A 124,780-nucleotide genomic window follows, 5' to 3' on the forward strand; every position below is an offset into this window, starting at 1 on the left:
GATCCCGTTGGGGGTCGAATGACGATTTGCCAGGGGTCGCCTAAGACCATCGGAAATTGTTAGGAAGTATACTTGCGAGTCAAAGAATCATGCTCCAATGGTTGACTCCACAACCCAGCTGCAGGCTCTTCAAATCGCTAGCTGAATTCGGCTTCAGGCGTGATGAATTGAAAAAGAGAGAAATCTTTGCTCTGATATCTCCCTCTCAAACCTGCAATCACTCCCAATTGCTAGCCTAATCTGGCTTCAGGCGTGATAAATTTAATAGGGGAGGAGTCTCCGCTTTAATGCCTCCGTCCTCAAGGCAATTGCAAGCAGTTCAGATCCCTAGCCAATACGGCTTCAGGTGCGATAAATTCAAAATGAAAATAATTTTACAGTTGGGGTCGCCACATCGCGGGGAATTGTATTTAAGGGGTCGCAGCACTATAAAGGTTGAGAACCACTGACTTAAAGAGAATGTTATAAAGCATTATGGGGCAGTCTATAGTCTAAGTCAGCGGTTCTCAACCTGTGGGTCGCAACCCCTTTGGGGGTCAAATGATGATTTGCCAAGGGTCTCCTAAGACCATCGGAAATATGGGAAGTATACTTGCGAGTCAAAGAATTGCGAATTCGGCTTCAGGCGCGATGAATTAAAAAAGAGAGAAATCTTTGTTCTGATGTCTCCCTCTCAAGCCAGCTGCAATCACTCCCAATCACTAGCCTAATCTGGCTTCAGGCACAATAAACTTAATAGGGGAGGGGTCTCCACTTTAATGCCTCCGTTCTCAAGGCAATTGCAAGCAGTTCAGATCGCTAGCCAATACGGCTTCAGGCACGATAAATTCAAAAAAACAGTTTGCCGCTTTTTTTCCCCTTCTGTGGCTGCTGAGGCTTGCTGAAATCTCTGCCTAAAAAAAAAAATTTTACGATTGGGGTCGCCACAACGTGGGGAATTGTATTAAAGGGGTCGCAGCACTGTAAAGATTGAGAACCACTGGTTTAAGCGCTATTGCTATATGCTGCCCACCTCCCCTTCAAAGTGATTCTAAGATGTTGAGTAAATAAATCAGTTTAGTTTAACCAAAGCAGAACATCATAATGTAATGTTTCTCAACTTTAACGGGGTGGGGATTTCAAATCCCAGAATTTCCCAGCCAACACTTCAATAGTGCTTTTAGAGTCATAATTTATATTTATTTGTCTTATGGTGGAAAATAACACATATATTCATATCTTTTCTAAACAATAGAAGCAATAGGAGGAAAAGAATTAAATTAAATTCCTTCCGTTCACTGATGTCACATCTAGATTAAATTGGGAAAGCTAACAATATACAATTATATATAATATACAAAAATAGGGAAATTATCTGTTGTATTGTAGGAAGTTAGCACCCACCCCCACTCCTAGAAGAATGAAACATTTTAGAAAGTATTTAAAAGGCAGAATATATTTCCCTGGATGAGAAATGAAGAGACGTGTTTTAAGGACAAAACAGCTCCCTGCAACTTCCTGCCACCACCACCACCACCTTTGTCAATGGGCCATTAAAGCCTCAGCCAAGCTCACTCATTTCCCCCCACCTTTGTCAATAGGCCAGAGGCAGAAACTCATTTTCCCCACCTTTGTCAATGGACCATCATCTGCAACACAATAGGACCCACTTAGCAACAGAAACTCACCATATGACACCTGGGAAGATTACTTCAGCCAGCAAGGTTAGCTAAGACCCCCACCCCCTGGGATACTCAGGATACCAATCAGGATACTCTTCCTGTGCCCCAGAAAGTTCAAAGCTCAGAAAAAGCATAAAGCCAGGGAGCGCGCAGGATCTCATCCCTTTTCTGTTCAGGAACTCAGGCCATGTGATCCTAACCACCATTAAAACATCTTTCCAAGCAGTCTCTATGTTTCCAGTGTCTTTTTCCCCACTTGGAACTGAACCCAGATGAATATTTCTTCCAACAATATGTTGATTTTACAACTCAGAACAGCTTAATGAGAATCTTCCTCTGCCAGTTAATCAAAGAAATTATTCAATTTTATTTTTTAGCTACCCTGTAGGATAGATTAGATGAGAGACAACCTAGTCCAACCTGTGATTTTCCTCATTAAAGTCTTATACAATTAGCTTCCACATTGCACATCTTAATTATATTCGCATTCTGCTAATATTGTACTGCAATATATAGACACTCTTTATTGTAGGAAGTCCCATCTGCAATTTCAATTACATTTTCAAAGCTATGATAAGATTTCAAGGCTCTCATCCCAAAGGAAATTTCCGCTCACAAATAAGCATTCTGCATTTTTTTACCCTTTGGAGAAGAAAATAATATAATCTGAATGCTGGATTAGGTTCTATTAGATTTATTTCTGTTTGGGTGAGAGAGGATTGGAGAGCGACTCATGATGACTTTTTAATCATTCTTTTCTAAATTGAGCCTAAATTGAGGAAATTGAGCTTAAATAGGATTTAGGAATTGCTTCAGAGAAAACATTGGGAAGAATGATGGATGGGACATGGAATGTCTTTTTTGCTTTGTTTTGTTTTGTTTGTTTTGTTTCTTCTCATCCCTGAAGTGGAAATTTAGTTATGAAAAAAGGAGGTTGATGGGAGAATGTGAGTCATTTTTTTCAGTATCACCATCCCCATTGATTTAAAGAATTATGTGCATCTTTGGGCTCCTGCATTCTCCTCCTCTCTTTTCTTTTGTGATTCTCTTTTCATCTTTATTTTCAACAAATCTTGAAACAAAGCAAAGACCAATTGTAGCATAACTAATCATTGATTGCATAAACAAGGATCTGTCATGGCTGTATATGAATAAATAAAAGAGACAGAAGTGCTTTAGTCTAGGGTTGCCTAGAACTCCTTCATATAATTCCAAATTATGACTGAATAAATCTATTGAAGTCTACTTTCATGTAATGCTACGTGCCTTTGGTTCTAATATGTAAGACCGTTCTTTTTAAAATATAAAAAGTTAGAGGGAAAAAAGGGGAACAGTTGCTTATTAGAATTTTATTATGATAATCCTTTGAGGAAAATCACTCTTCTAAACAGGTTATTTGCACTGTGAGAAAATTTGTCCACAGGTTATTTGCACTGTGAGAAAATTTGCCTTGTTTTGCTCAGAAGAGCAAAACAAGGGAGCAAATATTTAAATTCCTTCTCCATGCCTGCTGAAATCTCAGGATTATTTTATGATTTTTGTTTTTCTTTTAACCGCAAATAGTGCATTTAATAAACTGCATTTAGTTTAGGCCTGTCTGTTTCTTTCTTACCTTTACTTTGGAACCATTTCTGGTTAAAAGTATAAGAAACTCATCTCTGTTTCTTTTGAAGAAAAAAGAGGAAAAAGACGTTGCTTATTTTTTCATATAAGATATACTGTAGTTTCACTTGAATATTCTTTTCTCAAATTGGTGGGAGAGGGTGTAGCAATCTAGATCTTTAAATGCCTGTTTTTCTTACTCTTTATGGTGATTCTCTTCCTTTGTATTGGATTATCTCAGTGTTTTTCAAATTTAGCAAATTAAGATCTGTTAAAATTGTTAAAGTTGCCAAGTTCAAAAAAAAACCCACTGGATTATCTGGAGCACATGGAATATTTCATCAGTGAAAAAGAAACCTGGATATATAAATGTAAAAAAAAATACCACTCTGGACATTTTTGGTTTATTTTTTCTTTTATTTTTACCATTTATAAATAGCTTTTCCCAGAAATGCTCAAATTAAGTGATATACAACAACTGTATCATTTGAAAAGTTTGTTTAAAAAAAAAGAATTAAGAGCAATAACATTCACAGCAACAAAAACATTGCATCCAATATATTAGCAAATAATCACAGCTCTTATTGTATGCAAAAGCCTGACACGATGAAAAGAGACACCATATAGAAGTATACAATACTACCAGATTTGAATGGATTACATGTGTTGTGTGAAGATGTTGTATGTTCCTAGATATGAAACAGAAGGCATTTAATAAGACAGTTCCTGCTTCAAAATGGATTCAGAAGAAATGCTCTGGACTCCATGGGATTTTAAATTTTGCACTTCTCAAATAATCTGCTAAAGAGATCAGCTATTAAAACGTGCTGCTACTTTAAGAGTTGACTTTATTTTCAAACTGAATCATGTTTGAAGGGTACACAGCTTTAGTTTCTGTCAATGAAAGAATATCTCCTCTCAACAAAAATTCACCTTCACTTCTTCATTCTTGACACCTAGAAGTGTAATTGTTGACCATTGTATTCAATTGTGTTGAAAGATATTATGTTTGATGTAGCAAATATGAAATAGGGCAATAGGATGCATAGCTATTCAAATATTAGTTCCACTGAGTTCAGTGGACTTGACTCTCAGATAACTGCAGTTTAAAAAATGCACTGTGCCTACAAAAAAGCAATTAAGAAGAAATAGGGAACCTGAGGTCCCCATCTTCTTTTTGTGACCCACTGATCCCCTTTGCACCCCAGCTATCAAAAACTGGTCATGCCATTTTGAGGCAGGAAAACCTCCAAAACTGTTACTCTTTCCTCAAAGAAATGTAGCAACTCTTTTTCAAAAAGAGAAACCTGTCTCTGCAACCTCAGGGAGAAAAATAGAGAAATTATGTCCTAATTTTCACAATTGAGCCACTTAATATGATGGCTGGAGAATTCTGGGAGTTGGAAGTCCAATATCTTTAAATTGCAAAGGTTGAGGAACACTGCCATGAATGTTAGAGCAACCTGCAGATGTTAAAAGATTGCTCACATCTGTAGGAAGGCACCAGCCGCAATGGGTCGCTCTATAAAATATCACAGACAATATTAAGCTAGCTAGCAATAACTAATACACCACTGTTATGGACCACTATATATGAAAGTTCATTTGTTTTCATCCTTGGTAAATGCTGTGTTTTACCAATCAGCTATATTTGGAGTTATAGCTTTTCCCAAATTGGTGCTTCCCAGATGCTGCTGGAGATTATGAAAATAGAAACCCAACAACTTGAAAATGATTATGGCATTCCTGGAGTTGCACTCTTAAAGGACTGGAATAGATCAGAAGGGGATCAAGCAATTACCTCTGGCCTGAAAGGAATTAAACTGAAGTCCAAACCCTTCCAACAGTGGATTGCAGCCAGCTTCAGATTCAGTAGATCTGAATCTACTCTTCCCTTCATTTCCCAGAAAAGGTTAGATTCCCCAAATCCACATAATAAATACCCTGAAGGCAATGAAGAGTTTGCCATGCAATAAAACCCAAATGCTGTTTTGATCAACATGAGCAGCCTGGATTTGGAAATAGTAGATGGTCTACTATTTATTCCTCTTTCCCTAGTTAGCTCTGTTAGATATCAAGCTGACATGTTTATTGGGAGATAGTTGTTGTTTATAGATTAATTGAGATAAGATTCAACCATATGTTTGTTTTCCTCATGTTATGAATTGTTTTGGGTTTTCCTTCTTTTTTTATTCCTTTCTTGTTTGTCCTTTAATCCCTTTTTATTGTTCATGCATCATGTTTTTATTTCTGTCTTTTGATATATTATTGTCTTAGTACATTCTAAAAAAAGAACCTACATTTAGAATAATGTCATTTCAGGAAGAAAGGCTGCAGCTGACAGTTTCAATTCCTTATTAAAACCGTTCCCTTTTTAAAACCAGTCATTAATAAGGGCAACAAAGTCCAAACAAAGTTTTCTCCATTTGAAAGAGCACCACCCCATGGTTGTTGCAATGAGTAATGAGTTCGTACACTCTTGGAAGGTAAAGGACTTCATCAAAAGTTAGTGCTGCCTCATGTTCTGAAAATATGCTTCAGAGGCTCCTTCTTGACAATTTGTTTATCTGAAAGCTAGACCAACATATGTATTTATAGTTAGGAAGAACATTCTAATCTGAGGGATACAATTAAAAAAGGATAATGAATTACTTTGCACCTCATGCGGATCTGTTTTGTCCTTTTAAAGGCAAAATGTGAGAAACTGCCCCATAGAAAATTAATGGTTTTGCCAACAAATTTTGGCAGGCCAAATTGAAGATTTTTATGAAACTCCAGCAAGGGGTCTCTTATCTCCTCCTCCCCAATGCTGCAAACTCTACTTGCTAATGAGATATATTTCATTTTAGGAAGGGATTCCTTGTCCTGCAGCAAGATTGTCCGATGGCATTAATTTTATTGCTCTTTAACTAGAAGCTTTTTAAAACTCAAAAGAAGCTAGGAAAAAAAGTGGCCTTCTTTTTAGTAATAAAAATGGGCTCTAGAATGGACGAATTCAGTCTTGGGTGCTCTAAACATTTTCACTTTTGTTTCCAGATTGGAAGTATTCCTAGGTTGGGTACATCTCTTAATACCAGGGCTATAATTACTTTACATTTAACAGGAAAGGAAAAGAAAACAAATTGCTGTATCAGGTGAATCTGAATCCTACCTCCAATGTAAATTAAATAAATAGGCCCATTTTTAGGATTTCCCTCCCACACCTTTATTTTATTCCAATAAGCTAAAGCACAATCCTTGAAAATGTTGCTAAATCCAGTTCCCATGCCAATTTCTAAAAGCTCTTTTGTCACTATTACTACAAATTGGAAGTCATTATTTTTACCAAATGCCCTAGATTAGAGTCTCATTTTTCCAGATTTCAAAGATACTATTTTATGCACCAAAGATTATCTTACTCTGTTTGAAAATAAACTGAATAGTTAATTACTGAGCAAGAATAGAACATCAGCCGTATTATAACAGCTATCTTTTTTCTGATTTTTTAAAATATATGAATTTAGAAGCATGGCTTTAATTATTACACATTATTATTATCTGAGTTTTTTGTAATTGTATCCCTTTATCCCTATTTGGAATATGAATTAACAATTGTAACAATTGGCTTTTAAATTAAAGCTTTACTTGAAATTATGCCTGGAAAGAACGTCCTAAATTCAAAGTGAAACTCTGATGTCTTATTGGAGAAATATGGGATTGAGGAAAAAAAATTGGTCAATATAAATTAGAGCATTTTGTTCAAAAATGCTCTAATCTATATTGTTGCTCTAATGTATTTCAAGACTAAGCTGTGGCAATGAAAACCGGTTCCAGAAATGAAGTCTGGTGTATCATGGCTAGAAAATGAGGCCTTTTAAATAAGCATACTTTTTCTCATCCTAAATGTAATTTATCCCTTGCATTAAGAAGATCAAGTATATTAGGATGGAAAAAGTCCAGGCACTACTGAACCAGCTTTTTCTGAACTTTCTTTTTCCCTTTCTCAGTGTAAGAAAAGCAAGTTCCCCAACAGTTTATACCGAAAACAAGAGCAGGTCTACTCAGAGAAAACTCTCAAAAGACTTATTGAGGTACTCAAGATTAAAGCCAATGGGGCTTTTTGTCATCAATGGTCATTTACATGGAATACAGTTTCCATTGTCAGTGAAGAATGATCCATGGATGCAAATAGCTACCCAGTTAAACAGCAGAGAGATAGGGATTGACTAAGCCACATTGTGCTTAGATTAATGCAGTTATTTTGAGGAGAGAGGCAGCCATTACTGCTATTATTCCCCCTCAGGAAAAAAAAAGGCATTGTGGTAACTCCCAGTTTGCATTGCATCTACTTATCAAACACTAAGTACAACAAGTTTCCTTGGCAGATTGTCAAGGCAAGTCTTATTGTCCGCTTATCAGCCTGGTCACTCTTCCATTCCATCTACAGGCTGATGGCAATCCAAATCTTCCTTCACTTCCAGACTTCCTGACAATTTCACCCCTGTCTTCCGATCCACACACCAACATTTCCCTCGTTGCCCATCCAAAGCTGGGTGACACTAAAGGAGAAAGATAGAAGATTAATTCTCATAATTATGAAAAAAAAAGATACAATCTTACTAAGAACTCGTTCTCAAATTGCTCTGCTCCTAATTATTTTTGACACCATATCCTTTTCACATTGCCTTCATTTTACCCAAGGCAAGACAAACTTCAATTGTTCCATCCTTTCGTATAGCCATTATACACAGAGATGGGATTCAAGTAGTTTAACAACCGGTTCTCTGCCCTAATGATTTCTTTCAACAACCAGTTTGCCAAACTGCTCAGAAAGTTAACAACCGGTTCCCCCGAAGTGGTGCGAACTGGCTGAATCCCACCACTGATTATATATCATTGATACAATGTTTCTCTCTTGAAGTTTCAGTATCTTTTTTTTCTTAATTTGTACTCTAGCCATATGCCTAATTTATTTGCAAATCGATTTTTTTGTTTACATAGTTTATTTTTACTTTCATTTCTCTTATTGCTAAGATCAATAACTATTGTAATCTTTAATTTTATGAGAAAAACTTATCTTCTCTAGACATTTTTAATGCTTTTTTATCATTCAAAATAGCCTGTATTTTTTCTTGGCTCTTCTTTTTGAGTTCAGTATTATGTTTTACAAAATAATCTTTAATAAAGGCTTTACTTGAATCCTAAGCCACTTTTATATAAAAAGGATATGCTTGCCAATGGTTTTCTTATATACATTTATAGAAAGATTTAGATGAAAAAACTTTTGGTTTTGAGCAGTGAATTTTGGTTGTAAGAGTGAATTTGAAAATAGACTTGTTTACAAATGAACATATATTGTTACTAAAATGTATAAATTTGAAACAGAACAATAAGTGAAAGAATATATGATAAAATGACTAATTTTTTGGGTTACAATATGCAAATGGAATAGTGGGAAAATGTGGGTTGAAAGAATTAAAATGTATATTATGTTACATCTTAAATAGAATTTTTATAAAATGGTTGGTATAAGTCACCAAAAATTGTCTAGAATGTATAAAGATAGTTTAAATTTATGTTGAAAATGTAAACGGGGGTGGGGGGAGGCTAGAAAATATTGGGCTAATTACATGAGAGCCAGTTTGAGGTAATGAACCTATGATATAATCATGACATTTTGGGTGATACATCAGGGTTCACTAATATCCAAAAACTATTCTCAAAAGCACACCCCCATTCTTGCACAATTTTTGAAGACAGCAGAGACTGCATGAGAATGGAATGTGCTTTCCTGCAGCCTCCAAACCTTCCAGAAGTCATACAGAAGGGCAGTGCTCTTAAATGGCTTCTGGAGCCTCTGAAAATTGTGTAAGAATGGGGAGCGCTTTTACACGATTTTTAAAGATTGAGGCTGTGGGAGAGCTTTCTCCAAACCTGCTTCAAGAATGAAGACCTCATGCAACCAAGAACAGAAGGCCACAGAAAGAAAACACTATGTAAAAATAAGCTGTATCAAGCAGAACCTGGGGAGCACTGGACCACGAGGAATGCTATACCATCCTCCAAGGCTATTAAACAATGGGGAATGGCAAAAGACAGCCTTTTTAAGTGACAGTGGTGGCTCTAGGTCTGAAATTGAAGCCCAGGCCCAGCCTCAGCACTATCACCAAGTGCAGGTTCAGGGTGATCTGGATTTGGTGGGGTTCAGGGTGGTCTGGAGGGTTATTTATCTTGGTTATTTATATGCCAGTTGTTTCCCCTGCATTAATTTTATTTGGGCTACTGAAATACCATCAAATTAGCATTTTCCTTATGGAATCTAAAACCCCAGAGTTGAGATGAAGGAAATGGCAAAACAGAGCTACAGGATCTCAAAAAAGCAAAAACTATCGACTATACCACAGCTGAACTGGAAATAAATCACTTCAGGTCTTCAACATTACTGATACTATGGGAATACAGAGGTCCAGAGCTACTTTTAAAAGGTAATAGTGTTTAGTGTTTTATCTGGAACTATGCCACCAACTCCACATAAAGCAAAGGCAAATAGAATGGCAGAGGGTATTGTTGGGAAGCTACTAGGATGATGGATAGTCACCAGCTTCATGATGTTTTCTCTGATCAGTTATGGCATAACAGTTATTTACTGGAGATGTCAAGAACATATTTTCAGAAAGTTCTCACTAACATTTTCCACTTTGTGTAATCTGTCATATCAGAAAGGTGCTAGGCTGGGAAAGGTTTAAAGACATCATGCCAGTTCTCGGAGTCAGAACAAGCTATTAAATATTGCAATGTCCTGCCCAACTTTTGAGGTGTAAGAACAGTAAATAGATTGTTATATTATCAAAATTGGCATCAAGAAGGACTTTCCATCACCCCATAGGACGACAGAGAACAGAGTTTGTTGCTCTTTCTGTGTTTATTTTTGCACCCAGATTTCTCAATTATGTTGATGCATTGTTGGAGTTCCATAAGATAAAGCAAACACACGAGTTGCTTTAATGCACAATTATTAATAGTTCATAACATGTGCTATGCAGTTCTGAGTTGTAATGAATTAAAAATCTGCTTGTAAGTCAAGAGAATTTGGTCCCCAAAAAAATATAGCCCACACAATAGAATAGAATAGGAATAGAATAGAATAGAATAGAATAGAATAGAATAGAATAGAATAGAATAGAATAGAATAGAATTGAATTTTTTATTGGCCAAGTGTGATTGGACACACAAGGAATTTGTCTTGATGCATATGCTCTCAGTGTACATAAAAGAAAAGATACATTCATCAAGAATTCTAAGGTACAACACTTAATGATAGTCATAGGGTACAAATAAGCAATCAGGAAACAATCAATATCAAAAGTTTACCCATGCCATCCCATGTTTCAGGATTACCTGTTTGGGATGAAAATTTCCATTTTGGTCACAGTTAGGGATGGGAATGAGATAAAGGTCCTCATGGGTTCGGGTTTGGGAAGCTGCTAGTCTCTCTAAGGCTCTCTGAAGCTCACTCTGACACAAGCCTTGGACCTGTTGGCAAAATAATAGGAGGAATTGCAGTCAGAACACAGGAATAGGAGCTGTGAATGCATTCAATGTCTCTCAGAGTAAATGTGGGTATCATGTTAAGGAACATTTTCATTCTCACCAGATTACCTCTCCCTGGAATGGAGCAGTGGCTAATGAACCATCCATGGCTTGATTAGTCAAGCTTAGCGAGATATTCAAAAGGCGACTTTGGATATAAAGGGAAGCCTCCAATGAGTTCAGCCGGTGCACTGGATTAAATGACTAGCAATAACCAGCACTGAGGCAAGTTGGGAATGAATTTTATAAAGTAGCAAAAAACAGAAACAGAAGTACAAATATTTCTTGTTTCAAATAACTGATCTTAATCAGATTGTCCTTAAATCTCCAAATGCACTAAGCTAAAATTTCTAGAAATTCCATGGCTGTGCTGGCAGGCTAATTCTGAGACTCATAATTCTAACACATCTGGAAGGCATCTAAATTGTTGAGAAATGAAGAGCAAAACTGAGCAGCAAATGGGAAGAGCCTAATTCAGTTAAATGTGGTTTCTATTCCCCTTTCTCTGAAGAAAGACCAAAGCTCCTCACCACTGGCCGGATGTCCTCCCGGAGCATGAGGTTCCCATGGTTCCTCATCTTGACACCAATGTTTATTCGTTCCCGTGCTCTTGCTTGTTGTTTCTGCAGGCATTTACGGTCATGGATGTTGCAGGGGTTGAAGTTGTTGGTGGGAGGGAGCTCAATCTCTGCCTGCTCTAAAGATGGGCAGAGGAAATGACAATGATTAAAACAAAGCAGGTTGGACTTGAAGGGGTGTTTTAAGAACATGCCCATCCAAATTGTTCTCTATTTTTCTGAAAGTCTGACTCATGAAAGTTTCTTGTGTGCATTGTTCCTATTCATAGGAGGGATATGAGGGAGAATTCTTGCAGCTCTAACCACAACTCATTAGGAGGACTCCCAGATCAGATTCCAAAATCAAAAGGCCCACCAAGGACACTCTTATGTCTTTGCTTCCATCTAGGGTCTTCCCAGATTTTTGCAGCCCAGCTATGGTAGTTTTCTTAGTTCACGGTTTCTCTAAAGAAAAATAGCTGCTGTTGAATCTTTCTTGAAGTTCATAACCTGCAGTCTAGAAACGTTGCTCAATAAGTTCACAATTATGTCCATGGGTGAGTTTAACGATGATAGAAATACTTTCTGTCCTATATTATTACACTGTGTTCCTAAAACCATTTTCAGCTTCCAGACAATCAGTACTGAACTCTGCTCAAAAATAAACACCACTTGAATAATGGAATACATGTTCAAAAGCTATTATTTTTTATATTGTTGGCTGTCAGAACACTAGCTTGGATCCATATGAACATAATAAAGCTTGCCACAAATAAATTCTAGGAAGAGTATGTTTCCAGCAAACTGGGCTACCAAAACATTTTTTTTGCCCACCCCACTTAAATTTTGCTTTTGCTAACGCAAAAGCCATTCGTGTTTTGCATAAAGCTTTCTCTCCTAGTCCATTTTTCTCTTCAAAACTTTGCCCAGTTGGCTGCATCTGAGTTTTCAAACTATGCTCGTTCTCTTTTTAATTCTCCTTTTCCAAAAAGGCTGAGCCCAAATTTCCAAGAATTTTTGTACAACTTTGGCTCAACTTCTCATAAGCTGACAAACATTGGAGATGGACTTGCATGTTTGCCAAACAAAGAGACAAGGTTTTCTTAATCAGTTAGGTTTCCCTCTATTTGCTTTACCTCAAAACTATGTTCTTCAGCATTTTCACTGAAACGTTTGGAAAGAACTTTGTAGATCATCTAGTCCAATCTCTTGCCCAATCCAGGAATCCATTATTGCAGCATCTCCAATAGAAAGATGTCCTGCTTCTGCTTAACCAAGCCCAGGGAAAGAGGTGGTTTGGATATGACCAAACTTTGTCAGACTCAGTAGCCCCCTAAATCAAAATTTCCTTTGTCTTAAGGGACAGCATTAATATTACCTTTTTTCACACACCACAATACCCTCATTTAGCATAACACAAACAAACTATAGTAAGCATCAGATTTTTAAACACCTGTCTTGTCCAAGAAATTCTTTTCCCCCCAAAATTGGGAATGAATATCCAATATACTAAGAGTAGGAACAGAATTATATGACATGGTAGGGCACAATGTTTTTTAAACCTAGCCAGCATGATTTATAAACTCACTTCACTTTTTAAAACATTGTGTGAATCCAGCCAGGATAGATTGTTCCCTAAACCATAATTGGCTAAATTGGGCTAAATGTGTTAAATAACTGTGACTTTGTATAATATTCCAAAGAGTGTCTGAAAATTGAGTCCTGGTAACTGGACTTATTTTTGTTGATCTGAAACATTTCACTGCTCATCCAAGTAGTTTCCTTGGGCTGAGCAAGTTGATTAGGCAGAGAGTCATTGGAATGTACAATTCATTCAGCATCAATCGAGACAAATTCAATTGTCAGATAACTCTACCTGGATGACTAAGAATCTTCATTGACATATTGTCACACACATTAGGCAAGAAATCCTGAGTTTAGTACAGGAGAAGTTGGTACATTCCAATGACTCTTTGACTAATTAATTTGCCTCAACTGAGGAAGCTGCTTGGATTAGCAGCCAAATATTTCAGATCAGCAAAAATAAATCCAGTTACCATGGACTCAATTTTCAGGCAACCATACTTGGAGGACTGAGAATCTTCATTGACATACCAAATAGTGCTTGGCAAATATGTGCCCTTCAAAACAAAGGTGCTTTTTTCAGCAGTTTGCACAGTCTTAACAGGGAAACCTAGAACTACAAAAAAACTAGCAATTGCTTGCATCTTTGCTGCCTACATACAATAGCCCTAAAGGAGCCAACAGGCCAGGTGAGCAGCAACAATTCACAAGAATTGCCTCTTCTAACGTTCCAGTAGAAAGGTGAATTAAGGCAAAACTATCTGACTTATATTTCCCTTCATAGTCTAAGCAAAAATATATGTTGTCGATCTTTTTCAACTTCATTTTTGACTTTCAGTTTGACTTACATCTCCAGCTTTTGCCCAGGTGGCCTGCCAGGGGAAAAACCTCTTACTGGGATTAGGCTGGAAGTAAGAAAAATTATGTTCTATGTTCTAACCTTTCCCTTCCTTCCTATATTACCTGAACGTAGGCCACCATAGTTACCTCTTCTAAAGTAAATAAAAATAGTGCCTAGCATAGTGCTCATTCCCTACTAGGAACCTGTCTGTCTATAGTGTCAGCAAGTTTCCACCAGCCTAGCCAATTTCAGGCTGTTCCCCCTGCTACAGGAAAGCCAGATGGTATACTAAGCTGTGCTGGTTAGGGAATTCTGAGAGTTGAAATCCACACATCTTGAGGTTGCCACATTGAGAAACACTGTTCTTGACAGTAGAGGAAATACTTAGAACACAGTCTAAAATTATTGTCATGCCTTATGTCAAGAAACAAAAGCAACATCTGCAGAAATACGGTATGTTTGAAGAGAAATACTGGTTTCTAGCTGACCTTGGCTGATCTCATAAAAGCTGAGGGTGTTTGGGCCTCATTAATATTTGGATGGAGAACCACCAGGAAATGTGAGGGCTTTATGCTCACCACCAACTGAGAAGTTGAAAGAACATCCCAGTGTAAAGTCCGTTTTGCTTCCTCTTCTTGCTAAGTCATTACTTTTCCTCCTCATCAACTGACTTTGGGCAGAAAAGGAAATTTATCCCAGATTTTAATGAATGCAATACAAACACTTCAAGCTTCTTTTGCATCATAGCAAGGCAGCATGGCTAGCTTTTCATATACTGATGAAATAGATTCCTCTTCCAGGAAAAAAAGAAAGCATTATTGTGTACACATTGAGTACCCCAGGAAGCAATTTAGAACCATAGCTATCAATCTGGTAGTGAAAAATATTAAATCCTCACATCACACTAGCTGTTGGTTTTTAAGCTCTAAATATAGAGGTACATTCAGAAGCAGAAACTGAGTCAGTGCTTTTTGTCCTGTATGATTTAACATTCCTACCGGGTTGGAAGCAGTTGGATTCAACTTCTGGTAGGGCTAGTATAGGTATATAGTGGTCTTGAGGAATGTAAGTGTTTGATTCGGGCAATAACGAGGCAGGAGACCAGGATAGTGACAACAGCTCTTTACTATATGGTGAACCCAGCAACCCGGGCTGGGAAAACCCTCTCTTTATATACAGTTTAGCCGGAGGCTTCATCCAATCAGCAACGTGCTTTTTTCCCGCCAAAACTCTTAAAGATACATTACACTCCTTCCCTCCCAGAGAACACTTTACCAATATTTACATAGAATTAACATCTTATTTTTCTACGTAATCACGCAAGTAGACTGGGCGTCTCCTGACTCTTTCGGACCTGCGCAATTCATTTTCTGGGAGTGAGTCGAGCTGACCGGAGGGACTGTTTGTTCCTCTCAGCTCCTCCTCTAGGCCATCCGGCCCTGGATTATTTGCAGAGTCGTCCCTGCTGTCTTCAGGAGGAACCGGTTGGCGTCGCTGGACCTCCTGGAACCCAGATAAGTCCCGCGTTTGCCCCGGGTTTGAGTCAGCTGGGGATTCAAACATTGGGTCGTCAGGGCCTGTTTCGTCTGATTCTGATTTACCGGTTATGCGTTTCCTTATTTGGTCTATGTGGCGCTTCCATACCCGGCCATCCTCTATCTCTACTAGATATGATTTTGGTCCTGTTATCTCTAGGATTTTTCCTGCTAACCAGGTCGGGCCCTCGCTGTAGTTGTGTGCCCACACTAGGTCGCCTACTGCCATCCCTCTTGTTTTACCGTGTGCCCCTTTGTAACCGTCTGGTGTGTAGTTTGGGTTTAAACGGTCTAGTGGGCACCTAAGCTTCCGACCCATTAATAGCTCTGCCGGGCTGCGGCCAGTTGTTACACAGGGGGTTCTGTGTTGGACTGCTAGGAATGTATCGATTTTTGTTTGCCAATCGCCTGGCCTGATTCTGGACAATGCTTCCTTTGCGCTCCGAACGAAACGTTCTGCAAGGCCATTCGTCGCAGGGTGGAAAGGCGCCGAGAGGACATGCCGGATGCCCTCCTCTGCCAAGTACCCCTCAAACTGGGTTGCCGTGAACTGCGGGCCGTTATCGGAGACTAAAGTGTCGGGCAACCCGTGGGTCACAAATAGGTGCCGTAGGACTGAAATCACAGCCTCGGCTGTCATGGATCTCATGAGAATGATTTCCAGCCATTTGGAGTAGGCATCGACTACTACCAGAAAGGTTTGGCCGTGGAAGGGGCCGGCAAAATCGATATGGATCCTAGACCAAGGGCCCTGGGGTCTCTCCCATTCCCGAATCGGGGCCATTGGGGGTAACGGTCTGGACTCTTGGCAGGCCTGGCATTTCCCTACCCTTTCAGCAATTTCCGTGTCCATTAAGGGCCACCACACATAGCTTCTTGCTAGACCCTTCATTCTCACGATCCCTGGGTGGCCTTCATGAAGGATCTCCAATACCTTTTCCCTCAATTTCTCCGGGATCACTACTCGATCCCCCCATAGCAGGCACCCCCCTTGAGCTGAGAGTTCCCCTCGTTTTTTTACAAATTCTTTAAAACGCGCGCCCGGCGCAGCGGGCCAACCTCTTTGTACCCAACCAATTACAGTTCTTATTGTAATGTCCTTGTACGAAGCCCGAGCCACCTCTTTGGATGTGACTGGGCCAGAGTCCAAAGAGTCAATTAGCAGAACTGGTATCCCCGGAGTGGGGTCTTCGATAGTCTCTGGTAACGGGCATCTGCTCAGGGCGTCCGCATGCCCTAATTCCTTCCCTGGCCGGTGTAGTAGTTTGTAGGAATACGCTGCTAAGAAGATAGTCCATCTGATCAGTCTGGGCGAAAGTGCCACTGGCGTTGGGCGGTCGCCTGCCAATAGGCCTAGCAAAGGTCTATGGTCCGTGATGATTTCGAAATCACGACCAAATACATATTCATGGAATTTCTTTACTCCGGAGACTATAGCCAAGGCTTCCTTATCTAGCTGGCTATAATTCCTTTCAGCTGATGACATTGTTCGGGAGTAATATGCAATAGGGGCTTCTGTGCCATTTGGCAACCTGTGGCTGAGCACAGCCCCCACCCCATAGGGAGATGCATCGCAGCTTAACACTAATGGCAGCGTGCCATTGTATTGGATAAGGAGGATATCACTCGATAGGAGATTCTTTACTCCTTCGAATGCCCTAGCTTCCACCTTTCCCCAAGACCATGCAGCCGTCTTTGCTAGTAATTTATGAAGCAGCTCGGCTACTGTTGCCTTATTTCTTAAAAATACCGCGTAGAAATTGACCAGACCTAAGAATGCCTGCAACTCCGTTTTGTTCTTTGGAACCGGGGCCTTCCTGATGGCCCGTACCTTGCTTCAGTGGGTGAATCCTTCCCTGTCTATCCGGTAGCCCAGGAATTCCACAGATTCAACCCCGATCTGGCATTTGTTCAGTTTAACTTTGAGACCGGCAGACGGAAAATGCCCAAAACTTTTCGCAGCCTTACCCCTAATTCCTCTAGATTCTCAGCGGATACCAGTACATCGTCAAGTATGGTACCACCCTGGTAGTCCTGCAATAGCCGCTCCATTAGGTTCTGAAATAACCCTGGAGCCACACTAACCCCAAACTGTAACGGGTACACTTAAAAGCCCTCTGTGAGTCACAATTGTCTGCGCTTGGCTGTGCTGCTATCTACAGGCAGCTGTTGATAGGCTTGGGCCAAGTCTAGCTTGGCAAAACCTGCCCTTGCCCCATTGAGTGCAGTAAGTGCTGTACCACTGGGACGGGTAAGACTCTTTGCAACGCTTTGTTGCGTTGCCTTATAGTCAGCGCAAATCCGGACCGACCCGTCCGGTTTGACTGGGGTGACTATAGGGGTCTCCCACTTAGCATGGTCAACTGGCACTAGAATTCCCTGGTTTACTAGCTTGTCCAGTTCCCGGTCAATCCTGGGCTTTAGGGCGAACGGGACCCTCCTAGCCTTTAAACGAATAGGGGCAACTTGTGGGTCTAAGTTAAAAGAAATAGGGGTCCCCGTGTACTTGCCCAGGCAGTCTCTGAAAACGTCCCCAAATTCCTTCATGAGTGCGTCTTTGAGGCTGACTTCGTTTCTGAAGATTCCAGTCACTCCCATGCCCAATGCTCGGAACCAGTCCAGTCCCAACAAGCTTGGCAGGGTCCCCTCGACTATGGTGATGGGCAGAGTTTTCTTGTATTGTCCATACTCGACGTGGACGGACGTTACCCCTCGAACAGGGATGCGATTCCCTTGATAGTCTTGTACCTTTAATTTCAGTGGTTTCAGCTTGCGCTTTGCGATGGCGGGTAAGGCTTTCACGAGAGTGTCCTAGGACATGATCGTGATCGCTGAGCCGGTGTCCACCTCCAATCGGCACGGCACCCCCTCAATCTTTGTTTTCGTAAAGATTTTTTTCTCTAGGCGTGTTGCTGCGTGACCCACTCTCACAACAGTCTGATTCAACTTTGTGCCTTTTTTGAATTGACCAATCACGGGCCGCTTCACCGTTCCCGCGCTCTGATTGGTCGGTTTGAATTTTTGGCGGGAAGGTTGGGGTGCTAGACAGACCTGTGCTATGTGCCCCTTCCTTTCGCACCGCCGACAAGTCGCATCCTTAAATTTGCATTGTTGTCGTTGGTGTTGCCCTCCACAACTCGCGCAGTCACCCCGGTCTTCTTTCTCCGGCCTCCCGGTGTGGAAGACTCCTTCCTCCTCCTCACCGTCCGACTCGGCCTGGACCTCTTCATTGTGGACCGGGGTTGATTTCGCACCAGCTGTTGGTGCGACCTGCTTTTGTAGGGTTTCCGCCGCTTGGGTAGACATCTCATGAGCCCTGGCTTCATCCAAAGCGTTTGCCAGCGTTAAGTTGCTTTTGGACAGAAGCCGCCGTCGCAAACGGATGTCCCTGACCCCGCGGATGAGTTGCTCCAGCAATGCCTCGTCCAAGTCTCGGTACTCGCAATGGTTCGTGGCTTTCCTCAGGGCTGCCATGTATACGCTGATGGACTCACCCTCTTGCTGCCTACGCTCTCTGAATTCGTACCGTTGCACATACTTGGACGGCGTTGGTGCATAATGGGCTTTCAATACGTTCTGTAGAGTCTGCCACGGCACCGATTGTACCGGCGTTGGCTCCACCAACGATTCTGCGGTGTCGAAAACCTCTGGACCGCAGTGGCTCAGGAAATACGCTCACTTCCTGTTGTCTGAGACTCCTTGAAGTTCGTTCGCCTCGAGGAAACACTCGAAACGAGCCATGTATGACCCCCATTTCTCCTTAGCTGGGTCGAATGGCGCTGGCGGTGTGTAGCTGGACATCGCTGCTTTCCGCCCCTTGTTTGCTGGGTTCGCGTCTTCCTGGTGAATTCAGCTTTTTTCCTTGGCGCTCCTAGCCTCGAGATCCCACCCTCGTCGCCAGTGTTTGATTCGGGCAATAACGAGGCAGGAGACCAGGATAGTGACAACAGCTCTTTACCCTATGGTGAACCCAGCAACCCGGGCTGGGAAAACCCTCTCTTTATATACAGTTTAGCCGGAGGCTTCATCCAATCAGCAACGTGCTTTTTTCCCGCCAAAACTCTTAAAGATACATTACAGTAAGGATGGCAGATGGCTCCTCTGTGCATGTTCAACACTGTAGTCTCTGTAAGGGTTTCTATTGCTGGCAGAATGAAGGGCTACTTCCCATGTGTTTGAAACAGGACACCTGCTCAATTGTATTTGTCTCCATTATTTTCTTGTAAATAATGCAAAGAAAAATCAAATTGTTTGTTACTTAATTATTTAAAACATTTATACAGCCACCCATCTTATATCAAGCTTTGGGTGGCTTTGTTGTGTCTTGCCCGCCCTCAGAGCAGCCGGGGCCTTCTTACCTGCTTCCGAACACTGAGGAATGTATGCCTCCCAGCCCAAGTCCTGGCTCCATGCCCACACAAACTGCAGAAGAAGGAGCATCTCCCGGCCCCAGCCCTGACTCCATGCCCAGGCAAACGGAGCAGCTAGACCCCTCCCCCTCCTCCACAGCATGTGAGCCTGAGGAGGGTTTATTCCCAACAGCTGCTGATTGGTGTGACCCTCGCATCAGAAGGCTGGATAGGCGGAGGCAACAGAAGGAAGGGAGGGGCAGTCCTTAATGAGTGCTGAGTCATGGAGCCACACCCCATGGCCTATATAAAGGATCTGCTTTCTGGCAGTCTCTGAATCAGGCAAAAGTCGAACTTATCTTGCTGAAGTCACTTACTGGTCTCCTGCCTGCTCTGAGGACTTTGCTAGGACTTTGGGCAGAGCTGCAGAGGCAAGCCTGATTCGGATTTCCCTGACCCGGCCGTCAGCGGAGGAGTGGGACACGACAGGCTTATTTTTCCAAAAAGTATTACTGTAAAGAGAATAAACTAGACAACAACTAATATTTTAGATTGTTTTTCTAGTACACATAAGCCTATAGATAGTTCTTGAACAGACTGATCAATTTATAACGATTTTTATTTTCTTCCTCTAAATTCCAGCTGTGTGTAGAGATGGCATTCATTGCTTTCAGAGAAAGTGAAATCCCATCTCTGACTACAATTAGTGAGATTGTTGGTGGGGAGGGGCAATACAAGTTGACTTTGTATATAATATACAAATAGATGAGACTATTGCCTTACACAATGTAAGCCGCCCTGAGTCTTTGGAGAAGGGCGGGATATAAATTCAAATAAAATAAAATAAAAATTAAATATATTCTTTTTCAGACCACTTTCATGCAAATAATGAAAATTTCAATTCTCATATAGTTTGAGAGTTGCATTAATAGCCTAGGCTGATCCCTACAATTAGGGATGTACCAGAAAGTGTCTGTGATGCCAAAAATGACAAAATGCACAATATAATATCATACCACAAGTTTTGCCCTTTCTATGCTTGTGTCATCACATTGTACGTAAATAGACAGGGAACTTCCATTGTTATGTTGTGATGCCAGTTTTGTCGTTTGCTCCTCTTGGCCCTGTCGTGTGGACCCTCATGTTTAGGGTTCATTTTATCTTCATTTTGATGGAACAAGACAACTCAGAAGTCTTTTAGCTGGGAATCAGTTATGGAAATCATAACCCAATAAATATGGAGAGGAATAAATTAGAAAAAGTTGATGCATATTACTATTGACAAGAACTCAAAGTAAGGTTATCAACCCTACAATATAAACAACAATCTTTTCATTTCAAGTTTTTAGCATATTCCTTTCATGCAATTTTGCTTATAATAATTTCTTCATGATGTTTGTTTTTTTCAGACTGAATCGTTTACGACTTGTAAGATTTAATCTATACAGATCTGGTATTTACCTACAAATTATATATTAAGGGCTATGTATAATTTTATTTTTGATTAAAAGATCATTGAAAATTGGGCAAAGTTTTTCCTTCAAGAAATTATCTTCTGCACATACAACCTTTTTATAAGCCAACTCGGGGCCTCAGGAATTACTAAAAATGTCATTTCTCTTGACTAAATAAATATTTGAGGACATCGGTTTTGTAATAAACCAACTGTTCTCACTTGCTATCATAGGAATTGGAAAGTAAAGTTGTTTGCTTTCTATCTACTTGATAAGTAGTCTGGGGTCTTTTTAATAGAAATAAGTTATATAAAGACTTCAAAAATTTTAACGTGTGGAATAATAACTTCCCTAGGTTATCATTCTGACTGAGAGATTGATGAAGCTTAAGGCTGCTTTGTGGATTATAAACCACTGTAATATTTATATATGTTGCTTTAATCATGAGCACTGTTGGCAAGATGCCAGCCTCAATATGTTTAAAGATTAAGATTTGTGAGCCTTCATTTCTAAAATCCCCTATCATTAAGGTTGGTAAATAGCTACTAAAAGTGGATGATCTTTTTTTTTTTTTTGTATTCCATATGTTTTTTTTGGTATTCCACTTATTCCTGGCCATGCTAATGAGGGCTGCTTAGACTCTTACCTTTCATTTATAGGAGGTAGGTGCCAGGTTCAGTCTCCCTCCTTTTCAATGGCCCTATCCATCAGCTTAAAGTAGAAAAAAGTGACTCATTGGCAGAATACTTGCTTTGCAAGGAAAAATTCCCAGTGCAATTCCAGTCATTTCCTAGTAGAGCTAGAAAACTTCCTATTGGAAGCTTGTAGGAGCCACTGCCATTCAATTGGGCAGATTCATACTCTCTGCCAAGATATAATGGAGATGGTTTGCTTATGCTTAATGTATTGTCTGAATCCAGTATTTGTGGTTTCGTAAATGTGGTAAAGCGAATGTAATGTGTGGACCCTGCCAACAGCCAGCAAAGGCTGGCATGCAGACACAAAAAGGCAACCACAAGAATATTTGGGTCACCAGGCATATTAACCTAAGTATCATATTGATGGTATCTAATCCAATGATCTCCGATAATCTCACCCAGCACTTTCACGTTAAAAGGATTGGAGAAAATAGTAAGTGTTGTAACACCTCACAAAGGAGCAGCAGTGGGCTGGACCAGTGGTAGGTTGCTACCGGTTTACCCCAGATTGGGGTAAGCAGTGGTGGCAGGAGGCTCCGCCTACCCACCTAGATGTCTCTGCGCATGCGCAGAAGCACACGCGCACCCACAAGCGAACCGATAGCGAACGAAATTGAAACCCACTATTGGGCTGGACCTCTCACTCCTATCAACACCAATTGGAATTGGCCACAAGGAAAGCAACTGAACCATGGCAATAGTGCACTGCCCAATCCCAAATCCCATAGCTAGTCCAAAAGGATTCCATAATCAATTATATCAAAAGCTGCCAGGAAATCAAAGAGAGTAAGGATGAGTGCACTGCCCTATCGATGTTTAATAACAGCTTCTTGAGGGGGGCAGATTATGGTCTCCTTAAAGTATGTCAGGAATACCCCCTCTTGCAGTGATGTGTTAACCACTGCATGCATCTACCCAGAAGTCATCATCATGAAGCTTTCAATAACCAGAAAGGACAAGGGTCTAATAAGCAAGTGGTTGTGCTGACAGCCCCAAGGACCCTGTCCACTTTCCAAGGACAATATATGCTCCCTGATAACAGGGTAAGTCCATTCCCCTGGACCATGGAGAGTGTTGAGTCAATGGGCCAGGAGAGGGCACATAGGCACAATCCTGTCCAGGGCTTTGGTCATTCTCTGATTTCAGATTGCTACTAGAACCTCCACAGGCACATGCAGCAGTGTCCCCAGCGTCTCCATGATAGAGGGGACCCTAACAGATCCCCCAGCTGGTCACATTGCTACTGCTCTAACAAGAAGTTCCTATCTAGAATGTGACCACTGTCTCAGGTTGGGCGATGGATAACCTATAGCCATCATGGTTATGCCACTTCCAAGGCCAAACCCATGGATGGCAGATCAAAGTCTCTCAGGATGCCTTCAGATGGCATCCAGCAGTTTAGGCAGGGAAGTTGCTCAGAGTAGGGAAGCTGATATAGCAGCAACAATCCGAATTGATCCTGCGAGTATCAGTCTCAGGAATATGGTCTCAGATCTGGAAACTTGAGGAGGCTAATCCATGAAGATCAAAAGTGATTCCCAAATAACAACTGACATTCCCCTTCCCCCACCCTGTAGCTTTGGTAGGTGGCAAATTCTAAACCCAGCTGGGCACATCTCTAAGAGGGCTCTCTGGGATTAGCCAAGTCTGGATAGTGCACATCAGATCAGTCTGCTCCTCCCTAATAAGATGACAAATAAAGAGTACTTTATTGTTAATCATCTAGGTGTTCATTTGCAGCAACTGAAGATCCAGACCTAGGAAAGACTGCTGTCTAGAGGTCTGGGCATGAACTTACAGGGCTGGAACATCCACCAGTCTTAAGCGTTGGAGCTCCCTTCCCTTGCAATTGCCTGCAAGGGAATTTTGGTTCCTGTTTGGTTCCTGACTAAGCACTCCATGCCAGTGGTGGGTTTCAAAATTTTTTACTAACGGTTCTGTGGGTGTGGCTTGGTGGGTGTGGCATGGCTTGGTGGGCGTGGCAGGGGAAGGATACTATAAAATCTGCATTCCTTGCCCAATCCAGGGGAAGATTACTGCAAAATCCCCATTTCCTCCTAATCAGTTGGGACTCAGGAATCAGAGAATAGATGGGGGTGGGCCCAGTCAGAATTTTTACTACCTGTTCTCCAAACTACTCAAAATTTCTGCTACCGGTTCTCCAGAACTGGTCAGAACCTGCTGAAATCCACCTCCGCTCCATGCCCATTATACTTGAATGAAATGCCCAGCTCTAAAACTCCAGGGCAACCCTCTGGCCTCAGACTTTGTATCCCTCTTCTCTGAGGCAATGTTCTTCCTTCAGTTATCCATTCAACCGTCTTTCAGCCATCCACTACAATTCAATCATCGGGAGGTGTGAATGTAAGTTTCTTTAGATTCTGTATGTAGCCTCAACGTTTACACCTTCAAGGATGCTCATATTCTGCTGATGTTGCTGTATACTTTATCTTATTTCCGGGAGGAGAAAATCTGGATAATGTGGATTTTATGCTGGCTTCTTTCAAACTGCCTTTTAACGAAATATGGCTAAATAGTCTAGAAAAGCTTGTAACCATGACAAAAGTTATTAACCAATTTTATCCTGGCAACTTCTCATTGTGTGTGAACAGAAGACTCAAAGTCCAGCTGATTGGACTTTAAAGAACCTGCTGTCTCCCATCCCATCTATCTGACCACAGTAAACACTGGATGGAGATTTGAACTTACAATCTATTTTAGCTATGCCTTGGTGGTGTCCTTGCTCTGACCTAACCATGTGTTTTGCCCTTCAGCTCACAAAGAACCATGGTGGCACATTAGTTAGAATGCAGCATTGCAGGCTAACTCTACCCACAGCCTGCAGTTTGATCCTGATGGGACTCAGCCTTTCATTCTTCCAAGGTCAGTAAAACAAGGCCCCAAATTGTTGGAGTCAGTATACTGACACTGTAAACTGCCCAGAAGATGCTGTAAAGCATTATGGGACAGTATATAAATTGAAGTGCTATTGCTATTGCTATTCTTTAAATAATCACTAGCAAGCTATCTAGTAATGTTCTTTTCATTGCCAAAGTCAATTTCTAGTCTTAAGGCATAAACTGGGCAGATTAAAGGATCGCTACACAATATATAGCACTTATGAACTCATTCTCTTCTTAAACAACACAAAAAGTTGGGGGAGGGATTTGTAGCAAAGAGTATCAAAGTGAACAACTATGGAGAGTCTTGGCAACCACTTTCTGAGTTAAATGTGATTCCAGTGGTGGGATTACCAGATGTTGGCAACCCAGAAGGCAAGTGTCAAGAGAGCACATCTGGTTAGTTTAACTTTAAAAAAAAGAAGAAGAAAGAGCAAATGTAGGATACTGTGAATTCAGGGCATTTAAAGCTTAATATTTTGCTAGAGCACCACATGATTTTTCCCCAATGTGCATGCATATGTGTTCTACTTTCTTCTTGCTGAACTTCTCTGCAGCTGTAAGGTCGAGATGTCACGCCTTTAAACACATGCTCCCACGCCCGCTGTAGTCTGTATTGAATTATCGATCTCTGTGAACAAAAAAGCTCCATGGTGCTTTTGCAGTGAAGAGGAGCAGTTCTTGTGGACAGAAACGAAACAAAAGTCTCTTCCAGAATGCCAGGCCCCTTGCCAACAACTCTGAAACCAAGCAGCTCCTTCTCTGCAGAAACCTACATGAAACACTGTGAGAAACGTTTTAGCCTTGTCAAACGGGGATGGGGAGTCCCGTCAATGGAAAATATTGATTTTCTTAGAACAAAAACACAGCTGACAAGCCTTGATTATCCAGAGCCAAAGCCACTTAAGAAGAAACAATTTAAATTGTTACGAAAATATACGAAGGTCAAAAAACCGGGGTGGAGAGGGGGACACGTATTAAGAACCAGGTTGTTGCTATATCCATATACCCAGCATGAGGACTATTGGAGCATGTGTTAAATATAATTGTTCTGTGCTGAACTAGAGCTGTGCGGATCCTGTTGGAACTGATTGAAGTATAATCTGATATGATCATCTAGGAGGCGTTTGTGCCTATATGTCCCAAGTGAACAGAGTCCTTCAAGTTGTTGCACAGCCATCTGTTCTGCGTCTCTCAGTTGCTTAAAACTTCCCAGGAGGGAATATGATTCCCTGATTTTAAGGAGTAGGCGATATGTACCCTCTTCAAGAAGCCATGATTAGATGCAGTAGCAGTGGATTATTTTCAGCCATCTGTAACCTTTCCTTCTGGTAGGCAGCAGCTTCAGGGGGTCCAGATGAAACATATTATCTGCATTCCTTCTAATTAGGATTCAAGCCTGGACACAGAACTGAGATGGCATTGAGCACACTTGTGGATGACCATTTAACTGTCCCTAAACCCAGAATGTACTAATCTTAGCATGCTTTAATACATTCCCTGCAGGAGTTCCAGAAGACAGATACCAGAAAATTCCATATAAGCTACGGTTCTGATCCTGTGGATAAGGATCTAAGTGAAATCATAGTCCATGTCTTGCTATATTGCACTTTTTATAAAAACGCAAGAGCTCATCTTTTCACTCCCCATTTGAAAAAAAACAGGCAACTGTGATTTATTCTACATACAGTTTTATTGCAGACCTACACGCTCAAAAATTAAAATAGATTTTCAGAGTCATAACTAAGCAGGGAACTGAAGTTTTTGCCAGAAGCCAGTTTACACATTTATTTAACATTGTGATGTTTGGCTTGTTTAACAAATCATAAAATACAAAAAGGTGAAGTCAAATACGCGGGAGGATCTCTAGGTTTCACAATGTGTGTCAATGCATCGAATGCAGCATTTAAACCAATCTCAATTTAACTATCAGAGTTTCCGTTAAGATATCCAGGGAATTAACATTTCCTGGAAACTAGAGAAACCTCTCAGAGCATATGTTGATATGGGAGACTAAACAGCTACTGTTGCTTCCTGTTCTTTACTCTCCACCCTCCTCCTCAACAAGTTGCTGTAAGCAGAATTCGCAATTTGTTGCACAGCAAGTGAGGGAGATGGATAGATGAACAGATCAGGAAGGAAATAGGAGGGGAGGAATTCTACAGTCTTGCTTATTTATTTTATTTGTATCCTGTCTTTTTAAGGAAGATGAATGAGGTCATAAATATGATAAAAATATACAACTAGAAAGCGGGAAAATAAAAACAGCATATATTTTATAGAATTGAAAACCAGGTTAAAAAAAATACTAACAGCGTGGACTCTGTTGGGAGACAGAAGAGCTGTGTAACTGGAGGCAAGACTCCTGCTTATTATTTTGCTGGGGAAATTATTCAACAGCCCTTGGTCTGGTTTACAGATGGAACAGAAGGAGGCGGTAACAGAAAGAGGTCCAAGTTTAAGGAGGTTTTATCAAAGCGCCCTCTGGCGGACATGTGCTACCAATCCATTTAACAGTAATAACAACTGATATATTTAATTTTGCCACAATCCTTTTATATAGCATTGTTCCACTATATTGCGGTATGAACAAACAGGAGCTCTGAGCCCCTAAGTGCAGGAGGTTTAGGGAGCCATCACCCATAAAGCACATTGCTGGGCACTGAGCTCTTAACAGGTTTTAGCAAATCTTGTATATTAAAACCCGGAGTTGGCAGAACAAGCCATACCTCTAGACAGATATGGTTAAAGATGCTGTGCTTAAATGTTTTCCTCATGGGAAATAATTTTACAGTGTAGACGTTTAAACGATAACAAATATTTCTTGTCTAATGGAGTCCATTCCTTCTGCTAACTCTTCATAGGAAAAAAGTTAAAAGGTTCACTTGTAACTTGAAATTATACAATCCATTTTATTCTTTGAAAATAATGTCATCTCATACTTCTGCATATATACATGCAAGACCTTATAGGTCTATTCAGTAATTACTAAGATTTTCTAGAAGAAAACCTGGCAGTTGAAACAGCTTCAGGCCAATTTCATTTCATTTCTGTGCTTCAATATTTTTGTTGGCTTTTGATTTTTTGGCAAGTATGTTAGCCTTAACAATTTTTTGCTGCCCTTCTGCACTATTAACCACATGGTAGTTAGACCAACAAAAATCACAGAATTAGACATTTAAAAAAAAAAGAATAAACATACTTTCTGGAATTGCAGGACTTCTACACGCTCCCTTGCAACTCGATTAAACAGCATAAATTTAATTTAAAATGTTTGCATTTCTGGTGCCCATTACAAAAACCTCTTGGGCCAGAGAAGTTGGTTTGACCAGTTCTACAAAAATTTAAATCACCCTTTTAAAGTGTTGAATTCAAATTGGAGCAAATAAAAACATTTTGAATGAAGCCAGATGCAAACAAAAAAGCTTGTTCAATAGAATCATTGGAAACAGAAGCAACATGTAAAAGAGAGGGAAAAACAGGGCAGTGGTAAGGGAAATTTGATCACAGATACAGATTTGGAAAGAAAAGTTAGCCCTAATTTGCTATTCTCCATCAGGACAATAGATTCATACCCAATTTGTCAGCTTTTTACTGATACTAATAGGCAGCTATTCCACACTTTCAATTCTTTAGCAGGTCATATGGATTAAAAAATAAAAAATAAAATTTCTTATCTTGAAATCCTAACAACAAACAATGCAACTGGAATGGAGACTTGAATTTAATAATAACTTTCACCAAACATTAACTACAGAACTTATATTTGCAATCTTTTTAAAGAAATGAAACATTCAGAATGGTTACTGCTTTTACAAGTAGTTTATGAAAAGCAACCTTCTAGCAAGTTAAATCAAACGTACACCTAGTCCAGAATTGTTTACTTCAATTAGTAGCTAATTACTATAACCGAACATACTATAGTATTTTCTTATTTTGGTATCTTTTCTACAAACTATTTCTCTTTTTCCCCAATACACTTGTTCACACTAACTGAGCTGAGGAGGGGGGAAACAAGTGGAAATTTACCTGATGAAATTTGTCACATCAGGAAGTTGTTCTGAATCTAAATATTTCTGTGGTGGTTGGGTTTTTTTGCTCTGCATTCAGGTACAAGCAAAACGTTGGTCACGTACTATATAATAAAAGTGTATTATTCATACAGTCGCACATTTATTTACCAACAGAGAAAGGCCTATTTTATTTATTTATTTATTTATTATTCAAACTTATATACCGCCCTATCTCCCAAAGGACTCAGGGCGGTTTACAGGCATATAAAAACATCAATATACAAATTAAAATAATCATTAAAAAACTTATTATAATGCCCAATTATTAAAAAACAGAAATATAAATATTAAAATCAATTTAAAACCCCTCTCAATTTAAAATCTAAGCCAGTCCTGCACAGATGAATAAATGTGTCTTGAGCTCGCGACGGAAGGTTCGAAGATCCGGAAGTTGACGGAGTCCTGGGGGGAGTTCGTTCCAGAGGGCGGGAGCCCCCACAGAGAAGGCCCTTCCCCTGGGCGCCGCCAGACGACACTGCCTAGCTGACGGCACCCTGAGGAGTCCCTCTCTGTGAGAGCGCACGGGTCGGTGAGAGGTATCTGGTCGCAGTAGGCGGTCCCGTAGATAACCCGGCCCTATGCCATGGAGCGCTTTAAAGGTGGTTACCAAAACCTTGAAGCGCACCCGGAAGGCCACAGGTAGCCAGTGCAGCCTGCGCAGGATGGGTGTTATGCGGGAGCCACGAGGGGCTCCATCTATCACCCGCGCAGCCGCATTCTGGACTAACTGTAGCCTCCGGATGCCCTTCAAGGGAAGCCCCATGTAGAGAGCGTTGCAGTAATCCAGGCGAGACGTCACATTTGAATATATTGTCTTAGTATAAATGGGCGTGTTTGGCCCTATTCATAAAGCACACTGGGTCTTCCAAGTATATATCATTTTATTTTATAGAGATGCAACAAATATGTATTTCTTAGAATTTATTTTTCTATCTAATTATTGTCCCCAATAAGGAAAGATCGGCCATTCCCATCTACAATGTATAGCAAGTTCATTTGATCCAGATGTTTGGTTTCATTAAATTGCTGCCTGAATGTTCTAAATGGTTCACTGAAAGTCCTTCAGAAAATTTGAAAATCTTGTTCACGCAATACTGAAAGAATCCCAAGGACCTTCTCTGTTTATATGCTCCCCATTGAGATACTGTTGCTTCAGTGGTTTGGGCAGAACCAGCCAACTGGAGATGCGTTTTGATGAAAGAAGGGAAATAGAATAGAAGAGGCTATTTTTCATTCCTTGCTCCGGCTTTGGTGCAGTAAAATCACCCTAGAATGAAGCCTGTTTTCTAACAAAGCTTGTTTTGTAACATTCCCAAAGTTATTTAATATGAAATCTTCTGAAGAATATTTGGGGCATAGTTGCGGTCACCGACTTTGTTTTTCTTTAAATTAATTTAAGATTAGATTATTTCATGATTATATCTGATTTTGTTATTTTTATTTGCTTTTTATCATTCCTATCATAATTATTAAAATGACTTGTAATTACTTTTCTATTTTCATCTGTAACTGATTATTTTTAATTTTATTTAGATTTATCATGGACATTTTATCTATTTATACATAACATAATGAATAAAAGGTACGCAATTCTATCATAACCATTTTCTCATTATATTATACTGTCTGCTAACTTGAACAGTGCATACCATGTATTCCTTCTCCTAATGTTATTTATCTCCCCATGTCCTCCCTCTGCCCAGGAGGAATTACATTTAACCAGCATTTCTAAATGATTTCAATTTTCTGCCACTATTCCTGCTGTATAATCTATATACATTATTACTCCTTGGTGAGGGGGGAGGGCAGGTTTAAAACTGTTTAAACATCAGAAAAAGTATTCAAAATGGATATCCATTTCTCTTCCTACCACTACTTTTTATGATCACACAATTGAACAGCTGTGAGCAATCATAGGTTTATCTAGAATTTATTTTAAATTCTGTGTAACTGCACAGCAAAAGGGAGGAAGGATGGAAGAAATCTTGCCTAGCAACATTAATGGAGAAGACAGCATGAAGTCATTGGACTTCACTATCTGGACTTTGCTAGAGATTTAATAATGGGAGTTAGCAAGTCTGCAATTCTTCCATAGTTAAATTTCTTGTTTAAAACCCATTTGAAACAGTGGTCTGATCTTCCAAAATTAAATTCTGGAAGAAGGCGGCATTTGTTTGTCCAATAAAAGCAAGAGATAAACTTCATTGGACTTCTGTCACTCTGTGTTGTTATATGTTTCAAAACTGCAAAGATGGGCAGTATTGTCCTGCATATTAATACAGCAAGGATTCAGTTGTGCGAAGAACTGCTTCCAGGGGTGTCATTTACTACTTTCAAACAAACATTTTAGAGTAGCACCTGCACCAGCTTTCCATAGATTTCTTCTCGGTTTTGCATCCTGTGGACAATGTACTTCCTTTTATTTGTCTTTATCAGGAAGTCTTCACTTCAGTTGTCATCACTGTCCTGAAAATGCTGAGCAAAATTTTCAGCAACTTCTTTTTTCTCTGTCCCTTTGTTTTGCAAAAAAAAAAAAGGGGGGGCGGGTAGAGTCCCACAACATCTAGGCTAGAATCTAACATCATGGACCAGTTTCGCATCTCTTTATAACCAGGAGATTCTGGCCATCAGGCTTCTGCAGAATCACCTACTCACATAATGCCTGACTTGGGTATTTGTCAGGTCTTACACAGGCTCCTTACATGCATGAATCTGGTGCTCTTTTGAAAGAGGGTGCTGTGCTTTCCTGTGCTGAAAAAACAACAGTCCTGCACAGAAAATTGATTCAAATGTGGACTTGTTAGACAAATTCTGTCAGCTATGTGCTGCTGATTCTGTTCCCAATGACCCCGTGATAGGTTTTTCCACCAACAAGAGATTTCATGTGACTACTTTTTTCTTGTTTTTATTTTGAGGAAGCACCATTTTTCCTACTCCACCAGCTACTTCCACTTCCTGACTGCCACAGCCACTTGCTCACATTCTCTTGCATTTTGATCTTGATCTTTAATTTAATGATCATCCCCTCTCATTTGTTTTGTGCACTTTCTTCCACACCTGAGGGAGACAGGTATGGGAATGGGGCAAAGGACAAAGCTGAAGAAGGGTCTGAGTTCTCTTCCTAAACTTCATTCCCCATCTTGGCCTGTCAGCTGGGTTGAGACTGGTTTAGAATAGTCTGAGAGACTGCAGGTGGAAAAAACCTCCATGTCTGATAATTGGGCATCTTGCCAATTAGCTATACATGTTGCTTAAAGCACCAATCTACACTTTCTTAGAAACTCACATATGTTAAACAGAGTATAGATAGTCCTCAACCTACAACCATTCATCTAGCAATTATTCGAACTTACAACAGCACTGAAAAAAGTGACTCACATAATTGTCACAGCATTCCCACAGTGACATAATGAAAATTTGGATGCTTGGCAACCTGTATGTATTTATGACAGATGCAGCATCCCAGGATCACGTGATCTCTCTTTGCAACTTCCCAGCTACCTTCCAAGATGTGAAATCTATGTGGGAAGCAGAATTCACTCAATATCCAGGGTAATTCATTTAACAACTAAGAGGCAAAAAAGGTCATAAAAGCAGGCACAATTCAACAACCATCTTGCTTAACAACAGAAATTCTGATCCCAATTGTGGTCATAAGTCAAAGACTACCTGTATTTAGTGTTTGCATGTTTTCCTCTCCAGCATATGATGCTTGTTGGGAGAGGTGAGAAAGTCAAATGAATCCATCAATTCCTTTTCTTTGTTTTGCGTTAAACCTGTCAAAGTAAGCACAGCTCCCTGACTTCATTCCTAAGGTGGAAAATGCTGTGCAGGTAGGCAGGGAAGGGAATGTATACTATATTTGTTCTTATTCTGAGCTCTCAAATTTAGAAACAAATGATATACTATAATTGTGTATGTGCAGCCAATTAAGAAATTATTCTTTGTATCTGGACAAATATTGCTGATATTATTGTACTGATGTGCAAGTTGACATTGCTAAACATTAATTTTTTTAAAGATAGAATGTGCTATATTTGAAGTGGGAAAGTTTGGGATGAGAACCAAGGGAGATTACGCTCTGCATGTCCAGGTTTACCAGCCACTTTCCTTTAGTCAGTTGCTATTATTTTATTGCAATTTTTGAAAAATCACATTGTGGTTTGGGCAAATTGACTAACCGTCCCTTGGAAATAAGAGAAAACTCTCAGACTTGCATTATTGAAATAGAGACAAAGTAGAGGGGAAATCAATCCAGGGCAAGTCAACAGTTTTTTCACCAGAGCCAAAGTGAGAGGGGGGGCACTGTCTGGCTGAGAGGGAAAGGGCCACACTAAATGAGAAACAGATTTAAAATAGGGAGGGGAAGGAGAGAAAGCTTTGGTTAAAAACCACAAAACTAAGTTGGCAGTGGGGGAGGAATCTAATTTGCGGGGTGGGGGTTGTGCATGGAGAGAGGTAGTAAAATAAATAAACAAACAAAGGGATTGCCTTCAGTTAAAATTATACCGTATTAGAGTTTTGTAAAGGTTATGCTGCCATTCTGCCTTTTGTTACCTAGCAACCATCAGGTGAGATGAAGGAAGCACATGGTCTCTATGTTATTTGCTGGCCACACACAGTATGGGGAAAGAATGGCCATAGTGTTTCTGTTACTTGTCAATTATTATTCAGAAAGTTTTTGCCTATCTCATCTTGGATCTCTGCTGTCCCTATTACTCTCTATTAGATTTCTATTTGGGCTCCTGGAGGGGAGGAAAAAAAAGTCGCAATTGTTGATTTAAATCACAACTCTGCTCACCCCACCTGCTCCTCTTTGCTGTTATGATATTTTCCCTCTCTGCCAAGGGCACTGACTTGTCCTTCTCACTCAGTAAGTGACATCACCAAAAATAACAATTTCAGAAAACCTGTTCCTGGTATTGAGGGTGACACTAAGCAAAAATGTTTACTCTCAACTACACATTAACCTGCCTGCTGAGGGAACCTGCCGTAGAGAAGAAAGTGATATGAGTGTCTTCTCCCCAACCATATTGAACTTTTAGGTTAGAAAGTCTGAAACTTGGCATTAAATTTAAATTTTGTGCAGGGCAGCCTGCCAGGACTGATGGCCACAATCATGCAATTGTAGAAAAAGGACAAATGGTTGTGGCATCTCTTAGCATTGTTGACCCTCTCTTTATGGACACCTCACATAAAGATCACATGGCAGTCAGATAGTTCAGGTGGTTTTACAAGGGGAAAATTTATTCCCTCTATGGTCACTGAACTCTAATATTGGGTAATCTCTGAATGGTTACAAGACTCTCATAGGACCTAGTAGTAAACTTGCCCCTCCATATGTTTCTACAACTTTTGGCCAAGCTGGCTGTTATTTTGGGAGTTTCAGTCCAAACACATGTGGAAATTACCCGGTTGGGGAAGGTTGAGTCAATCTCAAAAAAAGAAAATAAAGTGATATTAGTTGCCAGTACCACTGGAACAAATTTGCCAAGGGCAGTATAGTTAATCACAATTACCGAAATCATCAACGTGGACAATGAATTTTTTATAGGTCTTTTTATTTATATAAAAGACTTGTATGCCAACCATTTTAGAACTGCAACTCCAAGCAGCTCACAAGTTTCCCCAACTTTATAGAACAGTCCACTGTAATAGTCTGCCTGTCATGTTAATAACAGTGGCGAAAGTAATGGTTCTGATATTGTCATCTGTTGTTTGAATTAGTTTTCTTATCTTTTACCATCTTGAAAAACGTACTTGGTAATTTCCGTCTTATGTGTTTATTTTTCTTTGTAGCCCTATAATCCAATTTATTGTCTATTACTCCATTAAAGTCCCCTATTATGCAGATATTTTTACCCTTTAATTCCATTATTTTCCTATGTGTTATAATTTTTTTCTTGTTTTGTGTTTGGTGCATAAGTTATTACTAACAGAATTTTTTTGTAATTTGTGTTTATTTCCGTTATTAAGATTCTTCCATCTTTATCACTAAATATTTTCCTAGAGTTTAGCCAATCTAGTGATCCATCTTTTTTTATTTTGTGCCAGTGCCGAATGTAGTTCCCCTAGTTTAGGACATTTTATGAGATCACTGTACTTTTCTCTAATATGTATCTCCTGGAGGCAAATGATTTTATTTTATTTATTTATTTATTTATTTATTTATTCAATTTTTATACCGCCCTTCTCCCGAAGGACTCAGGGCGGTGTACAGCCAAGGTAAAACAAAGAGTGCAATATACAATTTAAAATACGAATTAAAAAACTTATTACATAATTGGCCTAAAACTTTGGAACATATAAAACTAAAACCCATTAAAAATTAATAATAAAAATTTAAAACCAATAAAATTTAAAATTTAAGCCAGCCCCGTGCGAATAAATAAATGTGTTTTCAATTCGCGGCGGAAGGTCCGAAGGTCAGGTATTTGGCGTAAGCCCGGGGGAAGTTTGTTCCAGAGGGTAGGAGCCCCCACAGAGAAGGATCTTCCCCTGGGGGCCACCAGCCAACATTGCTTGGCGGACGGCACCCTGAGAAGTCCCTCTCTGTGTGAGCGTACGGGTCGGTGGGAGGCATGAGGTAACAGCAGGCGGTCCCATAAGTACCCAGGCCCTAAGCCATGGAGTGCTTTAAAGGTAGTAACCAAAACCTTAAAGTGCACCCGAAAGACCACAGGTAGCCAGTGCAGTCTGCGCAGGAGTGGTGTTACGTGGGAGCTACGTGAAGCTATATCCATCTTTTCTTTTTGTAATCTTGATAATATCTGTTTACATTTAATCGATGAGTTGATGCCATTTATGTTTACTGATAGCATCTTTATTTCACTCTCCATTTATTTGTCTATTGATCTTGGTCCTCTCCTTCCTTTACTCTCGGTCTGTGCTCTAGTTCTGACTCCTTCGCTCACCTGATGCTCTGCTTCCTTCTGATCTCTTGTTTCTTGTTCTGTGATTTTTTTCCTCCAAACTCTGGTCTTCCTGGCTTTTACTTTCTCCTTCCTCCCTACTATCCTGTTCATCTTTGCCACTTATGTAGTGATCGTAAAATTCCTGGGCCTTTTCCAAGGTATCAGTCCGAAATTTCTTCTCCTGCCATGTTATTAACATCCCTTCCGGGATGAGCCATTGGAACATCACTCTATACTTTAACAGCTGTGTGGAGAGGAAGTGATAGCTTCATCTTTGCTCACTTATTCTGTTTCAGCACTATGATCGCTTTTCCATTATACGTCAGGGGATCTTCTCTTGTTTTACTGTATACTTCGCCTCTTGTTTTTGTCCTCACAAATTTAACATGGACTTCTCTTGGAAGTTTATTCTTCCGTGCATAATTCGTGTAAATCCTGTATGCTTTATCAATTTTGTTTTCCAATTCTTGCTTGTTTGCAGTGAGTCCGCTAGCAGTTCAGCCATTAGTTTAGGGAGATCTTCATTTTTACTTTCCAAGATGTTTTGAAAGCGGGGGTAAAACAATGATTTTTTCTATTTCCAGATTTATTATAGCTTATTCTAGTTCTCTATGTTCTACCACCATCTTATTTGTTTCTATGTCTAATTTTTTTTTCTTATCAACCTTAAGTATATTTCTGTCTGTGTATAAATATTATGAAAAGGAAACTTATGTTTGTGTTCAATACTCTCCAAAATTATCTGTCTTACAATTAAATAAAAGTATGTTAGTATGCAAGAATATATATATATATATATATATATATATATATATATATATATATATGTAGGTCTTTGGTTATTCGGGTTTTTTCCCGCGTAAAATTGGAAGTGTCTTGGCGACGTTTCGACGAAGTCTCATTCGTCATCTTCAGGCTTCAACTTCGTGCTTCAGCACGAACCTGAAGCCTGAAGATGACGAATGAGACTTCGTCGAAACATCGCCAAGACACTTCCAATTTTACGTGGAAGAAAACCCAAATAACCAAAGACCTACATATAAACACCCGCGAAAACCTCAGAAAATATATATATATATATATATATGTATGTATGTATGTATATATATGTATAAAATAAACAACAGTTAATACAGGTTACTATAAGTTATAGATATTTCAGTAAATATGTATAAATATCTAGTTATAAATACTTCAGTGGATATAGTTATAAATGCATTGATATATAGGTTTCTTAGAAGTTTCTTGTAAACAAGTATTTTATGTCCAAGTCCTGCGTCAGGGTTTTTTTTTTCCACCTCTTCCTCCAAGATGTCTTCTCTATTCAAAACTGCAGTCACCTCCATTGTCTGTGATGCAAATTCTGTCACCTCCAACACATCCAACATAACCAACACTTTCTCTCTCTTTTTTTCCCGAGGAAACAGTCTCAAAAGTTAAATAGTTCCTTCCTTCCTTCCTTCCTTCCTTCCTTCCTTCCTTCCTTCCTTCCTTCCTTCCTTCCTTCCTTATATCAGCAATATAGTGATCAAGCCCTAAATCCATTCATTTGCTCTGCTCACATGCTAACTTCTTTTCCTTTTTGACAGCTCTTGATCTCTGTTCCCACCCCCACCTTGCCACTCACATTGCCTCTTGGAGTCTCACTTTGCCGTTCTGTCTTGAGTTGTTTTATAATCCCTGAGAGTTTTTCCTTTCTGTCACTTTTATTCTCCTCTCTCCAGTTCTTCAAGTTGCTTTCCACTGTACAAATCATTGGGCTGTCATGCCTCTGGATCTGCCATTTTCAAGCAGATTTCTTCCCTGTATATCCAGAGAGCTCCTCTCGCCAAACGGGAGCTCGCACTGCTCCCTGCCCGAACTCCAAAGAAACTCCTCCACCTCGCCAATCTCTCCAAGATCCAACCTGCCTAAAAAGTCTCAAAGACACATAAAATAGGTACAAACAAGCAGAGCCCCGCTCATTCGCCCCGCTACAGCATGACGTCACCACCAGAAGTCTCCAAGCAGTTCACAAGTTTTCCCAACTTTATAGAACAGTCCAGTAAAATGGTCTGCCTGTCATGTTAATAACAGTGGCTAAAGTAATGGTTCTGATATTGTCATCTGTTGTTTGAATTGGTTTTCTTATATAAAATATATTGCATGTTCAATTTTTCACATTTCAAAAAATTTAACCTTATTTTAATTCAATTTAACTTTTAAAAAAGATAGCAAAATATAGGGTTTGGGTTTTTTTTGCAAACTATTTTGTAAGATGAGCAGTTGGGATTTCAGCATACAGACCATTCCTTCTCCAGTCCAACGAATTAGTAACTAACAAAATGCACACAGAATAGTAAGTATTCTGTGATTTTTCTTTCTTGTGTTCATACTCAGCCTACTTTGTTTCAATACCCCACCACACTTCCCTAGCTAATGAACACTGAAAGCTAACCTGCAAATGTGCGATATTGTGTAACATATTATGAATATGTTAGTCATCCCCCATGATTCTACTTAAAAATAGTTTGACATTAGACTGTAAGTCCCATTTTATTGCAAAGAATACCCAGCATCTTGTATATTGTGTATTGTTTGAGTTTATATAAGTGTAAGCCATGGAAAAAAATCTACTTGGGTACTTTAAAATAGAATAGTTGGCCAAAGAGCAATGTATTAGGGGCATTCCTTTTATGCGCATAGAAATAAATATTTACACAGTGAGATAATTCTTTATCTTACCTCCCCTAACCCTTGCAGAAATGGCAAAATCAGACACTCAGACTCTATAGCTCAGGGGTCTCCAACCTTGGTCCCTTTAAGACTTGTGGACTTCAACTTCTTTGCTGGCTGAGGGACTCTGGGAGTTGAAGTCCACAAGTCTTAAAGAGACCAAGGTTGGAGACCCCTGCTATAGCTGATATCCATAATTATGAAACTATTGAGAAAATAATTTTTGAAATATATTTTGTATTACATCTGTTAGAATCTGTGTAGATAAGGCTGGTGATTTAATGCTAGACTGGAACTGGTAACCATTATTCAACCCCAGAGATTACTGAGGACTATGGGACAATAGGCAACTAATTTCATATAACATATTAAACCAAATGATTGGTTTTTCATACTTTATTATAACATAGGATCCCAGCCACATCCTTTATAAATCATGCAATGTAATTTAGCCTAACAATCAAACCCATTAAACTATGGCTTCAAGAAACCATCTTTACAAAATTATGGGTTAGTATAATGTGTGAATCCAGTCATTATTTCCCAAATCTTCCTACTTCTTAGGATTGTTTAGAATAAGAACAGATTTTCATGTTACTATTCTGAGCATCTAGGAATAGATGTAAAGGTAGAAAAACAGAAAACATTGTTTTCTAGTGCTGAAAACTTTATCTGAAATTGGAAATAAATAAATACATAAATAAATAAAACAAGGCAGTATCTTTTTGTAGTGGAACAACAAATTATATTGTAAGTATTGGAACAGCATAATCTACTGTGTGAATCATCAAATGATGGTTATAAGAATCATGTAAAAATGTTCCCGAATACTTAATTATAATCCTTAATGACAAGTCCATAGATGATGGAATAGTCTTCAGATCGTCATATTCAATGCCACTCCATTGCAACTGATGCTGCTTCAGGACAAATAAATAGAAACCTTTTTTCAAGAATGGTATAATTTCAAACTAAAGAGACTATTAATAGAAGAGAGGGTTTGGTTAGATAATTGGTCATTTGCATTCTAGGATATTTCTCTTCTAGGAGGTCTAAAACAATACCCTTTTTAATATACTCCTTGCCTGTTAAATAGGTATAAACAATGGATAACCCAAATAAATAGAAGCATAAGCCTATAGACCACAATTTTGACCAACACTGAGTCATTAAACAAAGTTGTTGCTAAGTGAAACTGTAGTTATACTTATGATTTTACTTCAGATTTCCTTTGCTTTATAATTATAAATACAAGGGTTAGTTCCAAACTTACATTTTCATCAGTGTCATAACTGCAAACAGCCACTAAGAAATGTTTAAACTAAGATTACATCTATATCTTAAATCTTCCTCCTATTAACATTCATTAATCTCTTAGGATTACTAGATCTTTTAGGATTACTAATCTCTTAGGATTACTAGATCAGAGGCGAAATACTTAATTTCATGTTGTACTAACCCTTTTAAAGGCCAGTGTCAATTTTGTTAAGATCTTGATTTTTGTAGGACAAATGCTTTCCCCATGTACATTTTTGTTTCTCCGCTGCCCTTCTCTTAATATTTCCCTGCCTCATTGCATTCTACATCTTGTCTCCACCCACCTGAATCATTACTCTTTCTATTGAGCATACTAAGGTCAGCAACTGGTGCATCCCAATTTTTTTATGAATTTAAACAATGTCCCCACTATATGGTATTACATATCTGAAGCCATGAAGGAGGACACAAACAACAAGAACAAGTATTTTTGAGGGGGAAAGGAGGAAGACATACAGTTTAATTTTCTTGACATCTACAATAAAAATGACAGTGAAAAAGTTATGTATATGTATACACACACACACACACACACACACATACACACACAAACAAACATATACATATATATATAAGTATATACCTATGTGTATACAAAAATTCTTTTTCCAGCATCAGAAACACTGGGATTTTTTTAGTGGAGTACTAGAGTACTAGAGCCTACAGAAAAAGAAAAAATATTCACTGTAATACTGATCAGCGGATAAGTGGGAAGTACTAACCAACTAGAGCTTATCAGCTTGTAATTAGCACTTACTAGCACAGCAAAAGCTGCTCAGGGAAAATAAATACTTGCAGATACTCCAAAGAATAGACAATATTTGATTTTAAGGCTATGCCTTCTGGATAAAGGGCATCAGGTTAAAACGGAGGACATGTCCTCCTTTTGCTGGATATCTGGTAATCTTAGCCAAATAGACTTAGCACTGTTTTTAAAAGCAAAATAAACTTCAACTATATTCAGAAAGCTGGAAGAAACTGCTCTTCTAGACCAGCCGACGTATATTACATGCTGTATATGCATTCTAATTTGTAATACCAAATTTCCATTATAGTCTTCTAATATCTGATATGTAGGACATCCGCATACCAACCATTTGCCAGGTCCTGTACTGCATTTTTCAGAATTTACAATCACAATTCCAGGTCTTGCCTTTTATAGACAGCTTATTTTTATGACATATATTAATTCTAGTAGCCCGAATTGTAAATTTAACCTTACCTTAGTGAAACGGAATAGATACCGTTATGTTTGTTCCTTAAACAACAGAGTATTCATGGACTTTCCAAATGATCATAGCAACAACAACGAAGTGTCTGCATATTGCTATTACAAGTGCAATACAATATAAATATCTTAGTCATACCTAATGTTCGGAAAGCTGTTTCTATCAAGTTACGAAGGAAGCTTTTGCTCAGGTTTCTTTTTCAAAAAGGATATTCCTCTGATGATCCAGCTGTTTCCCAGATGTCTAATCTCCCCAACCTATTTGAGCAGGAAAGTCAGCAGTTCCTGTAGCAACTTCCAGGATAGAATGTTTTAGGATGTCATGATTGAAAACAAAAATTCCAAAAAGGAGATTCTGCTCTCTTTAAAACAAATAGCTAAAGAGTTGTACGCCATTCACCAGGAGTGAAAAGAGGAGAATCTAAAAGAACTCTATTAGAAGGATGAACAGAAAGATCCATGAACGTACTTAATTTTAAAAACTAAGTACCACTATAGCTCAGGGTGCTTTGAACAGTTGAATAACTGTTCGAATGAACTATACGAAGCCTGTGACATTTACTTATTTGTTTGTTTTATTTTATTTCTTTGTTTGTTTAATGTATCATATTTTAAAACTGCCCATTTTCCTCATGGATGGGACATTTACATGGACATTGTGTATTAAGTTTATCTTGCCGTAGGTCTGTTTTTTTCAAAAATCTCAAAACACCAGCAGATCTCCATGCAATGATTGGCTTCAGATATTGTATTGGTGGACTTGTTTATCATAGTTGTGTGCATTCTCTGAGTGTCAAAAAGTCTTCTCTAGCTTAGTGATTCCTGGATGTCCTGAGTCAGCAAACCCCTCACCCAGTGGTAAAATCCAAATTTTTTTACTACCGGTTTTGTGGGCATGGCTTGGTGGGCATGGCAGGGGAAAGATACTGCAAATTTCCATTCCCACCCCACTCTGGGGCCAGTCAGAGGTGGTATCTGCCAGTTCTCTGAACTATTCAAAATTTCCACTACCGGTTCTCCGGAACCTGTCAGAACCTGCTGGATTTCACCCCTGCCCTCACCTCATATTTTCTGCCATTTTGCTGATGAGAAATTTTGAGGACTTCATTCCGGATACACTCTATCTAGAAGATCATAAACTGGGACAATTGCCACAAAACCTATATTAATGGCAACTACTTTTGCCCATATTTCAGAAAACTGGATTGTTTTTAATCTTAATTTAGGGCCTGAACATACATAATTTAAATACATAATTTAGCTATCATCATCTAGAATCACAACTGGTGATTACATTTGGTATGTTACAAAACTGTCTTTTTTATGCTCTATTAATTTTGCTGTAGACATTTTTTTTAAAGTGTGTTGCCAATGTTATGTTTAATTTTTAGTTTACAAGGAATTTGGTCCTAGATCTATTTTCTGCTTCAAAAAAATCCATGTGTTTTTCCAAGGACGAAGATGGGGTTGAAAATACTTGGTTTCTATATTTTCAAAAATGAAAGTCCCACCATTGCTTGCAAGTTTCTGTGGCCCAGCAATCTTAGGGCAGTACAGAATGCAATCTTAGACCATCAAAGAAATCGAGAGTTTAATCTGAATTATTACGCTCTCCTACAAACTTTACATTAAGGAGCCATTGATGCAGATTGTAGAATTCCCAGACTTTCTTATTTTTTGTAACATTATGGCTACCTGTACATTTGATAATTATTTAAAAAGGGAAGGTTTTCCAAGCCATGTAAGCAATTTGCATCTTCTAAACCCCTTGATTACAAAAACACAATAGCCATGACTTTTTCTGATTAACTTAGTAAATACTGCTATCTATTATAGCAACACCAGTTTTTATTGCTTTTTCACCGTGTGTTTGTTGTTTGTCAATTGACAAGATTGTCAACTGAAGGCTATTTTTTTTTCAGATCATATACATATCTTTTACTTTATCTTCTTCGTTGTTCATAACAGTACACTGAATAAATCATTTTGGTACTGATTAATGTTCGTTCTGTCTTTGCTTTCATAGATCTATTGCATATGCACAATTAACCCTTCCTTATTCCACAGTAATTCAATTGGAACAACATCCCATGGGTTCCATAGTGCGTACCCTCATAGTAACAAATGACATGCTTTCAAAAGTCATAAAATAAATGGACATGAAATAAGTCTCTTGTAACTCTTTGCATGCCATTACAGCTGCATGGAGGCACTTCTACATAGGTTAATTCTGTTTTTTAGAGGCACTCTTATAACTAAGTAACAATGATTAAATAAGGGATTGTTAAATCTGAGCTGATCAGATTAACAAATGCATGAGGGAAACCTACACACTTTACCGGCTCTTTGTGATTATGGATTCTTCATTGTCCTTGTCCATAAAAAGTGGCTGTGGTACAAGCCTATAATTAATGTGAAAAAAAGCTTCATCCTTAACGTGAAGGTCAATGAAAAAAATACAATTTATTCTTTCAGACACCATTTCAATGTCTTCCATTGTAGAACTACATGGAGCAATTCCAGCAGATATCAAACCTCTACTATCCAGGAAATGTAATGATGGGTGAAATATCATCACAGGAGTTGATGTTCACCTATTCCACGCGGCTGATAGATACAAAAAGAAGAGGAAATCCTTAACAAACCATTAACAAAGAATTAAAATATATGTGCCTTGCTCTTTTTAATGCATGTTTGTAGCTACAGCAGAACCAATGATATGGTTTAGTAGTTTAGGACAAGTCTAGAGAAGAAATAGTTATTATTACGGATTTATTTAATTCAAAGGGAAGTATGACTATCAATCTAATGTATACATATTATCATTTAATGGGTATTAATTATGACTTTGTAAGCTTGAAAACCTCTGCTGCTTTTTGCCATTAAGAACTTCAAACTGGAAATAACACTTAGCCATCCATTATATGCTTTTTAAGTGATCTGAGGATATGAATTTCCTCTAGGGCAAGAAGACCTAACGAGCAATAATTACTGCACATTACTATGGAATACAAAATCACAGTACTGATTGTGTGTGTGCGCACATTGTGTGTAAGATAAATATACTATTTCATACATATTTCCACACCTGAGAATGCATATAGAAGAAAAGAAACCCAACCAGTCTTTCAATATATCATTCAGGATAGAATCTTACTCCCTCTATTTTAAGATTAAGTTCATTCAATTTATTTGAATTTATTTCCCGGATAGTGGTATGAATCATCATACAGATAATTTATTGATTAGTGAGTTGACCATTAGGATTGTATTATGGTACACTTTCTTATCATTGATACAAAAGTATCAGATTCATAAAAAGAAGAAACCATTTTTAGCTCCATAGTGAAACATCTTTATAACTTTTACAAAGAGGAGAGATAGTTCAATCAGCCATGCTCCTTCTGTTAACAATATTTTTCTCCTAAGGGTCAAATTCTACCAAGAAAGGTTTGAAGATAATTTTTTAAAAATCTTCATACTATGTCTCTGAATATTTGTACATGTGAAAAACACTGTTATTAGACAGCCTGAGATCTCTCTCTCTCTCTCTCTCTCTCTCTCTCTCTCTCTCTCTCTGTGTGTGTGTGTGTGTGTGTGTGTGTGTGTGTGTGTGTGAGAGAGAGAGAGAGAGAGAGAGAGAAATAGATACATGTGGGTTTCAAAAATTTCTTCAGTGCAACCAAGCAGGGGACAAATTTCTCTCCCACTCTCTCTCTCTCTCTCTCTCTCTCTCTCTCTCTCTCTTTCTGCTGCGTGTATCAGTTCCCACTTCAAGACAGATAATACAAAAACCTGAAATCACAATGTGGAAATATTATCCAAGAGGAACTCTTTGCAGCCTTTTTTTTTTTAATTCAGCGTATGAACCCTATTCTCCCTCAGTTTCCAATTCTCAACCTTCTGGTGATATGAGTAAAATGTGGGGGGTGGGAATATGAGGAGAGAGCGATGTTGCTGTTTTTAGCTTGAAGTAATTATTTAAAAATGTGTCACCTTTTAATCCTATTCAGCAATAGAAGCTGGAGCAACCAGGTAGGGAGGTAATTTCTCAAGTGTTTGGCTTCCTTCCTGACCAGGAATTGGGCAAGGTGAGACCGTATTCACGCAGGGTCATTTCTCTGCAGATTTCCTTCTTGTTACAACCTGCTGTATGCCACATCATTAACGGTAATAACTGCCTTGCTAACAGCATTGCCTTCATACTATCAGTAAATAATTACACCAAAATCCTCATTCCCTCCAGTGATGTTCTTCGCTCTTTGAAGTCATTTTAGGATCTCCACTAAGAACATGCCATTGTACTATCAGCCAAATTAACATACAGCTAGCCATAAATACGACACACAGTCCTATTGGATTTCCCAAAGAGATTACAGGGCATTTAATCCTGTCTAAACCAAACATACTGAATGCAAATTTGATGCCAATTTCCTTCCAGGCATTGGTCAGGAGATGTAGATGTGGGCAGCACCAGCAACTTAAAATCCTGTGTGCTCAAATCATTGCCCCCTCATCTAAAGTACTCCAAATCAATCTTTCCTCCACCCTCACCCTCCCATGGAATAGCTCTGTAACCGTTCCCAACAAACAATGCATGCCACAGATGATGATGTCTTCTGGCCTTAAGGGTCCAATAACCTGACGGCACCTTACCTGTTGACTGCATGCTCTCTTGGATCACCTCGACTTCAGACAGGTCCATGCAAACGCCTTGGCCATGCATGAGTGTGTGCAAGGGCTTCTCCATTCCCTGTGGTGGGTAACACCGCAGCCCTGAACCGCAGCGAGATGTGTATACCCCACAGAGCATCCCTTTCGTTAAGGCACACGTGGCACAACATCCACAGCCTGGTTCCTGCACCAGCTCCTCACACCCAGAGGGTGTCCTGCAGCGTGCCAGCTTCTCCTCAGAGCATGGAGGGCACTGGATAGCTTCAAGGCTCACAGAGAAGCCCACCTGGGCTAGAAGCAGCAGGGCAACAGGCACCCCATGGGAGGGCATGGTAGGCAGGCTACGGTCCTGGAAAGTGAAGGGCCAAGAATCAAAGGCTGCAAAGAATAGTCTTGCTGCCAGAGCAGACTGCCTGATCTCCAGCGAGGGGGACTCTGTACTGAAGGGGGGAGAAGCTCATTCTTTGGACTTTATACCACTCTCTGGCCACACCTCCTTGCTCTAGGGAGAAGCAGAGAAGGAACAGCACAGCAGCCACATAACTGAGGCAGCTTGCCCCAGAGCCGAGAAAAGACCTTATTTGCCCTGAGGAAGGAAGCACAAAGAGCCTGCCGCAGCTGCAAAGACTGAAACCTGTGCTAGGAATGGAAAACAGCAACAGGAGCAGCAGCCCTCCCACCATGCTTCCCCTGTTGTTTTAGTGAGTTATGAGTGGGGCACTTCCCCAATAGGTTTCTCACAAACTCTTTCGTTACAGGGCAGCATGCAGTGTAAAAAGCGAAACTCATCCAGTGCCCTGCTTCTCGGCCAACCTGCCAAGGTGAGGTCATCCTCTGTTCCCTTCAGCAATAGAAAGCTGAGATACACTGCCTTTGATTTTGGAAGTTCCAGCTTAATGAATGCGCTGCATATTTCATGAACTACATAAAGTTCCTTTTCGCAAATTTAGGAGGACGTCCATTACCTGCTTTTATAGCAAATGCATTTCTTTCATGGCTCTCTAGAAACAAGGGAAAGTAAATACACATTTCTCTCACCCTTTTGCATTTCGTTGCTTAAGCAGAAAGTCACACCCCAAAATGTGAGGTTTTGGAATATGCTCAAAAATGTGTCTGGAACTTCTCCACATTCCTTGGAGAAAGATGCACAGGTTCCCTCTACTGTATAGGCATTCCAAGAGAGGGAGGGGGGGATAGACAGCTCTAGCATGTGTATGCCACATTGCCACAATATCTAAAGATACCTAGGATGGACGCTAAAGAAATATTTACTCTGGTTTGTCTCTCATCTCATAGGTTGAGAACTAGCGGAGAAAATAGATTAGATAAATAGCTCTCTCAGTAGTGCTTTCTTTTTCTTTTCTTTTTGGTGAGCCCAAGAACATCATTGCCTACAATTGTAGTCAATCTTTATCAAGTATGTCCCTTCCATTGACTGTATTGGCTGCAAATTTTGAAAATATAAGTTACTGCATCATCTCTAAAGGGCATCAAATTAGGGAATGTTGGATTATCACCTGATCATTTTTGGGCTGAGTTCAGCTATCATGTTAAGCAATGTGATGTCTGTTTAACTAGTGTTTAGTAATTAAATCACATTTATACAACTCATTTAGCAATACCAATTAGCAATAGCACGTAGACTTATATACCGCCTCATAGTTCTTTTTTAGAGCCTTCTCTAAGCGGTTTTACAGAGTCAGCATATTGCTCCCAACAATCTGGGTCCTCATTTTACCCACCTCGGGAGGATGGCAGGCTGAATCAACTTTGAGCCGATGGGATTTGAACTGCTGAACTACAGCTAGCAGTCAACTGAAGTAGCCTGCAGTACCGAACTCTAACCACTGTGCCACCTAGGCTCTTGCCTGCAGACATCTACTTCATCCTGCCTAGTGACTTGCCCCACCTCAATTCTTGCTTCTTCTTTTTTAATGGGACACTGGGGTGCTGCAAATGCTAGATACCAGTATCGTTTATTTCCATGAATGTCTCTGGTTCTAAATAGTCCCCATAATTTATCTTAGAGGTGGTTTCAAATCAGTTTTTCATTAGAAGGTAAGCCAACTTCCTGATGAAAACTAGAACATCCTGCAACTGGGGATAGGAAAGGCAGCATTTTCTTCATGTGTCCCACTGTAGCACAACTGTGTGTTGATCTGGCTTGTTTTGTAGCAGATTAAAACTCCTCATAGAGACCGTTCAAAACTCCCCCAGTGGTGGGATTCAAATAATTTAACAACTGATTCTCTGCCCTAATGACCAGCTGGGTAGTGTGGCTTGGTGGTCATGTGACCGTGTTGGCGTGGCCAACTCAACGTCACTGACTGTTAACAATGTAATAAGGGTTAACCAGAGAGGCAATTTCTGTAAGCAGGACAATAAAGATTAGGCTAGAAAGAACACCAGAATGTTTCCTTCCTGCCTTCCTTACAGGATTAGCCCTGTAAGGTTGAAAAAAATAAAAGGAGACTTCTTCCAACAACTGGTTAGAAAGTTAACAACCGGTTCTCCCGAATAGGTGCAAACTGGCTGAATCCCATCTCTCCCCCTCCCACCAGAGTAGCTTGCTTAAAAGATTGCCTGCAGCATGCTCTTAAAATTTCAGATGTGTTCATCAGCCCACAAAGTTGGATATCTTTGCATTAAGCTATTAATCACACTTACAACCCATAAAAGCAGATTCATACACCATGTTAAGTCACAAACAAGCAATCATATTGTGACTTAGTATGAGACTCCCACCCCAGTCCTTTTCTGCATGAAATTGTGGGACGAGAAGCTTGAAATCTGGGAACACCTTTCAGGACTATTGTTATCCTGCGAAGTTTTAAAGGTATAATTAGGCTCAGAGGTGGGTTCAGCAGGTTCTGACCAGTTCTAGAGAACTGGTAGTGGAAATTTTGAATAGTTTGGAGAACCGGTAATAAAAATTCTGACTGGCCCCGCCCTCATCTATTCTCTGAATAGATTAGGACAGAATTGAACGTGTCCAGAAATATTTTACAAGAAGACTTCTCCACTCCTCCGAATACAACAAAATACCTTATGCTCAACAGACTTGAAATCTTGGATTTAGAAAACTTAGAACTCCGCCACCTTCGACAGGACCTGTGTTTAACTCATAGAATCCTCTATTGCAATGTCCTTCCTGTTGAAGACTACTTCAGCTTCAATCACAACAATACAAGAGCAAACAATAGATTTAAACTCAATGTTAACCGCTTCAATCTTGATTGCAGAAAATATGACTTCTGTAACAGAGTTGTTAATGCTTGGAACACAGTACCTGATTCTGTGGTCTCTTCTCAAAATCCCCAAAGCTTTAACCAAGAACTGTCTACAATTGACCTCACCCCATTCCTAAGCGGTCTATAAGGGGCATGCATAAGAGCACAAATGTGCCTACCGTTCCTGTCTTATTGTTTCCTTTCATTATATCCAATTAAAATAGTTATTACATACTTATACTCATATATATGCTTATATATTATATAGTTATTTTCATGCTTATATATACTGTTGTGACAATAATAAATAAATAAACAAAAAAACAAACAAACTTAAAAATAAATAAAATGGTGATTTTGCAGTAACCTTCCCCTGCCACGCCCACCAAGCCAGACCCACACAACTGGTAGTAAAATATTTTGAAACCCACTGATTGGGTTTTAGAGAATAGAAAAAAAAAATTCCTATTAATAAAATACATACCTGAACATTCTCTGTGTGCTGAGTATTAATTTTAGATCCTTCAGGGTTGATTTTGGTTACCTGGTAACATAAAGCCACCCTGAATATCTTCAAGAGCATCCTTATAATTATTTCTTGGCCAGCTCCAGGAGTTGGTTTTGGCACTCAAAATAAATTCCAGAATAAAGCTCTGTGAAACTTCATAATATTTTTGTTCAGGACATCAAGATGAAAAGGAAGACACAACTTCATTCTTCACTATAAAATATTGTGTAAAGAGGGGGAGAAGGAATGTCATTAATTACATAGCTTTGAAATTTCCTTTCCTGCCTGTGCTAAACGGGCAGGACTAAGCCCTATCCTTTCACTCTTCCTCTTTTCTTTTCTTTTTCAGCATTAGTGTTTTTTCCTTTTATTTATTTATTTATTTATTTATTTATTTATTTATTTATTTATTTATTTATTTATTAGATTTTTATACCGCCCTTCTCCCGAAGGACTCAGGGCGGTGTACAGCCAGAATAAAAACAAAATATATACAATTTAAAACAACATTTAAAAAGAGCAAATTTTAAAGGCTGATTATTAAAATTTAGATTTAAAATTTAAAAAAATATTAAGAATACCCAATTAAAATTCATCAATAATTATGCCAGTCCCGCTTTAATGAATAAATATGTTTTGAGCTCACGACAGAAGGTCCGAAGATCAGGCACTTGACGCAGGCCAGGGGGAAGTTCGTTCCAGAGTGTCACTGCCCCCACAGAGAAGGCCCTACTCCTGGGGGCCGCCAGCCAACACTGTTTGGCGGACGGCACCCTGAGGAGACTTTTGCCAGAGTCTCCAGAATAATATAGATATATTTGACATTCAGAAGTTTGCACCTTTACATTTCATCTTAACTGGCATCTTTCCTAGTGTACACCTATTAAATTTTGGAGACAAAAATCCAGATTGCCACTAAAAGTCAGTGAGAAATACAAATATTTTTATTCTTTGCCACCATCTAATGTTTTCTGGTTTTTTGCAGCCTGCATGTGTTAGCCCTAGCCTAGTTCTACCAAGATACATTTAAACATGATAATCTAATCCTATCCTCTGCTCAATTTTTTTTTTTTTTAAATTTATATCCCGCCCTTCTCCGAAGACTCAGGGCGGCTTACATTGTGTTAAGCAATAGTCTTCATCCATTTGTATATTATATACAAAGTCAACTTTTATTGCCCCCAACAATCTGGGTCCTCATTTTACCTACCTTATAAAGGATGGAAGGCTGAGTCAACCTTGGGCCTGGTGGGACTTGAACTTGCAGTAATTTCAAGCAGCTGTGTTAATAACAGACAGACTTAGTCTGCTGAGCCACCAGAGGCCCTTAGGAAATTAGGAATTAGGAAACCCTATACCAGGGGTGTCCAAACTACGGCCCGCGGGCCAACTGTGGCCCGCGGGTCAGTTTTTATCGAAGGGAGGGGGCGGAGGAGGCGGCGGCGAGCGGGAGAGGCTGCTGGCCATGCCCGACCCCAGCAGTTCTACCCTCGCCTTCCTCGGGCCGCCTGGCGAGGCTCCTCGCGCCTCCACCCCTTGGGCAGGGAATAACAAAGGGAGGGGGCAGAGGAGGCGGCGGCGAGCGGGAAAGAAGCTGCTGGCCGTGCCCGACCCCAGCAGTTCTACCCTCGCCTTCCTCGGGCCGCCTGGCGAGGCTCCTCACGCCTCCACCCCTTGGGCAGGGAATAACGAAGGGAGTTTCAAGTTCATACCAAATACAAAACAAAGTTAAGATCAGGTGTCAATTGGTCTCTTTAAGACTTGTGGACTTCAATTCCCAGAGTTCCTCAGCCAGCTTTGAAGTCCACAAGTCTTAAAGAGACCAAGTTGGACACCCCTGTTCTATGCCCATAGCCACATCCACTCAGTCACATGAGCAGTTAGCCATGCCCACCCAGTCACATGAGCAGTTAGCCATGCCCACCCAGTCACATGAGCAGTTAGCCACGCCCACCAGTCACATGACCACCAAGCCACACCCCAAAATAAGCCACGCCCACAGAACTGGTACGAAAAGAATTTAGACCCCCCCCCCCCGTTCAATGGTGTGGCCCGGGCCTTTGCTTATTTTTCTGTATTTGGCCCTCACCAAAAAAAGTTTGGACACCCCTGCCCTATACCATTTCAGACCAGTATTTGTCCAATTTCTTCTTTAAAACCTCCAATGTTGGAGCACCCACAATTTCTAGAGGCAAGTTATTATTATTATTATTATTTATTTGATTTATACCGCCCTTCTCCCGAAGGACTCAGGGCGGTGTACAGCCAGAATAAAACAAAATATATACAATTTAAAACAACATTTAAAAAGAGCAAGTTTTAAAGGCTGATTATTAAAATTTAGATTTAAAATTTTAAAAATATTAAGAATACCCAATTAAAATTCATCAATAATTATGCCAGTCCCGCTTTAATGAATAAATATGTTTTGAGCTCACGACAGAAGGTCCAAGATCAGGCACTTGACGAGGCCAGGGGAAGTTCGTTCCAGAGTGTCACTGCCCCCACAGAGAAGGCTCTACTCTGGGGCCGCCAGCCAACACTGTTTGGCGGACGGCACCTGAGGAGACTTTGCCAGAGTCTCCAGAATAATATAGATATATTTGACATTCAGAAGTTTGCACCTTTACATTTCATCTTAACTGGCATCTTCCTAGTGTACACCTATTAAATTTTGGAGACAAAAATCCAGATTGCCACTAAAAGTCAGTGTGAAATACAAATATTTTTATTCTTTGCCACCATCTAATGTTTTCTGGTTTTTTGCAGCCTGCATGTGTTAGCCCTAGCCTAGTTCTACCAAGATACATTTAAACATGATAATCTAATCCTATCCTCTGCTCAATTTTTTTTTTTTTTAAATTTATATCCCGCCTTCTCCCGAAGGACCCAGGGCGGCTTACATTGTGTTAAGCAATAGTCTTCATCCATTTGTATATTATATACAAAGTCAACTTTTATTGCCCCCAACAATCTGGGTCCTCATTTTACCTACCTTATAAAGGATGGAAGGCTGAGTCAACCTTGGGCCTGGTGGGACTTGAACTTGCAGTAATTTCAAGCAGCTGTGTTAATAACAGACAGACTTAGTCTGCTGAGCCACCAGAGGCCCTTAGGAAATTAGGAATTAGGAAACCCTATACCAGCCTGCTGGGCCAACTGTGCCCCGCGGGTCAGTTTTTATCGAAGGGAGGGGGCGGAGGAGGCGGCGGCGAGCGGGAGAGGCTGCTGGCCATGCCCGACCCCAGCAGTTCTACCCTCGCCTTCCTCGGGCCGCCTGGCGAGGCTCCTCGCGCCTCCACCCCTTGGGCAGGGAATAACAAAGGGAGGGGGCAGAGGAGGCGGCGGCGAGCGGGAAAGAAGCTGCTGGCCGTGCCCGACCCCAGCAGTTCTACCCTCGCCTTCCTCGGGCCGCCTGGCGAGGCTCCTCACGCCTCCACCCCTTGGGCAGGGAATAACGAAGGGAGTTTCAAGTTCATACCAAATACAAAACAAAGTTAAGATTGGGTGTCAATTGGTCTCTTTAAGACTTGTGGACTTCAATTCCCAGAGTTCCTCAGCCAGCTTTGAAGTCCACAAGTCTTAAAGAGACCAAGTTGGACACCCCTGTTCTATGCCCATAGCCACATCCACTCAGTCACATGAGCAGTTAGCCATGCCCACCCAGTCACATGAGCAGTTAGCCATGCCCACCCAGTCACATGAGCAGTTAGCCACGCCCACCAGTCACATGACCACCAAGCCACACCCCAAAATAAGCCACGCCCACAGAACTGGTACGAAAAAAATTTAGACCCCCCCCCCGTTCAATGGTGTGGCCCGGGCCTTTGCTTATTTTTCTGTATTTGGCCCTCACCAAAAAAAGTTTGGACACCCCTGCCCTATACCATTTCAGACCAGTATTTGTCCAATTTCTTCTTTAAAACCTCCAATGTTGGAGCACCCACAATTTCTAGAGGCAAGTTATTATTATTATTATTATTTATTTGATTTTTATACCGCCCTTCTCCCGAAGGACTCAGGGCGGTGTACAGGCAACAATAAAATACAGACACTACAGTATACTATTTAAAATGCAAGTTAAAAAACTTATTATAATTAGCCTAGAACTTTAAAAATTTATAAAAACCAAAACCCCATTTAAAATTAGTAAAAAATTTAAAATCGATAAAATTTATGTAATTTAAAATTTAAAATTTAAGCCAGCCCCGCGCGAATGAAAAGATGTGTCCTCAGTTCGCGGCGGAAGGTCCGAAGGTCAGGTATTTGGCGTAAGCCCGGGGGAAGTTCGTTCCAAAGTGTGGGAGCCCCCACAGAGAAGGACCTTCCCCTGGGGGCCGCCAGCCGACATTGCTTGGCGGACGGCACCCTGAGAAGTCCCTCTCTGTGAGAGCGTACGGGTCGGTGGGAGGCATACGGTAACAGCAGGCGGTCCCGTAAGTACCCAGGCCCTAAGCCATGGAGCGTTTTAAAGGTCGTAACCAACACCTTAAAGTGCACTCGAAAGGCCACAGGTAGCCAGTGCAGTCTGCGCAGGAGCGGTGTTACATGGGAGCTACGCGAAGCTCCCTCTATCACCCACACAACTGCATTCTGGACTAACTGAAGCCTCCGAGTGCACTTCAAGGGGAGCCCCATATAGAGAGCATTACAATAATCCAAGCGAGAGGTAACGAGCGCGTGAGTGACTGTGCACAAGGCATCCCGATCAAGGAAGGGGCGCAACTGCCGAACAAGGCGAACCTGGTGGAAGGCCCTCCTGGCGACGGCCATCAAATGATCTTCAAACGACAGCCGTTCATCCAGGAGGACACCTAAGTTGCGCACCCTATCCTTTGGGGTCAATAACTCGGGATGCCGGCATCCACAGCCACTCCGTCTTGGAGGGATTAAGCTTGAGCCTGTTTCTCCCCATCCAGACCCGTACGGCTTCCAAACACCGGGACAGCACTTCAACAACTTCATTGGGGTGGCCCGGGGTGGAAAGTACAGCTGAGTGTCGTCAGCATACAGCTGGTAACTCACCCCGAAGCCACTGATGATCTCACCCAACGGCTTCATATAGATGTTGAACAGAAGGGGCGAGAGAATCGACCCCTGCGGCACCCCACAAGTGAGGCACCTCGCGGTCGACCTCTGCCCCCCTGTCAACACCGTCTGCGACCGGTCGGAGACATAGGAGGAGAACCACCGATACAGGGTGCCTCCCACTCCCAATCCCCCCAACTGGCGCAGCAAGATACCATGGTCGATGGTATCAAAAGCCGCTGAGAGATCTAATAGGACCAGGGCAGAGGAATAACCCCTGTCCCTGGCCCTCCAGAGATCATCCACCAATGCGACCAAAGCTGTCTCCGTGCTGTATCCGGGTCGGAAGCCGGACTGGAACGGGTCTAGATAGACGGATTCATCCAGGTACTGGGGTAGCTGTCGCGCCACAGCACTCTCTACAACCTTCGCAACAAAGCGAAGGTTGGAGACTGGACGGTAATTACCCAAAATAGCTGGGTCCAAAGAGGGCTTCTTGAGGAGGGGTCTCACCACCGCCTCTTTCAAGGCGGCAGGGAAAACCCCATCCAACAAAGAAGCATTGATAATCCTCTGGAGCCAGCCTCGTGTCACCTCCTGAGTGGCCAGTACCAGCCAGGAAGGACACGGGTCCAGTAAACATGTAGTGGCGTGAAGCCTCCCCAACAACCTGTCCATGTCCTCGGGAGTCACAGGGTCAAACTCATCCCAAACAGGCTCAACAAGACGTGCATCCTCTCCCTCGCTTGGATCATCCCAATTTCGGTCCAGACCATCCCAGAGCTGAGCGATTTTATCGTATAGATAACCACTAAACTCCTCAGCACGTCCTGCAAGGGTCATCCCGCACCTCCTGATGAAGGAGGGAGCGGTCACCCAAACAGGGCAGCCGGGCGGTTATCTGCCGACGCAATGAGGGTGGAGGCGAGGAACGCCGCCTCCTCATTGCCACCAGGTAGGTCCTAGAATAGGACCTAACTAGTGTCCGATCAGCTGGAACGACTGGACCTCCAGGTGCTCTCTAGGCGCCTTCTCCGGCGTTTCATCTCCTCAGCCCCTCAGAGAACCAAGGCCGGACGAGATCTGCGCGGGTCAGAGGCCGCAGGCGCGACACGGTCCAGGGCCCCAGCCGTGGCCTGTTCCCAGGCCGCGACTAGTTCCTCAGTCGCGCCAGGCCAGATCCTCAGGGAATGGCCCAAGCTCCGTCAGGAACCTCTCAGGGTCCATCAGGCGCCTGGGACGGAACCAACGTATAGGTTCCGTCTCCCTGCAATGGTGAGTGGCGGTTCGGAAGTCTAGGCGAAGGAGAAAATGATCGGACCATGACATAGGTTCTGTTACTAAATCACCTAACTCCAGATCATTTAACCACTGTCCAGAGATATAAATCAAATCCAGCGTGCCTCCCCCCATGTGTGTAGGGCCATCATTTACTCGAATCAGGTCATTCCACTGGTTTCTTATTATCAAGAAATTTCTCCGCAGTTATAGGTTAGTTATCTCTTTGATTAGTCTCCATCCATTGCTTCTTGTTCTACCTTCAGGTGCTTTGATTGATCCTAGGGGTGAAATCTATTTACTTTCACAACCGGTTTGGAAAGGCACACACTGTGCGCACACTGTACTCCTTCTGCTTGCTCGTGCGTGCGCATCACATGTGCACTTGGACCCTCTGTGCATGCACAAACCCTTCTGTGCATGGGCAGAGGGTAAAAAACAGGTTACTTCCCAGTTAAAACCAGGAAGTAACGATGACCGGGTGGGTGGGCAGATCCTTGCACTGCCATCGCTACCGGTTCTCCAAACCACCAGCCGCCATCGCTACTGTTTCAGTCGAACCAGTCCGAACCAGGAGCATTCATCCGTGATTGATCCCCTCTTCTTTGTGGCAGCCCCTTAGATATTGTAACTCTGCTATCATGTCACCCCTAGTCCTTCTATTCATTAAACTAGACATATCCTATTCCTGCAACCAGTCTTTGCATGATTTTGCCTCTAGTCCCCTAATCATCTTTGTTGTTCTTCTCTACACTCTTTCTAGAAACTCAACATCTTTTTTATATTGTGGCAATCAAAACTGGATACAATATTTCAAGTGTGGTCTTATCAAGGCATTATAAAGTGGTATTAACGGTTCATGTGATCTTGATTCTATCCCTCGGTTAATGTAGCCTAGGAATGTGTTGGGTTTTTTGGCAGCTGCAGCACACTGCTGGCTCATTTAAGTGATTGTCCACTAGGACTCCAAGATCCCTCTTGCAGGTACTACTATTACTGCTATACCATCTATTCTATATCTGTGCACTTGTGTTTTCTTGCCTAAATGTAGAACTTTACTTTTCTCACCATTGAATTTCATTTTGTTAGATAGGTCCTGCGGTTCAAGTCTGTCAAGATCTTTCTGTATCTTGACCCTATTTTTATTTATTTATTTATTTTGTCAAGCACATATTCTGGAGTATTGACCATTCCCATTAGATGGGTGTCATCTGCAAATTTGATGAGTTCCCCTTCTATCGCCTCATCTATATCATGAATATATTGAAGAATACTGGGCCTAATACAGACCTTTGAGTACCCCACTGCATACTTCCCTCCATGTAGGTGCAGTTCCATTAAGGACTATATGTTGAGTGTGGTTGATAAGCTATGAGTCCATCTGATAATGATGCTGTCTAACTCACATTTTTCTATCTTGTCAAGTAATAGGTTGTGGTTACTTTATCAAATGCATTACTGTAGTCCAAGTGAATTATACCACAGCATTTTGCTGCTCCACTAATTTTGTCAGTTTGTCAAAGATATGCAATAAGATTATTGTCAAATCTTCAAATAAAAATACATGTTTATTCGAAATGAACTGTGGTGTACCACTCAGAGTCACCTTCAGTGAGACCGGTGGCTATATAAATTTAATCAATCAATCAATCAATGATTATCATTCAAAAGGGATTGGATCCTACCAAATATCTATGCTTCCATCCATAGATGAAAACTATTCTAAACCCAAATATAAGAAACCCCACTTATGGTCACATGAGTAATGGTAATCTGGATTTTAAATACTTCAGAACTGGAGGGACAATCAATAATAGCAATGTAGGAGGATTAAAGTTGGTCCACATGGTTTCTATGCCATTTCTTTCTTTACGGCTTATTTTGGGTGAACCTAGCCAAGCTGACCCAAAAACCCAGCTATAGTTTTAGTTGTTTGTGAATTTTTCAATGACTCTCACATTGATCAGAATTTTATTTGCTCCATAACTATTTCTCATTTACTTCAAACTTATTTATGATCCATAAAGTTTAAAGCCAGTTCTCACACTTGGCCAGATCTTGGATTGCTTTGCTGTTGCTTCAGACCTGGGACATGGGGTATGGAAGAGACATAAGATTACCGGATAATCACAGCCAGCTTTTGCTGGGAGAACTACTTCACCAAAATCAGTTTAGTAATTCTGCGCTAAATGACCACTCTGTTAACATAGTGCAATTGCACATATGAGCTGAGCATATAGAATGATTCCCAAGTGAATGGAATGGAATATAGAGCATAAATGGAGTTGAGGAGATGATCTTTGCTTATGTTTGTTCTCAAAGATTGGTGCAAAATGCACCAATGGTACAGAATAGCTAAGTCCCCCACAACTAAAATAGGTATTACCCAAGTCTATTATGTTACAGAAGCCCATCAAATACGAGTTTGTGAGCATAGCCCAGAGTCTTCCTAAAGGCAACCCAAGAGCATCTTTGGGATGTCTCTGAAACACTCAAATCCACAAATTTCTCAAACTCAGCCTCTGAGAGGGCTGGACACCCACTGTAAAAGAATTTGATGGACTTGTCCACAGAAGAGGATTGTCTCTGGTTCTCATCCTGTTTCAGAGAGGCTAGCAGAGTGAGGTTCTCCTTATTCCAGATTAAGAGAGATCAAAATGTAGTTTGCCTGTTTTGGACATGGTATGATAAGCCATTGTGTAACTCTATTTCTTGGGATTAAACAGAGTGGATAAATGAAGATGAAAATGGCCAAAAACAGTGCATTTATATATTTATCAGTGCAGATCTTCTAAATTAGAATATGTATTTTTCACAGTACCATGATCTCCATATACTGAAAATATTTCAGGGGAAAAAGGAAATCTCAAATGTTTTACAAATTACAAACAGAAAAAAGCTTGAAAAACATAAGAGAGTACCTCTTTCCAATAACATGCATGAAATCATACTATGAAAAAAGGGAAATGGGAAAAAAATACCTTACAAATCTTGAACAGATATGCTGTTCAAAGCTACTGCTATTCTAGCCTGCATGCTTGAATATGAGAGTGAATTGAATGAATGAATGAATGAATGAATGAATGACAGAGCATTAATGTAATTAAAGCAATTGAGCTATTAAGTTATTAGTTATTAAGCTACATGGGGAAAAATTGCAAGCTATATTGTTTTCTTTTCCAGCTCATTGTTGGACACTTTAGAACAGCATTCCCAACCTACATTTTCCAGATAGGCTGAAGTAAAATGCCCAACATTTTTAGTAAGCAGACAAACTTCTTTCAGATAAATGGACAGCTGTGCACCAGAGTTAACTCCAAGCCCAATGGAGTTTCTACCCTGGATCTCATATGAACTATACCACTATATCTTTCCCACATACAGCACTATTGTTACTGTTTTAATTTCAGAAGCTGTCAACTGTCCTACCAATTTAGAGTTTTATAGGAAGTAGGATGAAACATAATTGTTTTCCTAAATGTTGAAGAAATCTTTGCCTTGTCTCAGAATTTTATCTGCCATGTCCTTAAGTTTATATCTTTATCTGCTTTATCCATTGCATTAAGTCATCACTAATCAAACCTTACGCTATCACACCTTTTTTATTGTGATCTCCACAGCAGTCCAACTTCCAAATGCTGGCAACATGATTTTTCATTGATAGATATTCATCCGTGCAAGTTGATTGAGGAATATCCCCAACCCTCTGAAAGTTGTTACATTATCACTGCCCCCTTTTTCTTCTCTTCAAGCACTAAGGTGGGGATGGTAGAGACAAATTTACGATGTGAAAAAGATGTTGAGACTCTAGAAAGAGTGCAGAGAAGAGCAACAAAGATGATTAGGGGACTGGAGGATAAAACATATGAAGAACGGTTGCAGGAACTGGGTATGTCTAGTTTAACAAAAAGAAGGACTAGGGAGATGATAGCTGTGTTCCCCGTATCTTGCTGCCACAAGAAGAGGAGTCAGACAGTTCAGCACCTGAGGGTAGAACAAGCAATGGGTGGAAACTGATCAAAGAAAGAAGCAACTTAGAACTAAGGAGAAATTTCCTGACAGTTAGAACAATTAATAAGTGGAACGACTTGCCTTCAGAAGTTGTGAATGCTCCAACACTGGAAATTTTTAAGAAAATGTTGGATAACCATCTGACTGAGATGGTGTAGGGTTTCCTGCCTGGGCAGGGGGTTGGACTAGAAGGCCTCCAAGGTCCCTTCCAACTCTGATGTTATGTTATGTTAAATGCACACACAAATGTGTTTCCAGTTGCAACAAACTGGCACCAACATTGAAAACCTCATTCTCAACCTCATAAGACGATATAGAGAATCCTTCGGAAAAAAGAACTATATTTGGTGCACAATTTTCTCTCTGAATAATAGATCTCACACAAAAGGAAACCAGCATGTTTGTTAGCAAGAAGAATTGGGTGAAGATGTTGAATTGCAACTGAAAAGAAATAAAAGTTCACTAGACACCTTAAAAATAAAATACATATTAGGGCTTTCCCTTTATGCAAAATTTTATAAATTTCTCCCATCTTTTTCTTGACCAGGCTAAGCCAGAGATGGTATCTTGCCTACAATGTGCCCAATGCCAAGTATTATGAAGAAAATAAGTAATCCTGCTGGAAATCAATTCAATAATCTCCTTTTCAAATACTTTCCAGTTTTATGCAGGTGTGATATGACTTAAGTCTTTGGAAATAGCGCCCTCGTGTGAACAAAATGTTTTATTTCCTGACTTGGGGATATCATAATAACAGAGTTTGAAGGGACCTTGGAGGTCTTCTAGTCCTACCCTCTGCCGAGGCAGGAAACCACTTCAGACAAATGTTTATCCAACATTTTCTTAAAAATTTCCAGTGTTGGAGCAATCACAACTTTTGCAGGCAAGTTGTTCCACTGATTAATTGTTCTAACTGTCAGGAAATTTCTCCTTAGTTCTAAGTTGCTTCTCTCCTTGATTAGTTTCCACCCATTGCTTTTTGTTCTACCCTCAGGTGCTTTGGAGAACAGCCTGACTCCCTCTTCTTTGTGGCAACCCCTGAGATATCGGAACACTGCTATTGTTATGTATTAATGTTGTACCTTTAAATATTTGAGCGGGAAATCAGCACGTTGCTGATTGGTCAAAGCCTCCAACAGAACTGTATAAAGGAGAGGGTTTTCGCCCAGCCTGTGGCTGGGTTCACCATATATTAAAGAGCTGTTGTCACTACCCTGGTCTCCAGCCTCGTTACTTCCCGAACTTAACATTGGCGACGAAGGTGGGATCTCGAGGCTAAGGAGAACCAGAACCGAGCTGAAGCACGATAGTTCCGAACCCAGCAAACGCAGGGCAGAAACGCGGAAATGGCAAACACGCCACCCGCACCGTACAACCCGGTCAAGGAGAAATGGGGAACATATATGACCCGTTTCGAAAGCTTAGAAGCCAACGAACTACAGGATCCCGATAACCGCAAACGGGCTTACTTAAGCCATTGTGGCCGGAGGTCGAGATTGCGAAGCCCTGGCAGAGCCAACGCCGATACAATCGGTATCGTGGCCGACTCTGCAGACTTTGCTGAAGAACCATTTCGCACCGACGCCCGCCCAAATACGCGCAGCGGTTTGAATTGGAGAACGAGACAAAACCCAGCTATAGTTTTAGTTGTTTGTGAATTTTTCAATGACTCTCACATTGATCAGAATTTTGAAGCATCTTTGGGATGTCTCCACTCAAATCCACAGTTTCTCAACTCAGCCTCTGAGAGGGCTGGACACCCACTGTAAAAGAATTTGATGGACTTGTCCACAGAAATTGTCTCTGGTTCTCATCCTGTTTCAGAGAGGCTAGCAGAGTGAGGTTCTCCTTATTCCAGATTAAGAGAGATCAAAATGTAGTTTGCCTGTTTTGGACAGTATGATAAGCCAGTAACTCTATTTCTTGGGATTAAACAGGTGGATAAATGAAGATGAGAAATGGCCAAAACTGCATTTATATATTAATATCAGTGCTCTTCTAAATTAGAATATATATTTTCACACCATGATTATATACTAGAAAATATTTCAGGGAAGGAAATCTCAAATGTTTTACAAATTACAAACAGAAAAGCTTGAAAAATAAGAGTACATACTTTCCAATACTGCATGAAATCATACTATGAAAAAAAGGAAATGGAAAAAATACCTTACAAATCTTGAACAGATATGCTGTTCAAAGCTACTATATTCTAGCCTGCATGCTTGAATATGAGAGGTGAATTGAATGAATGAATGAATGAATGAAATGACAGACATTAATGAGGAAAGCAATTGAGCTATTAAGTTGATTAGGAGTGGGGAAAAATTGCAAGCTATATTGTTTTCTTCCAGCTCATTATTGACACTTTAGAACAGCATTCCAACTACATTTCCAGATTTAAGTAAAATAACATTTTAGTAGACAAACTTCTTTCAGATAAATGGACAGCTGTGCAAATTAACTCATAAGAATGGAGTTTCACCCTGGATCTCATATGAACCAAGGACTATATCTTTCCACATACAGCACTATAGTACTGTTTTAATTTAGAAGGTCAACTGTCCTACCAATTTAGAGTTTTGAGTAAAGTAGGATGCAACATAATTGTTTTCCTAAATGTTGAAGAAATCTTTGCCTTATATCTGAAATTTTATCTGCCATGTCCTTGTTTTATATCTTTATCTGTTTATCCATTGCATTAAGTCATCACTAATCAAACCTTTACGCTATCACACCTTTTTTATTGTGATCTCCACAGAGTCAACTTCAAATGCTGGCAACATGATTTTTCATTGATAGATATTCATCCTTGCAAGCTATTGAGGAATATCACAACCCTCTGAAAGTTGTTACATTATCACTTTTTGATACTCTTCAAGCACTAAGGGGATGGTAGAGACAAATTTACGATGTGAAAAGATGTTGAGACTCTAGAAGAGTGCAGAGAAAGAGCAACAAAGATGATTAGGGACTGGAGGATAACATGAAGAACGGTTGAACTGGTATGTCTAGTTTAACAAAGAAGGACTTAGGGGAGACGCAGTAGCTGTGTCCAAACTTGGGGCTGCCACAAAGAAGAGATCAGACTGTTCAGGCACCTGAGGAACAAGAAGCAATGGGTGAAGCTAACTGATCAAGAAAAGCAACTTAGAACTAAGGAGAAATTTCTGACAAGAACAATTAATGTGGAACGACTTGCCTTCAGAAGTACAATGCTCCAACACTGAAATTTTAAGAAAATGTTGGATAACCATCTGACTGAGATGGTGTAGGGTTTCCTGCCTGGGCAGAGGTTGGACTAGAAGGCCTCAAGCCTTCAACTCTGATGTTATGTTATGTTAAATGCACACACAAATGCTGTTTCAGTACAAACTGGCATAACATGAAAACCTCATTCTCAACCTCATAAGATTATATAGAGAATCCTTCGGAAAAAGAATATATTTGGTGTTAATTTTCTCTCTGAATAATAGATCTCAAAAAGGGAAACCAGCATGTTTGTTAGCAGAAGAATTGGGTGAAGATGTTGAATTGCAACTGAAAAGAAATAAAGTTCACTAGACACCTTAAAATAAAATACATATTAGGGCTTTCCCTATGCAAATTTTATAAATTTCTCCATCTTTTCTTGGCCAGGCTAAGCCAGAGATGGTATCTTGCAACAATCAGAATGCCAAGTATTATGAAGAAAATAATAATCCTGCTGAAATCAAATTCAATAATCTCCTTTTGAAATACTTTTTCAGTTTTATGCAGGTGTGATATGACTTAAGTCTTTAAATAGCGCATTGGATGTGAACAAATGTTTTTTTGACTTGGGGATACATAATAACAGAGTTTGTTAAGGGACCTTAAGGTCTTCTAGTCCTATGCCGAGGCAGGAAACTACACCACTTCAGACAAATGTTTATCAACATTTTCTTAAAATTTCCAGTGTTGGAGCAATCACAACTTTTGCAGGCAAGTTGTTCCACTGATTAATTGTTCTAACTGTCAGGAAATTTCTCCTTAGTTCTAAGTTGCTTCTCTCCTTGATTGGTTTCCACCCATTGCTTTTTTGTTCTACCCTAGGTGCGAATAGTTTGACTCCTCTTCTTTGTGGCAACCCCTGAGATATTGGAACACTGCTATCATCTGTCTTAGTCCTTCTTTTCATTAAACTAGGCATACCCAGTTCCTGCAGCCATTCTTCATGATATTTTGGATTCTTGGTCCTAATCATCTTTGTTGCTCTCTGCCTCTTTCTAGAATCTCAACATCCTTTTTACAATAGCTGACAAACTGAATGCAATTTTGCAAGTGTGGCCTGAAGGCATTATAAAGTGATATTAACACTTCACATGATCTTGATTCTATCCTCTGTTTATGCAGCCCAGAACTATGCTGCTTTTTGGCAGCTGCTGCACTGACTGCTCATATCTAAATGGTTGCTCCACTGGGACTCCAAGATCCTCTCACATTGAGCAGAGGTACCATATATTGGTACCAGTGCATTTCAAGCTTTAAATGTAGAACCTTACTTTTTCACGTTGAATTTCATTTTGTTAGATAGGACCCAATGTTCACATCTATCAAGAACCTTCTATTGATAGCCTATTTTCTGGAGTGTTCTATTCTGCCAGCTTGGTGTCATCAATTTGAGGTCAATAACTCGGGATGCCGGCATCCACAGCCACTCCGTCCTTGGAGGATTGCTTGAGCCTGTTTCTCCCCATCCAGACCCGACGGCTTCCAAACACCGGGACAGCACTTCAACAACTTCATTGGGGTGGCCTGGGTGGAAAGTACAGCTGAGTGTCATCAGCATACAGCTGGTAACTCACCCCAAGCCACTGATGATCTCACCCAACGGTTATAGATGTTGAACAGAAGGGCGAGAATCGACCCCGCGGCACCCCACAAGTGAGGCACCCGGCCCACCTCTGCCCCCTGTCAACACCGCCTGCGACCGGTCGGAGACATAGGAGGAGAACCACCGATACAGGTGCCTCCCACTCCCAATCCCCCAACTGCAGCAAGATACCATGGTCGATGGTATCAAAAGCCGCTGAGAGATCTAATAGGACCAGGGCAGAGGAATAACCCTGTCCCTGGCCCTCCAGAGATCATCCACCAATGCGACCAAAGCTGTCTCCGTGCTGTATCCGGGTGGAAGCCGACTGAACGGGTCTAGATAGACGGATTCATCCAGGTACTGGGGTAGCTGTCACACAGCACTCTCTACAACCTTCGCAACAAAGCGAAGGTTGGAGACTGGACGGTAATTACCCAAAATAGCTGGGTCCAAAGAGGGCTTCTTGAGGAGGGGTCTCACCACCGCCTCTTTCAAGGCGGCAGGAAAAACCCCATCCAACAAAGAAGCATTGATAATCCTCTGGAGCCAGCCTCGTGTCACCTCCTGAGTGGCCAGTACCAGCCAGGAAGGACACGGGTCCAGTAAACATGTAGTGGCGTGAAGCCTCCCCAACAACCTGTCCATGTCCTCGGGAGTCACAGGGTCAAACTCATCCCAAACAGGCTCAACAAGACGTGCATCCTCTCCCTCGCTTGGATCATCCCAATTTCGGTCCAGACCATCCCAGAGCTGAGCGATTTTATCGTATAGATAACCACTAAACTCCTCAGCACGTCCCTGCAAAGGGTCATCCCGCACCTCCTGATGAAGGAGGGAGCGGGTCACCCGAAACAGGGCAGCCGGGCGGTTATCTGCCGACGCAATGAGGGTGGAGGCGAGAACGCCGCCTCCCTCATTGCCACCAGGTAGGTCCTAGAATAGGACCCAACTAGTGTCCGATCAGCTTCGGAACGACTGGACCTCCAGGTGCTCTCTAGGCGTCTTCTCCGGCGTTTCATCTCCCTCAGCCCCTCAGAGAACCAAGGGGCCGGACGAGATCTGCGCCGGGTCAGAGGCCGCAAAGGCGCGACACGGTCCAGGGCCCCAGCCGTGGCCTGTTCCCAGGCCGCGACTAGTTCCTCAGTCGCGCCGTGGGCCAGATCCTCAGGGAATGGCCCAAGCTCCGTCAGGAACCTCTCAGGGTCCATCAGGCGCCTGGGACGGAACCAACGTATAGGTTCCGTCTCCCTGCAATGGTGAGTGGCGGTTCGGAAGTCTAGGCGAAGGAGAAAATGATCGGACCATGACATAGGTTCTGTTACTAAATCACCTAACTCCAGATCATTTAACCACTGTCCAGAGATATAAATCAAATCCAGCGTGCCTCCCCCCATGTGTGTAGGGCCATCATTTACTCGAATCAGGTCATTCCACTGGTTTCTTATTATCAAGAAATTTCTCCGCAGTTATAGGTTAGTTATCTCTTTGATTAGTCTCCATCCATTGCTTCTTGTTCTACCTTCAGGTGCTTTGATTGATCCTAGGGTGAAATATTTACTTTCACAACCGGTTTGAAAGGCACACAGCACATGTACTCCTTCTGCTGCTCAGGCGCATCACATCACTTGACCCTCTGCATGCACAAACCCTTCTGCATGGGCAGAGGGTAAACAGGTTACTTCCCAGTTAAACCAGGAAGTAACGATGACCCGGGTGGCAGATCCTTGCACTGCCATCTGTTCTAAACCACCAGCCGCCATCGAGTTTCAGTCAACCAGTCCAACTGGCATTCACCGTGATTGATCTTCTTTGTGGCAGGAAGGATGTCTGCTAGATTTTTAGGAACCTGTTGGATCTTCCATTGGTGCAAGTTTGTCCCTGTTGATGTCAAGGTAGTTAAAATCATTACTAGTGATGTGCTTCCTACATACTTAGTTAGCTGACTAGAAAAGTTCATGATACTCCTCTGTTTAGGGTGGCCATAGTATAGAATGGCAATATCATTTCCCCAAGTTTATATTGAAATGCATTCAAGATCATTTTATCATTAGTGTCCTATTTCTGTACAGATAATAGATTATTCCACCTCCTCTTTTATTTGGTCTATCAAATAATTTATATAGTTGCGCATAGTAGTAATGTTCACTAAATTAGTCCCAAAGTTCACGAATGAAGGGCTCATTATTCAAAAGTTTACAAAATTTTTTTCCCCCCTCCTTCCTATGAATCCCCCCGACACGGAAAGGCACAAGGTATAGTTAAAAATAAAACAAACATATGCTAAAAAGTTTTCATCCTACTTAATTTGTATACAATCATCAATTTAACTTCCCCAAAAAGCAATCAAAATAATACATCATAATCATTCAAAAACAGTCTGATAACTCTTAGTTATTGTCTATATCGTTGAATATAGTCAATCCATTTTTTCCATTCCTTTAAGTATCTTTCTTGCAGTATTGGATCTTTCAAAAGAGGTATGTTAACCATCTCAGCCAAAGGCAAATTTTGCAATATCCATTCTTCTATTGTTGGTACTTTATTTTTCTTCCAATATTGTCATATTAGATCTTGCTGCGTTATTAGATTTAAAATCAATTTAGTCTCAATTACTCAATCCTATAATTCTAAGAAAAATACAGGAACCTTCTTTTCAGAACATTTTGTAAAATCCACCAAATTTTTATCCAAGCCTTTATGTCCTTCAAGTCCAAAATGTGAAAACATGTGGATCATCACAATTACATCTCACATTTTGCTTGCTTGTTTCTGGATACATACATGATAAGGGATCTAGATGCCATCTATAAAACATTTTATAAAAATTTTCCCTCAGATTCTGTGCCTGCGTGAATTTAACATTTCTAACCCAAATTTCTCATTGTTTTTTTTTTATTACTTTTTTTACAACAAACAAACAAAAAAAAATACATTATTATACCCTTGTGCTATACATAAAAGGAAGATTTGGGTCTTCGGATATATCCTCATGATTGCCAAAATCCACGTTCTCGAGGTACAGGTACTGAAGTGTCCAATGTTCCAAGCGCAAAGTCCACAAATGGTTTCCAAGTCTTCCAGAAAATATCTTCTTTATATACACCACTTCTAATTTTAATATCACATGTCATTTTATCATTTAAAGCTAATTTCCACATTTCAGAATTCCACTCTTCTATTCTAAAAATCACATCTAGTTTCCAATATCTAGCTATTATAATTCTACCTATTATAATCATAATTCTAATCAATTCTTTTCATATTTTGTTAATTCTATTTCTTAATTACCAACAATAATATAGTTTCCACTCTCAATGTTATTACTTCCCATCATTTCAAATATCATTTTCCAATTGTTGCCAAAACTTTTTAACCTTATCACAATTATACCACATATGTTCATAAGTCCCCAATTCCATCTCACATCTCCAACATTTTTACTAATTTTTATCCATTTGTGACAATCTTACTGAGTCAAATACCATTTCCAAACAACTTTATAATTGTGCTCTTTAACTTATAGATAAAGTTCTCATAATTCTACTCTTCCAATTCACATTCCAATCTGATTCTGGTATTTCAATATTAAGATCTTTTTCCCAATTTGTCCTCATCACTTTTGTAATTTTCATCAGAATTTATAATCTTATAAACCCTACTAACGAGTCCCTTTAGCCCAATTTCATCTTTCATAATCCGAGATACTAAATATTCAAATTCAGTTTCACATCTATTTATCGAATAATTTTCCTTAGTTTTTTGTCCATTTTTCTATCTGTATTTTTCAAACCAACTTAACCCTAATTTTCAATAATTTCTTTATTCCTCCTTTCATTTCCATAACTTTATCCAATCTCTAATAATTTCTATATTTTCCTCTTTAATCACTTCATTACGCTTTATATTATTTTTAATCGCCAAATTCCAGTTGTCTCCCCAAAAGATTATATCCGAATTAAAATTTTAACAAATTTGTTCCACATTTTACTTAATCCCTTTAACCAATAACTTCTACTTACACATTTTAAATTTGCTTTATCTAAAACCACCTTGATCCAAATTTCTATATCCTTAACTCTAAGTCTCTCCAATAGTTATCTTCACCTTTAAGTATTTTTACCACTATCCGGATACCATACGACAGTAATAATTAAATAATTTGGGATTCCTAATCCACCTTCCTTTTGATTTTGATACCACATTTTCTTCACTAATCTAGGTCTTTTGCCACCATTGCAAAATTTATCCAGTTTTTCTGATATCCTTCAATATCTTTCTGTCAAATTTAGTGGTAGCATCTAATAAAAAGTTGAACTTGGGCAGCAACATCATCTTACATTGCAATTCTACCAAACCAAGACAACTTTAAAATTTTATATTTATCTATCTTCTTCTCAATTTCGTTAATCACCACATCATAATTAAGTTTTTCAATTCTTTAACCTTAAGTGAAAGCACTATACCCAAATATTTCAATGTGTTTTAATCCTTATCCCAAATTGTTTTGCATATTCTCAGACTCATTACCATTACTATCCATCAATAATTCTGACTTTGACCAATTTACTTTCAATCCTGTCATTTCCTCAAATTCTATCAAATGCTTATATATCTTTTCAAATCTTTCTACATTTTTCAAAATAATTAAAGTATCATCTGATACAAATTTATCTTATACCCTTATATCCTTCTAATTCTTCATCTTTTCTATCATTTTGTCAATATTTCCATAGCCAATAAAAATAATGTTGGGGACAGGGACATCCTTGTCCATACAGCTTCTAATTTTATCTCTTCAGTTAATATTCCATTCACCTTCACTCTTGCACTGCTTTCAATTTTGAAATAACATGTATAAACTTATTACCAAAGCCTAAAGCTCACAATTACAGAATCATTCTTTAATAAATTTAAACCAATTTTATCAAAACTAAAACTATTATTATATCTTCATATATCTATTCACTATAAAATACTAAAATAATATAATATTTATTTCAAAACAATAAAATAAAAAATATTCTACTTAGATTTAAATCTACTTTTTAATATATATCTAAAATTATAACAATGTACTTTTAATTATATAACCACAATAAAATAAAGAACACAATAGATCAATTGAATTATTAATTAAAATTCTTTATAACTTTAATCCTAATCATATTGGTCTTTAAAAAAATTAACCAAAGACTATCTGTATTATAATTCCAATTTATTTTATAAGAGCACCATATTTTCCTAATTTCCTTTTATTTATTCTTTTATGTACAATTTTATATTTATATAATTATTTCATTGTAAAATAAAATGAATAATAATCTAATAAAAATAAAATTTTATTCTATTCTCTAATAATGAATGAATTATATTCTTCAACAACATTTCTATTTTTAAATTTTCTCAAGCATGAAAATTTTTACTTAAACCATTTTAATAAATTTAAGCACTAAGCCCAGCACAAATCTTTATGACACCAATGAAAATATAATTCTCTTTCAAAATTAATTTCATAACCATCTTTTTTTTTTTACATCTATATTAAACCCATAGACAGCAGCTAAAAATTTCCTACATTATCTCTTTTAACTTAAAAATATCTAACAATTTTTCTTAAACAATTTTCTTTCCTTCATTTAATAAATCTTTTTTTAGAAAAAAAATATCAAAAAAAGGATTCCATCTAAACAAAGCCTGAATCTAAAATTCACTCCCGCTCAAGCAAATGATATTGAAACCATTATATCCTTTAATATGAATAACTTGAAAGATATAAAAGCTCCTATATTTGTTTAAAAATCTAAAATCTATACTTAAAAATGAATATAAAGTAATAAAGTTCTTTAAATTGTAATTCATTTCTGCTGAAAAGAAAAGAAGCTCATTAAATGGTATTTATTAACTGAAATATCAAATCACATATAATATAATAATTTTGTTTCAGAAAGCATGATGGAAGTTTTTCAATAAAATATAGAAAAACTTAGTGTCATGCTCATATATTTTTACAGATGTTGTTAACACTATACTATCAGCATATGATGGTACATGTTAATCAATTTCAGGATGAAAACTCATCAATAAAATATAATTTATTAACCTTGTATGATATTTCAAGGACTCAGGACCAAAGAAATCTCTGTACTTTAACCCATAAACCTTGAGGAGAAATCTCTGTACTTTTTTAAGGCATTTAAGATATTCTCAAAAGAGCAAATCTTCTTTTACCAAAATAATCTTTAGCTCAATTCTATGATTTAAAAATCTCAGAGACAAAAGAAAGAATGACTGTTTCACACCTATTCAAACATTGATTTTATCAGAATTCGCTTCATCCATCAATCCATTTCCTTATTCCATATCCATCCATCCTTTTTTTTTAGCAAATCTTTTGACATGCAAGCAAATCACTTTTTTTTTTCTTAGAAATTTTCCTCTTACCATTATGTATCTTACATTAATTTATAATTCAAGAAAAAATCTAAATTAAAATACCATTTATCATTAATTTTCTATAAATCCTAGTTTTTTAAATTCTAATATTTCTTACCCTTGAAAATATTTTATTCATCCAGCCAACTAAAAAATGAGTAATTCTATTAATTTTCTACCATTCTCTAAATCAATTAAACCCCAAATCTGCCCTGTATCCATTTTTAAATAATCAAAATCACTCATTCCTTTCACCTCTATACCAAAACATTTCTTTATCATCCGCCAAAAATATCACGCTAATATTTTACAAAACACTAAAAAATCTTGATCAATCTAAAGCCATGTCTTTAAAAAAAGAAAAAAAATTTAATCTTATAAATCAGTGTTTATAATCTGTAATAAGTTCAAAACCAAAAAATCTTATCAAAATAGCTCTAAAGACACAGAAAACAAAATGTATTTGATAACAGAGTTTATTTTAAAAATCTCTTTCTTCTCTAGCGCAAATAATTTAAAAATAAATTAATGCACACCCTAACCATATCAGAAAATATAATAAATAGACAGGGCCTTCCTGTTATCTCTATTCTTCAAATTTAACTCAGTATCTTTTGCACAAAAAACATGAAAAACTTTTATACCATAATGACTTTAATTGTTTCCTCATTGTACAGAATCAAAAGCTTTAAAATATCCAATGATACTATACCAATTTTATCACCATTATATTCAGCTACATCTATAATATTTAATACTCTTCTAACAATATCACTCATGTATCTACCTTCACAAACCTACTTGATTATAACTTATATCTATCTATAAATCTATTTAATCTATTACTTATAATAGCAGTAAATATCTTTGCATCCTGATTAATTAAAGAAATAATAGGACTCAACTTTCTAAATCTTTATCTGGTTTAGGAATTAGGATATCGTCTATTCCATGAATAAGCTTCCACCATGTAATATTCCATTGAATAATTTTGCAATCTTGGTATTATTAATTCTTTAAATTCTTTATAAACTCAACAGGTAATCCATCCTCACCTGGAGCTTTCCCTAATTTTAATTTTTGTATTATTCCATTAATCTCATCTTGTGTTATATCTTCTTCCATCAATTCCTTATATGTTTGATCAATTTTCACCACATACTTTTCTAAATAGCTTTGCAATTTTCCATTAATTGGTTTCTTTGAATATAGATTCTGAAAAAATTTCTAACCACTTCACATTTCTAATTTTTATAACATCTTATACCTCTATCATCTATCAAAACTCCAATTTCTCTTTCTCTTTTATCTTCGCCATCTTTGCCAATAATTTAGAATTTCTATTACTAAATTCAAAAATTCCTATTTAAAATCTCAAATTTCTTTTACTAACTCTGTATCTTCTTCTATCATTTTATTTCTTAACAGGCTAAGGAGAACCAGAACCGAGCTGAAGCACGCTAGTTCGAACCCAGCAAACTCAGGGCAGAAGCGCGGAAATGGCAAACACGCCACCCGCACCGTACAACCGGTCAAGGAGAAATGGGGAACATATATGACCCGTTTGAAAGCTTTCTAGAAGCCAACGAACTACAGGGGATCCCTGATAACCGCAGCGGGCTTACTTCTAAGCCATTGTGGGCGGAGGTCATGATTGCGGAAGCCCTGGCAGAGCCAACGCCGATACAATCGGTATCGTGGCCGACTCTGCAGACTTTGCTGAAGAACCATTTCGCACCGGCCCGTCCAAATCGTGCAGCGGTTTGAATTCGGAGGCGTAGACAGATGGAGGCGAGTCATCGGTGACTACATGGCGCTGAAGGCGTCCAAGGACTGCGGATACCGAGACTTAGGCGAGTGCTACTCGAGCAACTCATCCGAGGGTCAAGACATCCGCTCGGCGGCGACTGCTAGCAAGAGCAACCTGACACTAACGCTCTGGGCGAAGCCAGAGCACATGAAATGTCTACTAAAGCAGCAGAGACTCTGCAAAGCCTCTTCAATCCAAGGCGGCGCCAAAGCCAGCGCCAGTACACCAGGAGGAGATTCAGTCCGAATCCGAAGGTGAGGTGAGGATGAGGAAGGGTCTGCCGGACGAGCGACACTGAGGACCGTGGCGAGTCGGAAGCTGCGGAGGGCACATCAGCGCCAACGCTGCAGGTTTAAAGGACGCAACATGCGGTGTGGGAAGAAAGGGCATAGCTCAGGTTGCAGGGCAACCTTCCCGAAAATTCAAATCGGCCAATCAAAGCGGAACGGAAGGCGACCCGCGATTGGTTCAAACAAGAAAGCGCAGTCTAACCAAGCGACTGTCATTATAGGCGGCGCCTCAGCAAAGTGGAAAGAAGATCTTCACCAAGCCCAAGATCGAGAGCGGTGCAGGCTTGAAGTAGACACGGGATCAGCGATCACCATCATGTCCTGGGACACTTTGGCGAAGTCGCTGTCCGTCTGGCGCCACCTGCAAGCACAAGCGGCTACAGTGCACGACTACCAGAATCGCATCCCTGTTCGAGGACCACCTCCGTCCGAGTCGAGTATGGCCCATACAAAAGACCCTGCCCATCACGATCGTCGAAGGAACTCTGCCCAGTCTGTTGGGACTAGACTGGTTTCGTGCCCTGGGCATGGGGTGACTGGCATCTACAAGTGACTGTAACCTGAAAGACATTCTCTTTAACGAGTTCGAAGATGTCTTCAAGGACTGCCTGGGCAAGTACAAGGGACCCCTATTTCCTTCAACTTAGACCCCAGGTAGCCCCATTAGGCTTAGGCGAGGAGAGTCCTTTGCCCTAAAACCAAAAATTGATAAGGAGCTGGATAAGCTCATTAATCAAGGGTCTTGGTGCCAGTCGATCACAAAGTGGGAGGCGCCAATCGTCACCCCATAAAACGGACGGGTCAATTAGAATTTGTGCTGACTAAGCGGCGCTTAACAAAGCCTTACAGAAAAGCGCTTACCCGGTTCCGTAGTGCAACACATATTGCACTCTTTGGGGCAAGGCAAGTCTTTGCAAAGTTAGACTTGGCCCAAGCCTACCAACAACTGCCAGTGAGCGCCCGCTGGCCGAAGCCCAAGCGATTGTGCGCAGGGGGCCTTCAAGTGCACCGATTGCAATTTGGGGTCAGTGGCACCAGGGCTGTTCAAAACCTGATGGAGCGACTACTGCAGGGCTCCCAGGGTAGTTCCCTACTTCGATGATGTCCTAATTTCAGGGAAAACATGGAGGAACTGGGGAGGCGGTTAGAAAGGTCTTGAGCATTTTCCGGACAGCGGTTAAAAGTCAAGACAAACAAATGCCAGATAGAAATTCGAATCGTCGATTTCTTGGGCTACCGGATAGACAAGAAGAATTCACCCTACTGAGAGCAAGGTTAAGGCAATTAGGAAGGCTCCAGCGCCCAAAAACAAAGCAGAGCTGCAGGCATTCCTGGATTGGTTAATTTTACAGCGGTCTTTTAAAGAACAAAGCAACCGTTCTTGGAACCGCTGCATAGGCTCTTAGGAAAAATACTGTTTGGTCTTGGGGAAAGTCAGAAAATAGGGCTTTTGAAGCAGTAAAGAACCTGCTCTCAAGTGATAGCCCGCTCATCCAATATCACGACTCACTACCCCTAGTGCTGGTTTGCGATGCATCCCCTTATGGGGTGGGGCTGTACTCAGCCATAGACTTCCAAAGCGGCACAGAAGCCCTATAGCGTTCTACTCTAGCGATGTCCTCCCAGAGAGGAACTACAGCCAGTTAGACAAAGAAGCATTAGCCATTGTGTCAGGGTCAAAAATTCCACGAGTATGTATTTGGGCGGAATTTTGAAATCGTGACTGACCACAGACCGCTACTAGGATACTGGCTGGCGATGCTAACGCCTGTGGCTTTTCGCCACGATTGACCCGATGGACTATATTCTTAGCCGCTTATTCGTACAAGCTGCAACATCGACCAGGAAAAGAAGTGGGGCATGCAGGCGCGTTAAGCCGATGCTGCCCACTACCTGGGCGACCGAAGACCCCACTCCGGGGACACCCATCCTACTTATTGACTCTTTGGACTCTGGCCCAGTCACATCTAAGGAAGTGGCTCGGGCATCATACGGACATTGTGTTGGACTGTACTCGGTTGGGTACAGAGAGGGTGGCCCGCTCGCGGGCGAAAAGGTTCAAAAAATTTGTTAAAACGAGATGAGCTCTCAGCTCAAGGGGTGCCTGTTATGGGGTGATGTGTAATAATTCCTGAAAAGTTAAGGGAAAGGTATTGGACCTCCTCCACGAGGTCACCCAGGGATCGTGAGGATGAAGGGTTAGCTAGAAGCTATGTATGGTGGCCACTCATGGGCAGAGAGATTGCTGAGAGGGTAGGAAATGCCAAGCTTGCCAAGTCCAGACCTCTACCCCCAACGGCCCCAGTCAGAGAATGGGAAAAGCCCCAAGGGCCCTGGTCAAGAATCCACATTGATTTTGCTGGCCCTTTCACGGCCAAACATTCCTAATAGTTGTGGATGCATTTTCTAAATGGTTGGAGGTCATACTCATGAAATCCACTACGGCGAAGCAGTAATCGCAACCCTCGCCACCTATTGCAACTCACGGGTTGCGGACACTCTGGTGTCCGACAATGGGCCCCAATTCACGCAGCCCAGTTTGAAGAATACCTGGCAGAGAAGGCATCCGACATGCCTCTCTGCGCCTTTTCACCCCTCGAATGGCCTTGCAGGCGTTCCGTCCGGGCGCTAAGGAGGCATTGTCCAGGCTCAAGCCAGGTGACTGGCAAACAAAATAGACTTTTTCCTAGCCATCCAGCACAGAACCCCAAGCACGCCACGGAAAAGCCCAGCCGAATTGCTAATGGGACGGAAACTCCGGTGCCCACTTGACGTTTGAACCCCATTACACACCAGAGGTTACAAGAACTAGAAAAGACAAGGAAATGAGCATAGCGACCGGTGTGGGCTCGAAACTAGGGGACGCCCTAGTTGGCTCACAGGACAAATAATTAAAGTAACTGGCCCAAAATCATAAATTGGTAGAGCTACCAGACAACAGAGTGTGGAGGCGCCACATAGATCAGTTAAGGAAACGAATAACTGACCAAAGAACCAAATGAAACAGTATCATGACCAATACCAATTTGAATCCACAGCCAACAATGACCGGGAGGCGCAAGACTTAGCTGAGGTCCCAGAGTTCAGCGACGCCATCAGGTTCCCGAGGAAGCAGCAGGAAAATTCCAAAAATTAATCAAGGCGGATGGCCAAGAAAAAAGTCGACCAATAATCCGGGCCGTTGGCCCAGAGAAAGCGCTGGGAGGAGAAAACAGCCCCTCCGACCAGCTCCACCACCAGAACTGAACCGCGCAGGTCAGAAAGAACTAGGAGGCGCCCAGGTTATTTTGCGTGACTCGTCGAAAAATAACATGTAAATAAATATGTAAATAGAGGCAAAGTGTTTTCTGGGAGGGGAGGAGTGTTATGTATTCATGTTGTACCTTTAAATATTTGAGCGGAAATCACACGCGTTGCTGATTGGTCAAAACCTCAACAGACCTGTATAAAGGAGAGGGTTTTCGCCCAGCCTGTGGCTGGGTTCACCATATATTAAAGAGCTGTTGTCACTACCCTGGTCTCCAGCCTCGTTACTTCCCGAACTTAACAGCTATCATGACTCCCTTAGTCCTTCTTTTCATTAAACTAGGAATACCCAGTTCCTGCAACCGTTCTTCATATATTTTAGTCTCCAGTCCCCTAATCATCTTTGTTGCTCTTCTCTGCACTCTTTCTAGAGTCTCAACATCCTTTTTACATTGTAGCGATCAAAACTGAATGCAATTTTGCAAGTGTGGCCTTACCAAGGCATTATAAAGTGATATTAACACTTCACGTGATCTTGATTCTATCCCTCTGTTTATGCAGCCCAGAACTGCTTTTTTTGGCAGCTGCTGCACACTGCTGGCTCATATCTAAATGGTTGTCCACTAGGACTCCAAGATCCCTCTCTCACTATTGAGCAAGGTACCATATATACGGTACCTGTGCATTTTGGGTTTTTTGCTTAAATGTAGAACCTTACTTTTTTCACTGTTGAATTTCATTTTGTTAGATAGGACCCAATGTTCACATCTGTCAAGAACCTTCTGTATCTCGAGCCTATTTTCTGGAGTGTTGGCTATTCCTGCCAGCTTGGTGTCATCTGCAAATTTGATGAGTTCCCCATCTATCCCCTTGTCCAAGTCATTGATGAAGATGTTGAAGAATACTAGGCCTAAAACAGAGCCTTGGGATACTCTGCTGCATATTTCCCTCCATGTGGATGTAGTTTCATTGAGGACTACACATTGAGTACAGTTGGTCACCCAGTTACGAATCCATCTGGTGGTGCTGCTGTCTAACCCACATTTTTCTACTTTATCTAGTTCTTTATGTATCCATGCTGGTTTCTTTTGAGATCTATTATTTTTCTTCTTCATTGATATTGTGCTAGACTGCGCTTTTATAATCTCACTTTCCAAAATATCCCAAGCTTTTTGAGTTGTTTTTCCCCTGAGGATTCTCATCCATGGTATCCTTCTTAAGGTCTCTCTAAGTTTATTGAAATTAGTGCTCTTAAAGTCCAAGACTCTAGTCTGACTTTGTTCTACTACTTGTGTTTGCATAATGTTGAATTCCAATATTGCATGATCACTTGCCCCCAAGGTTCCTGTAGCTTCAACACCTTCTATCATTTCATCTCTATTAGTAACAGTTAAGTCCAATATGGCTGATCCCCTCATTCCCTTCTCTATTTTTGGGAAACAAAGTTGTCTGCTAGATTTTTTAGGAACCTGTTGGATCTTCCACTTGGTGCAGAGTTTGTCTCCCAGTTGATGTCAAGGTAGTTAAAATCCCCCATTACTACTGTGATGTGCTTCCTACATACTTAGTTAGCTGACTAGCAAAAAGTTCATCTACTTCCTCTGTTTGGTTGGGTGGCCTATAGTATAGACCTATGGCAATATCATTTCCCCACCCCCCATTTAATATTGACCCAAATGCATTCAAGATCATTTTTATCATTGTTGTGCTCTATTTCTGTACAGATGTAGTTATTTCTTATTACTCCACCTCCTCTTTTATTTGGTCTATTTCTTTTAAATAATTTATATAGTTGCGCATCCCATTAGTCCCAGAGTGTTCACTAAATTAGTCCCAGAGTTCACCGAAAGAATGAAGCTCTTCTCATTGTTAAACTCTCCTGATTTCTATCTTTTTTCTTCCTTTTTTCAGATAAACAATCATATGAACTGGAAGCTCTGTGGAAAGGAAAATTGTCAGCTTCCACAAGTATATAGAAATCACCATTAGTTATAAAGGAGAATAATTTAGATATATCGAGTGGCCAAGCCCTGGAACAAGTCACAGGTTTGAAGAAACATTGGAAAGTAAATAATAACCATAATATAATTTGTAGAGGTACACACTTATACACAATTTTCATTTTTACTGCTTTTGATAACCATAGATTCTTTTGGTTGTAATTACCTTCCTTGTTATTTGGGATGGATATTCAGATATGTGGCTTCTTAGCCAAAAACGCTGCATTGCTGCAAATAATATATAAATATTCATGTCCCTGACCAACACACTTCTAACATCCCCCCCCCAAAGCATTCTCTATATTTTATTCATAAATAATTAAACAATCAAGAGGACATTAAACACACTAGTCTTTCTTACTGCTCACTGCTGAACTTTCTCATATTTGAAATTTCTCAGCCACGTGGCGAAGAGCAAACCTTTGGCATGTACATTCCCAAATCAAGGCTAAAGCTGCACTGAGGTTCCAATAACTTTGCTCATTACCCCTTTTCATTACAATTCTGCCAAGCATTTTCTCCGGCAACCTTCAAAAACTAATCCCTTCCTAGATTTTGCACTCATCCTTGATACTAGCATATATGCAGTGCATTCAGAAAGTATTCAGACCCCCTTCACTTTTGTCAATTTTTGTTGTGCTGCAACCTGATTCTACAGTTGTTGAAATCCTTTTTTTCTTTCTCATTAATCGACACTCAGGACCCCATAATAACAAAGTAAAAACAGATTTTTAGAAATGTCTGTAAATTTCTTAAAAAGAAAAAACTGAAATATGTAATAAACTCTAATTAGTTCATCTACTCTTTCAGCCTTGTTTTTCTTAACATGCTCAATAGCTTCTTTTTATTTTTTCCATTCTCTTTGCCTACATTCTTTACAGATCTCTTTTCGCTATATACATATGTTTTTATCTCAATTTCATTTTTCATTTTATATATAATTGCTACCAACCTGCCTTCCATTGGGGACCTGTATACTGCATGAATCAAGAAGAGGGCCGTGAAAATATTTACAGATCCCTCACATCCAGGGCATAAAGTGTTTCAACTCCTATTCTCAAAACGACGCTATAGAGCACTGCACACCAGAACAACTAGACACAAGAACAGTTTTTTCCTGAAGGCCATCACTCTGCTAAGCAATTCCCTCAACACTGTCAAACTATTCACTAAATCTGCACTACTATTAATCTTCTCATAGTTCCCATCACCAATCTCTTTCCACTTATGACTGTATGACTGTAACTTTGTTGCTGGCAATCCTTATGATTTATATTGATATATTGACCATCAATTGTGTTGTAAATGTTGTACCTTGATGAACGTATCTTTTCTTTTAAGTACACTGAGAGCATATGCACCAAGACAAATTCCTTGTGTGTCCAATCACACTTGGCCAATAAAAAATTCTATTCTATTCTATTCTATTCTATTCTATTCTATGTATATAACTCCACTGCCCATCATTGTTTTGATCAACTGAGCTTTTCATGTGACATTTTTAGCAAGATAAAGGAAGAATAGATGAGGTGACCAGCCTTGGTCATATTTATGTCACTTGCAGCGTTGTTTAAAATTGATAAACAAAGTACAGTCACACTTTGGCCAGTATGAGAGAAACATAAGCAATGATTACTTTTACTTTTTTATAATGACTTTATAGACACCTCACTTAGAATATTGCATCCAGTTTAGGATACCACAATATTAAAAAAAAAAAATAAGAGTACAATGAAGATGATTAGGGGACTGGAGGCTAAAAATATGAAGAACATTTGAAGGAATTGGGTATGTGTAGTTTAATATATAGAAGGAATGGGGATGAAATGATATCAGTGTTCCAATATTTGAGAGGCTCCCATAAAGAACAGGAGATCAATTTATTCTCCAAAGTGCCTGAGGCAGAGGTGAAATCCAGCAGGTTCTGACAGGTTCTAGAGAACTAGTGGCGGAAATTTTGAGTAGTTCGGAGAATCAGCAAATACCACCTCTGGCTGGTCCCAGAATGGGGTAGGAATGGGGATTTTGCAGTATCCTTCCCCTGGAGTGGGGTGGGAATGGAGATTTTATCCTTTCCCTGCCACACCCACAAAGCCAAATCATGCCCACAAAGCCATGCCCACAGAATCGGTAGTAAAAAAACTGGATTTCACTACTGGCCTCAAGGCAGGGCCAGAAGCCATGTATGGAGACTCATTAAGGAGAGAACCAACCTAGAACTAAGGAGAAATTTATTGACAGGTAGAACAATTAATAAGTGGAATGATTTGCCCCCAGAAGTTGTGGGTACTCCAACACTGGAGGTTTTTAAAAAGAAATTGGACAAGCATTTCTCTGAAATGGTATAGGGCCATGATGGCGAACCTATGGCACTCATCCCAGAGGTGGCACACAGAGCCCTCTCTGTGGGCATGCAAGCCGTCCCCCCCAGTTTAGCTCTGCCTGCCTCCCACCGGCCAGCTGGTCTTCAGATTTCTGCTGCACAAATGAGAGGGGTGGAACATATGTGAGGGGGTGCGTGTGCATGCATGGGGTGGGACGCATGTGGGGGCCTATGTGCGCATGTGCATGGGGCAGAGCGCATGCATGGGGCATGCATGCACAAATGGGCGGCACATATGTGTTTTGGGCACTCGGTCTGCAAAAGGTTAGCCATCACTGGTATAGGGGTTCCTACTTGAGCATGGATTTGGACTAGAAAAACATCAAGGTCCCTTCCAATTCTATTATTCTGCTACCATACCATCATTCTGTTCAGTATAAACCAGAGTCTACCTAGTGAACCAAACAGATGGTTGTTCACATTTCACAAGCTAGAAGACATGCAGTGTTCTGCCACCTTCAAGAATAGAAAAACATGAATAAGAAACTGCATATTGAATTGAAAGAAATAATTCAGTAAAATACTGCTGAACATCCCTTGGTTGGAGAAGGCTTTTTTAGGAAAAGGCAGGGGGGAAATATTAGCAGAAAACAATAACTATATTTATTAAATTCAAGTATTAACAAATACTTTACTCATAGAATATAGAACTGGAAGCAAAATACATTGGGTTACGATAACCATCCCAACCAGTGCCCTCCAGATGTTCTGAGCTACATCCCAGAATTCTCAACCACAGTCAATTTATGTAAATCAATGTGTTTCTTCCATAATTTATATAAATATTTCTGAATTTTCATTTTTTTTCCCTCCCAAACATTTCTTTGATATAGGCAAAGTCATCTCTCTTCCTCAAAGATAATTTCATCCATATACAGTAACATATACATTTTTATATGTTATAGAAGGGATCAATATAGTTTTGCTGGTTGCAAAAGAAACTTTGATGAAGAAGTATGGTTTTCCTCCATCGTTGTAAACAATTTCTGAACACCTCCGCTCTCTTTGTTTCCGTGACATTAAAGCAACCTTGAATTGTTTTCAAAACCCAAAGCTGTGCCCTGTGTCACAAAAACTTTCTTTATCACCACTGACGCCCAAGAATTGTATTTAGTCTAAATTATTTAGCAGGCTTACACTTATCAGAGAGAGGCCAAGGGGAAAACAGAAAGGATTGTTTTGAGGAACTAAATGTTTGGACTAACACTTTCAGAGATCTGTTAGTAGCACCACATTTCAACTACTTTTTTTTTTTGCTCCAAAACTTCCAAGTTAATGCAATATTGTTCACTGAGCTTTTGTGAAATAGAAATGTGAATCACACTCAGAATTACCAATGTAATTGCCTTAAACCCATTTAAAACAGTGAGTCTTCCTGATGCACTAACATTTAAAGATGCATGATATTTAAAAAGTTAAGGTTCCACATTTGGGCAAAAAAAGCAAAATGCACAGTACAGTATATGTGGTACCTTGCTCAATAGTAGTAACTGTGAGAGGGATCTTGGAGTCCTAGTCAGAGGTGAAATCCACTACTGGAAATTTACTACCAGTTCTGTGGGCGTGGCTTGGTGGGTGTAGTGTGGCTTAATGGACGTGACTTGGTAGGCATGGTAGGGGAAGGATACTACAAAATCTCTATTCCCACCCCACTCCAGGGGCAGGATATTGCAAAATCTGCATTCCCATCCATTCTGAGGCCAGCCAGAGGTGGTATTTGCTGGTTCTCCAAACTACTCAAAATTTCTGCTACCGGTTCTCCGAACTGCTCAAAATTTCCACTACCAGTTCTCCAGAACCTTTCAGAACCTGCTGGATTTCACCCCTGGTCCTAGTGGACAACCATTTAAATATGAGCCAGCAGTGTGCAGCAGCTGCCAAAAAAGCCAACACAATTCTAGGTTGCATAAACAGAGGGATAGAATCAAGATCATATAAAGTGTTTAATACCACTTTATAATGCCTTGGTAAGGCCACACTTGGAATACTGCATTCAGTTTTGGTCGCCACGATGTAGAAAAGATATTGAGACTCTAGAAAGAGTGCAGAGAAGAGCAACAAAGGTGATTAGGGGACTGGAGGCTAAAATATATGAAGAACGGTTGCAGGAACTGGGTATGTCTCGTTTAATAAAAAGGACTAGGGGAGACATAATAGCTGTGTTCCAATATCTCAGGGGCTGCCACAAAGAAGACACAGTCAAGCTATTCTCCAAAGCATCTGAGGGTAGAACAAGAAGCAATGGCTGGAAACTAATCAAGGAGAGAAGCAACTTAGAACTAAGGAGAAATTTCCTAACAGTTAGAACAATTAATCAGTGGAACAACTTGCCTCCAGAAGTTGTGAATGCTCCAACACTGGAAATTTTTAAGATGTTGGATAACCATTTGTCTGAAGTGGTGTAGGGTTTCCTGCCTGGGCAGGGGGTTGGACTAGAAGACCTCCAAGGTCCCTTCTAACTCTGTTATTCTATTCTATTCTTTACGTATAGTAGACACTAAATTCAGGAGAATAATGTGTGATCCTCTTAAACTGTTTCGGTTTAGAGCTCCACATTTTGAAATTTTAATTCCACTAGAGCTGATGTTTTTGTTGTTGTTGTTGTTGTTGTTTAATTTATTGTTGTGCCTTAGAGTTAGTGTTTACTCCAGGTGATTACCTGGACTCAATCCTTGCAGTTTTTTTGGCAAGTTTTCCGAAGTTGTTTGTCATTGCCTCCTACCTACGGCTGAAAGAGAATGAGTGGTCCAAGATCATCCAGCTGATTTTGTGCCTAAACTGGTGCTAGAACTTAGGGCCTCCCAGTTTCTAGTCCAGTACCCTAACCACTACAGCAAACTGTCTCTCAAGATTTAATCAGCTAGAAAGGAGAAAGTTTTAAAATAAAAAACATCTTAACCAGGGGTGAAATCCAGCAGGTTCTGACAGGTTCTGTAGAACCGGTAACAGAAATTTTGAGCAGTTCGGAGAACCGGTAAATACCACCTCTGGCTGGCCCCAGAGTGGGGTGGGAATGGAGATTTTGCAGTATCCTTCCCATGGAGTGGGGTAGGAATGGAGATTTTGCAGTATCCTTCCCCTGCCACATCCACCAAGCCACACCATGCCCACCAAGCCATGCTCACAGAACCGATAGTAAAAAAAATTGGATTTCACCACTGATCTTAACTGCTATATGACCAGCCAGGATGGAATGTCTGTGGAACTTCAGGTGCTGATCTGAATCACAACAGTTGTCAGCCCCATTGAGAATATTCAATTTTGGGAAGTGATGGAACTTATGGTTCTGCAATATTTGGAAAGCTGATGAATCCAAATTAGTGGATTACTTTGGATGATCGCGCCAGCACTAAACGTAATTCATCAAAAAATAATCTTTTTGCATCATAAAGATTCATGGACTCCAGTTCATTTCATTAGATGCATAGTATCTTTGGTTTTAACCTTTGGTTAAAAATTCACAGGTAGCCAATGCACATGGTTATGGAACTGAAAGAACAGAGAATCAAATGCAATACATCTCTCTTTACACAAAAGGAAAAAACAATCCAACCTATCAAAAACAGCACCACAAAAAAACAGATTAGGAACATAAGTTAAAATAGGGGGGGGGAATGGTAAGTGAACACCTGTCTACCCTACCCTTCAAATCACCAGGACCGGATGGATTATGCCCCAAGGTTCCAAAGGAATCGGCAGACGAGATCTCAGAACTACTGAACTATATCTTTCAAAAATCCTGGAGCACAGGGGAACTGCCAGAGGACTGGAAAAGAGCTGATGTAGTTTCCATCTTCAAAAAAGGAAAAAAAAAATAGATCCAGGAAACTACAGACCTATCAGCCTGACCTCAATACCAGGGAAGATTCTGGAAAAGATGATCAAGCAACAAATCACTGAACACCTAGAAGCAAACAAAGTAATAACCAAAAGCCAACATGGGTTTGTCAAAAACAGATCATGCCAGACTAATCTTATTGCATTCTTTGACAAAATGAGGAATGCTGTTGATATAATTTACTTGGACTTCAGCATTTGATAAAGTAGACCATAACCTACTACTAGATAAAGTAGAAAATTGTGGGTTAGACAGCACCACTACCAGATGGATTCGAAACTGGATGACCAACCACACTCAACATGTAGTCCTCAATGAAACTACATCCACATGGAGGGAAGTATGCAGTGGAGTAAAGGCTCTGTTTTAGGTTCTTCAACATCTTCATCAATGACTTGGACAAGGGGATAGATGGGGAACTCATCAAGGTATTGGTTACCACCTTTAAAGCGCTCCATGGCTTAGGACCGGGCTATCTACGGGACCGTCTACTGCCGGTCTCTATCTCCCATCGTCCGGTACGTTCCCACAGAGAGGGACTCCTCAGGGTGCCGTCAGCCAAACAGTGTCGACTGGGGGACAGTGCCCCCAGGGGGAGGGCCTTCTCTGTGGGGGCTCTGACCCTGTGGAACGAACTTCCCCTCGGACTTCGACAATTACCTGACCTTAGGACCTTTCGCCGCGAACTTAAAACTTATTTATTTCATATGGCTGGACTAGCCTGATTTTTATCTTTAAATTTTAATTGAATTTGATGGGTTTTTAAAGTTTTGTGATTTTAGGGGGGAGTATGTTATTTTAACATTTGGGCAAATTTAAATTAGTTTTTTAAGGGATGTTTTTAACTATTGTGTGTATTTGTATTTTATCTGCTTGTTCACCGCCCTGAGTCCTTCGGGAGAAGGGCGGTATAAAATTAAAATATTATTATTATTATTATTATTATTATTATTATTATTATTATTATTATTATTATTATTATTATTATTATTATTATTATTATATTTGCAGATGACACCAAGCTGGCAGGAATAAACAACACTCCAGAAGATAGGCTCAAGATACAGAAGGAATTTGACAGACGTGAACATTGGGCGCTATCTAACAAAATGAAATTCAACAGTGAAAAAAGTAAGGTTCTACATTTAGGCAAAAAAATCAAAATGCACAGGTATCGTATATATGGTACCTTGCTCAATAGTAGTAACTGTGAGCGGGATCTTGGAGTCCTAGTGGACAACCATTTAGATATGAGCCAGCAGTGTGCAGCAGCTGCCAAAAAAGCCAATACAGTTCTGGGCTGCATAAACAGAGGGATACAATCAAGATCACCTGAAGTGTTAATACCACTTTATAATGCCTTGGAAAGGCCACACTTGCAATATTGCATTCAGTTTTGATCGCTACGATGTAAAAAAGATGTTGAGACTCTAGAAAGAATGCAGAGAACAGCAACAAAGATGATTAGGGGACTGGAGACTAAAATATATGAAGAACGGTTGCAGGAACTGGGTATGCCTAGTTTAATGAAAAGAAGGACTAAGGGAGTCATGATAGCAGTGTTCCAATATCTCAGGGGTTGCCACAAAGAAGAGGGAGTCAAACTATTCTCCAAAGCACCTGAGGGTAGAACAAGAAGCAATGGGTGGAAACTAATCAAGGAGAAAAGCAACTTAGAACTAAGGAGAAATTTCCTGACAGTTAGAACAATTAATCAGTGGAACAACTTGCCTGCAGAAGTTGTGAATGCTCCAACACTGGAAGTTTTTAAGAAAATGTTGGATAGCCATTTGTCTGAAGTGGTTTAGGGTTTCCTGCCTGGGCAGGGGGTTGGACTAGAAGACCTCTAAGGTCCCTTCAAACTCTGTTATTATTTTATGTTATGTTAGTCCTCAACCTATAACCACAATTGAGCCCTAAACATATGTTGTTACGTGAGAAATTTGTTAAGTGTGCCTTGCCCCATTTTACGATGTTTCTTGCCACATTTGTTTTGTGAATCACTGCAGTTGTTAAATTGGTAACATGGATGTTAAGTGAATTTGGTTTCCCCATTTCCCCTTTGCTTGTCAGAAGGTTGCAGAAGGTGATCACATGATCCCAGGACACTGCAAAAGTCATAAACGTGAATCAGCTGTCAAGCATCCAAATATAAATCATGTGAGCATTTGGGATGCTGCAACTGTTCACACATCAATATGTATAAATAATACAAAATTTAAAAAAAACTTGGATTGACTGCAACTGTCCTAAGTGTGAAAAATGGTTCTAAATAACATTTTTCAGTACAGTCACTAAGCAAACTGCTGTAAATTGAGGACTATCTGTAATATGTTATTGTCGTGGTCCTTAACGTTAACTCATGTTAATGTAAAGAGGACCTGTATACTGCACGAATCAAAAAGAGGGCCGTGAAAATATTTACAGATCCCTCACATCCTGGACATACTGTAAACTGTTTCAACTCCTACCCTCAAAACGACGCTATAGAGCACTGCACACCAGAACAACTAGACATAAGAACAGTTTTTTCCCGAAGGCCATCACTCTGCTAAACAAATAATTCCCTCAACACTGTCAAACTATTTACTAAATCTGCACTACTATTAATCTTTTCATCGTTCCCATCACCCATCTCCTTCCACTTATGACTGTAACTTTGTTGCTTGTATCCTAACGATTTATACTAATATTGTTTCCTGATTGCTTATTTGTAGCCTATGACTATCATTAAGTGTTAAATTTGTACCCTATGATTATCATTAAGTGTATACCTTGATGAAGGTATCTTTTCTTTTATGTACACTGAGAGCATATGCACCAGGACAAATTCCTTGTGTATCCAATCACACTTGACCAATAAAAATTCTATTCTATTCTATTCTATTCTATTCTATTCTATTCTGTTCTGTTCTGTTCTGTTCTGTTCTGTTCTATATATTCTATTCTATTCTATTCTATGTTAGTAGTAAGATAAATAGGGTGATTTGAAAAGCAAAATAAGTACATATAATTTGATGTCAATCTTCCCCATCCCCTTTGCACATAGAGATTCAAAATTCAAAGGAATGCAAGGTAAAACAAAAAAACTACTCTTCTGTCCGGCATAAGGGAGGGAGGAGGGAGGAGAGAGTAAGACTACTTAGTCACAGCACATGTCTTCTAAAATGAGATGCTGATTGGAAGAGAGAGAGACTGTGGGCGGGCACCTTGGACTCCTATGAACTTGGATCAGAAGTGCCAAAGGTTAGTGTGAAGAAGCTAAGCTGCAGGCAACTGCAATGGAGACTCTTAGGAGAAACCAGCCATTGGGCTTCCTTTGCCTTGTCTTGCTGTTGGGGGGGCTGACTCCCCCTAGCGTTGCTCAGTACCAATGGTGGCCTTTTGCAAATCCGAAGGCTATGACCACACCTGCTATGATTCCCCAAGGTAAGTGAAAAGGGTATAATTATTCTTGCTTCTTTTCCTTGCCCATTTCTCATTTTCTTTTTGTGTGGAAAGAGCTGAAAAACCATTTAAAATCCAGAAATGCCCATTTAAAAGGGTACACTATTTCAGCCATAGAATGTCTTGAAATCAAATGTGGGCTGGGGGACCATGGGTTTAACCCTGATTTGGGCAATAGTGTATCTAACACAACCTTCCCCAAATTGTACCTGAACTGTAATTTGCAGAAATTCCCAGTTTGTGTGAGCACGTTTGAAAACAGTATTGAGAAAGCCTGGTGTAGATAGCTTTGGCAATTAGGCTACCTGAGATCGGAGTGGCTGTCTTTCTCCACATTTCTCAGGGCTTCAGTCTCACATTTGCAGAATTTGAATTTCACTGGATAAAAGGAGATGGAGTAATATATAAGGTTTTGTGCATGGGGAAAGTTGCATCAGCTAAATTACCCAAAGAAAACTGGAGGCTTTGTAACAATTATAATGTTGATTAGCAAAACAGCTTCAAATTCTTGTTGATGAGTGTCTTTACACAATTTTCTCTCCGGTTTACCTTCCTCACAGGGAATTCCTTCCTCACAGAATATTGCAATTCTGGTTTTGAGCTTTAAGAAGGAAAGATGAAATTCTTTCTAAAATCTGTGTAATTAATAGTGTGTCCTTCTCTATCTCTTCCGTTCTTGGGAAATCAGTGTCAGGGACAGGGCAATTGCAATTCTGGTTTTGAGCTTTAAGAAGGACACAGATGTTCTTTCTAACATCTGTGTAATTAATAGTGTCTCTTCTCTTATTGTTCTTCTATCTTCCCTTCTTGGAAAATCAGTGTCGAGGACAGAGCAATTGCATTTATGTTTTGTGTATATAAAAGTATAGCTTCCAATCTCCTTTCCCTTTGTTTTCTCAGAGGCAAAAACTGATGTGAAGCAGTTTTCTGTGCCTACGATCCTGACTAGTTCCATTCCTCATGATACACCAGATACAACTGAAGAGGAACAATTCCTAGATTTGGTGAGCATTTATCATGTGTGATATGGGTCAGATGATAACTGATTATTGATTTAGTTGTGTGGCAACTAAGATGAATAATAACATTGCAATGAAGGGCAGTCAGAAGTGCCAACTAGTTCTCCAGAATTAAACAGGTGCTTTCTTTCGAAATTGATTGATTTGATTCAAAAACAACTCAGGAAATATAAATTTTCTTTTTTTTTTTTAGTTGAAAAAGTTTTACAAAATTTCCCCCCCTTTCCCCTCCCCTTCCCCGAGGAAATATAAGTTTTCATTGATCTTTATTTTTAAATACTTGAATATGATATGCTTATGGCAACTCTAAATGTATCTTTATGTGCATGCTGATGGTGAATAGAATTCATAAATCACTTGAGGAATGGGCAAAAAAAATACGTCTACAGTGTGTGTGTATGTGAAGAGGGGGGAGTAAAGTAGAAGACATATTGACTGAGTTTTTACAAGTCATTTTGCTTGCTAATAAAAGTTTTGAAAATGTAATAGTTATTCATATTATGTAATCTAAACGTTACATGTCATTTTGTGGCATAATATTAAAAAGAGTAGAAGGGGGATGCATATATCAAAACACAGCCTTCTATAATAATTATTATGAAAGAAGAGTTATTTCCTCATTCCATTTTAATTATTAAAGTGAGGCTACCTTAACATTCAAGCAGTTCAGAACCATTAAACTATATTCTAAACTACACAAAATGGTTTCTGCTACGTAATTGTATGTTTTGGTCATGGGTGAATTTGCAATCCTCTGATATCGGTGAACAAAAGTTCCCAGCATCTCTAATCATGGCACAAGAGCCATATTTCAAAGACACCTGGGTGGCTAAAATTTTCTTGTCCTTGAGAGCCTGGGCTTGTTTTGGTTTTTTTTCTGCAGAGAACAAGTGGGAGGCTGCACTTCGCAGTGCTATCTCATCTACTATAACGGTCCCAATGCATAGGAAAGTCTGAGAACTTTAGTTCCAGTGTTCCTAAACAATGACACTCCAGCCCCCACCACCACCTCCCTACCCCCCCAACCCCCCAAACCCCCCCATCCCTCCCACCCCTGTTGAGAAGCAACTATCTAGAGTTTTCTACATAGCAGCATTTTTTTATGTAACTCTGCCTTAAATGAAAACTTAATATATTTTGTTACCTGGGGCAAAATAAAATGCCATTTATTCCCAACCCAAACATAGAACCTGTATACAATAATAAGTCAAATCTATTACGCATTCACCTGAAGAACAATTTAGATGCATAATGCCCATAACAGTTCATCCAGTATCTCATGCTAGCCTTCCTGCCCTTTCTTAACATCTGATAGTTGAGGAGGTGAGTTCACTCTAATGAATGGATCATCAATTCCATCTGCTACCTTCTACATGGAAAAGCATTCAGCCTGTCATTGAACTAACAGAATTAGAAGGGACCTTAGAGGTCATCTAGTCCAACCCTCAAAGTGCTATTTTCCCCCGACCTATACTACTTTTAGCAATTGTGAATGAGTGTATAAGTATGTGCCAGCTTATGGCACATAAATAAAATAACAAGGCTTCAATAACTGTAGTATTTACAATCATAATAGTTAGAGATTGAATAGATGCTGATAAATCATATATACCTTTTATTTATTTATTTTTATGTATTTATACCCCACCTTTATTATTTTTACAAATAACTCAAGGCAGCAAGCATATCCAACACATCTTCCTCCTCCCAATTTTTTCACAACAACAACCCTGTGAGGAAGATTGGGCTGAGAGAGAGTGACTGGCCAAAGATCATGCAGACAGGTTTCAGGATTAAGGCAGGACTAGAAGAGGTAGTCCTCAAATTACGACTACAATTGAGCCCGACATTTCTGTTCCTAAGTGAAACGTTTGTTAAGTGAATTTTGTCCTATTTTGCGACCTTTCTTGCCATAGTTGGTAAATGAATCACTGCAGCTATTAAGTTAGTGACATGGTTGTTAAGTGAATCTGGCTTCCCCAATGATTTTGCTTGTCAGAAGGTCACAAAAGGTGATCACATGATCCCAGGACACTGCAACTGTCATAAATACGAACCTGTTGTCAAGCATTTGAATTTTGATCGGGTGTCATGCTGCGATGGTTGTAAGTGTGATAAATGGTCATAAATCATTTTTTCAGTGCCATTATATTTTTAAATTCTGAATTCCTAAGGGTGCTGTAGAAAGGTTGTCCAACATCCAATATTGTAGGATGTTGGGGAGTGAAAACAATGAGCGATTCCTGGTTACTTCATAAAGTTTTCTTGGCACTATTGCAATTTCCCTCTTCTGGGATATATTTTTTTAAAATATCCTATTCACTTTAAAGCTAAGAAGGAATCACAGGATCAAGGCTTTCCTTGTCTAAAGGAGAACTAGAACCTGGATATTCCAAATCCCAGTCCTACCATCACATTGGCTGTTTATCCATGTAGTAAGTAAGGAAATAATGACCCCCGGGCGGGTAGGCGGAGCTTTGTTCCGCCATCGCTACTGGATTGCCAAACCACTGGCCATGATCACTACTGGATCGCATGATCCAGTCCTAACCGGGAGCATTTCACTCCTGGATTTTATGAAATTTTAACATGCTGGCTAGGCAACTCTGGGAGTTGAAGTACATAGGTCTTCAAGTTGTCAAGACTGTACACTCCTGGTTGGTTGGTTGGTTGGTTGGTTGGTTGGTTGGTTGGTTGGTTGGTTTGCTTCTCCTTCTCTTTCTCTTCTGACACAGAGCAAACTGGGATGGGCTTCTGGAAGCCATCTTGAGATTTTCTGATTCAATGGCCTTAAGCATTGAAAAAAGTAGTAGTAACAGCAGCAGCAGCAGCAGCAATAGTAAATTATTTGGAGGGAGCAACCATTCAAATAATTTTTTCAATTACAGACAGCATAATTAAAACTTTCCTATTTAGTAGCAGCTGCCTCATAACTTTCTACATCCCCTCCCCCACAATCCCACATGAAAAAGTGAGACTCAACCACTGCTAATTTGAACATCTCTAGATGCAGAGATGGAGGCCAAAGTCCAAGGCCAGCTCTCTCACACCATGTGACAACCTCTGGCTCCTTCTCACTGTCTCTGCACAATTTCACGCTGACATTTTTCCTGTGCCTTATCAACACTCAGGGTCTTGTCAGACTCAACAAAGCCTTGAGTGCTGTGGCAGAATGACCTGAATCAGTGGGTGAAATCCTCCCCACAACTTCACCTCTGCTCTCTACAGGGATCAAGGAACAAAATAAAAAAATCAGAAATTCCTACCCTGCAATGAAACTCAGTAGGTAACAATGCACCTTCCAGTTGGATTTACCATACGGTTGTTGTAAAGATAAAATTGTAAGGAGCGTACTATCTTGCATTTTTATAAGAGACTAGATATAAAGCAATAAACAAATATTCAGAATCAGAAATGAATGCAAGTTTCCTCTCTTTTTTTTTTCCCAGACAAGTTCATCTGGTATACCAAATGAAGATGCTTTTGATGATAGCCCTTCTGTTTCAACCTTGTTTGAGGGCAGCGCTCTGGAAGAAGACTCTGAATTCATAATCGTCCAGGTAACAATCCGTAGAGATTGCCCAAATGCCTGGTAGACGCATCCAGTTCTTTGGGTTGGGTTCTAGATTTTGTCATCAGAACTGGCCAATTAAACCAATCACAGCAGTTACTGACTTTTTGTTCCTCAATCTAGTGCCCTTTTTAAGTATGAACACTGCAGTTTCTTTAAAAAATTCCTAGTCTGCAGTTCTGGTTAGGAAATTTGGGGGTTTGCCTGCCCAGTGCATTTAGAAGGTTGATTTCTTAATATTGATATCCAAATAGGTGCAAGTATCATCTTAAAGGGTTCCTCACATCTCAAAAATGTAAGATACAACCATTTCAGCCATAGACTGGTTTTATTCTGGTTTGATAAAATCAGCATTGCTTCTTTCTGTTGCTTTGAAGAATCATTAGCATATGTAGAGTTCTCTGGGGCCCAAGGGAAACCTCACAGGGAACTTTCTGATCAGAAAACTGAGGCACAACCCCTCCTCTGGCTGCAGCAACTAAGGGTGGGCAAATCAGCAAGAAGCCACAGCCTTCCTCACCAATGGCAGCAATCTCCCCCCATCTCCTTAAGCACCATAAAGTATCTCTTCCCCGATTGCGAAAAGAAACACCAGCGTTTCTAAAGATGTGGAGCAAGGAATAGGATGAAGAGCAAATCTGCGCTTGTGGGCTCCCAAAGTGACCACCGTCCCTGTCATTTTGATTTATATGAAATTAGTTGTTTTCTGTTTACAGGAAAGGACTAACAAGGGAGACTCACACATCATGTTTACTTTATTTTCATCTCAGAACTGTAGGTTCTACCAAAACATCAGGTGTTCTGTTAGTGAGGACAAACTCTCTCTGCTCCACAACTTTTTATTGAATCTGCATTCTCCTCTTCCCTAAAGATCCAAGGCTCCTGGCTGAATGATCCATTGCTGTTGATCTGTCAGCAAATAATGTCTCTCTTAGTTTGATGGAATTTTATGCCACTTTCAAATAATATTGAAAATGTGTCAAGTAATACCGCCAAACCAGGGGTGAAATGCTCCCGGTTCGGACCAGATCAGCCAATTCAGTAGCAATGGCGGTGGGTGGTTCAGAGAACCGGTAGCAAAAATCCCTCTCCCACCCCCCGCCCATGCCCAGCTGAGACATGCAATCGTCAGAGACTTCTTTTTTTACTTTTAAAAGCATTTTTTTACAACCTCTTCAGCCGAATAGGTTGTAAAAAAATGTTTTTAAAAGAAAAAAAATAAATCACATGCCACAGCTGATCACACACACTGCCACTCTGAAAGAAAAGAGCAAGAAGAAAACATCTAAAGAAGTGTATTTAAGAAAATGGGGTTTTTTTATTTAGTGGGACTTACTTCTCAATTAACATATATAGTATTCCAACGCAGTGAAAATTTAATTTATAAACGTTGCAGCTAATTTCTATGACTATAACTTGTTGCTGGCAATCCTTATGATTTATATTGATATATTGATCATCAATTGTGTTGTAAATGTTGTACCTTGATGAAGGTATCTTTTCTTTTATGTACACTGAGAGCATATGCACCAAGACAAATTCCTTGTGTGTCCAATCACACTTGGTCAATAAAAATTCTATTCTATTCTATTTAAAAAAAATGCTAGGATTTTGGTTGGGTAGGAAATTTTAGGTGAGAAGGCTAACTGATGCTTTAAAAATTAATTTCCTTATTGCCCTGGTTTTTTTATCCTAGACCACTCCAAAAGTCCTCATGACTTCAGTTCAGCAATCAACTATCACAGGGGATTCTATGGCAAAACCAGTAAGTTAAAATTATTATCAAATGTGTATTACATAACTCTTATAATTTGAGAATTTCCTCTTCTATTTAAAAAAAAATGCTAGGATTTGGGTTGGGTAGGAAATTTTAGGTGAGAAATGAGAAGACTAGGGCTAACTGATGCTTTAAAAATTATAACATAACAACAGAGTTGGAAGGGACCTTGGAGGCCTTCTAGTCCAACCCCCTGCCCAGGCAGGAAACCCTACACTATCTCAGTCAGATGGTTATCCAACATTTTCTTAAAAATTTCCAGTGTTGGAGCATTCACAACTTCTGCAGGCAAGTCATTCCACTTATTAATTGTTCTAACTGTCAGGAAATTTCTCCTTAGTTCTAAGTTGCTTCTTTCCTTGATCAGTTTCCACCCATTGCTTCTTGTTCTACCCTCAGTTTCCTTAATTTCCTTATTGCCCTGATTAATTTCCTTATTGCCCTGATTTTTTTATCCTAGACCACTCCAAAAGTCCTCATGACTTCAGTTCAGCAATCCACTATCACAGGGGATTCTATGGCAAGACCAGTAAGTTAAAAATATTACCAAATGTGTATTACATAACTCTTATAGTTTGAGAATCTCATTAAGTTATCTGTAGATAAAAGGTTTTCTAGCAGATGAACCAATAAATTTTCCATCATCCCTTAATCATCTCCATCATCAAGATTCTAAAAATAGGAACAAATAGACATCAAAGAATACTATTGTTGATTCTAGTAATCTGCATTTTGACAACCTACAGTTTTTGAAACTTTATTAAAGATGCATCAATTCAATCAAGATCAGCGTACACTACTTTGTTTTTCTAGAAAGGGCTAAGACAGCATCCTTATGAAGGAATTCATAGTTCCTTCAATTAAGAAATTACTGAATGTGAGGGATCAGTTACATGAGTCCATGGAGGCAGACAGAAGGGAAGCAAAGGGCAGCCTGTGCATTGTAATGCAAATTCTGTCTCTTGCATGCAATTTTGCAACTCAAATATAAGAGTAGAACTTATCCTTTAATGTTACAATGCATGTTTAATTGTTTTGATGTCATCACTGCTTTCTGCCAATACTTGTGCATGGTTCTTTCTTACATAATTAGGAACTATGCTTTCCATTTGATCAACATAATTGTTTAGGTATAATTGTTTAGTACTTTCATGAGGTCAATATTCCTCATCTCCTTTCTTGCTTTTTAAGAGATGGTTTATCATTAGCTGTGTTTTCTCTCTTCCTTAGATTAACGATACTTCACAGTGTGTCTGTCCAGCAATACCTGGCCTGCCTGGTCCAAAGGTGTGCATGTTATATATTTATCTTTTTCCATAGTGGAAATAACAAAGGTTATTTCCACTAGGTACATTTGCAATTTAGCTGGCATTAAGTCCATATTTTGACGTTTCTGTCTTAAGAAAGCTGCCCAAGACAAGAAAACGTCTGTTATTTTTCCCCAAATGTAAACTAAATCACAGTTAAGCTACTTGTGTTATTTACTGCTGTAAATTACCCTGTCAAGCCACCCAAAAAAATCAATAGTATTGTGCCTTAAAAAGTGCTTGTTAGTCAAGAATTCAGCTATTAGTTTCTCCTTGTGCTGAGATGAGTTGAAGACATTAAATTAGATTTACTGTTGCGGATTTGTTAAAGTTAAAGCACAAAATGTCTGCCAAGGATGCAGTGGGAGTGCGGGTTGCTAAAAGACAACTTAAATAGAAACCTTGAGGATCTGAGCTGGTTTCCCTAACCTGACATCCTTCAGAAGCAGCTCCAAGAATTATCAACCTTCCAAACACATCCGGAATCTACCATGTTGAAAAGGGATAGATTTGATTATGCTTTAGATTGCTGTTTCTCAATCTTCTAAGATAGGGGTCTCCAACCTCGGCAACTTTAAGACCTGTGGACTTCAACTCCCAGAATTCCTCAGCCAGCAAAGCTTTGCTGGCTGAGGAATTCTGGGAGTTGAAGTCCACAGGTCTTAAAGTTGCCAAGGTTGGAGACCCCTCTTCTAAGATGTCTGGACTTCAGTTCCCAGCCACTTCACTGCCACCATGTTATCAGAACGTGCACTGTTCTTCTTATCTCAAGTTCTTTTTTTTTACAACAGGGAGCAAAAGGTGACCAGGGTCCCCCAGGAGAAAAAGGAGCAACTGGAAAAACTGGGCCAACTGGCAAACCTGGCTATCCTGGCGTTCCAGGACTTCAGGGAATACCAGGACCAGTAGGACCAAAGGGACCACAAGGACCAGCAGGTCCACAAGGACCAGCAGGGCCATCAGGACCAGCAGGGCCACCATGTCCAACTCTTCCTAAAATCGTGGACTTCACTGATACCCAGGATGGAGAAGACAAGGTGAGATTTGTTGATAGACTACGGCAATATTATTGTTTTTATAATAATATAAAAATACTATGTTCACCAAGCAAAGATACTATATCCACCTTTTCTTGTTATCCAAAATTTACATAATGCTTCAAGCTAATTCAAAATGTGATCTGTTTTTATTTGCTTGCTTGCTTGCATTTTGGCTGATCTTGAAAACCTGGTGTTATTTTAGTTAACTGGTGATGGTGAATCCATTTGTTGCCTCCAGTGCATAGTTGGAAGAGGCAAATGGCTTAAGAATTTGTTTGTTGGGGACTAGACTGTAAAGCCGAAAAGTGTCCCCAACAAACAACCACAATTCAGTGCTCTTCAAAAAGCCTAAAATGAGGGGAAAGGGGATAGGTTATTTCTCAACCACTACAGTGAAATCAAAAGTTCATTAAGCCACAACAATGTGGATGTTAAGACAGAAATAGGAGGCACAATTTCAAGCCAAAAGAAGTTGTATGCTGCCTCCCCCTTCATACTTTATTACTCTGGACTTTCTTATCAGCCTATACATTATTGGACTGTACAGCTTGTGAACAACACAATATTGTGACCCTTTATATGGGCTGAGCATGAGACCAGGAGGGGGAAACACACTCAGTTTAACCCTAGGCAAGAAACATACACCAACATTATGTCTTTTTCAATTTAACTGCCAAGATAATTTGTTAGTTCAAAATTCTTTTTATAATAATTAAATTTAAAAAGACAAAAACCAGTATGAACTTTAAAAAAAGAATAAACAACAAACACCCACTCCATCTACCAATCAAGATGCAACCACACAGCCAACCAACCCGCTCACAGCAACACTCCCCATCTCCCCACCAGTATTTATAGAGAGACGGCAGCTCAGACCACCCTTTGCTCACAGAAGCACGAAGCCGAAAGCACCAGCCTGAAGATAATGAGTGAGACCTCATCAAAACGTCACCAAGATACTCTTAACCTTACATGGGAAAAGACCCGAACATGCCAATACTTTCATACCTATACCTATGCCCCTGAAAACCTACGAAAACACACACACACACACACATATATATATATATATATATATATATATATATATATATATATATATATATATATATATATATATATATATAGGTCTTTGGTTGTTCGGGTTTTCTCCGTGTAAAATTGGAAGTGTCTTGGCGGCGTTTGACGAAGTCTCATTCGTCATCTTCAGGCTTCAGCTTCGTGCTTCTGGGAGCAATGTGTGATCGCAGCTGTTTCTTCCTTTTAACTGCTAGTGGGGTTTGAACTGATTGGGTGGGAGCTTGGCTGTGCTCTGATTGGATGGGGTTTTTGTGCTCTGATTGGCTGGGGGTGTGTCCTGTTTGGGTGGGGGCTTGGTTGTGCTCAATTTAGTCTGTGTTGCAGGGGAATTTGAGCTGGTGAGCTGCATAGCTGTTGTTTGGCTTTGAGGTCATGCTACATCTTCATAGTGGGTGTCAGTCTGCTGCATGTATGGATTGGAGGGGTTTGAAATGGCTAATGTTGCAGCTGCAGTCTGGCTTCTGGTCCTTGGTCGTGCTTCATGATCAGTGTGGGTTTGGGTCTGCTTTCTGGGTGGATGTGCGGTGGTGACATCCTGTGTGGACCTCGTGAGTGTGGGTCTGGTGTCATTCCTCGTGTTAAGGACTCGTTTGTCAATAAGGGCGGGTTTCCAAATGGCTGGTAGGCGGGAGGTATCATCTCGTTTGTTCATGCTGTGTGGGCGTTTTTCTATCTCAATGGCTTCTCTGATTATTCTATATAATATATATATATACATATATATATTCTATATATATATGTATATACATATATATATACATATATATACATATACATATACATATATATTCATGTGTGTGTGTTTGTGTGTGTGTGTATGTAATTTCCCCCTTGATCACAACAAGAATAGTCAATGATAGTAACTTATCATCTTTTTTAAAAAAATACAACAAATAAATTTATAAGCGATAGACTGGAAAAAGATACTATACTCTCTGTATAAATGAAACTGGCTGATGTCTTAATAAGTTTGAATGGCATCTAATTTAGCACTGTATCGCTAAATTATAAAGTATATACTTTATATAAAACAGATTTAACAGATAAGCAATATCCCTCATGACTGTTGTACCTCTTGAATCTATTAACTTTTGAGTATCACTGAAGTTTTTGACAAGACTGTATCGTGAAAATACCGATGATGAGTTCTTGACATGCTAAATTACCCTTTTCTGCTCTCCAACTGTTTCTCTGTCATCTTCCTGTTTTCTAGAGAGCCAGTTTTCTAGAAGGGCCTCCTGGTCCACCAGGTCATCCAGGTCATCCAGGACCCCAAGGATACCCAGGACTTGAAGGCCCCCAAGGTCCCCCTGGCCTCCCAGGACATGAAGGTCAGCAGGGGGCTCCGGGGCTTCCCGGAGCTCCAGGCCAGCCTGGTGCTCCAGGAGCCACAGGACTGTCAGGGATTCCAGGGCCAATGGGGTTAGAGGGCCCTCCAGGAGTCCCCGGCCCTGAAGGTCATGCAGGAATTCCAGGCCAGATTGGGCCACCAGGATTACCAGGCCTCCCTGGACCAGAAGGTCCCCCAGGAACACATGGATCTCCGGGAAAGAATGGCTCAAAGGTAACTATTGCCTTTACTATGAGAATTTGGGGGATATGTGGGTGGAGGAATGAGCTGAGAAAAAGCAAAATAAAATTATTGATCATCAAGATATAATTAGGAAAGAAACGAAGTGCTCAGAACTGATTGTTACTTCCTGAGATATGTTTGCTTGTTTGTTTTTGACTTGCTATGCTATGCTAATTTGCGGGCATTAAACCCTTTCAGGGGGAGAAAGGAGACCGTGGTGAATTTGGGCTGCCAGGCAAACCAGGAAAAACTGGAGAAAAGGGAGATCAGGGTCCACCTGGGCCCGCAGGTCCTTCTTGCTTATCTGGTGGTAATCAGGTGAGTCGAAGCAACTCAACCTCCAGCTAGCACACGCAACATCCCATTTGTTCTTCATGTAAGGTGTTTCCATTATCAGAGGGGCTGAGAACTGGCATCCAGAAGCATTCCTTATTCCATTTTTTAAAGTTATAAACCTAAAATTATACAAAAATTTATTTATGTATAATAAATAATGTATTTATAATTTATGTAAAATTTATGTAAAATTTATTTATTTTGGAGACAGAGTGGGGTGCTCACAGCTTGTAAACCACTTGTGCTCCATCCCCTTATTTGCAATCCCTAAAGCCCCACTCCCTGGAATAGGAAGGGTATAAATCAGTGGTGAAATCCAAATTTTTTTACTACCGGTTCTATGGATGTGGCTTGGTGGGCGTGGCAGGAGAAGGATACTACAAAATCTTCATTCCCACCCCACTCTGAGGCCAGCCAGAGGTGGTATTTGCCGGTTCTCTGAACTGCTCAAAATTTCCAGTTCTCCAAAACTTGTCAGAACCTGTTGGATTTCAGCCCTGGCATAAATGGTCAATTTTTGGGGGGAGGGGGGTTTTATAGGGGGAAGGTCAAAGGGGCAAATTAATCACCTTAAGTGTTGGTCTTTAAAAGACTGAAAACCCAAAGAATCAAGGTGATTTTCTCATAGGAGGGAAGTTTAAGAGGCCACATGGATTCTTGCTCCTTTCCCAAAGGCATACAAACACAAAAAATCCAACTTTCCAGCTGTGACAATTTTAATGATATCTCAGTGTCCCTACAATATTCAGCAGGACAGAATATTATACTCTTACTGTGGGTTAAAGGAAAGACCCCAAAAAGTCAAATGGGTTTTTAGGGTTGTTGTTTTTGGTCTACACCAATTCACGATTCAAAATTATGTTTTGCTATTTGCCTTCCACTGTTCACTCCTTTAATGAATGCCAAAACAGAAAAAACATCTTATAACTGGACAGGAGGGGGGGGGGATTTTATAAGCGAAGACTTTTTTTTTTAATACATGAATATAGTCAGGATAGTCCTTTATTGTCTGACATGGTTTATTTGTTTTGTCTCCAGCCATAGACACAGCATTCTAACAAGAGTACACATAAGAAAGATCAAAAGTGTGTTATCTGCACACACTAATAATAGGGATGGGGTTATTCCTATGGGCTGCACTGATCCCTTCTCTTGTTCTTTCTAGTATAATTATGAAGCTGGTGTTCAAGGCTCTCCTGGCCCTAAGGTGAGTAGTGGTCTTAACCTTATCCTATGGCTGCTGGCTGTCCTTCTAGCTGGCTTGCAAGTCATACGTGTGCATTGGATTTAAGTCTCCTAGAGAACAGGAGTACAAGCTACAGTCCCAGTAGCCTCAATAACACTTTAAAGCTTCAGTATTTGTAGTCCTCAACCGGTTACTTCGCAACTGTTCAAAGTTACAACAGGCCTACCTACTTGGGGCTATTTATTTTTTTTGGCAAAAACTGTTATTTTCTTCCACTTGTCAGCAAAAACCATTCTCGTAAGAAACCATTGGTTCACTTAACGACTGCAGTGTTCATTTAAAGACTGCAGCAATCACTTTTCAACTGCCACGTTCTCTTAAAGACTGCCACACAAAAAAATTCTAAAGCTGGTCAGTCGCTTTGATAACCCTGATGTTCCATTAGAGTTGTAAGTTGAAGACTACCCTGTAACTCTCTGAGACCTTCCTTAACAGTAACAGAGTTGGAAGGGACCTTGGAGGTCATCTAGTCCAACCCCCTGCTCACGCAGGAGACCTGTACTGATGTCAAGCTCAGTGCCTTAGCCACTGAGCCACCTAGTCAGGCTATTCCTTAAACCACTAGTTATATATAACAAATTATAATTGTTACGTAATTGAACATACGAAAAGAAATCCTGTTAACCTATTGAATTTCATTTTAATTAATCAAATTTAGTTTTTTTCCCTTGTCCAGGACAAATTCAACAGCCATAGACAGACAATCCAAGGCAATCCAGGTATTGCAGTTCTCAGCATCCTTCATCACTGGCCTTGCTGGCTGGAGCTGCTGGGAACTTTCATTCAAGAACATTTACAATGTCCCTCTATCCTATCCATATAGAAAGTCTATTTCAATGCTGCTAGCAATTTATAGCAAAATAGCATAACAAGCATTGTTTGAAACCCTCAGAGTTAAATGAGCTTTTACCATGGAGAAACGATAAGAACTTCTTAAAGGTAAAGATTCATATGGAGCAGCAAAAACCTAGATGCAGCAAAAACCTAGATACATTCTAGCTTTTAAAATGAAATCCATGTCACAGCTCTCTAACTACTACCACAAATGTCATTTTGCAGTGAAAAAATCAGTTCCTCCACCTCCAAATACAGCTTTCATATCCTGCTTGCTTATAAGCTTGCTTTCAAGAAGGCAAAACCAAGAATTTGCAATCCTAATACCTGATTGATTGATTGATTGATTGATTGATTGATGTTTTATTTGATTTCTTTGCAGGGTGAAAAAGGAGAACCAGGAAAAGTGGTGCGTAGTCATAGAAAGCAATATCCCATCCTTCAAGGGTCATTGATGGAAAATAAATTATTTTTTTTTATTTTATTTTAAAATTCTCTAGAAAGCTTTAAAAGGCTTATTTTCCCACAGGAATGTAGCAGTTGCTGCAAGGATGCAAGAAGTGACATTGATTCTTGGATGACTTTTATCTACCAAAAGGTATGTTAGAGAGATGTGTAATCCTTTTTAATTATTGGTCTGGGAGAGTAGTTCTAACTACTCCCTTCTAACCAGTTTAACTTTTTCTCCCTTCCCCCCATTCTGAAATATCAGTCTAGAGAAATCTGGAAAACTGCTGGGCAGAGGCTTCATTCCAAGATAGGCTTGGGAAATTATCCACTTTATCTCATGGAGAGAAACCCAAAGATACAATATAATTTTATTTCTCTCAGAGGAAAGAACTCTGTAGATTTTTGTGGGTCATTTCATTATTTGCTCCAGTTACAAATACCAAAACCAGGATATAATGGAGGCAAACAGATATTGTTGCACAGATAAAAACACTGCAAACTGCATTAAATTCTCAAAGAGTTCTTTTAACATAGACTACTCACAGCTACACTATCCTAACTAGAAACAGCATGTTTTCCCTTTTTCTGCTTCTCTCAATATAAGTGGGTTTTTTCTAATTATATAGTGGACTTAAATCTCTTTGGTTGCACATAGATACCCATTTCAGGGGGGAAAACCTCTATACAGGTAGTCCTTGACTTATGACAAGTGAGCTTTGCCCCATTTTATGAGTTTTCTTGCCACAGTTGTTAAGTGAATCACTGCCATTGGTAAGTTAGTAACACAGCTGTTAAGTGAATCTGGCTTCCCCATTGATGTTGCTTGTCAGAAGGTCGTAGCAGGTATCACGTGACCCCAAAAATGCAATTTTTGATCATGTGACCATGGAGTTGCCACAATGGTTGTGGGTGTGAAAATGGAGATAAGCCACTTTTCTTCAGTGCTGCTGTAACTTTGAATTGTCACTAACTGAAAGGTTGTAAGTTGAGGACTACCTATATATTTATAAGTCAGAATATTTTCCATCGATATTAAAATATTTTAAGGAACAGTTTAAGTGAATGTAAACAGATGCAATATGTCAGTATAGATCAGGGGTCTGCAAACTTGGCTCTTTTAAGATTTGTGGACTTCAACTCTCAGAGTCTGAGGAACTCTGGGAGTTGAAGTCCACAAGTCTTAAAAGAGCCAAGTTTGCAGACACCTGGTATAGATGATTAGTCAATTTACTTCCTTTTCTGTCTCTCTTCCAGAAATTAAGAGACGATCTAGAGGCACGTGGTCCCAACTACGTACGTCACATCCAATTTATCATTACTTGCAAAGCTCCTAGTGTTGTTTCAGTTTGATCCTATAAAAAATATGTGTGTTTTTTGGACTTTGGGATGTCTTAAATCCCATCCTAGCTTTTTCCCCAAAGAAAATTCCATGTCTGAATGAGCCGTGTGTGCTCTCATATGGTATATGCAGAATGCTTCTACAATTTACAGTGTGACAGAACATTGGTGTCTATGGATCTGCCACATAAAATTCATTCACCCATAGGAATTACTTGCAGGAAATGATCACTGTCTGTAAAACTTAATTTCAGGATAGGCAAGGTAATACTGTTATCTCTTCCAGGGACTTCCAGGCCTTCCAGGAAAGCCTGGCCCTCCAGGGCCTCCTGGACCACCCGGTGTACTTTATCTAAATGTAAGTTAATTCTCTTATTTAATTCTGCCAACATTTTTCCTTTTTGATGGACTTTCTCTGGAATAGAATGATGCTATGTTGCAGGACATGACTGCAAACACAGGATATCTGACAGCTTGTAAAATTCTGTGAACAAAGGATCCTTACTCCAACTCTACCTCCACTCCTTTGTTATTTATAGAATATTCTAGTGTCATAGAATATCAGATACCAATGAGGCAATAAAAGGTTGTCCCATCGCTATTAATTTGTGCTACTAACTCATAATAGTTAGATGACTGAAGAAAATGTTGTAACTCAATGTGGCAGTGTTCCTAAATTTTACAATGTGTGGACTTCAACCAGTGGTGAAATGTAAAATTTGTTACTACCGGTTCTGTGGGGGTGGCTTGATGTGGGTGGGTAATGTGACTGGGTGGGCATGGCCAACTTTTTTTTTTAACTTTTAGAAGCATTTTTTCTACAACCTCTTCGGCCAAAGAGGTTAAAAGGCTCTGGCGCTCCCAGCTGAGTTTCCTGATCCCCAGAGCCTTTGGTAGAAAAAATGCTTTTAAAAGGCTCTGACAATCCCAGCTGAGTTGCCTGATCATCAGAGGCTTTTGTTTTCTTTTAAAAGCATTGTTTTTCCTTTAAAAGGGAAAAAAAGCCTCTGACTATCAAGCAACTCAGCTGGGACAGTCAGAGCCTTTTAAAAGCATTTTTACAACCTCTTTGGCCGAAGAGATTGTAGAAAAAATGCTTCTAAAAGGCTCTGACAATCAGGCAACTCAGCTGGGATCATCAGAGCATTTTAAAAGCATTTTTTCTACTGAAGGCTCTGACAATCAGGCAACTCAGCTGGGATCATCAGAGCCCTTTAAAAGCATTTTTACCATCTCTTCGGCTGATCATCAGAGGCTTTTTTTTTTACTTTTAAAGGCATTTTTTCAGCCGAAGAAAAATTGCTTTTAAAAGTAAAAAAAAAGCCTCTGATGATCACACAGCTCAGCTGGGCATTGGGGGGGGGAGGGATTTTTGCTACCGGTTCTCTGAACCACCTGCCACCATCGCTACCAGATCGGATGATCCGGTCCGAACCAGGAGCATTTCACCCCTGACTTCAATTCCCTGAATTCCCCAGCCAGCATGCTGGAGAATTGAAGTCCACATATCTTAAAGTTCTGAGGCTGAGAAACACACTACAATGGGGATCTTTCCTACTTTCTCAAAGTAGAACAAATATACATCAATGTCTTACCATGTGAGTCCACTCATCGTATACCATAGTATTACGGGCAGAGGGGAAGTCAAGCATTTTACGGAAAGGAATCAGTGGAACGACTTGCCTCCAAAAGTTGTGGGTGCTGCAACATTGGAGGTTTTAAAAAGAGATTGGACAACTATTTGTTTGAAATGGTATAGGATTTCCTGCTTGAGCAGAAGGTTGGGCTAAAAGACCTCCAAAGTCCCTTCCAACTCTATTATTTTGAAAATTAGAAATCCAGTTTTTTAGATTTTTTTGCATAAATGTTGTGCATAATTCTTACTATTGGTTGCTGTTAAGGAACACTAGCCTTTTTTGAAACTGGAGATAATTATGGCACATAAGCAGTGAATAAGGAAGAAATATCCCTTCCTTGACTGCTTTTAGCTCATTTATTCTGTTTTTGTTCGCAATGGAATCCATATTTATTATCCAGTTTAGGGATTAAGTGGTACCATTCATAGGAGGAGACTTACCCCACGATAGATGAATAATAGGAGTAGCCAAAAGCTTTTTTGCCTTTGAGGAATTGAACCCCCATCTGATAGCATTGATCTTTATGAGTAGAACAAAAGAATAAATTATCATTCCCCTTAAGTGATAGATAATATTTAAAAGGCAAAAGAAATTCATTGGTCAGATCATATCAGAATGACTAAACTCATATCAGCCCAAAGCCAAAATTGAAATGAAGTAGGAAGTTAATTAATACTTCAGGAAATGGAAATGTCTTTCTTGTTTATTTATTTATTTATTTATTTATTTATTTTGTCACAACATCATACAAAAAGATTATATAGTATATACACATATAAACATATATAGGAAGAAGAAAAGAAAAACAATAGGACAGGAACGGTAGGCACGTTTGTGCGCTTATGCACGCCCCTTATGGTCCTCTTAGGAATGGGGTGAGGTCAATAGTAGAAAGTTTTTGGTTAAAGCTGTTAGGATTATGGGAAGAGACCACAGAGTCAGGTAAAGTATTCCAAGCACTGATGATTCTGTTGCAGAAGTCATATTTTCTGCAATCTAGATTAAAGCGGTTTACATTAAGTTTAAATCTATTGGTTGCCCTTGTATTATTGCAATTAAAGCTGAAGTAGTCTTTGACAGGAAGGACATTACAATAGATGATTCTGTGAGTTAAACTTAGGTCTTGTCGAAGGCGACGGAGTTCCACGTTTTCTAAGCATAGGATTTCAAGTCTGGTGGGATAAGGTATTTTATTGTTTTCAGAGGAATGGAGAACTCTTCTTGTAAAATATTTCTGGACACATTCAATTGTATTGATGTCAGAGATATGGTGAGGGTTCCAAACAGGTGAGCTGTATTCTAGAATTGGTCTAGCAAATGTTTTATATGCTCTGGTTAGTAGTGTGGTGTTTTTGGAAAAGAAGCTACGCAAGATTAGGTTTACAATTCTTAGAGCCTTTTTTGCTATGTATTTGCAGTGGGCTTTGGCACTTAGATCATTTGACATGAAAACTCCAAGGTCTTTAACGGGATGGGGGTCGTCTGTAAGGTAATGTCCATCTAGTATGTACTTAGTTTTTGGGTTCTTTTTCCTATATGTAAGACTGAGCATTTGCTGGTTGAAATTTGGAGCTGCCAATTTTAGACCAAGCGGTTAGATGGTCAAGGTCGTTTTGAATGATAGAAGTGTTGTCTGTGGTGTTAAATAGTTTGACATCGTCAGCAAAGAGAACACAATTACTTGAGATATGGTCACAAAGATCATTAATGTATAGAATAAAGAGTGTTGGTCCAAGGGCGCTGCCTTGAGGAACTCCACTCTTGACAGGAACAGGATTTGATAAAGCATTGCCAATTTTGACCACTTGTTGTCTGTTAGACAGAAAAGCAGATATCCATTTGTGGAGGGTCCTGAGATGCCATAGGATGTTCGTTTAAGGAGAAGTTTATCGTGTACTACTGAGTCAAAAGCTTTGCAGAAGTCTATGTAGATTGCATCTATTGATTTGCCTTGATCTAGATTTGAAGTCCATATGTTTTTGCAGTGGAGAAGTTTTAAGTTACATGATAACTTTTCCTGAAACCAAATTGTTTGTTGGAGAGTAGGTTGTTAGTTTCTAAGTGTGAGGTAATGGATTGATTGATGATAGATTCCATGACTTTGCAGGTGACGCAGCAAAGGGAGATCGGTCTGTAGTTTTCGACTAAGCTGGGGTCTCCTTTTTTGAAGATGGGGATGACTGTGGCTAGTGACCAAAGTTTGGGAAGAGAACTGGTAGTGAAAGCTTTATCAAAGATAATACTTAGGGGTTCAGCTATATTAATGGAAAGTTTTTTTAAGAAATATGCACATAGACCATCAGGTCCAATAGAAAGCGATGGTTTTAAGTTGTGAAGAGCTTTACCAACGTTGTCTTCTGTGAAATCTATATGAGTTAAATCATCATAGTCATTGCTGGTTCGTTTGTGGAATGTTGGATATGTGTTATCGGAGTTAACAAAAACTGAGCCAAAGAAAATGTTGAAGAGGTTTGCTTTGACTGTTTCGTCATTGCATTCTTTGTTGTTAGAATCTTTTAGTGGTGGGATGGATCTTGAATCTTTAAGTTTACTGTTGACAAAATTATAAAAGGCACGATTGGAATTTGTGCGTAGAAGGTTTTCTTCTTGCTTGGTGTGGTAATTTGTGCATTCAGTTTTATTTGGTTGCATATGTTTCTGTAACGGTTTCGGAATTTTGTAACATAGCCTTTTTGTTTCTTTTCCAGAGGGTTTTTTTTTTTGATTGAAGCTTTTTTATTGATATGGGTAGTTTGTTTTTCTTGGACATGGTAGTCATTCGTGGTACATATAATTTAATGACTCTATTGATTTCAAGTAGGAAGATTCTATAGAGGTCATCAGCGGTTATGCAGGTTGCAAACAGATTTTGCCAGTTCAGAAGTGAAAGATCGTTGTTTATAAGGTCGTAATTGGCTTTCTTGAAGTTGTAGTTGGGAGTTCTGGTGTTATGACGAATTAAGTATGGACGTATATTGAGACGAAAATCAATCATGCAGTGGTCACTGTTTGAAAAAGGTTCTTTAATTTGTATACCGTAAATTGAGTTTGGATTGTTGCAGAAGATGAGGTCAAGGCAGTTGTTGAGTCTTGTATTGTTAGTTACAAGTTGTTCAAGACCTAGGTTTGTAACAGCGTTGTATAGTGTAGTATGGATTGGGTCAGTTGAACATTCATTGGTTGTCCAGTTAATGAGAGGTAGATTTAAGTCACCAAGGAAGATAAGAGGGTATGGGCAAGAGGTAGTCCATGTTAGCATTGAGGTTAGCATATTTGCGTGGGTAATGTCATAGTCGGGGGCTCTGTAGCATAGTAAGAATCGAAGAGTAGTGTCAAGGGATAGGTCGCATACTATGGTTTCAGGAAGAGAGAGTTTATGTGCTACTTGGATATTTTTTAGACACAGTGTCTTTTTGTAAAAGATAGCCACTCCACCACCTCTTCGGTTTTCCCGATCTGATCGATAGACTTGATATTCTTTGTTTGAGATAATGGAGTCAGGAAGGGATGAATTCAGCCATGTTTCGCAAACAAAAATGATATCAAATGTGCCACTGTTTAATAAGAGGATAAATTCAGGTAATTTGTTGACTATGCTTCTTGCATTTATCAATTTGCATTTGTTCAGAGAAGGAAATTGGGGGGGAGTGGAGGGGAGGGCAAAAACAGCTTCCTCTATATCTATATGCTTTATAATATCCTTCCAGAGAGTGTACCCAGTCCGACCCAGGCCACATTGCAAGCAACTGGTGAGTTGACTAAGTCCTAAGATTGCCTCTTTATAGTCACATCATGCAAAGATAGGTACTCAGTAGTTCCCCATTACATTGTTTATTAAAGAAGCCCTATGCTATTTGAGAGGCAAACCAATAAGGTGCTCTGCACAGAACTCTCAAGCAAAAGCAGTTGATCTGGAGGTGACAGCTTTGACAGGGCATTGAGATGCTTCTAGATGGATAACAAGTCCTACCTATCCAAAGATAGTGAGCAGTTCTTCCATGTACCTCTCCTTAAAGGGTTTTCTGCAGCTACAAAGTGATACTGTAGTACTCCCATTCCAATCCCTTGGATAATTCTATGCATAATAAAAATCTTAATTTGAAGTTATCCTAAAGTCATATCAGCTGACAATTCTCTTCTGCCAAGTCTATGTTTCACCAATTTGAGCAAGGAGCTACTTGGGAGGATAGAGAAAAGTTTAGCATAAAACAAAATACAGCAAGAAAAATTAGGCTTTCCTATTGGTGTGCCAAACTAGTTGGCTGCCCAACAATCCTGCTGTCAGAACTCTCATACCATTTCTCAGTTGATTTTTTTACAATACTTGCAGTACCTGGAATTATGATTGGCATGGTAAGGCATGGGTTTTTTCTTGCTATCCCAGGATTCCTTTGCGGTAGAAAAGGCATTTATTGAAAAGATATCTTTAAACTCTGTTTTGCAAGTGAAACAAAATTACAACCGTTGCTGCTGATCCTAAATTCCAAGAATTCCTACCTGCATACAAGGGACAAAATGAGGTTGACAAAAACTGAAAAAATATTGTTACAAACGTGTCTGTGTGTGCATCTGTGTGAATGTGTGTATGCGCATATGTCTGTGTGTGCATCTTGTCTAATATCCTCAATTTTTCATTACTGAAAGTATATCTCACCTTTCTGATTATTATAGTAGTCTAGGCAACTTATGATAAAAATACCAACAAATTAATATATTAAAATTAACCTATAAAATCAGTATAATAATTAACTATTAAAAGTTTGGTGAAAGAAAAAGATGTATTTATAATCTTTCAAAATTAGGAGCATTTCCCTATAGCATGTGTCTTTGTTCTTATTCGTTTCAGATGAACCAGGATCCATATTTTAATTCAGGTATTATCTTATTCCTCTTTGTAGTTGAAACAAAAATATATGCATATTTTTATTGTGCAAACCCCTTGCATGAATTCCTATGTTTTTCCTAAACTGTGGGCAACCTATCAATCCTGCAATCTTTAGGACTGATCAATTTGATCAGTCCTAAAGATTGCAGCTTACCATAGCTATGGTTCCTAGCTGAATTGTCAAGTTTATAAGTAGTCTTTGACTTATTTATTTGGCAACCATTTAATTTATTATTATGGCATTGAAAAAAGTGACTTACGAACAGTCCTCACATTTATGAACATCTCAGTATCCCCCTCAGCCATTTGATTGTAATTCAGGTGTTTGTCAATTGTTACACACTTGCAATGTTCACAGTATCCTGTAGTCACTCGATCACCATCTACAATCTTCCCAATTGGCTTCGGACAAGCAAAGTCAATGGGGAAGCCAGAAGGTCACAAGTCGCAATCATGTGATGTCTCATTTACAGACTGTAGTAATTTCCTTAATCACAATAGCAAATAGGCCATGAAATCAGGTGCAGTCAAGCGATGCTTCACTTAACAACTGCACTGCTTAGTGATAGTTACTCCAGTCCCTACTGAGGTCACAAGTTGAGGACTACCTGTACCACAGAAAAATAGAAGAACGTAAGTGCAAAGCAGGGCTGATATGGCTTTGGCAGGATATTAAAGGCAGGATATTAAAGGGAAATGTTGTTATCCTTCAATTTGTGGGAAAACCTGAGGTACTTCCTGCCCCTGCAGAATCCTCTTCTGTTCTATCTTGGCAGGATAGGAAAGAAGCAAATTCCTACTTCGTATAGAGGAAAATATTTATATTCTGGGAAGGGAGGGCATATTCATTCAAACCTGCTTTTCTTGTACAGATCTAGAAACACCTCTGAAGGATTCTCCTGACAAAAGCCAGAATGGATACTCTAAGGTGTGTTATTAGTACAAGTTTCTCCATTTTGATTTCTCTCCCAAAGTAGGCATAGATGGGCAAATATTTACAGATTACAGATGTATTTATTTTTAAATCTGGCTCCTGGAAGCTATATTGAAGTCTGGCTATGTCATGGGGGAAGCAGTCACAAGTATTTATTATTAATTTATTTTCTCTTCTTGTTGTTTTTTAACAAGATGCTGGAAGAAGGCTACAGAAAATAGGTGGTTTAAGGCAGGGGTCTCCAACCTTGGTCCCGTTAAGATTTGTGAACTTCAACTCCCAGAGTCCTCAGCCAGCAAAGCTGGCTGAGGAACTCTGGGATTTGAAGTCCACAAGTCTTAAAGGGATCAAGGTTGGAGACCCCTGGTTTAAGGTACATATTTTGCTTTTTTTAATTGTAAAAGTAAATTAGTACTTTTCAAATAGTCTTTGTATTATGCATTTAAGACAAAGAGATTCAGCAACAGTTTCTGAACTGGCATAGACCCATCAGGGCTAATGGATCGTGCCATATAATTTTTTCAGTCTGTTCTTTTAAAAGATGGTGTTAACTACATATATGTGTACTATGTTTTGTTAGGGGTGCTTATATTGTTTTCATTACTAAATAATGATTTTCTATACAAGAAATCTATAGCTGTCCAAGATGGTGGCTGTAACGTTTGCAAATCAGAGAGCTGTTGTAAATTTTAGGAATTACCAAGCATCAAAAGTGACCTGCTAATCCAAAAATGTTTACAAATCTTTCCGACTACAGGCTAGATATGATCCAGTGATTTTTTTTTTATTAAAAGAGATGTGATACAGTATATGGTATTTTCTGCTTTCCTTTCAGCACTCCACTTGGGCCTTCAGTTCAAAAGAGCTCATGTTGAAATCTGCTTCCTCCATTCCTGAAGGCAGTCTGGTCTTCATCATTAAAGAGGGTGAAGCTTTCTTCAAGACCCCCAAAGGATGGAAAAAAATTGTGGTAGGAGCCATTGTAATAATCCCTTTAATTAGGGTAGAATTTGGTACCGGTTTTAAAAGATTATGGAATTACATTATTGGATTTGCTTTCTTTCCTATTCAGATATCTGGTTAGAAATGTGGATTACAGAAAGCTGGACTAGATAGACTAATATAGCTGACTTCTTATGTTCCATAATATAAATTGGAAAGCACTGTTTTAATTTTTTTTCAAGGCAGATTAACTACTGAATTTATCAGGCATTGGATTTTCACGATGGGTCTTGGCTTGCACTGTGTGGCAACTTCTTTTTTTATACTTTTATACTTCTTTTCTTGTACTGTATGTGTTTCCTTGACTAGATGGAGGATTCCACACTTCTATTTGCAGCTGATAACCCTTTGGGGCCTATGGAAAATAACCAGGTGAGAATTTTTTCCAGCATTTTATGCCATATCAGTGCTTGCACAATAGTGTTGTTAAATCAGTACTATATTTAAGGAGTTTGCTTTGGTACAAGGATGGCAAAAAATGGCTTCCAATTTTTGCACAGGGCCATTTAGATGACATCTTTGAGAAGAAAATTTGATAATGGTAAAGGGATGTATGCAAATATTTACTGTGTGAATTTTGTAGTTAGTTTATCTTAAAACATGACTTTGCAAGTTGTTTTGAGGAAACTTTGCCTTGGGCAATATTATACAATATTTTTGGTAAAAATAATAATAAATCATAAGATTATGTGATACAACTCTGTAAGTTGCGGCATGTCTTCTGATTTATTGAAGGATCACATCCATTTAATAAAATCCTTTGGGATAGCTATTCAGCTCTCCTTAAGATCCAATAATGACTGAGCTGCCATTACCTCCATATTATCCTCTAGATACTCTTATTCTCAGAGCTGAGTACTGAGAAAAGAATTAAATGGCAGGTAAGGGTATACCTATACCTATACCGATACCTATACATCAGAGGTGGGTTTCAGCAGGTTCTGACCCGTTCTGGAGAACCAGTATTAGAAATTTGGAATAATTTGGAGAATTGGTAGTAAAAATTCGGACTGGCCCCACCCCCATCTATTCTCTGCCTCCCAAGTCCCAGCTGATCAGCAGGAAATGGGGATTTTGCAGTAACCTTCCCCTGCCATGCCCACCAAGCCATGCCATGCCCATGAAGCCACACCCACAGAACTGGTAGTAAAAAATTTTGAAACCCACCACTGATATACATATACATACACACACACACACACACACACACACACACACACACACACACACAAAATTAAACATACTTATTTAACTACCCAGCTCATACACAATGACTCCATGCAGCATACAACACTAAACATGAGGGGGAAAAATCACAATTTTGAATTGTGGATTTGAAAATCCACACAACCCAGCCCTCATCTAGGATCAAATAAGCCACTTTATTGGCTCTGAATGAGGTTCCTAGGTACACTTTTTTTTTTATTTGCATTTATATCCCGCCCTTCTCCGAAGACTCAGGGCGGCTTACACTATGTCAAGCAATAGTCTTCATCCATTTGTATATTATATACAAAGTCAACTTATTGCCCCCAACAATCTGGGTCCTCATTTTACCTAGCTTATAAAGGATGGAAGGCTGAGTCAACCTTGGGCCTGGTGGGGCTTGAACCTGCAGTAATTGCAAGCAGCTGCTGTTAATAACAGACTGTCTTACCAGTCTGAGCCACAGAGGCCCGACACTGACAAAACCAAAAGCTAAGAAATATGTTTTCAAAATATATTATACGTATCATATTTGCATAATTAATTTGTGATAGTAACATTTGATGAAAAAATACTGAATATTCTAATTCCTTGGACTGAAAAATTGAGGAACAAAAAAAAAAAAATCAGTGAGCATTCTTTTGTTTCCTTGCTTGATAGTCGCACAGGTATCTACAAACTGTATTTTATTTTCCTGCGATAATTTTGTTTCCTATATATAATACAGTAAATCTGACCAAAATTGTGACCAATTTCTAATACCAATTCCTGCAGTAGCCTTTTTAATATAAAGGCTCAGTAAGGTTTCCCAGTATTTGTTTTCATTTTTTTAAATGAACAAATTTCATTCAATTTGTTTTCATATGTAGGATATTAAATGGCATGCCAAAGAAATACTGCCAATAACAGACGGCCATTAAAAGCATGTGTGCTGTTAAAATTAGTCTGATTTTCTATTTAAAGTGAGCAGGTATAAATTAAAGGAGAATGAATGATCCAGTGACAAAAGGACTTTCTACTATCAATCTCATTGGGTGCTGGGATCATTATTCTTGCTTCCCCAGCATTTTCTTTCCCAAACAGAAAATAAATCACTTATTCTGATTCATTTTGATTGTCATCCAATGTGATAGTGATTATCCATGGCAGTGATATTAAAGTGAGGCACACTAAGCAAAATGATCTTTTAGCTTCTGCTCCTTCTTGCCACTGCTTTTTCTGAAAACTGCAGTGAACAGTGAAAGAATTAAGGGCTGCTTGATTGGGTGGGTTCGCATCTTATTATGAAGAATTGATCAAAAGGTCTATAAATCTTCCATATACAGAATAATATAGTAATCCTTCTCTCTGGTTCCAGTTTGGTGAAAGAAACATAACAATTCCGACAATTGCACCAACAAGCATCTCCAAGAGGATTCCTTCAGTAAGTTCAAACAATCTAATTGGTTTTTATTATAGACAACCAACAACTTCCAAAAACAAGCAATCACAGCCCATTCAGAAAAGCAGAAACTGCTTTAAAATGTTTTCCTCAACTCTGTGCCCTTTAGAAGTATTAAGAATACACCTCCCACCCCCACATTTCTAGTTAGCAGGTTAACTACAAAATTTTAGAAATTGCAGTATATATTTGGGGGCTTTCGTTTTGGATAAAGTTTATGTAGCCCAGTTGCCTTTGTTGCTCTTCCTATGAGACTGGGATCAATAAAGTCAAGGGAGTTAAATGTTTATTGCAATATCTGATTGACAGTTCATGAAATTATCTAAATGAATAATGGGTAAATAAATATATTTGCATACCCTTCATATTTATCTTTAGAGTTATAGTGTTGGGTTATTGTTGTTTTTAAAAAAGCGAGTCATGTAACAGCACAGAAAATATAAACCTACCATATATGCATTTCATTTCAAGAATACTTAAGAATAAGAGATTTGATGTGTGGGATAATTTGTGAATGTTTAATTATCATCACCCTGGGTACATGTTTGGTTATATGATTGAACTTGGCTTCAATGCTAAAATGCAAACAAGTCTTTTGAGATAAGGAATAAAACCTGAGGGGCATCAGCTAATCCATTCTGTTGAATTAGATTCTACTTCAGTGACATGTGTGATATTTATCTGGATTTCTTTCACTTTCCAGCTCCGCCTAATAGCACTAAATTTCCCTTTGACTGGTAACATGAGAGGGATTAGTGGAGTGGACCTACAATGCCATCATCAGGCCCAAGAGGCAAATCTGCAAGGAACTTTCCGAGCCTTCCTGTCTGCAGATACCCAAAGCCTTATCTCAGTTGTGAAGAGAACAGACAGGAATTTGCCACTTGTTAACCTTAAGGTTAGTAACAGATTCTTATTGGCTCCTTCTTGGATAGGACTATGGCAGATCAAGATTGGTTTTTGTTGCCCAACCAAGTCCAATGCCTGGTTTCCAAATGAAAGCTGCTGAGATTTTAATTCTGTTTGTACAGGAAATGCCAAAAATAGCTGTTGTTAAAGTTCCTTAACTATCTAAACAAAACTTTGAAATAAAGTTTTATTTAATGTAATCTAATCTTTGAAATAAAGTATCTTTCTCATGGCCATATTAATATGTATTCCTCTAATCCCTGAATTGGCAGAAAAGTATTATTATTCTTAGTAGTAGACATTTTTAATGTATTTAGTAAAATCAAGACAGTGAACATATTTATTTCTTTATTTCTTTGTTTATAAAATTTTTATAGAGCATCCAACTTATCTCAAAGTAACTCTGTGCTGCTTATAAGTAATAAAACTATATAAATTTAAAACATAAATAAATACAAAATCCAAAACACTATGCTCCAATTAAACATACTTAACATATCCTTAATACTCTTGTCTCCTTTTTCTCTATAACAACCTTGTCAGATGGGTTAAGCTGAAAGATATTAACTAGTCTAAACTCACCCTGCTAACTTTCATGCCTAAGGCATGGCAGAACTCATAGGCTTCTGGTACATGGTAGATATCCACCCTCTCAACTGACCCAGACAGATGGCTGGGCAGAGTAATGCCCTCCACAATCAAAGTGGAATGGCTATGGTTAAAGTATCCAAAAGAGCCAATAAAAGCAAGGCAGATCCCAGTTCCTGATTCCATTATGGTGTTGATGTTGGGCTTTTGGGTTCAGCATTATCAAAAATTCGGAAAATTCTAAACTTGACTCTGTTGCCATGTTTCTTTCTCTCTCTCTCTCTCTCTCTCACACACACACACACACACACACAGAGAGAGAGGGGGGGGGAAAGAAAAGCAATTCTTTACATATTCATTTCTTTTTAAAAATTTCAATCCAATTGTGAGTGATGATCCCCATGATCTGCTGTGTGCCACTTCAGGTGCTATTATCTTTCTCTTGATAGGCCGCTATCTGCAGCTGCTCTGGGTCACACAAGGTCTTTTTTCTTGAAGTGGCTCCAGAAAACGCTCTTCCAGACTTCTGCAGCCTCTGCAAACTGTGCAAAATCACTTCCTATTCTTGCCAGATTTTCAGAGTTGGCACAAGAGCACAGCCCCCCAAAATCACATGAGAATAGGGCAGGCTTTCAAAAATAATTAATGTCAGGTATTGATGAATATTGGCATGTCACCCAAAACTTTGCAGAGTGTCATCTTTGATACACCTGTCAGAGGTGTACCTATGCTGCTCTATCATTGGCAAGGTGTCACCTAGCATTTCAGTAGCAAGACATGTACAGGATTGAGAAAAGAGGAGTAAAGTACCTATCAGCTGTTTTTGCTGTTTTCAAAACAGCAGTATTGTTTTCTGTGTGCTGCAGAGAAGATTTTTTCTTAGCTTCTCTCCTGCTTCATGATTCAATACCTCCCCATCCCACTGCCTGCTAGATAGGTTCATTTTTAAATAAGATTTCCACTCTTTCAAAAAGCAATAAATTCATACTTGAAAGTAGCTGCCTAGCAGCTGATGGGGAGGATTTGCGTGTGAAGCAGGAAGGAGTTGTCTTGCTGCGTTGTGCGGTCTCATGTCACAGAGCCTGCCCCTTATTACCTAAGACGTTCCCTCCTTCAGAACCATGTGAGAAGCCAAACCCCAACTTTAGAGAATTGGAAAATACTGAGAGAGAAACTGGTTTTTAAAATGTTGCCTTTCTTAACCAGACCAGGATGCTCCCAGAGGGGAATGTTCAGAGATGTAGAAGGCATGCCCACTTGTCTAAATTAGCCAGTAAAAGTGGGACAACTCCCTTCATTAATGATCAACTGGCCATGCCCCCAACAGAAGTTTTGCTTAAACTTCTACTAATTGGAACACAACAAAAATAGAAGACTTGGGTTAGAATTAGAAAATACTCCTATAATACAGAAACAATTCAGGAAAATTTAATGATGTTTCAGTCATCAAATGAAAGTCACATCATCAAAAATGGCAGGAAAAAAGACTTTGCTGCACCATGTTTCTGCCATAGGTGCAAGTATAAAAAAGTTCTAAATCTCATTTTTGCTACAGGGTCAGCTATTGGCAAAGAGCTGGAATTCCCTCTTCACTAGGCATGGAACTTCTCATTTCAATGTCAAGGAGTACCCCATCTATGCATTCAATGGGCTGAATGTCATGACCGACCCTACATGGTGAGTAAAATGTAGATAGAGCATCCGTATGATAAATAATTTTTGAAAATTAAAACAGGGTTTTAAGAAAAGAATTCATTTTTTCTGAAGTGAAGAGCAAGAAGGGAAAAAAATGCTTAGGGCAGTGTTTCTGAACCCCAGCAGCTTTAAGGAGTGTGTACTTCAATTAGCAAGTCCCCAATACAAAGTAGAAAAAGCAGTACTAGAGAAATATCTGACAAGCTGCAAAAGAAACTAAGTGTATGTTATATTTCTGCGGGGGTGGGGGGTGGGACACAAGAATATGGTTAAGAAAAATAAATGCTTTTCTCAGGCAAGGGATGCTTTTCCATTGCTATTCTCTTTAACTTGACAAATAGCTATCTCTCAAGGTCATCTTCCATTTCTATTATCTTCTATACACTGGGGAGTAACGCTAACCTCTTTAGGAGTGTTGTAAAATAACAACATGGCCTGTACCGAACTCTGAAGGAAATTATGAAGTCCACATAGGTTTGGCAGTATGGGCACCATTTAATTCCTTCAGTCACATGGAAGAAGATTATTGAGACATATTTCTGAGCATACAGGCAAGGAGAGCAGAAATTATTTGCACGCCTAGGCTTTCTCTCCACAAGACGCTTGTCTGCTCAAGCATTGTGAACCACTGACTTCATCTTTTCTTTTCTTTTTTGTTCAATTCCTGCTGTTTGAATTTTCAGGATCAACAAAGCTGTCTGGCATGGCTTGGTGGTTCAGATAAACCACGCCAAACTTCGAGACTGTGAAAACTGGAGAAAAGCATCCAAATATTTCGGAGGACAGGCCTCTATGCCGCTTAAGGACATATTCCTCCTGGAGACCAGCTGGAGATGCTCAGATCGCCTGATAGTTTTGTGTGTGGAAAATTCTTTTGGTAGCACCTAGAAGGAACACATTATTTAGTCTGGTAGGGAACAAAAGAAGGCCTTAGTTACCATCCTGGTTGGAACAGCTTGAATGAAAGAGGCCCATGCATTAAGGTATTAGGATGCAAAGCACATGTTGGGAAATGAAGTGTGCAAAGAACCAAGGCCACTCATTATCTTACTGCAAGCTGCCAGAACTTCTTCCCTTTTGGTCTCAGGGTATAGATAGAGACCATTTTAAAATACTACATTCACATATATTTCTTGGTCAAAATATGGTATTCATCAGTCACACTCCTATTTAGGGAATCTTAAGTGCCTTTATTTCTATAAAATTCCTGAAAAGGGAATTCTGTGATATCTGACAAAGAGAGGTCTGCAAGTTACTACCCATCTACACTCTTTAATATCATGGAGCTGTTACTTCAAAAACTAATGAGATAAATAGTCTAAATATTCACTTCTAAATATTCTAATTATTCACTTCCCCAAAAACATAGCATGCAAACTGTGTTTCTCAACCTCATCAATTTTAACGGATTCCAATTCCCAGAATTCCCCAATTAGCATTCTGGCTATGGAATTTGGGACATGAAAATCTACATATCTTAAGGTTGCTGAGGTTGAGCAACACCAACCTAAAATATTCTTGGTCAAATCAACATATCTGGAAAAGAGCCAAAGAAAGAGGTTTTGTGATCATCTCCTCAGAGTATTATTTAGTTTCTAACAGTAAAGTTGGAGCTACTCTTATATGTAGATCCCAAAAACATACATTAATGTCATGCAAAAGTGGTGCCCATGATATTATTGCCTCAAATTTTAGATTCACTATTAACATTGAAAGGTGTTATTAGCACTTTTGACATGGCAGCCTTTTTTAACTTCTCTTCTGAATCAAGGCCATTTGTTTGGTATGTGTGAGAACTTACTTTTTCAGCAACTACACATTAGAAACATATTCTGAAAGTCCCTGAATACACATGAAAGTTTTAGGAAAGATACACACCAAGCTGGGAAAAAGGTAATGGAAACAATAACTTTGCCACTTGTGGAAAGTTATCTAGAATCAATGTTTTCTATTGTTCACATGTAACCAATATTTTTTTTGCTTTCTGATATTCTGATATATACTAAATATATATATCGTTTGTTTCTGTACTGTATTAATAGATTTGACTCTTCTTAATAAATTTTTGCTTTGCACATATTACTTGGTGATTTATATTTTCAGTTGGGCAAAGAAGCCTCGTTGCAAAAGTAAAAGTGTCTCAAATTCAGGGACCAGGTTCTTTCAGCTCCACACCAAACTCTGTGTCTGAGGCAACTGTATAGTATTTAATGGGATCGTGGCTCAGTGGCTAAGACACTGAGCTTGTCAATCAGAAAGGTTGACAGTTTGGTGATTTGAATCCCTAGTATAGGTCTCCTGTGTAAGCCGGGGGTTGGACTAGATCAGGGGTCTCCAACCTTGGCAACTTTAAGACTTGTGGACTTCAACTCAGCTTTTCTGGCTGAGGAATTCTAAGTCCACAATTCTTAAAGTTGCCAAGGTTGGAGACCCCTGGACTAGATGACCTCCAAGGTCGTCCCTTCCAACTTTGTTACTGTTACTATTTTCCATGCTCCCCCTCATCACCTGGAAGGATAAAACATACTTTACCTTATACCTAAATAAATTATTTTAATAGGCAAGCAGAAGAATTCTTGCTAAGAAAATGTTACACTTTACAAAAACTTTCAGGATTTCCACTTGTTATTGACTCATAGTGGATGACCAAAAAAAATGGGGGTGAGGAGAGGGACTTGCAAGAAGAGCAAAGTTTTAAGAACCCTTTGCCAAACTTATTACCCCCTGAAGTGACCACATCAAACAAGCTTACTTTCATTATAATCACCAAATTCTGGATAGGTAAACCTGTACATATTGATATACAGTATTTATTTTCATAGTCTAAACCAGGGGTCCCCAACCTTTTGGACCTCAGAGACCACTAAATTCATAATTTTAAGTCCCACGGACCACCAATATGATCTGCCTAATGACTGGCTGGGTGGGTGTGGCCAACTCGATGTCCAACTTGATGTCACTTATGGTGAAGAATGCCTCGCCAGCCTCTACTCGTCCTTCCCCTCCCAGCCACTCCTCGCCTGCCCGCCCGGGCTCCTTAGAGCCCCAACAGGAAGCAGTTATTAGAGCTAAGCAGCCACCATGAGAAAGAGTTGGCAAAACAGCTGGCTCAGGTCAAATTGGATCTGGCCGAGAAAGAGGCTCAGCAGAAGCACCTCACTCAGGACTAGGAGCATAGGCTTTCCAAGCAGAGGGAAGACCTGCGAGAGTGCAAGGCCAGATACCAGCGCCTGGAGGCTCAGCAGGCTGAGATGGTTAGTCAGTTCCAGGCCATGATGCAGTCCCACTGGAACAAGGCCCTCCGGCTCTTCACCACCACCAGCACTTTTCTCCAGCCTTCACTCAAAGCCCCACACCAGGAGACTGAAACAGACCCCATGTTGGAATTTCTGCCCCTCTCCAACCCACACAAAAAGATCCCGAAGGAGGAGACTCTGTGCAGCAATACAAATGTTCATTGCACATATCTGTCCCAGGAGCTGTAGTTTGAGGACCCCTGATTTAGTGCAACATAAAAAAATGCAAATAATTTTTCTGCAGATCACCAAAATGTTCTGGTCTAAGCCATTTTCTCTCTGTGGTATCAGGCCTAAGTATCATAGCATTATCCAAGAGATGCAAATTATGATTCACAATAATGCTACCTGAAACTGCAATAACTGTTTGTCAGAACCACATTATTGCTTTGGATTCAAATTATTGTTTACTAGATAGTAGAGAAGATCTAGAAGCCTCTTCTCCCAAGACAATCTTGAAGTCTTTTTTAGCATTACTGGAAGTGCTACTTTTGCTTCCAGAAATTTTACCATATGTGCCTCATTATGCAAAAAAAATCAAAATAAATTTTGAATCTTCCTATTATATAGGAAAAGTGTTATTTATATATTACTTAATGTGCTTCACAGTTATTTCTGTCAAATAAATTGCAACTACATTATCCATTTTGTTTTTTAAAATTCCCATTTGTCTAATGTCCTTTTACACTGATAGCTGTTATTTGACTTTTAAATCTGCTCTCAGTTTCCTAATATCTTATGACTCTATCAATTACAGATCTCAAAAATAAAGGCCTTTAAACTATGTTTATAGATTTTTCTTGATTTATTAAAGGATTTAATTTAAAAAAGATTTAAAACAATCTTTTTATTTAAAAAGGTGCCTATTTAGTAGAATTTGGCAATAGCAATAGCAATTAGACTTATATACCACTTTATAGTGCTTGACAGCCGTCTCTAAGCTGTTTAGAGTCAGCATATTGCCCCCAACAATTTGGGTCCACATTTTACTGACCTTGGAAGGATGGAAGGCTGAGTCAACCTTGAGCCTGGTGAGATTTGAACCGCTAAATTGCAGGCAGCCGGCAGGCAGCAGAAGTAGCTTGCAGTACTGCACTCTAACCACTGTGCCACCATGGCTCATTTAAATCATGTTTTGATGTGTTTCTATACTAATTACTTGCCATTATAATGCAATTTCTTACTATGTATTTTTTTTAAAAAAAGCTATATTTTTTATTTTGTGTTTTTAGATCTAAATTTGTGAACAGAGATCTATTATTATCAGTTATTTTGTAGCAGTTATTAAGTATTGCTATGGTTATTCTGAAAGCCTTTTGGCTGAAGACCAATATAGATAGTCATCAACTTATAACAGTTTGTTTAGTTACCATTTGAAGTTACAATAGCACTGAAAAAAGTTACTTATGACTGTTTTTCACAGTTACAACCAGGGGTGGTATTCAGCTGTCCTATCCAGTTCGGGCAAACCAGTAGCAGCGGCTGCAGGTGGCTCCGCCCATCCACTTGTATGTAATCATGTTCCATTTATCCACATTTTTTTTTATTGAAAAAGTTTTACAACAATTAAATTTTTCCCCCTCCCTCCTAAACCCCCCTTTTATCCACATTTTTGATGCTCTGTACATGTGCAGAAAGCCCATGTAGCCTTCTGTGCATGTACAGCAAAGTGAACTTTGTGAGCAAAGTGAACGTACCCACGCATGTGCTCACATTTGCGAACCTGTAGCGAAGGTAAGTGAATACCACCCCTGGTTATGAGCCCTGTAGCATCCCCATGGTCATGTGATCAAAACTGAGATGCTTGGCAACTGGCATGTATTTGTGACGGTTGCAGTATCCTGGGATCATGGGGGAGTCAGATTGCATACTGATTATTTAATCAGGATTTGTGGGGGGCTTAAAGGTTAGTTTTCATGCTAAATATTTATTATTAAATACAGGTAGTCCTCAATTTATGGCTCTAATGGAGCCCACCCATTATGTAACTCATGACAGTCGTAAATTGGGTCACCCACAGGACCCACCCAATTTTACTATATTTTTTCCAGTGGTCATTAAACAAGCCTATTGTGTGCTATGGGCCATTTTTGCTGAAAATCAGAAGTAAATGCTAGTTTTTGTCAAAACACCATAAAATGTGGTCATGTGACTAAGGTACTCTGCAAACGGCCATAAATGCAGGCCAGTTGTCAAATACTTCACATGCAGTCATGAGATGGAAAGACCCACTGGAATTATGGAACCTGGTTATAAGTAACCTTGGGGAAGTCTGTTTTAACTTTGAATAGTCAATAAGTTGAGGATTATTGGTAAACAAATAACGTTATGGTGAGGGTTGGTCAGATTGGTACAATAAAAGTTATCCTTCTGACATAACTAAAAATGGAATTGATAAACAGAATATTTGTAGCTCAGGGTAGAAATGAGTGATCCTTGGTACTCTCTGAGCTTGCTTGTTTTCTTACCAAAATTAGGTAACATCATCAATGCTAGTGAGGGCTGGGGTTTGCTCTATTTATATTCTAGTGGCTTGCCCTGTTTGTGGGAGTGGTCTTGGAGGTTGTGTTGTCTACTTTTAGCTTGTTTTGGACATACAATCATAAAACTGCCTTATGAAATTTGGTACATTAGCCAGTTAGGTCTAGTAGTTAACGCACCAGGCTAGAAAGGGATAGAATCAAGATCAGGTGAAGTGCTAATACACTTTAAAATGCCTTCATAAGACCACTCTTGGAATATTGAATCCAGTTTTGGTCCTCACAATATAAAAAAAGATGTTGAGAGTCTAGAAAGAATGCAGAAAAGAGCAACAAGGATGGTTAGGGGACTGGAGAACGGTTACAGAAATAGGGTATGTTTAGTTTAACAAACAGAATGAATAGGGGTGATAAAATATTCCAATATATACAGTAATCTCCAAGGGGCTGCCATAAAGAAGAGGAGGTCAACCTATTTTCCAAATCACCTGAAGACAGGACAAGAAGCAATGGATGGAAATTAATCAAGGAGAGAACCAACCTAGAACTAAGGAGAAATTTCCTGACAGAACAATTAATCAGTGGAATAATTTGTCTCCAGAAATTGTGGGTGCTCCAACATTGGAGGTTTTAAGAAGACAACCATTTGTTTCCTGCCTAAACTGGCAGTTCCTTCCAGAGTTGGTCCCTTCCAACTCTGTTATTCTGTTATAGTCATCCCAGTGTCATCCTTTATAGTATCCAGCCAGCAGATACTAGGGCGGCCCCTTCGCTTTTTTCTGCTGATCATTCCCAGTCTGATTGACATTTTTGCAGCAGTCATCAAATGAATGTCACAATAGTTAAGCAAATTCCACAACAGGTGTTGCTTTGCCAGAAATCGAAAGTAAAACACATTTCCAACAAAAAATGTAAATCACAAGTGTGTGCACATAGCCCCCAGGAGATGCATTGTAACTTCGAACATTCACTAAGTTACTATTTATAATATATGTCATTGATATTTCAGACAGGTGGCTGTCCAGCCTTTGCTTAAAACCTCCAGTGATGAAGCACCTACAATTTCTTAAGACAAGCTGTTCCACTGAATAACTGTTCTTATTGTTAGAAAGTTTCTCTTAATTCCA

The 124,780-nt window shown here is 39.6% G+C and overlaps 2 protein-coding genes across 2 annotated transcripts; one reads left to right on the forward strand and one right to left on the reverse strand.

The window, feature by feature from the left end:
• Positions 1 to 3,659: 3,659 nt before the first annotated feature.
• Positions 3,660 to 46,125, reverse strand: IGFBP4 (insulin like growth factor binding protein 4). Its single transcript, XM_058181456.1, has 4 exons — positions 45,654 to 46,125; positions 11,363 to 11,529; positions 10,641 to 10,775; positions 3,660 to 7,801 (listed from the first exon to the last, which is right to left on the reverse strand). Exons 1-4 carry the CDS (start codon positions 46,000 to 46,002, stop codon positions 7,667 to 7,669), a joined length of 786 nt encoding a protein of 261 aa, XP_058037439.1. The 5' UTR covers positions 46,003 to 46,125; the 3' UTR covers positions 3,660 to 7,666.
• Positions 17,669 to 119,947, forward strand: LOC131197417 (collagen alpha-1(XVIII) chain-like). Its single transcript, XM_058181455.1, has 24 exons — positions 17,669 to 24,733; positions 25,308 to 25,536; positions 85,574 to 85,693; positions 88,910 to 89,013; positions 92,478 to 92,588; positions 94,296 to 94,364; positions 94,837 to 94,905; positions 95,607 to 95,663; positions 96,475 to 96,720; positions 99,017 to 99,367; positions 99,575 to 99,694; positions 100,878 to 100,919; positions 102,175 to 102,201; positions 102,322 to 102,390; positions 103,497 to 103,535; positions 103,867 to 103,938; positions 110,064 to 110,091; positions 110,975 to 111,030; positions 111,872 to 112,006; positions 112,348 to 112,410; positions 114,602 to 114,667; positions 115,389 to 115,583; positions 117,738 to 117,859; positions 118,561 to 119,947. Exons 2-24 carry the CDS (start codon positions 25,467 to 25,469, stop codon positions 118,763 to 118,765), a joined length of 2,436 nt encoding a protein of 811 aa, XP_058037438.1. The 5' UTR covers positions 17,669 to 24,733; positions 25,308 to 25,466; the 3' UTR covers positions 118,766 to 119,947.
• The last annotated feature ends 4,833 nt before the right edge of the window (positions 119,948 to 124,780 follow it).

The sequence above is a fragment of the Ahaetulla prasina genome, chromosome 4 (genome assembly GCF_028640845.1).
Source record: "Ahaetulla prasina isolate Xishuangbanna chromosome 4, ASM2864084v1, whole genome shotgun sequence".
NCBI lineage: Eukaryota > Metazoa > Chordata > Lepidosauria > Squamata > Colubridae > Ahaetulla > Ahaetulla prasina.

Coding starts and splice junctions, on each gene's coding strand:
- LOC131197417 (XM_058181455.1), top strand. CDS start 25,467: ATGCCAGGCCCCTTGCCAACAACTCTGAAACCAAGCAGCTCCTTCTCT. Junction 96,721..99,016: donor CCCAGGATGGAGAAGACAAG/GTGAGATTTGTT, acceptor CCTGTTTTCTAG/AGAGCCAGTTTTCTAGAAGG. Junction 103,939..110,063: donor CCGGTGTACTTTATCTAAAT/GTAAGTTAATTC, acceptor TATTCGTTTCAG/ATGAACCAGGATCCATATTT.
- IGFBP4 (XM_058181456.1), bottom strand. CDS start 46,002: ATGCCCTCCCATGGGGTGCCTGTTGCCCTGCTGCTTCTAGCCCAGGTG. Junction 10,776..11,362: donor GGGAGGACATCCGGCCAGTG/GTGAGGAGCTTT, acceptor TTTTGCCAACAG/GTCCAAGGCTTGTGTCAGAG. Junction 7,802..10,640: donor GAAATTTTCATCCCAAACAG/GTAATCCTGAAA, acceptor TTTCTCCTTTAG/TGTCACCCAGCTTTGGATGG.